This window comes from Phoenix dactylifera, chromosome 2 (genome assembly GCF_009389715.1).
Source record: "Phoenix dactylifera cultivar Barhee BC4 chromosome 2, palm_55x_up_171113_PBpolish2nd_filt_p, whole genome shotgun sequence".
Taxonomy (NCBI): Eukaryota; Viridiplantae; Streptophyta; class Magnoliopsida; order Arecales; family Arecaceae; genus Phoenix; species Phoenix dactylifera.
Window position 1 is genome coordinate 14463264 of NC_052393.1, and position 139240 is coordinate 14602503.

Sequence of the window (139240 nt, forward strand, 5' to 3'; positions counted from 1 at the left end):
CAGAGCTCTCGAAGAAGTTTCAAAGAAATGCCTATGAAACAAAATTGAATACAGAGCAAAGTTAAGCTACTCATTGCATTATATTAGCAAAAAAAGCCAGAAAATACATGATAATGACTGAACTCGAATAAATGACGCTTCACTAGAAAGAAAAAAGAAATATAATATCACTTTAATATTGGATTAACTTTGAATTCAGATTAACTTGTGGTAGCAACAACAATCTCGAAGACTCGTTGCAATGTGAAATCATCGAGAGCGAGAGAGATTACATAGACGATCCCTTTCGGTTGTTTTTCGGCTTGCTAACCTTATCTGTGTCAAGGTTATCGATGCGAGCACGTCTTGTAAGATTCGATTCGATTCCAAGGCTCAGGTATGGATATCAGTCTCACAAGGTTGTGTATATAATTAATAAACCTCTAGTGCATCTCCTTGGCTAGTGCAAAAACTAATGAGCAAACTTGGTACCAACTAAAAGACAGAAGAAACAAAATCCAATTGGTTGCCTTTTGCTTATTGTTTTACGTAGTTGGCGCACTTCCAAGAATAAAACTCATTGGCTAAATGAAAGTTTGGTACCCCCACCGACAGGCCAGATCACATACAGCTCATGTGATGGCTATTTGAGATGCCAGGCGAATGCTGTAAAACAGAAGCAACCAACCACACACCTTGACCGGACACCAAACAAAACAAATAAACTAGGACCACAATGATGCCAACCCCACAAAATTTATTTATCTCAGAGACCGACCAACTCCCAGAGTCAATTCAATAATTCTGTAAACCAACTTCTCCTCAAAAGGAAATAAAATTCACAAATTCTTCTACCAACTAAAGCTGTATTTCCGAGAATGTCGGAAAGTGTTTCAAGGTCCTCTTATCCTTCCTTCCTGCAGCCTGTCAGTTTAACAAACAGATCCTCCTAATCTCATTAACAAATGTTATAAGAGTCTGACAGGATTATAAAATGGTAGGGAGATGACTATAATTTAATGTTTTGCACCTTGACAGGTATTCTAGACTGTTGTATTTCTCCAAGAAGGAAAAACCAGGGGGCCCTTTCTTTTACCTTGCCCAGAAAGAGACACTTCTCAGAGCCTGTCACTACGACCACCCACAGCTCCAGGCCTCCTCGGCATTTAATCTATTTAACACACTGATAAGGTCACAGCTGATATAAGATATTTAACATATCCTCCAACAACAAGGCATTATTGGCCCACCATTATCCGGAGACACCTTTATATTGCATGGTTGGTGATAATGATGTCTTCTACTGTAATTGTCAAGGCATAAACATCGCAAGTAAATAATATAAGAAACATAAGATTAGATTTGTAGACGCAAGAAATGAACAAGGTGAAAGAATTAGCATTTGCCAACGGTTCTATGAGCAATCATCAAATATCAGAGGATAGAGAATACACAAAGATTATCACTTGTCGGAATGTAGATATTAAACAATGCAATGGCCATCATTACCACAGTGAAAACAACGGCATTAATTAGCAGAGGCCAAAAGAAAAGGGGAAAAAAAGAGTAAAACATAAGAAATGAACGAGACCTCATTACAAACATGTACCAGCAAAGTCTACCAAAGCGTCTCTGACCAAATCCTCCAAAACCTCTCCACCAATCTCGATACTAATCTCATCTATTTCTGACCTCAATGACTCAGCCCATCCTCTTCCTTCTACCTCCCTCCTCAAAACTCTGTCCATCAAAAGATTGCTGTTGTCAGCCTCGCATGTCACATGCTTCCCCTCACCTGAAAACCAATTCCTAAGAAGACCCCATACCTCCACCGCAAATGGAGTACCAGGTGAAGTATTCTTCTGGGCATGATGGTAAGCACCCTTCCATGGGTAGGCACTTAGTAAGGTAGTCCGACCAATTTCTAACAGTGCTGCATTGACACAGTCAAACAAAAGCCTCTGATTTGATCTCCTCTCCCTCGACTTAGCCTCTTCCTCCTTCCGATCCAAGAACTTGTCGAGCAATATTGGATCCAAGGGGCTGTCCACCGAATGCCAACTGGCAAATACCATGTCAGACTTCTCACTATTCAAGCCAGCAGATGACAACAACTTCTGGACAAGCATAAATCGTTCTTGTTCTTCATTGTCTGCCTTGGACAAAGCCCTATTCAGTTTTGAGGGATCTGTTGTCAATGTTTCCTGGCGGGTGTCATCCCATGCTAATGAACGGGCAACTGACTCAAATGGTGAAGACCTAGACAGTGCTTCTGAAGGAAGATGATGCAGGATCCCATTAGCATATGAAAAGAAAAGATTTGCAGATAAGTTTAAGCCTGAAACTTACGCTGTTGTCCAGCATTGGCACTTTCAGATGACTGGACCACATTATCGTTGGCATCATCTTCAAAAGGAGCATCTAGAACTGAAGTGGGACTGGGCTGATCACAGTTAGTACCTGAATTTTTGGAGGACCTAAACTTTTCCTGGTTCTGACTCAAATTACCAGATGTCCTGGGTTCCTCAAGAGAAAGAGTAGCCTGTCAGGAACGAAAATGTTCTTTGTAAGAAACAAATTGGAGGAAAAGAATCAGTGTAATTTGCAGAAAGCACATACACGACTAAGTCTAACATGCATTGATTATTTATTGAGCAGCATAAACAGAAGAGAGGCATAGATAAAGAAGATATTCCTTTCATATTTTTGTGATTTTATTAACAAAAATTAACAAAAAGAAATCAAATCACAACAGTTCAAAGAACCCTACAAGAAGGAAGAGCAAAGATTCGGAATAGCAAGAAAACAAGGAATAGAGCAACAACAAACAATTTAAAATTACTATTTTGCATAGCAATATACAACTCATTGGAGGTAAGAAAGCGTGTTATTCACGTAAACCAAGATAAAGTGGACAAGATATAACGCACAGATGGCAAACCTGACAAGAGAAATAGCCTTGTCTAGATCCATCACTAGGCAAAGTTGGCGGGGCAGTGCAGGCAGATTCTTCCTCTAAATTTACTGGTGGACTTTCCATGAGTAAACTATTGTGAACTGATTTTGATAAATCATCATTTTTATCAACAATTGTCTCAACACTGCCAGAATGACATCTATCATCAGAGCCCACCAAGGGAGAAGGAATAGGTTTCTCTCTGCGCTTAGGGAAGAAAAAACTTGAAACTTTTCCTCTGAAAGATGATTTCTCATTCTTAGACTTTGCAACCTCCTTTGTAGCAATAGGTTTGTTAATTTCGGAGTTGGAAGCTTCAAAGCTCAACCCAATATTTTCCAAAACTGAAGACAAGACTGGGACAGATTTCGACCTTGATAAAGTCAGGGGGGGACACTGACCATCTCCAATATTTGTCCTACCAATGGATGAGCAGGCTGCTGGTGCCCTCAATTCATCGTCTCCTCCAAACAACTTGCTGCTTGAAGAAGTAAGCCCTCCAACACCACCCTCTTCTTTCTTCACCCCAGGAATGGCAAGCATCTCGCCCAAAGTGCTCGAGCTCCTAGGCATTTGCATTTGTTCTTGACCTGTCCCATTAGATGCCACCAAAGCCAACCTCTCTGAAAGCCGTTTCTTGGCTTCCCTAATCACTGAAGACTCAGGTGAACATGATGCCCGGCCAAAAGATGAGACTGAGAAAGGACTGCCAAATCTGTTAACATAATCCCATGAATGTTGTGAAGTTGGAGTCACAATCTCCAAGTCACTATTGCTACCATCCTCATCTCCCATGTAGTCATTTTCTGACTTACAGAATGAGCTCTCATCTCCACCATATCCATTTGAATACAGTGAAGATAACAAAGAATCATCCCTCCGGTGGCAACTCAGACTCTCCCGCATCTGCTGAGTGGTTCCCTTGGCTACTTCTCTCGGATCTATGGCTTCATTATCTTCCAAACTTTCATAAACATCACTTTGTTGCGGTGGTTCAGGTGACATGATACGGGAGTTCACCTTCGTCTTCATGTCATGGGGCTTCCCAGGGCTAGGCTTTAAGACTACTATTCTTGTTGGCTGAGACATGCTTTCAGCCTCTGAATTGGTGAACCTTTTGCTCCAATAAGGCTTGTTTGTCTCCCATCCACCCTCATCAACTCTTGGATATTGCTGTTTTTTCACCAGTTTTTCACCTTGTGTCTCAACTGTTTTTGATGGCTTTAATACAGTAATGCATTGTGTCTGAGGTGCTGGAGGAACCATATAGAGCTCTCTTATTTGCTTTGAGAAGAGGGAATTTGGTTCTTCAAGAAATTTGATGAATAAATCTTTGTTTGAACTCAGAACCTCAAGAGCATCTTGAAACTCCTTGGACTGAAGGAGCCTTTCATCTGTAGCTAGACGTTTGGCTTCCATAAATTTCTGACGAACGAGAGCCATTCGTTTCTCATTCTGGTCTTTGTTGTATCTTCCCTTCTGTAGAGGTTGATCCTTGATGCGGTTGGTTCTTGATGGTTGTTGCCAGACTTCAAATACGTCCCTATATTCCATCTTCTCATGGGCATTCTCACATGGCATTGGCTTGTTAAAATAGACATCTTCCTGCTGCTTGTGACCCTGAAATGGTCCTGTTAAAGTAGTCCTTGAATAGCCCTCTTGTGTGTTCCTTTTGTTTGCAACTAACACAGGTTTCGTGGCTGGCAGATCATCATCAAGACCCATTAATCTAGCAACGACACTAGGTGGCTTCCGATTCAACTCTGTTTGTTTTGACATCTCCTGAGCTATCAGCATTTTCACCAGTGTTCCGCCTGACTTCTTGATTGAAGAACTCTTCCTCAAATCACTAGCAATCTGCACTGAAGTCTAAATCAGAACACAGAAAAAAACTCCATTAGATATGGATTATGTTTCACCTCAAGCAACACTGTCAAGGTTGCTTACTTGTTTGCCATCAACATAAAGTCCAGCTGGATGCAAGGCTTTCTTAACATCAGGCTGGTTTCTGTGAACTGGAGAGCCTGTTCAATGGTTTATCCACATTAACAACACCACGAATATGCTCAAGAATCAATTAGCAACTTGGATTGGTATTCTGAACCCCTCCCACCCCCCACAAAACAACAAAAAAGGTAAACTTCATGTATAATGATGGAAAAAGCAATAAATTAAAATAAAAGGCAAAAATCATCTTTTCTACAAAAACATATTTTTGCAAAGAAACTGAGTTTAGTCCAGAAAAAATATACTGATTTATCAGCTTAAGTACGAAGATACAATTAAATTGTCCAAATTAACAAAAAAAGGGCAAACTGTAAAATCGAAACAGCTTCTGAAAAGCCCATAAATCTGAAAGCAAAAGAAAAAAAAAGGACCAGACTGACCATCTACAAGCAGCAATTTTGAGCGCAGAGTTGCATAAGCGAACTGAGAATATCAAGAAAAAAACAGCAATCTACGAGGATAACAAGGAAGAAAGGGCTTCAATAAAAATATTTCAATAACTTCAACTACCACAGATTCAAACACAACACTTTACAGGAAAATTATGTGAAATTAACAACATCATGAAGAGGAGTCTTAAATACCATCTCTATGAGCTTTATCAGTTAGAAGCTTGGTCCCAGCCATGCCCGTACTTGACAAGTCAAATATGTTAATCATCCTTCCCATACAACTCGGGAAGGGTTTCTGCAGGTCCTGCACCTTCCTCTGCTGAAATCCACTCATCACAGCACCTGTAGATTGAAATGGAGACAGAAGAGAAGCCCATTAGAGAAAGTTCTTCACCATCAATCCAATCTCAGAACTAAGTAATCTAAAATCACCTACCAAAGCTATCAAGCAGAACATTTCAGATGAATGAGATAGATAGCTCCCCCTCAAGCCTCAAGTTACAAGAATAATAAGCTAAAATTAGGAATTACAGAATTATGCAAGATAATAAATGCAAAGTTCGAACATTTATAGCCAAAGATTCTGTCTTTAAACCGTGAGAGAGAAAAGATTACTATAGAAAAGTAGGAGTTTTTTTGGATTACAGTCACGAAACAGAGCATTACAAGACCCACATTGACGCTCTAATCTCATCCCTGTGCAATTTAGACTTCTATAAAGATGCTGCTTCCAGCTTTTCTTTTTACCAAAATTGGGCATAAATACTACTAATTATTGATAAATTTTCGTAATAAGAACCCCTAAAAAAAGATCCTATGAGACAGTCTCATGCTCAAAAAATGGCAAGAAATAGCACGTGAACCCTAGATTCGATGAGTACTGGGAAGACGCGAGAAAGTGAATGAGAAAGAGGAAAAAAGAATGACCGAGAATTCAAAAAGACGGAGATACGAAAAGGAAGAAAAGCGACATATCGAATTTGCAAAAGCCCTTTTTTTATAAAAAAAAATAAACCACGATCCAAGAAAATGACGTACTCTCTCTGAAGGAATCTAACTGTAAAAAGGCTGCATTTTTCTCGGAAAGATAAGGAAATCAGAGAAATTAAAAAGCGCAAACTATTTACGAAATCGCTACCAGCCCACCTCTCCAACCCCAAATCGAATGCGAAATTTCAAAGATCCACACAAAAGACACAAGATTCCAACCCAAAGCCTACAATTTACCACACCCCCCTCTGAAGCAGAAAAAGACTACAGCGAGGCAGAAACTGTAGCGGACTTCACCGGAACCCTAGATTCGGGCACAAAAAAAAAAAACCTAACTCCAAACCCCAACTCCACAATGCCGCATTCCATCAGAGAACGCGATCGGGCGAGCTTCGGGAGCCGAGATCGGAAGCCAGACCGGAAGAAGAAGGACGAAAAAAACGACTGATACGCGACATTACAAATCTAAGCCATTTTTAAGGAGATAACCCAATAAGCTTTCATCGATCCCCCAACCTCACCTTCTTTAATCCCCCAAAATAGCTCCTCCGCCGCTTCCTCCATCACCACCGGACCAAGTCATCTCCGGTCAATTCTCCGGCGCCCGGAAACCTCACAGCCAGTGGCTCAGCCGCCGCGCTCTCCGTCAATTTTTATCTGTTTCGGTCCATATACCGGCTTTAATGGTGGAACGGATAAACTCACGGCAATTATTGCGCAAGTGCACGCTTTTCTCCAGCGGGACTGGACCTATCCCAGCGCCCACCGAAAAGAAGGACGGTATTTATTTATTAGTATACGCGGTATAAAATAATATTATTTATAAATGGAACTGAATTAATTAATACGGAGATGCTGAACCTGAGGGTGTCGGTGATGGGGTGCAGATTTCGGTGCATTTTATAAATTGTATTGGTCTAATAAATGAATGCAGATCGTTTTTTTTGTTGAGAGAAGCACCAGTCTGTGGGTCCCTGACTGTGGCTGTCTCTTTCTTAAAAAAAAAACTATGCTGGGGCCCGCTTGTCCAACTCACACTCTGGATATACTTCACGAAAAAAAAAAAAATCTTCGCATCAATGGGCTGAGAGAAAGACAAAAGTACGCCTGGAGCAATATCCTGTCAGCTAGGTGAAAAGCTGCCCGTGACACTCCAAATTATTTTATTTTTTAATTTTATTAAATATATTCGTACTTTTCAAATATGATTCACTTATTTTAGTAAAAAAAATACATGAATTACAGAATTGGAAAGCGAGTTTTACCTAAATATTTTTAGAAAAGAAATTATTGGCACCCCCGAATTTTTCTGAAAAGTGTTAGGAAACTCTTCCTCCTCCATTCAAAGAGTATTTTTAAAATAATTAGTCATGTACGATGCCATCTAATATACAACCTCGTCGGCCTTTCTGTACATATGCTTCGCCTAAAAGACCAATCTGTTACCGGCCACTTATGAGTTGCTATTGGGTCACCAAAAAAAAATGCTAAGCATTAGTGGGTGGTGACATTGGAATGCCATCTTTTTAGGTACGTGAATAATAACTTTTACCTAAATACAATTAGCATTCCTGTTTGCTTCCCAAATATGTTTAATTTAATTTTGGTTGTAAATGCCTGCCAGCTAGTGCAACGCATTTCCTTGAGGATGAAGCAAGGAAAGGCTGAAGAAATACCCTTTTTGAGGACTCAATAGCCACATCTGTTTAGAGGTATTTATAGTTTTATACCTGGTTGCCCCAGAAAAATAGCTGTTCCCTGTGCTATATTTCCTGTTTGTATATATATCATATTATACATCTTATGCACTGAATGGAGAGTCAGAGAATATTTGTATTTATATTCTTAAATAAGTTTCAAGGGGTTTGGGAGTTTTCTCTTTTCTTTCTCTTTTTTTGTATTTTCAATCTTTATGTCAAACTACCAGAAGATGTGGATAGTAATTTTTCCTGGCATCATGAGTTTTTGAAAGCTTTTGCTCTATGAATTTTCTATATATAAAACATTTTGTCCTAATTGAATTCAGTCACATGTAGAATTTTTATAAAACTATAGTATAATTTCTCTTATATTGCATGAGCTTTTTAATTGGTAATTATTTAATTTACACATGCAGGGAATAAAAGGAAAAAAATAGAAGACTAACATATGGACAGGTGGAGTTGTCTTTTTTCTGATACTAATGGCGGTATTCATGCACTTATGGTATGAGGAGCCAGTGTAAAAAAAAAAAAAAAAAAGAGGGTGCGTCCTTAGCGGTCAAGCTCAAATTTCATAATTTAGATCTTGAAACGATTTTGTCAAATTAAAAATTTTCTTTTCAAAAAATATTTTGATCGGACATATTTCATAATTCGAAAAGAATTAAGCAGAACAACAGAAGATAAAATTAATGCAAAAGTTGAAATCTATCTCATGTAGAACTTTAGTTTTTTCGTGTTTATTTCTAGCAGTCATTTCTATTTTAGAAAAGTAAATTATATTAGAACAGAAGAAGAATTCGATCCGAACTATGCAAAGGTAGATCTTACCATTGTAAATAGAGGCTATCTATCTTAGTTTTATGATCATTAATAAAAAAAGATGTAAATCCTATTTTTATAATTTTTTTATTTTTTTATTTTTTTGAAAGTTTTGAGTTGAGTAGGTTGAAATTGTTTTTTCTTTTCTATCATATCAATAATTACTGCTTTTTTTAAAAAGAAATAAATTTACTATAGTATCAAAAGCATTTTCTTATTTAAATTTTTGAAGTCCGCATCTTACAATAAATATGCTCTTGCAGAAATGGGTTCAGGAACACATAGGAAGATATTGAACTTCTACACTTCATTATTATATCTTATTATAAGAAATATAATATTATTTTTATGTCTCACATCAAAATAAATAATAAATACTATGAATTATGTTAGTTTATTATCATATTAACTAATAATAACCTAGGCGGCCTCCTAATCTACGTTAACAAAATTTAAAAGAGGTCATAACCACAAAATAGATATGAGCAGAAATGACTTACAACAGATCTTTTTCCCTTGCATCTCTTATATATCAACATTTAATTATTTTTATTTTACTTTCACATATAAATTAAAATTCTGCTCTTTCCGCATGGGAAGCAAAAGTTGACGCCTCGTTTCCCTTGGCAAGTACGCACGTAGCTTCTTACGGCCGCCTGCACTATTAATTACAGACAATTTAGTAAAAAAACTGTGTTTTGTTCCATGCAAGAAGGTAAGGCTCATTTCATGCAGCAGATGGGCAGGAATTGAAATCTAAACTAGTGGTTATTACAAATCGATCATTTTAACATTTAATTATGAAAATATTTATTAAGATCGTAACTATTATATCAGATGATATCTTGAGATATTCTAAGTTTCACCAATTGAGATTGTAAGAGTATAGTTTTGTTTACGCCGTCCAAATCCCGGCAAATGGAATATAATCAAATGTGAGATATGGGTTCACATCCGTCGCGTGTGAGCTACTGTTGTAAAGTTAATAATAATAATAATAATAATAATAATAATAATAATAAAAATAAAGCGAGATATGGCGTGGTAGGTTTTGCTTGAGATTTGGTTATAATAGCCTAACCCATAGTTGGTCCGATCTGAGCTGGGCCATTGCCATCTTCTCCATTGTAAAGTGGAACAACCAGGGTCCATTGCAGGAACCTACTTTGATATCAGCGCATGTTAGATCCTGTCGGCAAGGGATGCAAGATGACAGAAAGGGAAACCGGCAAGTATTAGGTTGCACCACAAGTGCAATGCCAGTTTCAAAATTTTAAAATAGATGGGCCGTCTTATGAGCAAGGCCACATGAACCCCTCAGTAATTTGGATTGGAAGTTTCCTCGGGCCAGATATGGACTTGGTTGGTACTCTAAAATATTATAAATCTCTTTTATGTAATTTTAGTACTTTATATTTAATGTTTAATTAATGGTTTACTGTACCCACTGAATAAATAGATGAGTTTTTTTTTGGCATGAATACTCTTCTAAAAACTCAAATTTGTATGAATAACCTCTTCATATTTATATTTATTTCTGTACCTTAATAAAATAAGGTTTTTGTACAAATGCTCCTAATATAACAATTATATTTTTTAGTTAAAAATAAAATAAAATTTTAAAATTACTTTTTTGTCCTCTATCGCAATTGCCTTATCAATATTTCTTATTGTACATCTACCCATTAAGAATATTTTAATCATTTTAATTTGAAACCGTTAATTTTTTTAATGGCGTTAGATGACATGGTACGTATGCAAAAATAAGGATAAAAAAGGGCAGAATAGTAAAACAAGTGTTTTATGAGGATATACATGTAAATATCAATTTTGGAAGAGTATTCGTAAAAAAATTGATATTCAGGAGGGTACTCATATAAAAAGCCCTAAATAAATTAAGTTTGATGTTACTCGGTTCAAGGTATGCTATGAAAGGCATTTTCTTTGGAGTAGAATTTGCCCTAGCCAGGTGCCAATAGTTTAAAACCCTAAACCCGAAACCCTAAATCCTAAAAACCCTAAGACCTCTTTAGAGTGGGTCGGCTTGAATCTTTAGCCTAGTCCGTAGTTCTATGATTTTGCTAGTTGCAATGGCTCAAATCACGAATGTCTTGGGACTGCTGAGTATTTATAAATATAATTCTAGCCCAGTCTATAATCCTATAATTTTGCTGGTTGTACTTGCTCAACCCCCGGATCTCATAAGATTTTCAACCCAACCATCCGAACAGGCCTAAGTGTAAATGTAAAACCGAAGGAAGTTGTTGGAAAATATGTTACTCTTTCTTCAAGACTTTTTCTCATTCACACCTGCTTTCTAGTGAACTCATGTCTCCTGTCACCGGAAAGTTCAGAAGCATCGCGAACAATAGTTGTTAGTGAAAGTGCGCTTTTATACCAAAAAGAAAAACAGAGATACTCTTTGATACACCAGACGTTTAAGAGCTGCAATCTTGCCATCGCGTGCCATTGAAGCGATTGGATAATTAGAAGGATCCCACCAACCGTCCAAGCCATACTGCGTCAGCTTATCCCCATGTGCACAAGCTCTCGACTAACCTAATCCTCTCTCTCTCTCTGTCCGCCCCAAATTTGGAAAACCAGGCTGAGATCTGGTTTGGAAGGGGAAGGGGAATTCGTCTGCCAAATTCCAATCTTTCCCTCGCAGGTTCTTGGACGTCTCTGGTTTTGCGCTTTTGGTGGAATGTTTTAAGGGCCAGAAATCTTGCGAATGGGTCAGAACACAACGCTGCAATTAGTTGACAATGCTATCGGCTGGCTTTGCCTCCTTTGCTACATGGGACAAGAAAGTTCTAAACAGGGCCTCAGCTTGACACTGAAAAGCAGATTAATCCTGATGTCCAAGTAGTCCGTTGCTATATGGATCCTACTCAGTTTCTTCTGTTAGGGCATATAATTCTCTTCACACCTTTATGCATCCTTGATTTCTTTGTCGATCATCATAACATATCAGAAGCATTCTTCATTGAAATGAAATCAGCTACAGGTTCTCTGTAAATCATCTTCAAAAAAAATCATTGTAAAAGACTTGTTTTAGCAGTTATTAAAGCCTTCTTTCATTTAAAAGGAAACCATTGGCTCATCAATCCAAAAGCCTCAGATAAATCATTGGCTCGTTAACCATGCAGAGTTTGTGAAAGGTGCTGTGTGCACACAATTTGCTGGCCTGGATGACAGACCATGGACTCTAAACCCAGCCGCCCACTGGGCATGTATAAGAGCTAATTTCGGTAGAGATTCTGAATATAGCATCAGTTAGAATCACTCCCTACGGTTGCCAAGAGGCACGATCTCTGCAAAGGCAAAATGCCCCCATAACATTTTTGCCAAGAGGAACTGTTTCTGGGCCATGTTCAATGGAAAAAGGAAAAAAAAAAAATTGTGGTCATCCCAATTTTGATATTCAACTTGCACCATCTGCTCCTATGAGTATCAAATCATGAGCTATCATAACATTTTGGTTTGCTTCCCAGTTTCTTCATATTTTTTTTTGGATTTAAACCATGGTCTTTTTACTGATTGACATAAGCTAATACTAGAATTATACTGAAAATTACACTGATAAAACATCTGTATCCTCCATATATTACAAAGAGACAATGTATGGCATTGTTATCTACAAAACTTTGAGCCAACACCCCGAGCTACAAAATTGGTGGAAACATCTTAATTAATGAAGCAGACAATTTGCTTCTTCGAAATCAAAAAAGAAAAAAAAAAGATAATGGAAGAAAAAATTCTGGATACCTTGTTAGCTGCCAAGATGGCGACCGCAGCATAGGGTGCATCCCCTGGCCACACATTGTTTCATTGGTGCAACTTAACAGGTTCCTTGGGGAGTCTAGATGTGCCGAAATTACGATGCTTACCGTCAGCTTTGTTGACGAGCCTGAAGCCTCGAAGGGGAAGTTCGTTGATGAGAAGAGTCTCAAGCTGACTTGCAATGCTCTTTCCTGGTACTACAACATATAGGAACTCCGCATTTTGCATGCCTTCCTTGGAACGATGAGCACGAACGCGGCCCACTAGGTCATCCGTCTGCATCAAAGTTCAAGCCCTTTAGACAATGAGAAAAACAAAATGTAAATTAAGCACGAGACGGGAACGTAACCTGTCCAACATATAATTTCTTGTCAGGTCTGAAGAGTACATAGATGCTGGAAGTGCCCACAGTTGAGGGAGGAGGCTGCTCCCTAGCACCTACTACAACACACATCACCTCTGCAAGCTCAGATATGCTCTTCTTCTTGTAAAGCTCTAACAACTTCTTCTGGCAGATTATGGTAACAGCACTCTCGACTTCCTTCTGTAATAGTTCCAAGCTGCCAAAAGGAAGAAAATCTAAACTAGTCCTCGAAGAATCACTGATTTCACCAAGACCACTTGCATAGAACTTTGCATTGAAATGCTCAGCTTTTGTAGAATTTGGAGAAATGTGTACATCAGTTACATTCATTGAAAGGTATAGCTCTTCAGCTCTTTGGATGATTTTTTCAGGAATGCCTTCCTTCTGGGCAGTTTCAAAGGCAAGACTCTCTCTACAGACTCCATCTATCAACTTCCATGTTGGTCTTATGCGGCCATCTGCAACCTCTGTTCCCATTGCTTTGTGGACAGTATTTTTTGTGGCTAAAGGCAAGTCGAAAATGCCATGCAAATGGGTTGATACAATGCCCAGGCAGCCAGTGCAATCAAGCATCTCAACAAAGCTACCAGCAATACAGGTTCCTTTTGCAGTTTCTGTGCCTCTACAGATTTCATCCACAAGAACTAAGCTCCTTCGGGTAGCTCTAGTGATTACGGAGCGCATTTCCGACATCTCAATCTGGCATATTGTAATATGATTAAAAGGACGTCAGAAGATCTTTGGATACCCTATTAATTTCAGGATAGCTCAAAAACTGCACCATGACGACAATGGCCATGCAAGACAAATATATGAAGAGGCAAAGAAGTAGAACAAATGGAATGTCTATTTATTTTTAGGCATCTTTCCAGATCATGTCTTAATACATGACAACCGGGTTTGACACTATATAGTATTCTACATGATCAATTTTCCCCAATGGATGTCCTGATTATGATAACCATGGTTTGAAAACTAGAAACCTACTCAGTATGTCAGACGTGTGAGAATGTAACAATGCCCACATAAGACCTGAACTTTTAAGATGAAACAAATTTTAATGGTTATCTTTCTGTATATTCAATCTGTAGGCACTCTGCATTGAGGTGTGTAAAAGAAACCAAACCCTATAACAACTGTTAAAAAGATAAACAACATGACAAGCAGAATAAGAATATAACACTGAACAAGATAGAGAAGCAAAACTAGAATTTTAGAGCTTTCTCAGTACCTGAAATGAACTTTTCCCATCAGCAGGACTATCATAAGCTTTCATGTGCAGCATAACAGAATCAAAATGAGGAATGACAGCTGACTCAGCAGGCACCATAAGCCCACAAATTCCAAGCAATGCAGCAGCACAAATTGACCGAAGCAAACTAGATTTACCACCACCATTTGGCCCAGTCAGAAGGAATAGTGAGTGCATTTTAACAGTGTTCTGTATGGCATTGCCTTGCGCAACATCAAACCAATAAGGAGATAATCCTGATAACTCCATTATGTTAATATTTCCTGCTGACTTATCCTGCACAGAATTCAAAAATGAGGACGAGCGGAATTGGTAGCTGTTATGGACTGAAATTTGAAAAATAACACCAGGTATAAGAATGAAACTCCTCATGGATATTAGTCAAATGCCAAACAAACAATCAGATAGTTTTGAAAATACAAACAAAATAGGCAACTCTAAATCATTGTACAATCCTTTAGCATATTCAAGCATGCTCAGCTTGTATTTTGTGTGTCTGACGTGGTCTTTGTTGTTTGATTTCGTGCAGTGTTGTCAATGATAGCTGTTTGGCTGCTCGATGCAACCCCCTAGGTGCCTGGGAAAAGTAAGCTACCCTGGTAACGAATGTCTAAAGAGCAGTAGGGTAAAGCAGCCACCGAGAATCTATAGCAGCAACCTGGCAGCTTTGGTGTTAGAAAAGCAATGGACCCTGATGTAGATCCCTCACAAGACGCTTAAACATGCAACACAATACATGATTCTGGTCAAATGAATCCGATAGCATGAATTGCTTATGTCAAATCTAAAATTGGATGACATCTAGGCTTAGTAAGGCACCATAGACTCATCACATACATGCAACTTTACTGGACAAAGATCCTACATAAATGTGATCTCCAACAAATAGTTTCTTCTTTTTTTTTTTGCATATATACTCATACAAATATACCTTATTGCATATTTACCCTTCAAAAATCACTTTGAATAAATACCCCTCAAATCTTTCTGTTTTTGCAATGATAACCATCCTGTTACTCAATAACTGTTCTATATGTACAATGACCTGATTACCCTTTTATACTAATATTCATCAAAACTGATACTTTGTAGTAAAGGCTAAACTGCTAAACACTAAATTTTTGTTAGGGGTCTCAGCGCAAAGGGGTAATATTGTCCTCTTATAATTAAAACAGTTAACTATTGACACCGTAAGTCAAAAATCTAATGGGAGGGACATGGTTGCAAAAGTAAGATGATTAGAGGAGTACATATGCAAATAGTGCTTTGTGAAGGCTGAATATGCAATATGCCATATTTGCAGGGGTATGTATGCAAAAACTCCAAATAACATTAATAAAAAACAGTGCATGCACAGAAGGAATACCTAGCAGCAGCATCTTTACAGGAAACATCATTTTTAATATGCCCCAGATTCAGTGTCATAAGCACAGGAATGGATACTACATAATGGTATAACTTTCAAAGTATGTCAATTATTTAATGCAACAAGGTCTGGTGACTTCATAATGTCAGAAGCAAAAACCATTAATAGGTCACTCTTGAACTGGAAACTTGCTGCTTTGATTCGGAAGCAGAATTTTTCAGAACTCAAATTTCTCGACGAGGTTCTTGCATGACTGCTTCCACAAGCATTCAGGGATTACTCTTTTACCCTTTTCACATGATGGTATTCCACAGAGTGCAGTGTCTAAGAAACTTGACTCTATTATATTTAAACAAAACTCAGGTGACATCCTTATGGTATGAGAATTGGATAAGAAATTGAGATACTTGGATGAACAAGGTTTCTAGCATGTAAAGATTGATTACAAGGCAAAACTAGCACATAGCAAGTTAATCCGAATCGTCCACAGCTACAAGCAACCTACATAGAGCATCTAATCAACAGATTAAGATGCTTAATAGCTGATAACTTGGAATAATTCTTTTATTTCATAAATTCTCTAGGCTCTAACACTTCTCTCTTACTATGCGCATTAGTGCAAGTAAATGTATACATCCACTTACAAAATTCTTAGAATAACCTCATCATTGCCCAAACCATGACCCAAACACACACACACACACACACACACACACACACACATATATATTCATTCCCCTATTTGAAGCTTGTCATGTCCAACAATACCCAATAACCCAATTTAGCTCAAGTTGCTAAAAGGGCTAGGGCAAACCCAAGGTCTGCTGAACCGGTCGGAACCGACCGATTCAGCCTGTATCGTACCGGTCCCGGCCAGCACCGGTACAGTACAACCATAAAATTCGGTCGGAACCGAACGGTTCCTTGCCCATACTAGTGCGACGCATCGGAACTCGCGGGGAAGAAGAAGAGGAAGAAGAGAAGAAAAGGAAGAGGAAGAAAAAAGAGGAAGAAGAAGAGCGAGAAGAGGAAGGAGAGAAAGAGGAGAAGACTACCTATCAAAGGGGGGAAAGAAGACCTCTCTTGCGGAGATTTTTGTCTACCGAGCCTCTTTCTTCCTCCCGAGCACTTCACGGGGAAGAAGACCTCCTTTGCTCGCGGGAGAAGGGGGAAAAAAGAGAAGAGAGGAGAGAGGGGAAGAAAAGAGCGGCTTGGGAAGAAAAGGAGAGAAAAAAAAGGAACGAAAAAAAAGAGAGAGGCCAGGGCAGCGCACCCGCGCGCGTTCCATGCGCAGCGCGCGGGGCAGCGAGCCCACATAGGCAGCCCACGTGGGCTTTTAATGCCACTCTGTGGCATATCGCATTTTTTTTCCTGAACCGGTTCGGTACCGGTTGGAACCGATACCAAATCGGTACCCGTCTCTACCGGTAAGTCGGTTCGGTCAGTACCGCGTCCCTTAGGCAAACCTGAGATATTTGTCTACATGCTGGTAAGGTCACGATGTATTCACATCAGCTTCCGCATCTCTTTGAATCATTAGCTCCTTAACCTTAAAGATCATGATTAGAAATTGTGATAATTGTTCGAACTACATGTCTCAGAGATTGCATGTGGTTCTCCGTAGAAACTGCATGCATGCTGAGAATTACTCATGATTCATGTCTCAGAGATTGCATGTGGTTCTCCGTAGAAACTGCATGCATGCTGAGAATTACTCCTGATTTCTTATTCATGTATGACACCATATTCTCGTGGTAATTAATCAAAAAGAAAAAAAAAATGTCCAAGAATTCGCTATAACCGTTAGTCTGTGCTTCATGCCATCAAGTTTGTTTTAAGCATCTCCAAGGCCAATTGCTAAAGATATTCAAACTTGTCTGCTCAATGATTTTTTTTAAAATTATAACTTAAATTTTTTCAGTAATCCTAATATAGGTTGAAAACCTAGGTACTGGTTGGAAGAAAATTAATAAGGCATTAAAACATGTTACTATCAGAACATACTGAATATTAAAACTTATAGAAGAAACTTGTCCTCTAATATCCAATGTAGTTAAAAAAGTCATACCTCAGGACTCTGAAATTCCTTGAGCTTAGTAAACACCCATTCCCTTCTTCGGCCTTCACTGCATTCAAAAGAATAATGAACACAAAAATGCGTACATTGTCATCATCATTTTGGAGAAAACATCTACCGAGGTATTAGCAGGCCACAGGCACAAAAAGACTTTCATCTTTCATGAAAATAATAACAATAGCACCAGGATATGGTAAGCATGAGCCCATATCATGAGGTGATACCAGTTAAGGCAAAGACTGAGGTGGTGGTTGGCATGAACTGCCATATACTGTGCCAGTGTCATATTGAAACATGGCACCGCTGTGTGCCAGGTTGTCTGCCTGTACATGCTCGCAAGTGCTGCCTCACAACACAGTTGGCACAGCACTGACCATGCCAGTGTCAGGCTTCCATGCACCAACAAGCGATACCTTAATTGTCCTGTGAAGAACTCAACATGATATATTCCACAAACACAGCATGGATGGCAAATGGGAGTAGTTAACCATGCAACCACATTAAATGGATACTCAAGTATTTATATGGTGAGTAGCACCAACCTGGGAAGATTCATATAATTTTAAAACCAATTCGTCAATTATATTGGACGACAATTTAATGCAAATGTTGTAGTTTCCTACTGACCATGAAAAGTAATCAAGATTTTAAAGACCATGGGATGGTGCCATCTTGGTTTTTCCATGAAACGAGACACCCCATGTCCCGAAACTTGGGACAGTCGATGCCCTATCCCGTACTAGTCCATTTTCCAACTCGTCCTATCCGACATTCACGATGGTGGGATGCCCCGAACCACCAATATTTAAAACCTTTGAAGTAATTGCACCATGACATGTATTCACAACCACATATGCTTTGGTGGTCGCATGGGGGCGAGGTCAGGAGGTTCACCTTAGTGTCTTAGGGCCTATTACTGCCCAAAGAGCCTGCCCAACCAACAAGTACAATAGCATGCATGTAGACATATTTTGGATTTGGTACAAAAAAATTCACTGTATTTCTATTGGTAAAATTGTTTAATGAAATTCACATGAAACATTGTGAGACATTTATTTGGATAGTTGAGGTGTATTATATAGTTACAATGATTTTTAAATTTGAAGTTCAACATTCGATATCTAGACCGTTTAGCTAGTTTGCCCTAAATATGAAGAAAACATTCGGTAAAGACGAAGATACACGAAATCAAGGTTTAAATATTCAACCATGCCATTAGTGCCAACTGGCATGTATCGTATCGGGCCAATGTTAACACTCACAATAGGTCGGCAGGGCACTGATTAAATCCTTTTTTAATTCTTTAAAATAAAATGATTTTTTATTTTAAGTTCTTTTTAGCACCTTTATATTCAGCATGAGAGAATTGTGCCGGGTCAAACACAAGCCAACACTGCTAGAGCACAACAGTATTTAAATTCTTATGGAAACCTTAAGCGAAATATAACTTTGTATTTGAGACTCAAGGTTCAATACACCTTAAAGAAATTACTTGGTTTACATGCCTTTTACGTATAAGGATACCAAAATGTCTTGTAGACCTCACAATTTGGAAAATACATGGACCCTTCCAATAATTGATTACTTGAATGCAAAACTTGTTGAGAAAAATTTCATAAAATACAAAAATCTAGTCTAGTTTACAATAACTTACCAGTTTCTACTACACTAACCAAAGGGTACATATTTCTCTAGATGAACATAAATTGAAAATGCTGAGCAGAAGCAAAAAAAATAAAAATTCAAAAAGGTACTAATGGCTCACCTAACATGACCAAAAAGTGCCTTCGCTATTACAAGCAACATGGAAGAGTAAACAAGAATGTTAATTTTTGTCTGCAATTCACCAGAAAGTCCTCTTAATAACTCCAAAACTTTGTTCTTGGCTTTATCACTGGCTTCATGATACCTGAAAGTAGTGCCCATCACTGCTAACAATCAGTTATCACAATGGACATAAATATGAAATCCTACGCACTTAGTAAACCACATACAATTACCGTCAAGAAATTGAACTTGAATGATATTAGACATTAACTTCACCTGTTTAGAGCATCCTCCACTTTTATTGTGGTAAACCATTCCTCTCCAACCTTTCTCCCTTTTGAATCCGTAGCATGTCTGAGTTTCTTGATTTGTTCTTCCCCAGGGGTGTTAGCCCACACAGCTGGCATGAAACGCTTTCCTTTAAACCAAACAGCTTCATGCTCTCTTGCATAACATATTTCACCCTTTGGACCTCCAAGAGGAGAGACGACAGACTTCACTCTTGAAACAATTGGAAAAAAATCTTCCATGACCTATAAGAACAAAGTAAGTCGAAATATGACAGGAGCAATAACAGAAAGGTGTTGTTTCTGCAAAAGGAAAACAATTTTAGATGACCATACCTATTCATGATAGGGATGTTAAAGTTGGCTAATTTACAATACCTCACTAGTAATGTACAAATAAATAACCAAGACATTAACCATTCATGATTAATCAAAAACCAATATTATAAAACAGGAGAAAGATACGAAAACTATCAGACATTGCCCTGACTGACCTTATCTGTAAGTTTTCTTATTCCCACCTACATCTTGCAGAACACAGCAAGCGCTAGTTGATTTGATATCTACAACATTTACATAAATGCTTTATTATTTAAATAGGAAGGACCATATTGTATGAACATATTAAATCTGCTCCTTTTAATATTTACCCCACCACCTCCTTTCGATCTGCGCCTTTATTCTCCTCTGATAAGCTTCTTATTACTTTATCATTATCACGGTACCAGACAGTAACCATGTAGTTTCCAAATACACCAGAATTAGAAGAAAGGAGAAAGAATGCTAATCAAGGTCTGCGGTTTCTGAGTCGGATACCATACTGGTCCTTTCCAAATGCACCAGAATTAGAAGAAAGACTGCTAATCAAGATCCACAGTTTCTGAGCCAGACACTGTACCGGTCAGGGACCAGTACGGCATAATACTGAACCATATCTACCAACACTTGGTATGCAAACGCAAACTAGTTCAGAACCAGTACAGCATTTTTTTTCTTTTTTCTGTTTTTTTTTTTAATTTTGAAGATTATGTTGAGATTTATAGATGTTCAAATTATGATTTTGAGGATATTTTAACATTATTTTATGTCATATTGGTCCTGGGAAGCCATATGATTGCTTAATGGATACAACTGTAATAATTAGACAAACAATGCATAGTTTTGATCTTGAAAATACATATAGCAAATTGTAAAACACCATGGCTGGTTGGACCATGCCAAGCTTCGAAGAAGGAAGAAGCTAGCAGATTCATGAAGTTGAATAACTGGAGATAGTACCGAATTTTAGTTAGATTTCTATATCTATAGTTGAATAATTCTAACATGTTTACTTATTATGGTGACCTATTTCTAGTATGATTTTATATCGAGTGTCCGAGTTTAATGCTTGAATTAGGGGTCAATCGTACATATGTTTCTAATGTATTGTATGACGGATGGCTTTTGACACGAAGCGTTGATCATCCTTAGATCTACAGCATATCATAAAATCATGCTAAAATACAAAATTTTGGCATGATTTCTACCGATTTTACCAATTCTTGACCTATTTTGGGCATCAAAATGAAAAAAAAAAGTAATGCGGAGAAAGGAAGGGATCATACCTGATTTTGCTTGGATTTGGGCTCAAAATGGCATAAAAAATCCCTCTTCCCCAAATTTTTCACCCTGAAATCACTCTTTTTGAGGAAGAAAAGGGAGAAGGCCATAGGGTGGCCGACTCCGTATCCCCCTTGAGGTGATAAGGGGCTCGAACCGTCTCGAACTACTCCAAACCGGGTGGCTCTACTCAGTTTGGGCCGCTTCAGCCCCTTATCGACCCAAACAACCGAACCAGGTGACTCGGGTCAGTAAGACCTTCCTTGCTACTAATGCTGTGAGTTAAAAAAAATGCAAAGCGATCATCTAATAAGTTCAACTTCAACACAATATTACTTTCTAGATCCAATGTTTTACCGTTACCATCCAACTTGGCAGATTTTTCTTCCCTATTTCTTCTACAACATGTTGTTCCCAGCATTTACCTATGAACTTTAATTAATAATAAAAAGCAAACGACACCTTTTTTTAAGAAATAACTTAAAAATACATAGAACCTAGCAGGTCGATTAAGATATCGTGCTGTTCAATGGTATTTAATAGGACCATTCAGCCTTTTACTTCTATAATTTATTTGAAAGAGACCAATGTCCTAATATTTTCTAAAAACTTTTCACCAAGTCTTCTCAGATCTCCTTCCAACATCCATTATACCTTCTTTTAAGTTTTAACCCTTAGTATCACAATTCCCTCGTCTCGGCAAAACCAGACTTATCACTATGTTCACGACCAACATCCATCAATTCTAGCTATGATTTTTCATCTCTATAAAACTAGATGGCCAATTTCATATCTCACAGTTAAACATGCACATCTTTCATATTCCACAACCAACTGTTGAACTATATAATATCAGAGTGACTGCACCCTTTCCTGTGTCATCGATATCCTCTCATATTTTTTCACAAATAACATACCTACTTTGATATTACAGGGCAACGGGCACCTCATAATTCAAGAAACTTCTCTAATCTCTCTCAAATCTACCAGTATCATTACCAGCAAACCCTGTAGCTTTGCATATTTAAACTTAGATGAATGAATAAGACAAATTTGAACCTCTAGAACATCCAAAAATGAGAGCAAGAATGAAGGGAAGAGAAAATATCAGGACTTAATCAAAAGAAGACAATGGAAGGCTGCTCCTGAACTTAATCAACTCTAGAGGGTGCCAACTGGTTGAATTGGCAAAGTCACTAGTAATTTGATAGCAGGGACCTGGGTTCGATCCCACCCTCATCCTGATATCATCCAGCTTCCTCCCATCATAGTTCTCAAAAAGGGGAAAAAATCTTAGACTTAATAATATCTATTTTTTTCCTCACCCCACGATGAAAATTTGAGTAAGTTGGTGTCACAATTTTGCACTGTTCTCTCCGCATCCTCATTTACAGCTTACAACTAGTAGTCAGAAAGAAAGAAGCTACTTCCCTGGTTTCAATTTAGCTGACACTTGGTTGAAAGAAACTTCAGCTTAGAGTGGTGCATTCAGAATCTCTTTGAAAACTCATCCCTGCATCTGCTTCCTCAGAGTTTGTTTACTGAAATTTTTTTGGAGACCACTACCTGGTACCCACACCCAAATCCACTCCCACACCTGTGACAGCTTATGGTACCTGAGGTGTCATATAGTTCACCCCCTCCTGCTATTTGTGGTTCATTGTAAAGCATCTTCTTTGTAAAAAAAAGAAGCAAGAATACACTGAAACACATCAAGAGCCATTTGATTTTCAATATATGCCATATCATCAATCAACGGCTGCTCTTTCAATGTAAAAACACATTTGTGATTCCTTTGCAGCCACCAATTCCATCATTTGGTAAATTATGCACAATACATTTTATTAGGGCTGCAAATGTGCCTGGTCAACTCATGAGCCAACCTGGTCTCCACCCAATTAGGCCTAGCCCTACTGAATATTTTAGACCTGCGGAGGGTATGTGTGCCAAAAAAATAACCTGTTTGAGATATCAGGTTGGGTTTGGGTCATATGTATTCATATCTGACTTAGAGTCAACCAGAACTGTGTACTAACGAGATCTAAAATAGGTCAACCATTATATGACTTAAGCATATTCAAGAACCTACTCAATGCCGTGAAAGTTTGAAAGCATATGCTCAATATTTTTCCTTTTTAAAAGTGAGGGAGTTAGGTGTAAGAGAAGACTAAACTAGGAAACAGATCCTAAGGCCTAGTTCAGAATTGGGAATCCTTGTTTTTGGCATAAGGATGTGCTAAACCAGGTGGGTCAACTCATATCGGGGCCTAATTTCTGTTCAGGAGAAATGCTGTCATGCCCAGAAATTATTGCAGTTTTGTTGTTGTCTGTATTGATGCTAAGAACAATAGAAGAAAAATAATAAACCAGATGGGTAAGCTGATATCAGGGGCTTGCGATTTTCTTTGCCCTTGGATCGTTTCCAAATGATTTTACAATCAACAATACTATGACATAATATTCCATAATATATACCCTAACATAACATTACATCAGAATATGGTATAATATGAAATTGTATAGTAATATTATAAAATGATAATACTATTATTAAATATGCCATACTATTTAAATTATGAGGGGCATTTCTGGGTTAAAGAAAATCAAATGGGTTTAAACCACCTGGGCATAGCCAATGCCAGCCCTCTCCTGATATGGACCACACCCCTAAGCCCAATAACCGGATCGCATGTTTGGCAGTCATTCCCAGATTGCATGTTTGGCGGTCATTCCCAGTTCAAAGATGGATTAAATAGGTTTATTCCCAATCCAAGCTGCATTTGAATGCACTAGGCATTTGACCTTAAATACATATGAAGAGATTAATCAAAATTTTACTTGCAACCTACCCCTCAAAACTAGCAATCCATTTTGAAGTATTAATACCTGTGAGCAAGGTACGCCATCTCGGTATCGAGCCACGTACCAGTGCCACCCTGTCACTATATTGGTACGCCCGGCACGGGGCTGGTTCGGTGTACCAAGTGCCGGTACGCCCCCGACACTGTGCAGTGACACCGAACCTGTACAATGCAATATCCCCATACCGTCCAGTTCGGTACGGTATGGCGTATTGTGCCTGTGAGAATGATTGCATGAAAGCTTTGAGGACTTGCGCGAGCGTATGTTTAGTCCCACATTGGTTATTCGCTAGGTAGATTTTGAGTACTTATACAGGATCAAGGAACCCAAATAATAACTTCCGGCTAGCTATTTTGGGTGAGGTCCTGGGTTATTACAAATGGTATCAGAGCGAACCTGACCCATAACCTATGTGGACTAGGAGATACTGCAGCACGGATCCATTGAGGCTGACCACAGGCTGATCGTGGTGTTTGTGATTAGATTTGAATGAATTTGAACCCTTAGCCTGACGAGGACGTTAGGGCTTAAACGGGAAAAGTATGTGAGGTCCCGTGCGGGCGTGTTTAGTCCCACATCGGTTATTCGTTGGGTAGATCTTGGATACTTATACAGGATCAAAAAATCCAAATAATACTTTCTGGCTAGGCATTTTGGATGAGGTCCTGGGTTGTCACAAAAGCATTACAAAAAAAGAATTGATTCAACTGACTGTCATGCTGCGCTTGAAGAGCCCCAATCATTTTTAAGAACTTTTTTCTTGCAAGGTTCGCCATACCGACCGTACCAACGTACCGGTGCGGTCCGGTACCGATACGGTACCGATATCGAACCGAGCCGAACCGATACCGTACTGAAAGTGCCACAATGCATAGCACTTAGCATGTGGCTTTAGCCACGCGCTGTCTTCCATGAAGAACACCTCGTACTAGTGCGAACCGGCTCGGTTCGCACCAATATAGGTATGTATCGAATGAACCGAGCCGGTACAGGCCATGAACCGATCGGTTCCGACCCAAATTGGGTCAAAACCGATTTCAATAGCCGTACCGTACTAGTGTCGACCGGTCGGTTCAACAGACCATATTCTCTTGTCTAGTTACATATCCACAAAATTTTTAGAGAACTAGGACAATGCTCCATTTAATATTTCCATATTTGACCTTGGCGTGACAATCTGCTTTCTATTCTTGTAATATCATTATGTTAATCTTGAATCACAATACCTTCATCGAGTCGAACATGCGTGCTGCAACCATTTGACTTCAAGGTGCTCGTAAGGAGGATATAAAGAACCTTTGCAACAGATGATGTTTTATAAACATCTGTTTAAGTGTCATCAGATGATATTTCCTTTGGGAGACAGGCTAATGAAATGGGAATTCTAATTTTAGTTAATTAACCCAACAGAACTTGAAAAATCTAGGAGTTTTACAAGGCTGCGCTCTCAATATTCCAGAACAATGAAGGTACTGTGATTTGATAAATGAAAATATTTCTAATCTAGCAATTTTAATACCAAACAAGTATTTAAACAAATGCTAAATTTACTGTTGTGGATTGATTTGATAAATTTCATTCCACCCTAGAGTTGCCCAACATCATTTTTAGTAATTACAGTGGCAAGTGGAAGGATTAGAAGTTTAGAACAGAAGTAATCTATGATCAGTTCTGCTTCTGCTCTAAGATCGTATTCCCCTGCTCCATACCTTTGGTATCAAAAACATAAATTCTTGGGACTATATAATGCAATGCAACCATGAAGATGTACTATTTACAATAACTGTAAATAGTTGTATAAGTTATTTGTATGCTTGTATATTAAGTTTGTCCGCTAAGCTAAGGGGTCAGGATAATAAGATATTTTGTGCTTATATCCACTTAATAGCTGATTGGCATTTTCATTCAATTTAAACCTTGTTCCTCAGGCTGCAGCATTCATCATTCTTCTTATCTGAGCACAAAACAGCTTATACATAACTCCTTTTGCATTCTATAAGCAGACTGCAGATATGCTCTTTTATGTTTGGAAGTTAAAATAGAACATACTTTAGTATTCAAACTCAATAAGAAAGGAGCTCCAATTCATAAATTATATATCAACACGTACTTTTCAGCATTGTGTCACTTTGAGGAATATTTTGCTAACAATAGTAACTTCTGGATATTTTGGTCCAACCTTATGGTTTATATCATATAGAGAAAACTGACCACCCCCAGAATTAGAGTCCCCTTCCCTTTTATCTGAAATGTTTTTTGTCCCTCCACTTTATTTAGATTAAAAGTCATTTTGTTACCACATCTCAGTGATACCACCTTCATCTTACTTCTCAATGGAGTTACAGACGGAGTGCTGCTCACAAATGCAACAAAAAAGAAAAGAAAATTCTCAACATGGAAGAACTTCTATCGGTATTAGTAACTACCAATGGCCCATTTATTCTCAAATATATGTAGTTGAAGATCTCACTTAAACTTTTATATATAGCATAAGACAGTGGAAGATACTACTCTTAATTCAGAAACCTGCTACTGCTATTATAACTAATTTATATGCAGGGTGATGATGCAGAATGATATACAAGGCACAGTTTAATAGTTGACTTTCATTTGTGTATGTATATATATATATATATATATATATAAAGCTTGATATAGAAAAGCATGCTGAAATAGAAAGACATTGATGGATCCAAAACCTACTGCAACAGATAAGGCCTTGGCAGCCCTCTCCACTTCTGCAAATGCCTCCTCTGCATGGATCCTCTTCACACGGCCTCTCCATGATGATTCCATATCCTCAAAGAACTCTCTAGGAATGAATTCGAATGAATTTATTTCTTGATCACTTTCACCACTCAAGGAGATTATTTCACCTATCCTTTGTGAAACCAAACTGCATTCATTCACCTAACGAGGCAACAAAACAAAAGTAAGAATTCCAAAAAAAGAAAATCCATATCAGCACCTCTTGTGTCTTAAGATGGCATACAGTTTGAACAAATAAAAGCAAAATAAGTATAGAATTAACCTTTTAAGTAGGGACTACATTATAAATAACAGAATAAAGATAAATAATCTGCATAATTTGAATAATAAGAAATGGTTCCCAGCTTTTCATCTTATGACAAAATATTCAAGCAGGGTAGTTTATCTAATGTTGTGTTGGTTGTGCACATCAAGGCATATCCAAGATGGCTTGAAATACAGTGCTTTTGCAGGTGGTTCTCGGCTTCTGCTCCCTGGTCCACACATATAGTTAAACAGTTTCTTGTAACCATGAATTGATGGATCAAACTGGGAAGGGCTACTCATTGTTACAACCTACAATAGCCTACAGCTAGACTACCTTAAAAAAGAATGTCGTGCTGGTAAGTTGTTGATTGAGGACTAAATTATATTTCAAATGCAAAGAACAACATAACCATAGCCAACATATGCTAACCATCATCTGTAGGGGTGAAAGTGGATCGAATAATATCCGTTCCGATCCATTTTCGTATCCAAAATTATCCGGATATAGATAAAAATTTGAGCATCCAACTAATATCCATATCCATATCCATATTCGTCAAAGAAAAATGGATATAAATATGATAGACAACTATCCATATCTGACTATCTGATTCCATTTGTAACCCTATTTAATTTTATGTAACATTCATAAACAAAGATATACAAATAATATTCAGATCTTAAAATTAATTCCTTAAAGGAATAGATTAGTGCATTACCTCTTTAGATCACCCTTCCTTGGACCTAGTCGAGTGCCTGACGATCTCAATGAAATCTCGAAGTAGAGTCTTCGACGGAGCTTCTCTTGGAACTTCTCCCGACAAAGATCTCAATGAAAGCACCAGTGTTGGCCCGCGGTTGTTGCGGTCCCAAACCCCGCGCCAAGGATCCGCCGAGGGAGATGGGATGGTTGTCGTGGGACCGTCTTTGGGCGGGTAATGTGACTATCTCTTGCTGCCTCGAAATCCTTGTCTATGCTCGAAGATCCTATCTAAGGGCTCGGCAAGAAGCATCACACGATATGGAGAAGAAAACAATGAATTCAATTCCAAAAGACAACGCAAACAAGAACTCTAGTAAGGACGGGAAGGGTCTATACTAGCCTAATACAATCTAGAGAGGATTGATTTATCCTACTCTAGCCCAAGTCTAACGCCTAACCCCTAAACCGAAAATAGGCACAAGTGCCTCCCAAGCCTTGCGGCCGACTCCTTAAGGGACTTACAACTCAAATAAGCAAATACAATGATCAAAGATATGTCTCACAAAAGGCCTAGGACTCCCTTATATAACCTAAGACTCATGTGCCATACATGGCTTATTGACGGGGTAATTGAAACTACCTCCTAATCATATGGGGAGAAAATTCAAATTCAAATTCAAACTTCTCCCATGTGGGTCACATGCTGACAATCAAATTAAGAAGGTGAGCATGAAATAAAGTTCCTAATCAACCGCATGAGGAGAAATTCAAATTCAAATTCAAACTTCTTCCTTGCGAGTCACATGCTGAATGCGCGTGTGATCTTCTTAGGCCGTGACATGTGTCCTCCTTCAGCGGATTGCTGATGTGTCGCGCCAAGGAGAAATTCTTCGGTTGCACTTGGGCGCATAAAAAATTTCTTCCTTGTTTGGCGCATGCTCTTGGTTGGCATCCCGCGGATCCTTGTTTGAAATCTCCCATGTGCTGCACATGGGCGCTGATCTTTGGCCCGCTGAATCTGGGCCTTGCTCTCCTGGATCGAATGGCCATAGAAGAGCCCTGGGACTCCTTCACGGATTGCTAATGTGGGCATTCCCGGAATGGGGGGCTTTTCCATTATGCCCCCACACATGGGGCCTTCCGATGGTTGCCACTTGACTAAGCTTGCTGCTGCCCGCGGCTAGCCTTGATGCACGTTGCGACAAGTGTTCTCCTTCCTTGTTTGGCCATGCACACGGATTGCTGAAGTGGTGCATGCATGGCTTGATGATCATTGGCCTGCTGAATCCAGGCCCTTGCAATTCCGAGGTCGGATAGATATAGAAGAGCCCTTGCTTGGCAGGGACTCCTCCATGGTTTGGCTGCTTGACCCATGTCCCATCCTTCTTTGGAAGGGATTTTGCTGCTGCATTTGCGCCTCCTTGTTGGACGCCCTTGATGCTCGCCATGTGCAACACAGATAGCCTGATGTCTCCTAGTCCTGTGGGGGCTCTAGGGTCGTTGGATGGCCGCCACCTGTCTTGGCCTTTAGGCATGCTTGCTAGCCGTGTGGTGGACGTGGGCGCATGCATTTTGGTGTGCACGGGCTGATGGACTCGGCCCTGTTGGTCGGGTCCCTCCACTCGCACCCACGTGTGAATAGGCTTTATTGGATGCAGTCGAGTGTGAATAGGCTTGGCCGGATGTGCTCGGTTAGATGTGCACAAGTGTGAATAGGCTTGGTCCTGTTGTCGCCCGTTGCTGCAATGCTCGCCCGAGGTGCGCGCTCTTGGCACGCCTCCAAGCAATGGATTTGGCTCATCCTTGGGCCGCGGCCGATGTTGGGTTCCACCGACGTGCCTAAGATTTCGGCTCAGCGGAGCGGGGGTCTCAACATGCGCTGCCCACACAGCGCGCATGCGGCGCACTGTGGTGAACCGACCGGTTCGCACCTATACGCATCTAGTACCGGCCGGTTTCGGCCCAGTACCGCTGGGTTTTGGCCCCTAACCAGCCGAACCGGTTCCGGCAGCGGTTCCGGCTCCATAGGGGCCGAAACAGTTTTCTACCGCCAAACCAGACCAGTCAGAGACCGAACCGATTCAGTACAGGTTGGACTGGCCGGTACTGACCGGTTCAGCATTTCTTGGGTTGCATAAGTGTTTAAGCAGAAAAAAATGACGGCTTACATTTGCATGAGTTGTGCCTAAGTGATAAAGCACCGGACAGCCATTTAAGAGGCCACTTGCGCATTTAGTTACCAACTTACCATTTTTTGTAACAATACCCTCGACCTAGTTTTCCACTGAGAATACCAATAATATGAGCAAACATCAAACTTTAACAGGTATTGTCTCCTCCTTGGATATTCCCTTGTCATGTATTAGGCCAAAAACCAATACTGCCTCTCTTTTATCATGCTATAGCATCAAATTTGGATGCTTTTTGGTGTCTTATTGACATCAGGGTTACAAACCATGAAACCTACACATAAATATTCTGACGACGTAAGTTATATTTTTCAGAACATCTACCTTTCCCTTGTTCCTCATGGCTATAAGTTTACTTTTCCCTCCATTGAGCTTCATTCCTCCTCTGGTTCCTCTCTTGACTCATGCTTTTGAGGCCCGTGACACTTGTCCACTTCTAGCTAGCTGACAAAAGGCAAATAAAATCAAGCAAATAGCCAACATATTGATGCCATAGTTGCTAAATGTACTGCTGGCTATGAGCAAAGAACTCTATTTCCCTCATTAAAATAAAATGGCAAATAGCTCTCCTCAAGTCATCTAACTAATGCATAAAGTAGGACTTTATACCTAATTAATTTTGTCAATTGAAGCCTATGGATTTTGTTCGAAATGAGAAGCACAAAGAACCTTCGACCATCTATGCTATTAGCTAGATGTTTTAGCATGAGCATTAATGTGTGCTGGCAAGCATGTGTGTTGCCAGGCCAACCAATACGCATCATCACTTTGCTAAGAGCCTACTAAGTCCTTTTCAAATTTTTCATTTTGTTTTCTTTTAGGAAATCCTTTGTTATTTTTTTGTTCCATGCAAGAAGTTAAAAAAGGCTTAAAAGCCTTTTCACGTCTTTTTTTAATTTAAAAAGGGTTTTAAATCCATTTCTTATGGTTTTGGCATGGAACAACATGTATGGCAACAGCATATGCCATTCTGGCCACAGGTTAGCAGTACAACAAATTCGTTTCTTTTGCTTCAGTACGTACAGTTGCTTAAAGTTAATGTTAACGATGCTATAACATCAAGGCACAAGATTTTAAAATTAATATAACAAAAATATGGAGCTAGATACAACCATATACAAGTATATCATACTTGTTTAAGAAAACTTACCAGTCTATCATGTTCAACTTTCAGTCCAGTTGCTACCCAAGTAGGTTCCAACAGTATGCGTAGGATTGTAGAAAGCTCAGTGATTTTATCCATCTGCAGAATTTCATCAACTACATTCTTTATTCTACAGAACTCTACATGATTAGCCTCCTTCGACTCGAGCAATTTCACAAGCTGCAAGATCACACCAAAATTTATTGGCATAATTAAAAGATAACATAAATAACAGAGCTTATTAAACAGAAGGCATGCATTCAAAAATCCATGTAAAATAAACAGCATTAGTGATCTATAAAAGAGCCAATTCCAATGGACTTATCGAATGTTCCCATTGGCGTGCGTCCAATAGGAATCAAACCTACTTGCCCTGGTTGGGCATTTCACCCTAAGAATGACAAATGCAATGCATTTACAAGTAACTAGAGCCTCTATGGTAGATTTTTCATAATATCGTATCAACAAAATAACAAAATATAGGTTTGAGGTTTCTATGTTAGAAGAAAAAAAAATCCAAATGTCAACTTTCACATTCGCACATGGAATCATACAAAGAAGCACATTCCCATGAGCGAAGGCATGCCTGCACAGCAAATTTACATGCACAAGCACATGCTACACACAGAGATGGCTTATCAAGGAATCACAAATTATAAATTGATGTATGCTAATCCCACATTAAGTCAAACAGCTTCACTAATGTTGAGCTATTATAACAGTAAAATAGGCATCAAATTCAGAAAGATATAGAAGCATATAATCCAGACAAGTCGATAACAGATGTGTGCTCACATTTCTAGGAAAGCGACAAAAGATACGAACACAATTACATAGCAAAGGAAAGGAATCATGATGGCTGACTGACCAAATCATGGTTTGCCAAACCATCCTGAACTGCCTAGTTGAGGGGATAACAAACCAAACCAACCCAAAACCAGGACAGTTCAGGCTTTCAAAACCAGGCAGGGAGTGAGCTGGGCCAGACCAACCAATTCTACCCAGTGTTGGGTGATACTGACCAGGTTCAGCTAGGCCAAACAAGCCCTCTCTTCTTATTAAAAATTGCATCCCCCCTCTCTCATCTTAATTTCAAACCCAATCCCAAGTCCCAACCCTTATCTTCTCGCCATTCTCTCTCTAATTGCTAGCAATCCTTGTGTTGATGTCATACGGTGGCTCAAATCTGAAGCTTGAGATTGCCTTTGCCTCAGTGCCAACCTTGCCAAAGTCACCTCCATTGTTGCTGATCACCCTCCACACCCTCAATCTCCATAGGCCCCACCACCTCTACCACCACAATCTTCTCCATCAACCACCAATAGGATGCTAGAACCCCTGCAGCCCCCCCTCCTCTCATCTTTATCTTTAGATTTTAGGGTAAAACACTAGATTAGGTGAACTCACATAATGATGCATATCGCACAAGGAATGCTGAATCTGCCCGTCTTGGCCGGTTTACTTCATACCGGCGGAGCCGAAACCAGCCGGTACAAGGCCGAACCAAACGGAACCAAACCGGTTCCTTCTAATTCGGCCAGGACTTGGTGCGAACCGACACCGAGTCTGGTTCGATCTGTGGCATTTAAGGCCACGACGAGCTGTGGTCATTTTGGCCACAGTGCACCGCGCGCACGCTGTGGCCTTTTGGTCGGTTCGGTACCAGTCCGAACCGATACCGGCGCCAACCGATATGCCGACCAGTATTGGTTTGGCGATCCTTGATATCGCATGTCCATATGATATAGTGTTGGGTCATACCATCCCGATACCCGATCAAGATGGGTCACAATAGCGGTCTGGATAATCATAGACAAAATATACAGTAGTCAACAGATAACAAGTATATATTGCAATGCATCAAAATTACAATGATTATGGTATGAGAAATCATCAAAAAATCAAGGTAGAGTGGTGCAAAAATCAAACTTAAAAGCATTTATCGCAAAAATAGCCTTGCAAAACAACCTTTTTTGCGCATTTACGCCTTAAAAATTGACATATGCATACATACTCCTGGATTTCAATTTATTTGTATATGCACCCGTGCCAAAATCTAGCTAGCCAAATGTCAAAATATACTAGTTGTTTACCATATAAAAGGACCTTAAATATCCTTTCGCAACAATATCCTCCAAACTTTTCCATCAGCCATTTAGTTTTTGAGGATTTATTCCATATTACATAATGTAATGCTATTAAAATTAATATATAACTACAATAATTTCACAATATATAACAAGCAGAATAACTAAATATCTCAATAGTTTTGTATCAATTTACATAATTATGGGGCACAATTTTATAGTATTATAATAGCTACAAATTTATATCTGCTTACATAAACATTTTAGTGATTTTTGTTATGTATTATTATACTATATTTATAAGATTAATATATAACAATCAAACATTAAATAACCTAATAACAATTTTTTGTCAATATAAATAGTATCATATAGTACTCTTACACTAACATAATAATTTTTCTTACTAATTTACTATTAAAATAAATTTTCAAGACAATATCTAACAATTTAATTTTTATATATAAAAAATTGTTAAAAAAATTGTCATAGTAAAATTGTAATATATTGACATTATAAAATAGTATTACAAATTTATAATTAGTATTAATGAATAATTTTATGAATATTGGTATACTACAAATAAATTAGAAACATATATGTTAATTGTGTTTAAAATTGAAACCCACATATTCTATTTATATTGATGAAAAAGTATATACATATACTACCATTAGAATGACAAGAATATCTATTACTTACAGTAATATACCCATATAGATTATATTACACAAATAATGATATGAATATGATATTCACGATAATATCAAAATTATATATTATATCGCAAGGGTTCAAGAAACAATTCTGCTCCCATAACAAAATAAACTGTACTAAGCACAATATAGTAGTTCGGCACCAAAAGGGACACTATCAACCAAGGTTCACTATCTCGTTACCGGACCCGTACCGATGACACTAATACGATGTTGGTACGGTATGATATGGATCTTTTCGGCATACCGAGTGTTGGTATGCCACCCATACTTGCTATCAATATCGAACCGATATGGTACGGCATGCTTCGTACTTTCAGTTCGGACCGGTATAATGAACCATGATAACTACCATGGTCTACCGAACTAGGCCGAAACGCACGTTTCGGGCAGTACCGAGCCGATCAGGTGCAAAACCGAATCGGTTTGGCTTTAATATTTGGTTTTGGCCCCGAACCGACTAGAAACATCTGGCATCGGTGCGAACCGGCCTAGAACCGTCCGGAACCGTTCAAACTCGGTGCAAACCAGCTGGTTCACACCAAGCTGACCTGATTCTAAACCGGGCCCCCTCTTTTGAGTGGTATAAACTTTATATCCATTGTTGCGAAGGCCTTTCCAACAACAGGTGAAAGCGGCAAAGAGGTTTCCGCTGCTCTCCCTTCCTAAAAACTAAAAAAATCCACTAAATTAGCAGTTGAGAAGGAAGATTCAAGCCTAAATAAGATGTGTTTCCTCCTCCCTATCTTATTCTCTTGCCTTAAGGGGCTTCAAAAAATAGCTCGAAAATTGCAAAATAAGAAAAGATGCCAAAATTTTCAATCTGGGCTTGATTTTATTGTATGTTGTAGATCAACAGACGATCTAAATGATGACATAAAAAATTTTACTTTTCGAATTGTATATAATTTTTAAAAAATAAAAATATATTTTTGAATTCAAAAATAAAAAAATAAAATAAATTAAAATTAAAAAAATATGTAAAATCAAAAATGTATATAGAGGCATGCAAGCTACTCTTCATAAAATATAGTATCAATTCATTCAAGTTTTGATGCAATCATGCACAAAGTAGTCGAAGCCTAAATTTGAAAAAAATCGAAAAATAAGTAGCCTTTTGATGCATGCCCAAGGGCCTAGAAAAATATGTGTAGCATCCATTGTTAAGATCTGTATGGATCCAAGCTGAAATTAATTTTTTAAAATATTCATATTGAAAAATTATTTTTAAATTTAAAAAATAAAAAATATATATAAATAATTTCAAAAATTACGAAAAATTAGTAGTACATATTACATAATTCAGAAGTAATTTCTGAGCTAGAAGTCATATTTTTCTAAATTTATGAAATTAAACATATTTTTAAATTTAAAAATTAATATATATATATATATATATGAAAAATTAGAATTATGTATTAGATATATCATATGTATTTTCTGAGATAAAAAATTATCTTTATCGTAATAAAATTTTTCTATTTTTAAATAATTGATAAACTGGCGTACTTGATAAACTTGCAGAAATTGAGCTATTTAAAAAAAAATGAGCCAGAGCATGACATTGGCTAGGATCATAGACCAATGCTCTTGGGTAAGAAGGATGTGGTGAGCTAATGGATCCTAATTCCACTTCAGCCACATTTCAGCGAATGTGGCAGACAATACGTACTATATGTCTGCCATTTTTACAATACAAGTTGTCGGTCTCGGTGTAGATCCTCCAAGTCCGAAGAACATCTACGATGAGCTTCTTGATAGTAATAAGGAGCTAGAAAAATGGATTACCTTCTATAAGAGTAGGTGGCCCACATATGGACTGACGGTGATGTGTAATGGTTGGACCGATCCTACCAGACGGAGCATCAACTTCCTGACATATTGTAATATGAAGGCGTTCTTCCACAAGTCGGTTGATGCTTCTGATCAGGTGCACGACCCCACGTACATCCTTAAACTGGAGGTGATTGATTAAGTAGGAGAGAAAAATGTCGTGCATGTCATCACTGATAATGGGCCACAATATATGGCCATCGGAAAGATCTTGATGGAACGACAGCCATATTTTCTGGATCCCATGTGCTACACATTGTATCAACCTCATGTTAATAGACATTGCGAAGATTCGTAGGGTGCAACAGATAGTGAAGACAACTCAAACCATCATCAGGTATATTTATAACCATACGAGGGTCCTTTTACTGATGAAGAGGTATGCAGAGAGAGAGATCTTGAAACCTGGAGTCATACAGTTTGCTACCAACTATATTGCACTTGATAGCCTTCTTGAGAAGGAAGCAGCTCTACATCAGATGTTTGTTAGTCTCGAGTGGCAGGCAGTAGATATGCAAGGGTCGACACTGAAGGGAGCAGCATCGAGAATTTGATGACCGGGTAGACATTCTGATAGTGAGCCACTACGATAGTGAAGGCTACAGACCATTGTATGAAGTACTTTAGACTGTGGACAGCGAGAGGTACCCCAAATGGGCTTCCTGTATCACATGATGGAAAAGGAGAAGACTCAGATCATAGAGGCAGATCCAATGCATGCCCATGATTACATCAACATCATTGAGCGGTGGTGGAACTACTAGATGGCTAAAAACTTACATCTAGCAGGTAAGCAAAAATATTGAAAATTAGACTGCTCCAATATTTATACAATTTTACAATGACAATAACGAACTTTACCTGCAGCATACTACGTGAACCCTCGGTTCCAGTACAGCATAGCTGGAATCAATATGGATGACGAACTTCTGGCCGCTCTGCGTAATATGATTTACAAGATGGAGCCATATCCAGAAGTTGTGGCTTTATGTCTAGAAGATATAAGTTAACTTAAGTGACATATGTAAGTTAACTAGTATCTTCAATTACTGACATATTACAACACGGTTCTTTTTCACAGACCAAAATATTTATAGAGAGCACGAACAACTTTGAAATCTCTGCAGCTATCATAAGAAAAGTATGAATCTAAGTATGTTGCACATCAGAAGAACATTTACCTGGCGTTAGATGGTTACTAATAAGGTATTATCTTATATGTAATTTTTTTCAATATTTTTGCAGCTATACGGTAGATTCATTTTGGGTTGTCCACGAAAAATCTTAAGCGGCTAACTATCCAGATCCTTTTCCAGATGGTCTCCTCAAGTGGCTATGAGCGCAACTGATCTACCTTCACCCTCATCCATAGCAAGCAGAGGAACCGTTTGACACAAAAGTGCCTCAACGACCTGGTATATGTTCACTACAATCTAAGATTGAGGCTGAAGTGCATTCAGGAAGAAGTAGCTTTCAAGTATACAGATCCAATCCATAGTGCTTTCGTTAATGATGAGGATGATCCTATGATCGGATGCTTGTGGGCCAGCAGCATGAACCAGAGTTTGATGAGCAAAGATCGCCTCCGCGATCGCCAAGTTTCGTACGCAGTGAGGCTAGGGTCGATGCAGGACAATGAGCTGAGAGCAATATTCCATGCATCCTTCTAACTGATTGGTTACTGTCACAGCGGAGTCGGTCACCATATGACTCCTTCGAGACATTCTCTCAGAGGTATGATTAAGAGATGCTTAGACGAGGCCGCTACATAACTCGATCGACTTGGTCAGAAGGGCAACGTACATCCTCCTAGCATAGCCAGGCAGAGAGGGGCACGAATGGTAAGAAGACATCTGCCCAGCACACCAAAAAAGAAAAACAAAAGGCATCTATAGCCCCAATGGAGAGTCACGAGAAGTCAGTTCACTCGGATTCAGAGATCAGTAGGAGCAATTCTGGTGGTCATAGAGCTACTTGCCAGAGAGAGTGGAGGACAGAAAACCATCGTTTATGAGACAGTCGTAGGGTGGTCTTTGATTCATCGGTGAGTCAGTTTACGCATGCTACACAGGATAGAGACCATGGTGCATGATCTGATAGAGCCCACAAGAATATCATTGCGTATCGAAGACGGGCTCCTCGAGGTCATTCAGGAGGATACAATGCAACTGTAGATGACCTCGCACATGGAGTAGGATCCATAGGTGTATCAAATTCCGAGTCGTATACTGAATTTTATTATCCACAGCCACAACCAGCCTATGACCCATACGGATACGAATATGGTACGTTTGAAGCATCTTCCGGTAGCTACTACCCTACGTAGTATAGAGCATCTTACGAGTCGAATTCTGCTGCTTGCATATATGGATGGATCCCTCCACAGCCGTATTATCAGCCAAAGAACACCTTTTAGAGCCAGAGCTTCAATGAGAGATCCTGATGCTTATAACCAGCCACACTTTCCTTATAGGATGAAAGTACAAGACTACGCCGCTTGGATAAAGAGGGGGATGATGTGCCGCCTGATCATGTTGATAATCTGGATACCTATGAGGCATCGCCACTCAATCCGATTTTAGATATCGGTATGTATACATTTAAATGTATGTAATTGATTATATTATTTTTTAATTTTAACGTCACTACTTGATTTAAGATTATTTTATATTGTTCATTGTAGCATGCAGAATCTCACAAATCATTTTATGATTTGTATCATTTTAAAACAATAAGATGCATCATTTAGGTTAAACCGGAATCATAGAAACATCAAAAAGCATCAAGAAAATATCAAAAAAAAATTAGACTTAAAATCATTAAAAAGTTCGAAAAGAGCGATTATTAATTAAAAAATTTTGAAAACTCTCCAAAAAAAGGGCATGCAGATACGAAGACCGGCACACCCTACCCGTACTGACATGGTACGGGTCCAAACTGATACCGAACCATACCGAGCGCTGACCGGTACAAGTCTTAGTAATGGTTCGGCGGATGTTGCTTAACTACCATGTGTTGGTATAGTACACCGAGCAATGATTGGTGGGCAAAATATAATATATTAAATTATTACAGCGATATTGGTGGGCAAAAACTCAAAAGTCATTTGACAGTTGAAGAGATAGGAGGGTTATTCCTACAAATGAAAACTCTTATCCATACCCCTATTTGAAAACTATTGATGGTATCCATCCTAGTACTCGGAATCTTTTTATCTAGGGTAAAACACCTACTTTGGAATCTTCCCGGACTTCCAAAATTGCACCCGCTTCCTAAACGCTTCCTTGCTAAAAGTGTTTCTAAAATATCCTCCTCGCACTAGCACCATCATCCGCTCTGGATTCTAGAACCTAAGGTGTTAACACAAAAGGGTGTTCATGTCTTTTCAAGCTTAAATACTTAGCTTTCGCCATCAATAAATCATATTTTAAGAATACATGTATATAACTGCAAATAAATAAAAATTAGAGGTATGTATGCAACAGTCAATTTCATAGGGCTAAATATGCAAAAAGACAATTCCTAGGGGTATATATGTGAAAACATGTTTTTCAAAAGTAGAAAATGAAAGTAAATTTAGAAGATGAGTTACAAGATTTCTTATTTTTTCTTTTAAAAAAAGAAAGATTAAATGACAACAAAACCAAAAAGGTGGTAAGAATGTAGTTACTAGCATTGTTGGCACTTGGCACACTTGAGGTGCTTAAGGGTTTATGTCTTGAGCTGTTATTTTTTGGGTTAAACCATGTCACATTTGGGCCTAATACATGCAAAATTTGAGGTTTCAAAAAAGACCAGCTTAAATTAGACAGTTTTTCCTTTTTTTCAGTCTATTCCCAGAAAATAACCAAACAGCATCTTAAACTATTCCATCCACGCATAAGATTTGACAACTTCTCTTATTCCAATATTTCTTACTCCTACCGAATGCCACATAAAGAATTTCAACCAAAACAAGCTAATATTGGTTCAGTTTCAATGGTTTGGTTTTGGACGAAATAGTGAACAATGAGCCTTGAATGCTTTTCTAAGCACCATTTAACCATTTAGTATTAGCTTGGGGAGATCTCATCTTTTCTTTAGGTACATAGGCCCTGAAGTGTCAACTATGGATCATTTTCTTCTTTTACTTGAGTTAAAGGAGAAATATTTGCTCATGGATGATAGTTATAACCCTAACAAGTTGAGACCTTCAGAAAGGTCCTATCAAGGTCCAATCTTGGTACCAAGTACTGTATCAGTTTGTCACCAGTTTAGTATGGTTAGATCAGTCCGGTACTCAAAAGTATCAGTATGCTTTATGAATTTTTCTTAAATAAAATATTATTACAGAAGAAAACAGATGAAACCATGCAAAGTTGCAAACAAAGAGCTTACATAACACAATACTCTAAAATCTTGTGTAGTAACTTTTTAGTATTCTTTTATTTTTCTTCTATTCATTTTTTTCACTTTATCTAGCACCTTTTTTTGGCTTTTACATCCAATTTGATACATTGTGATCCAGGTAACCAAGCATAATGGCGTAAAACTTTGACACACTATTCTCTGCATTAGAGGAAACCTAAACTCAAAACATTCTAACCTTAATGTACAGCTGGTTGAAAATAATAAGTAGCAATAAAACAAGCACTGGAGCAAAACCTGCAGCTTAAAAATGAATTTTCAAATTTTATAATTGAGTGTCCAAAATACAACCTTTGGTGCTGATATGCAAGTAAACTCAGGGATTGAACAAGTCACATTGCTCATAAGCCTGCATGCCTCTGCCAGAAAGAGCACTGACTTAGAATAGCATCAAATAAATATAAACAAATTCAGTCGAATTGGTATATAATGCACAGAGAAATAAAACCAGAAATAATTTATGAGCAAATAACACCATGAGAGAATCGATAAAAATGGATGCTTTTATATGGAAATGAAACTTGAGGAAAAAAAAATCAAGGTTGGAAGAATGCAATAAAATAAAAACACAGAATAAAAGTAATATGTAAACAATTATAATGGCCTACCCCGTCTATGCATTCTATATGTTGACTTATGTACAGTTACATACAAATTGACAATATAACTGAATGTTGAATAAGTTCCATAATAAATCGCCTGTCATATGCCAAGAGCTTCCCCAAAAACAATAAAATCTGCAGTAAAATTACCACTGGAAGTTTAAGTTGACTGGATGCTAGGTCAAAATGATGCTGATGAATAAAACAGTCAGAAGTCTGGTCTGCACCTCAAAGATTAGACAAACAGAAATTTGAATAGCTTTTTGTCAAGGGGATAGCATCAGCACCAATGCCATTTGAGCTTTCAATAATTTGAGCCTTTATATCAATACTTGGCTAAGCATCAAAGTATTTACATGAAGCTCTTGGTGCATCACCAGTAGTGTTTTCCAGCTAAAACAAGCTTAATAGATCAGATGTCTGGATTACCACCGTGTTGCCCATAAACCTCATGAGAGACGGCAACTTCAAGACCCAAGACCCAGCATATATACATAGTGTAATAAAGAAGCAAAAGTAGAAGCCCTAGGAGATTTTTGTACTTATCATGGAGAATAAAAGTGAAGCAAGTATATCTAAAGGAGCAAATATATCCACATAAAGGAACATTAATATATAGAAGCTTGAAGGACACAGCAACCTACAATCTCACCCAAAAAAGCTAGCCAAAAGGTGTTTATTTTGATCCTTGGCCCTATTTAAGTCCTTGATCTCCCCAATGCATAACTGGTGTGGGACTAAATACACACTCTCGTGGGTCCGCAAAGAAACAAGGGGAGATGAGAATGGTTCCTGAACCAAAAAATTGACAATATATGGAAATAAAGATGTGTAGACTATAATAATGCTTCCCCATAATGACATCAACTGCGCAAGCATGTGAGATTGTTTACTATGAATCAAGGATCGCTGAACTGGTACTGATAGGCGTAACAGTCGGCCACCGGACCGATTCGGTACTGGTTCGGACCGAACCGAATCGATACCAAACCGGTAGCACTAGTTCGATCAGGTTCACTCATCCAAAAGCCCAAAAAAAATTGGAACCGGTGCAAACCAACCGAACCGATCGGTACAAGCAGGTACCATTTTTTAATGCCGACCGGACCGGTTCGGTACGGGCTGAACTGGCCCTATGAATGAAGGATTCCATGAGAAAAGATGATGCTACAAATGATAAATGAGAGCAAGAGCTCATGTGCTTAGAAAGGAAAAACGCTAATGGGTCAACAATATTAGCATCAACATTTGAAAAAGTTAGAGCAATCAGGTTCTTTGTGTTGCCATAGTCAAATAGTAGTTAAATCACCCTTTTTTAAAATAATTCAGTTGTCAAATAAAGTCAATGTTAAGTCATGAGTCAACTTCACATTTGTCTTCCCCATGAAGTTTGCAAATACCAACCCATTGCTGCATCTGACCAACTTCAGTGTATGTGGAACAATCGACCAATTATATCCTTCTGCTCCAAAATGGATGTACTAATCTAAATTGGCTACCACCAAGAATTCTAATATTTGGTCCATGTACATAGTTGAGAAAACATATTACTTCCAAATTGTCTCCTGATACAAGCTAGGCTGGGAAAGTTCCTTGGCTTCATTCAAAATAACATAAACTCAGAGGAAGAATAAAAAAGGGATTGCAGAACCGGAAGTAAAGAAAGTGGGGAAAACATTTAGACGATGTCACCTACAAGTTAGGAATGAACAAATAAAAGGTCTCACACGTCGCAAGTTTTTGCTTGACTGTTGACCTCAAACTTCTGCGGTTCTGCCTTCATGGGGCTCCAAAAGAAGAGCACTTGGCCTCCTGGCCTAGCACCAGAATCTTCATCCAAACTCGATTTTAAGTCGCCTGGCCTCTACCAAGCTCCTCCTCTAGAAAACCACAGCCTCACATCATGGCTCACACAGCATCTCGCCACACAAGAAATTTAAGAAAAAACTCATTGACAAAAATATTATTCATTACTTGATGAAGTCTGGTAGAATACAGTGGTATCTGTAGTGTTTAAGGGCCGTACATCAGAACGAATTCGTGGAATCCAAAATACTCAACTGAAACTAAGAAAATATCAAGAAGGAAAGACAAATTGGAAAAAACTTGAAACAGGGCCTATTGACAGTTTTGGGAATTGGATGGCAGTTATTATGCTGCTGGGTTTTTACTCTAACCACTAAGAATCTGCTGAAAATCACTTCCAGTCAGATTCAGCTTCAAAACAGTGAGATCATACTAACTTTTCCTGAAAATCAGTGACAACATACTGAGTTTGGTGTAAGAATGCCTGTTAAAAATGCGACAAATGTATTGGACAGCATTTCAGTTGCTGTCAAGTGCTTCTGATGGCACAAGACTATGTACATGGTACAAATTATGCAATTAGACTATGCAAACAGCTGTTCCAGGCTTCCAGCATTCACAGAACAGCCCCAATACCCTTTCATTTCTTTTCGACCATAACTTGCTCCTTCAAAAGCTGATTGCATTATTCAAGATGCGTCTAAAAGCTGACACAATCCTGGACATCATGGAAGTGGTTTGAAGCTCAAATTCTTCATGCTGGTCATGATGAAGCAATCTTTGTGCAGCTGTGCACACTCTGATAATTAGAAGTCTCCATTGCTTCCTGGTGCACCTCTGGCCTGCATCAGCTCTCTAACAGCTGGGAACATTAAAACAAATCTAGGATCACAAAAGCCACGCATATAACATGTACCCATTTTTATGCAATCTAATTACCTAACCATAACTATCCAGCCTTTTCCCAACTATCTGGGGTTAGTTTCATGAATCATCATTCGCCAAATATTCCTATTTATGCTAATAAAAGTTATTATGTATCCTTCGTCGCAACCTTCATCTATAGATACATTAGGTCTTATCTCCTTTTCTTACCACCTTCAGCACAAACTAAGTATCTCTCCCTACTAGAGCTTCCTCAGGTCTTCGTTTACATGTGCATATCATCTCAATCAATTTTCTAATCACTTTTCTTACTTTTTTCCCTTATCTCACTTTTATACAATCTAATTATGGCATCTTCACCCGTTTAATCAGAATGCAGCCATCCAAATATTCCACACGATAAACTAATAAATACATCTTAAATCCCACCCTTAATGTCTCTCATCGAGTGTAGGTTAGTAAAGTAAGCCAACACCAAACCTGTTAAAACCCTAAAAAGCTAATCATTTTGCAGATTTCACTTATTTTATTTCTTCAACTGTCTTATATCCACCATTGGACTGAGTCCTTCTAAACATACAATAAGAAAATTCAGATCCTTTGCACAGATCTTTGAAGATCAAAAAAACTTATAAGCTCATGACTTTCCCTTTATCTAGAAAACCGTACATTACTTATGCTACTATACTTTTAACTCCTTAGGTAGTTCTATGTCCACCAGCAAGTCAAAGACTGCACCACTTCCACCTTTAGCGGTGCAAACTCCTTTGGCACCTTAATGTTCTTAATCCTACTATGGTCAATAGGGCCAACCGTTCGCTACTCTGTGCTCACCAAAAGTTAGCCTCAGAACAAGTTATACAATATGTGCAGAGATTAAGTTGTTCTTTGAGGTTTCTATATCACTCATTAGATTTCAAACAAGCATCTCCTAATAGAGTAACAAAAATATGACATAAAACTCTAAGAAATTCATATGCTGGTTGAATAAGGAATATGTTGCAAACATAAAAGAAATTTTCTTTAAATTAAACATTCAGCTTATCCCAAATCTTTACGTAAGTTTTAAGGAACATTACACTAAAACTTAAAACCAAAATAAAACTCCCTATTGTTCCTCGAGTAGGTCATAATCAGAACATATTCTTGGCCCTTATTTCAACTTCAGTGTCATGCTCATATTAGCAAGTCGTAAGATGCTTCTTGCCTCCTGGCTTTCAAAGTAAAATCTTTTTAAAATAGTAGTTCATTAATTAATGCAAATAGTTTTTCACCCAAATTTTCCATGATATGGACTATTGGTTTTATTTCTTAATTTTTAATTTAAAAATTAACCATCCAACTTTTAAATAATAGAAATTCATGTTTTGGACATGTTAACTGGAAAAATATTAACAAATGCACACTCACCTTTTTGACAAGCAGAATAATAATAGAACTCAGTATCTTTCTGGCCACCCTGGCAGGATTCTTAAACAACATATACACTCTTGCAGCTCTAACATGAAGAGATCTTTGATAAGAAAAATTATGAAATTCATGTTGATCCCACATACAGAATGTGGGAGAGGATATTTCAAATCAAATCACCACTACCTTTGCCCAGAGTAGTAGGTGCATGAATGAAGAAATGGAAGAATTAAATAGATGATTAATGTCATGGTACTCAAGGTTTGATGTGCTAATCTGTGAAAGACTCATGATTCTATTACTGCAAGGATGCCCAAGTAAGATTAACCACGCAAGTTTGATTTGTCAAAAAGTTCTACTACCCAAATGATGACACCGAGATGTAGTTCTAAAATTGCAGACATACAAATTTGTTATTCTTCTTTCTTTCAATCTGGGTCAGATGATAAGCTCAACTTACCTTGAATTGCCGAAGCAATCTCATAAGTGGGAGGATTAAGAAGAAGATCTCGAATATACCTGTAAGATAAATAATTGCCATGAATTTGACATTGAAGCATGCTTATTGCTCATTTACATCCTAAGCATGACGATAATTCGAGGCAGTAGAGCACCAAGTATACTAAATAACTACAGTGAGACTGAAATGAAGTATGAGAAAGAGATCAAAAATGTTATAGACTGTACTACTAAAATTTTTCAATTACAAGATGATATCCAACTCTTACACAAAAGCTACAGCATCTCTAGGATAAAATCATGCAGAATAAGATCTTAAATTATTTATTTAGTAAAGTAACTATAAGTCCATAACATAGTGAAAACAACTACTTTTCCCACTGCACTAACATTTTTCTTGAAAAGGCTAGAATCTCTACCACAACCTCATGATTCCTATCCAGGTCTTTTGAAGCCTTCCTCTACTCTTGGTCACAAAAGTTGGAGCTTCTCTTCTCAACAAGGCCACCTCTAGTCAACTCATTAGTTGATCTGCCACCATTTTTTACCATGGAGACAGCCCAAACCATCATCAAGTATATTTATAATCATATGTGGGTCCTTTCACTGATAAGGAGGTATGCAGGAGAAGAGATTTTGAGACCAAAAATCACACGGTTTGCTACCAACTACGTTGCACTTGATAGCCTTCTTGAGAAGAAAATAGCTCTCGTCAAATGTTTGTCAGTTCCGCGTGGCAGAAAAGTAGATTTGCAAGGGTCGGCACTGAAGGTAGCATTGTCGAGGACTTAGTGATAAGACAGACATTCTGGCAACGGGCCACTACGATAGTGAATGCTATCAGACTATTATATGAAGTGCTTCGAACCATGGACAATGAGAAATACCCCCAGATGGGCTTCTTGAATCATATGATGGAGAGGGCAAAGATTCAATCAAGGAGGTAGATCCGACATATATGCCTAAGAGTACATCGACATCATTGAGCGACGGTAGGACTACCAAATGAGTAGGGACTTGCGTCTGGCAGGTAAACAAGAATATTGAAAATTAGATTGCTCCAATATTTGTACAATTTTACAATGACAATATGAATCCAGATATATTACACATCAGGAGGACATTTATCTAGCATTAGATAGTTACTAGTATGATACTATCTTATATGTAATTTTCTTAAATATTTTTGCAGCTGAATGGTAGATTCATTTTGGTTTATCCGAAAAAAATTTAAGCGGCTAGCTATCCAGATTCTCTTCCAAACAATCTCCTCAAGTGGCTATAAGCATAACTGGTCCACCTTCGCGCTCATGCACAGCAAGGAACCGTTTGACACATAAGCATTTCAACGACCTTATATATGTTCACTACAATCTGAGGTTGAGGCTGAAGTGCATTCAACAGAAAGTAGAGCTAAAGTACACAGATCCAATCCATAGTACTTTCATTGATGATGAGGATGATCCTATAATCAGATGTCTTATAGGCCACCAGCGGAAGCCAAAGATTGATAAAAGGATCACCGCCACGACCGGCCAGTTTCATAGCCAGCAGGACTAGCATCGATACAGGGCAATTGGCAGAGAGCAATATTCCACACATCCTTCCAGCTAATCAGTTACAGCAACAGGATTCACCATATGACTTCTTATCCGAGACATCCTCAAAGAAATATGATCGAGATATACTTAGACAAGGCCACTATGCTATCCGGTCGACTCGGTCAGAAGGGCGACATACATCCTTCCAACATAACCAGACAGAGAGGCACGAAAGATAAGCAGACAGCGAGTGGCATGAAGGATAAACAAGCAGCTGCCCAGCACACCAAAAAGAAAACAAAATACCTGCAACCCCAATGAAGAGTGTGGAAGAGCAAGTTTACTCAGATTCAGACTAGAAGCAGCAGTTCTGATGGTCATAGAACTGCTGGCCATGGTGGAAGTGGACATGAGACCACTGTTTATGAGAGCCACAGGATGGTTTTTGATTCACTGATGAGTCCCAATTTATGCATGTTACACAAAAAAAGGAACCATGGTGCACGATCTGATGGAGTCCGAAAGGATACGATTGCATATAAAAGACATGCTTCTTTAGATCATTCAAGAAAACACGATGCAGCTGCATATGACCTCGCATGTGGAGTAGGATCTATAGATATATTAGGTTCGGTGTCGTATACTGAATTATATTATCCGCAGCCATATATAGCTTATGACTCATACGGATACAGATATGGATATGGTGTGTCTGAGGCATCTTCCGATAGCTACTATTCTACGCAGCCCGAAGTATCTTACGGGCCAAATTTTACTGCTGGCTTATTTGAATGAGCCCCTTCGCAGCCATTTTATCATCCAGAGACACCTCTCAAAGCTAGAACTTCAGCGAGAAATCCGAAAGTGCTTATAACCTAAAGTGCGTTCCTTATAGAACGAACATACAAGACTACAATGCCGCTTGATTAGAAGGGTGGGCTGATGTGCCTCCTGACTATGCTAATGATTCAGATATCTACAGGAAACGTTGCCGCTCGACGTAATTTTAGATATCGATATGAATGTTGGACTTTAAAAATATATAATCGATTATATTATTTTATATTTTTTACCTCACTACTTGATTTGAGAATATTTTATGTTGTGCTTGAAGTATGCAACATCTCACTAATCATTTGATGTTTTGTATCATTTTAAAACAACAAGATGCATCATTTAGGTTAAACAGGAATCATGGAAACATCAAAAAACATCAAAAACATCAAAAAAATATATCAAATTAGACTTAAAATCATGAAAAAAGTTGAAAAAATTGATTACCAATTAATTAAACTTTAAAAAATTTAAAAAAATTGGGTGCCGGTTATTAAGCATGCCGATTCGAAAACAACATGCCCAAGCGTATCGTGTTTCAGTATGGTAACGAACTGATACCATACCGACCCGAACCAGCACGCCCAAGCATATTGTGTTTCAATATGGTAACAAACCGATATCATACCGACCCGAACCAGCACGCCCAAGCATCCTGTGTGTCGGCATAGTACCGAACCAATACTGTACCGACCCATCTGCCAATCGGTATAGATCATGATACCGGTTCGACGGACTTAATTCAAGAGTATCCACTTGAACTCAAATCATTTTGAAGTTATCCAATTAGAAATGACGATTAATTTCAAATAACCTAAGATTCACATTTCCAAAGAAGAATGCATCAAGATCTTGAGGGCATGTTATAAACTTGATGCAAGAGCTGTTTATAGATTTCAAATTTTCAAAAAGAAACTTTAGGCTTTAAGCATTGACAAGTACTTTTAAAGTTTCAAAAACAATAGCTAGTCTAGAAAGGGTTCAAACACCGGATACTTCTTAAAATTTCAAACATAGGAAATAGTTCAACTCTAGGATTTCATAGAACTTCTCAAGAGCAACTAGGCTTTAGGGTTTCAAAAGAAAGCATAAGCTTTATATTGACTATCAAATTTATAGGATATAATTTGAAAGCCTAAGTTCCCTTATCCACAATCCTCTTCTCCTTCCTCTTCTTCTTCCTACTCTTCTTTTCCTTCCTTGGTTGGTCCACCCTTGCCTCCAATTATACGTAAGGTAAATCGGCTAAGTTAGTGGGGCCTGCTAGGCGGCTTGCCTAATTAGGTCAGTTCCCTAAGCAAGCTATTTCCAAAGGTCACAAGAAAGTTCGGTTCGCATAAGGATATGAAACAGGTGATGAGTCAACAAGTAAAATTTCCAACAAGGCCCTTAAGAACAACCCTCATTTTCATGAATAATATTTAAGTAAATATGAAAGTACCCCTCCCCCCAAACCTTTGAGTTCAATAAAGATACTAAAAAATTCAAATTTCTTAAGAATTAAAAGCTGTTTTCTTAGTGTTTGCTCAAACAATAAATTTCTAATGCCGAGTCAAAATTTCAACTTTTAAAAGCTAAGCTATTTCTAAATCTTAAAATTTCATAAAACTTACTATGCCAAAACATTGTTAAAATTCTGAAGTCTAGTAGGAATTAGACTTCAAGGAATATCACCTATTTCAATATTATTCAACAATTAGCATACTAACAGAATGTTCACATGTCAGTATATCATATCCATACAAGTGTCTAAGTACAAGAGGGTTATTACACATATGAGAAGTAGGAAACTTTAATCTAGTAACATGCACGCTATGCACTGAACTCAGAATATTGCTTATAAGGGATAAAGACTACGATGAGAATGGCCAGCTTAAAAATATGTTTGCATGATGAAAGAACTGGTTGAATCTTTAGGAACCAAAACATACAAAACTTCAAAGACTTGGAACAGTTGAAGATCAGAGGTGGTGATTTAGACCCATACTGGGAATTTCATGATGGCATTAGGCCAAATATCACAGACGCACAAGAAGTGCAGTTTCATGGTTGGAGAAAGGCCAACAAACTACGCTTTTTTGTCAATTTTAATGAGATCATAGAATCAATCAGGTTGAGAAGTTTGCACTGTATACGAATTAAAAACTCCAAGGATTTATTTTGAATAGTTGGCAAAAATGTAAGTTACTAAAAATTACCTGCTTTTGATTCAACCAATGAGCATTTATGTTTCAAAAATTCAAATTCATAAGATATAAAGCTTTAGTCAATAGTCCAAAGATCAATATTAATTACATTTGGGTAGAAAAATAAAATTCACAAGCAAATTATACAAACAATTTTCAAAGCTTAAGTTGTCTATGATATGCGCAAAAGATTTTCCAAGATTTCTTTTGTATGCCAATTTCTCGTTTGAAAAGGAAATTAAACAATAACGAAGACTCACAATATTGGAAGGCCAACACAGTTTGCAGGAAGCAAAACCTTCAACAAGCTAGGTATTCCCTCAGTTGGTATGACTCCTGCAAAATGTGTACATGCATCAATAATCAAATGTTCATTAACATTAGCATAATTGGTATTACTTATAAAAAGAAATAATTAGTATCAAATATATTTTCTCTAACCTATTTGAGTTGCAGTTCCAAGATACAAAGGTTGAGGCCTTCTCTCTGAATATACAGTAACATTTCGAAATGTGGTTTCTTGGTCAACACCATATATCTCTCTTACCTTCAACAAATGCAAAAATGTTAACCATAAGATTAAGATACTTTCAGAAAATATAAAAGAAAAATTGAACTATGTGCATTGTATTTTGGAGGAGCAAATTTGAAAATTAGCCAAAGTTATCATTAGATTAGAGGAATATGGAATAGTTTGTAATCTCGGTTACAATAAAGGGAAGGACAAAATAACTTCATTTCCATCAAGTTCAATTACTTTGCAGCTAAATCTTAGTTGCAAGAAGAAACTTATCTTTGTTTAGTCTTCAATGCTCATAAATCTACCTTTAATTTTAATTCCATTTTATAATCTGGACTAATAATTCATTTTGTTAATGATCAAATGAGTAATAGAAAAAAAGTACTATTCACATGACTTCAATTTTCTAAGATAATTTATTGGAACACTTGAGGATGGCAATATTCTCATATGATGGAAACCATAAGATTGTCTGAAATCTACGATGGCTTGTAACAATCCTTGAGATTGTCCTGCAATTGTAAATCATGACGCTTTAGATAATCTAATTTCTTTATGATGGTTTAGCTTTGTTTTACTTTTCTGCATTTCTTGGCTAATTTTTTTACTATGGCTACCTGTTCTTCTAATACAAAAAGGGGACAAGAAAGGCATTTGCAATACTTGACAGTTGGCCAACTACAAAGAAATCAAGATATTCTTAAAATCATTATTTAGTCAAAATATAATTGACACGAAGCACTGATATCATAGGGCAATGATAATGAAACATGAGCGTGATCCTTATTTTCAAATGGAGCAAAAGTCAACCTCCATTCACTTTAGAGAAAAATATGGACGTATTTATATTCTATGGTTTCCTAGATCTCTTGAAGAATGAGTCGGCTTGCATAAGGTCATTCTAGAAAATCTGCCAGATGTCAATAGAAATCTCTACATTAAAAAAAATACACAATATCCACCATATCCTCAAGTTTTCCAAATAAAAAAAAAACATCACAGAAGCAAAGACATGCACAAATTAGGATAGACTATGAACTTATAGTAACAAGACTTGTCATCTAGTAAGAGTAAGAAAAAAGTTGTTGCAATTGTTTGTTACTCTTAGGAAAATGTGGTAACAAATGAGATACACGTAAACAGAACCCAATAATAATGATTTTGCAAACTATGTAAGCTAGAACAACTCAAGCTACAAACCTTGCACAGAAGCTCTTCAACAGGATCACCATGAAACCATTCAAAGGGCTTTCCATTACATTCTCCCCACAAAAGCCCCCCCTCACCAAATTCTCCCCAACGAGAAGTACCTACACAGGATGTTTTGGTCACAGTTATCACCAAACAGCTACCATAAAATCATTAGATATTTCTATTCTTTTAATTCCTTTTCGAGCAACTAAAAGAGAAGTTCTGCCTGTTATAGTTATAAAACAAGCACCATAGAACTTAACCCTATAATCTTCAGTTCTTCACCATAATTTGTTGTACAGGACCATACGACCTAGTACCCTACCATACCATATCGGCAGGGAACCGGACGATATTGGTATTGTACTGAGGCAATACATCCCTGTACCCAATGTCTGTATTAAGGTATATACCATACTAACACTCAGTACAACGTGTACCGCTGCTAGGTCCTGTATCAAGATTCCGAACCTTGATCTTCATAAATTACAAACAAATTCAAATCACCCTTCCATCATGGCGAAACTAGACAATAATGATTTTAGTTATGTGGTTTCTAATTTCAAAGGAAAATTAGAAACTAAAAGTGATCATCATCATCCAAGCCTTTCCCCAGCAAGTTAGCCGTGGCCCATGAACATAAAAGTTGAGAAAGTTACATGTGAGAATTGAACAATTTTTATAACCGGTCATCAATCTGACATCATCCCAATAGAAATTGATTCAAATTCCTCACCAAGGCAAAATTTGGCAAGGGTTGCTTGCCATGAAAACTGTAAGGACAATTTCCAAGTAATAACAGCTGCTTCACAGGTTGTAATTTAAGCTCATATAACCAAGGAGTGACCATCCAAAATTCCCCTGAACTTAGAAATGGCCTACACACAAAGGAGGAAAATGAATGCAAGGAGTTGTCCTCATCTCAAGGGGAGAAATGAGATAGAGATCAGTAAAAATAGGTCTCAAAAAATTAAAAATTAAAAATTAAAAAAAAAATAAAAAATTGACCAGGAAATCTTTGGTTAGCTTCTACTGGATGTGTTTTAGTTTTAATGGCTCTAAAATTCAAGCCAAGAGTAAAAAATTAACTTAATCCAGGTAAATAATATACATAATATAGAAGTTGCAAAAAAAGTCTTGCCACACAATATTTGAAGAATTAAAGAATCAAAAAGACAAGATCACTTGAAAAGTGGCGTATAAATGCAATGTAAACCTTAATAACTAAGTAACATGGGCAGGAAATATGTCATATTTATGTAAGTAGTAAAACCGTGTGCACGAAAGAATAAGAGAGTAAGACTGATGGAGTTTGCTCCGATCCAGCAAGTTCAATGAAGGTGGTCAGATTGAAGCCAAGAAATAAAACAACCCAAGGTAAGCAACTCCTTCCACTCTTTTTTTTTTCCCCGAATTTTTCCATGAAATGAGGCCAAAAATCACCAAATTTCAAAAAACCAACCAAATTTTATGCCTTCAGGTTGATTCTCGGATATTTTGAAGGTTGGGCACCAACCAAAATGCCATGTATTCTTTTATCTCGACTTTGTTTTCTGTTACTTTGTACTGTTCAATCTAATTACAACAAATATATTGCATTTTTTGCCTCAACTTGATCTAACCCTGATAACAATTGTAAAACAACGCAAAAATTTTAAAAAAATGATGCCAACTTCTAGTTGGCACCACCGTATCATGTGCCAATATAGTACAATCAGCATTGTACTGAATCAACCCAACCAATACCAGCACCAGTAACAAGATTTCAGAACTTCCATAAGACACTCATACTTCACCCATAAGATCAACAAGGTACAATTAAACAAGGTACATATACCAAATGTCTCTTTTTCTCCCTCACCCCCTTTCCCACCATAAAAGAAGAGATACCATACAAGATATGGATGATTACAGAGTGTTTAAGGATAGCAGAAGGTTGTAAAATAGCAAAGTCATGAGGAAAAGATGGAGAAGAACAAGGGCAGAGTTCAAATGATGTGTAGAGATAATGTTATAGGACAAACAGCCACACATGATATTATGCCAAACAATGAGGTTTGCTAAAACAAGAGTTTGTAATAATTGGCTTCAACTTTCACAAGTTTGTATACCTGGCTACAAAAAATAGCTGCCTTCGTTCTTACACAAGAAAAACATATTAGAAATGGCTGATAACTTCATTGGCCCATCTATTATTCTTGACAAAGCAACTCCAGAACCCAAATAAATTTCTAGGTGCAGCAAAAAATGAATTTTTATTATTAAAATATCATACAGTACAGACTTCTTTTAATTACATCAACATCAGCACTACTTGTTTTATAAACATTTCGGCTCTAGCTGTAAATGCCACAGGTTGCCTAAGGGAGCAACAGCAGCAAAAGCAAGGGAAGTTTGTTAAACAGCTGAATTAAATTTCATAGTTAAAGGACCACACTCATTATAACATTTCCTAAAAATGAGATCTAAACAGAATTAGGGAAAAATATTGGAGTAAAGCTATCAAAGTTCTTGCACACTCAATTTTCAAATGAAAAAGAGGATACATCTAAAGCAAGCATTGACAAGTTTATGCGGTGAATTTGAATATCAAAATCAATAGAGGAAATAAGTTATTAAAATTAGAAGTACATGACCTGGTGAAGCAAAGCATAAATGCATTGAAAATTTATAGCATAAATGTCCACACCTGAAGAATTTTGTCTCAAAGAAGTGTGCAGATATAAATGGTGATACCGGCACGTGCGGAGCTTGGTAACTATTGCTTCTTCTGTAAGGCCATCTTCTGATGAAAATGTTTTCATGGTTTCTAGGACCGAGACCATGCAATATCCTTTTGCAGAACGTGAGATCCCTACAGAAAATGATAAATTTTAATCTCAGAAATAATACTTGAATTACATTCCCATAAGTTAATCATTCTACTTGAGATCAAAGTAAACTACTTTTAAATGAAACATCGACATGTAAGTATACATGTAAGTATGGCTAACGAAACAATTTATTAATAAATTTTTTAGACATCTCGCATATAAGCTGCAAATAAAACTGTGTGCAATGACATAATAATCAAGCTCAGCCAACATGAAAGAAGAATTTAAAAATATGTACGAAGATTAAATCATTGCAACAAGATTGACCCAGGTCCACCCCAACTTGGGCCAGACCCAACCGAACCCATGCCTCTCCCCTTCCACTTATTTCTCCCTCATGAAACCCCTTCACTGCTCCCACCTCACATGTGACACCATCCACCTCTTGCACTATCCCCGCTCTCTACCTACAAAGCACCATTGGATGCCATCTCATCAACCCTCCTACTGGTTGGCCATCCCCTTCTCTCCATTTCCTCTCTCACCCACTCCATCTCCTCCCTCATCCTCTTTCCTCTCTCTATTACATGTCACCCACCCTTTTTTCCCCTCGTCTCTTCCCTTGTTTTCTGTTTCTCCCTCTATTGGGTGATCCCTCTCCATCTCTCCCTCCCCCTTATAAAAGCTTCCTCTCTGGAGAAGTGAGCAATGCATTGGAAGGGAAGTTGGATCGGGGCCTCATCTAAACAACTACATTAAGATGAGTCCAGTGGTAGTCGTAGTATGCCACATGTCCGCTCCCCATGTTGCACCGTGTGTATGCCTTCCTTGCCATTAAATGCGGTAAGTGGTAGTGGGTGTTGACAAGCATGTGGATATGTCCGGTAATGCCAAGTTGCAGGACGCATGCATGTACTGCCAAGGTACGCGGTACCGACTGTACCGACGTACCGGTGGGCATCGGTACCGGTACGGTACCGAACCAAACCGAGCCGAACCGGTACTATACCGATGGGGCTAAAAGCCAAAAAAAATTGGAGCCGGTATGGACTGGTCGGTTTGGGCTGGTACCGGTTCGGTACGGTCCGGTACCGAGTCGGTATGGGTCGGTACCGGTCGGTACGGGCCGGTACGGTTCGGTACCGAAATATGTAGTTGTACCGTACCGGCAAGATCCGGTACCGGTCCGTACCGGCCGGTACCGGTCCGTACCGGCCGGTACCGGTCCGTACCGGCCGGTACCGGTCCGTACCGGCCGGTACCGGTCCGTACCGACCGGTATGGCAGACCATGTGTACTGCATTGGGTCTGGGTACTGGAAAAAAAAAAAGAAAGTCAGTCCGAAAACCGGAGAAATAGGAAGAAAAACTCGTTGGCTTTACCTTACGTAAAGGGAGGATAGGGTGCTTCTAGACACCAATAGTGGACATTGAGAAGCACGTGGGTATGTTCGGTAACTTAAGGTTGCGGCATTTGTGCCCGTGCTCTATTGGGTGCAGTAGGAGAAAAACAAAAAGAAAAAGTCAGTCTGCTAGAAAATCGGTGAAATACAAAAATAGAGACAAAAAACTCGAAAAAGAAAAAAAAGGAGAGAGATTGACATTAAAGATGAGTCCAGTAGCGGTCGGAGTGCATGTCTGCTCCCCCCGTTGCGCCGCGTGTATGCCTTCCTTTCTGTTAAATGCAGTAAGTGGTAGTGAATGTTGGCAAGCACGTGGATGTCCAGTAAAACCAGGTTCTTGACGCATGGAGAAAAAAAGAAAAGAAAATCTGGAAACTGGATAAATAGGGGGGTAAATCTCGACAGCTTTTCTTACTTGGAGAGGGGAGGGGGTGCTTCTTGACGCAGTTGCAAGCGTTGGGAAGCATGTGGATTTGCACAGTAATGTCAAGTTGCAGGATGTGTGCCATGCTCCAGTGGGGGCGGTAGGAAAAGAAAACAAAAAAGAAAAGTTAATTTGCCATGAAACCGAAGAAATAGAGAGAAAAAACTCAGAAAAAGAAAAGAAAGAGAGACATCGGCCAGACAGCGGTAAATCCATGAGTTAATGATGAGATGTGCATATTAATGTCTGTACCTTGCTAAGGTGGGATGGATTTAACCAAACATTCATGGCAGGTTGTTATTGACCCCGACGGGGGGCGCAAAGGTCAACACCTCTACGCTAGCCCCCCGGTCCTCTTCTTGATAAGGAACACTGATCAAACATGACCCAACTACCTTGTAGTGATCCATAGGCTAGCCGTGGGTCTATATATTCTTCTTAGGACATGGGTTTTACCCCACAGCGTTTGTTGCCTCTTGCACAACCATCCAGAACCAGTAGGCCCACTTTACTCTTTGCTTTTCTCTACCTTCCCTTTTCCTTCCACCATGTGCACGGGGGCTGCAATTGGCAGCCTTCCTCTTCCCGCTTTTTTTCCATGGTAAATGGGGGTAGGTGAACAGAAAATAAGACAAGGACTAGGTTGTTAGGGGATGGCCAGTGGAGCATGCAGACCTCAGAACCAACATTGTTTTTGCTTTTTCCCCCCTCTGTCCCTAGGTGGTCGCATGATTAAACATCGACCCGCCCCGTGCGGGTATCCACATATTTTTTTGAAGAAAAAACTAGAAAAAAATATGATATTCCTCAACACGAAAACATAGGTAAAACCATAAAAGCGTGTCAAGCAGTGGAAAAAACCAAGAACCCTCCTCGCCCCCCTTTTTCGGCCATGTAATAATTTTTTGTTTTTGGGAACAAAAATTTTAAAAAAGGAGAGGGGAAGGTGAGCAAAAAAAGAGTTTTGCAATTTTAAAAAAAAAGCGAAAAAAACTGAGATCTTCTTTCCTTTTTTTTTTGAGGTTTTGTGGCCGGAAGAAAATGTGTTGAAGTGGCCGTGCAATATATTTTTTCTTTTCAGGCATGGAAACCTTTTTACAAAAAAGGACGGGGGAGCTGGTGCCACAGCTTTGGTCTCGGAAAGAGCGAAACAAAGAGATAGAAGAGGAGCGAGCCACCAAAGAATCTTAGTGCTTCGATGCAGATCCGAGAGGAAGGGTGAGGGAAAAGAAAAAAAGTATTGTTGTATAAAAAAAAGGAATAATGGGGCATGGAGGAATGATCCTACCCAAAATCGTGATTCTCCGCCGCAGATTTGCCAGGGAAAATAAGGTCAAAAGAAAAAAAAAGTGGAAAGAGGGCAAACTTATTGGAAGGATCTTACCTTTCATGAATGAGATCGAGGAGAAAAATGGAGCGTCATCATGACAGAGAGTGACGGTGGATCCGAAGAGGGACGCCACCAAAATGAAGCACGACCGAGCTGGAGATGGCACCGCCTGCTCCGACCTACCACCAGCATCACGAGCAAAGAATGTAGAACACTTGTTTGGAGGGGAGAGGATGATAGAAAACCACCACCATTGGCAGTCCTCCATTTGGGAGGAAGGTGGGAGGATGCTGAAAACCCTAGGTTTTCAGCGGAGGGATCTAGATTTCAAGCATTTAGAGGGAGGGGAGGCAAACGCTGTTGCGTCCATAAAAGAGACATGCGGCGTTCAGCGCATGAAGCGCATGAGACCCCTTTTTTTTCTTTTTAAAATGAAGGTGCTGCATACCTTGTTTATTTACTTTGTTTCATGTGACTAGTATGCAGGCTTCCATTTATTTTTTCCCATACATATGAGCCCAAAAAAAGGAAGAAAAACTCTCCCATTTAGCTATTCTTTTTTATAAAAAAAACTCCCTTACCCATGGGATTCTATGTGCAAAAAAAAAAGTTTTTCGATGCAAAATTTTGTAAGAAAAAGGGGTTTCGAAAAAGCATATGCATTACAATAATTTTCTATTTTTTTCCAAAATTTAAGGTGGTACAAAATTTTGATAAAAAATTTGATGTATATGAAGTGGGATTCAAGTTGCATATGGGTCAAATTATTTTGATACAAATGCTATCCACTTCAAGGTGACAAATTTTTTGGGGGAAGGTGAATCGCATAAAGTCAGTTTACATCAAAGTCTAGGCGTCATGCCACTCTTATCTCAAGTTGCTGAAGAAGTTATCAGCTCAACCACTGAAAAGCAGGGTCGCACTGAACTTTTTAGAGAAGAAACCCCTACAAAAATATCGATGCCTCCAGACGAGTAATATACTTGAAGTGTTGACTTTTTTATATGTTACAATTTTTTCTTCCGCTTATCATAGATAAGAAATACTAACAAAGAATTCTCCGGTTGAAACCTAATTTTGATAATATTATCAGCTATAATTTATCAACCTGCCCAGAGACACAAGGTAAAACAAGGTAAAACAACTTCAAATATCTTCGAAAAAACAAGGTAAAGACAGTACGTCCCAAATCATAGGGTGGAACAATCTGAGTGTCGCCCCAGTTCAGCTCGATACGTCCCAAATCAAGCGGTTTAAGACAGTACAACTGCAACATTTCATGTACTATACACACCCCATACTAAGACAACTTTTCGCCCTTTTCTTTTCACTCCTTATCATGGTACCGCCCGAAACTAGGCAATATGGCTTGGTACCAAGCGAAACAAGGTGATTCCACATGATTCAAAATTCAAACCAATTTGGACCAGTACATCCCAAGTTTCCGAGCCAAACTAGCAAATCGTTTCGGCTTCGCACCAGTTCGGTATGGTACGCCCCGAGTTGAGCAATTCAAGCCGGTTCTGCAATTCTTGTCCTAGCCCCTTTTTCTCAGTGTTTATCATGGTACCGCTCGAATCCAGGTGATATAGGATGGTACCGAGCGGAATCTGGCAATTCCACTTGGTTCGAACTAGTTTGGATCAATTTGAATTGCTATGGACTGGTTCCCATACCAAACCAACCAATCATCTATAGGATTGGGTTCTGGTCCAATATCAAGACCCATGCATGAAATTGAGTTGGGTCAGGGTTAAGCATTCCCCAATCCAACCCGACCAGTTTGCCGCCTAGTACCAAGTATTGTACCGATGTCTAATAGATACGATAGTATGGTACGACACTCAGTACATAAATATGTATCGGTTTAGTACAGACTACAGATACAACATTTTTTTAGTTTTCTTTCTCTGTTTTTCATTTTTTGATTTTTGAGGGACAATTCAATTTTATAGATGTTCGAAAGGAAGGAAAGAAAAAGAAAATGAAAGAAAGAAGGGAAAGGAAGAAGAGAAAGAAGAAAAAGGAAGCAAGCAGAAAAAAAAAAGGAACAAAGGAAACAAGAAAGAAGAAGAAGGAAATAAAAAAATGGAATGATATATGCACATTAAGACACCATCACACAAACATGGATCTTTAAAAATAGACAACAAACTTTCCAATAATAACTTTTCTAGTTCTCTTTTTTGATTGAATCAATTAACTGTCATTATGGGGTTGAGGTAGCTTATAAATCAATTAATGTTATTCGGTCAGTGGACTTCATCCAAGAAGTAGCTTGACAAATTATTGATCAAGAAGTATGATTGAAAGACAATGATTTAGGGAAATAATGTAGGTACTAGTTAATTCTATCTTTACAAATCTGTCATCTTGTTTCTTACTATATAATAAAATCATGTACAAAATTATCTAAGTCATATGAAGCAGCATTATCACTATCAATTATTTATAGTATGTGAAGTTGTGAACTAATAATTGTATTGAGCTTCTCAAGGGAGTTGGAAGAAATGTAGAATTCTATCATAGGTTTGATCATCAGGGTACAAATTTAGGCTGTTTGCCTCTAATGCTTTAATGGTTTCAGATTTATTATGCATCAATGCAAGATTTATTTGATGTCAGGATATAAATGGAATAATTTGATGTTGAGCTGTGCATGAACTAGGCCAATCTAGTTAATTTTCAAAAGTACAATTAAGGATCGTGGTCCAATTTATATGCTTATTAGCTTGTTGGTTCAAGACTTCAAATTCTAGATTAAATTAATATGGCAAATAAGGTATTGTCAGTTTTTCAGACCCCAAAATATATTAAAGCATCTCGAGTTATCTCCAAGATGAATTTTTTTTTTTTTTTGCTACTGAATTCACTTGGTAAGGCATTAGGATCCAACACATTCAACCTGATCCACAAATGCAAAATTTAGCTCAGCTCCTATTAAGAAAGGAAGGCAGAAAAAAGAAAGAAAGGGAGAACAAAAGGAAAGGAAAGAAGAAAAAAAAGGAAACAAAGAAAGGGAAAAGAAAAAGAATAGAAGGAAATAAAGAAGGAAAAAGGAGAAAAAAGAAGTAAAAATAGAAGGAAAAAAGGGTAAGAGGTCCGAACTGAGCAAAACTGCCCACTTCCACTCAGTTTGGGGCAGCTCGGGCCCTTACCAAGCTGAATCACCAAACTATCCCGATAACCAACCAATTTGGCTCGGTATTCCCTAAACCAAGCAGTTCAGGACGATTTGGCTTACCTTGGAATCAGCAAGCCAACCTAGTTCCACACCTGTTCGATAAAGTATTGCCCCAAAGCAAGCAATTCGGATATGTTTTGCAATTCTTCATTCGCACCTTTGAGCATTATATGGATCTGAGGAATATTGAACCAACCAGAACCAAATGGTTCCGCCTGCACCGAATTGAATCGGCACTGACCCGAGGTGGTTCAGCCGTGCATTTCGGTTCTAGTATAAAAGGATGCGTGATCGCTCCGCTCGCTTGAGAGAAGGTTCGAGACTCCTTTCCACTCTCTTCGCCCTCTCGCCCACTTTCCCTGCCTTGTCGCCCACTTTCTCCGCTCTCTCCGCCTCAAGAGCCTCTCCATCATGTTACGATACGGCCTTCGTCCCGCTATTCTCATCAATCGTCACCCTCGGCATCTCCATCGGGTCACAATATGGCTTCCCTCCCCCTCTACTTGCCAATTGTCACCTTTGGCAACTCTGTCGAGTCACCATAAGGCTTCCCTACCCCTCTCCTCGTCGATTGTTTCCCTCGGCACCATGCTCCTTCACATTCGCCGGTGGTAAGACTTCACAAGAGCCTCCCTCTCTTTCTCCATCAGGTCATGGAAAGATCTCTCCCCCCTCTCCTCTCTCTCCTCCCTCTCCCCCTCCCTCTCCTTCTTACTCTCCCCCCTCTCCTCTCTCTCCCCCCTCTCCCCCTCCCTCTCCTTCTTACTCTCCTCCCTCTCCCTCTCCCTCCTTTTTCTCTCTTCCTCCCTCCCCCCCCTATTTTAATGCAGTCCGGCACAGCACGGTATGGACTTGTACTGTACCATACCGCCTACCGACCGATATAGGTCCCAATATCGAATCAGCAGACTTTGTGTAGATGTGCTTTCGTTGATTCAACAATTATATTGATATTGTATGACACATAAAATGCATAGTTAGTTTATTTGCAGCCCATTTAGTTGCAAATTTTGTTTTCCCTTATATGTTAGTACATATCATTGCAGTAAGTGACAATAATGCTCATACACATCCAGAATGTGATGTAGAACAACCTAGTTAAGAGAAAAAATTAAAGTTGATTGTGATTTAGGATGTTAAGACTGAAACTATAGATGACCAGTAATTCAAAAAGGTAAAGTGCCGTTTATGTGTAAGCAAAGATTTCTATAAAGAGAGATTATAAATTTATTAAGCCATATATGATATGATTCAATCACCTTGGCAAACATATTGATAACAAAACAGTCCAATGAAATTTAAGTGCTTGGAGAAAAATAATAAGCATCAGAATACTAAAGGAAATATAAAAATACCAACTACAGGCATTGGATCAGGAAACTCAACATCATGGTCAACCCCAGCAAGCCCAAATACATAAGGGCTTCCTGGATGTGCATGGCTGCAATTTAGAAATTTAAGAAAAAAAGATATGAGAACAGCATACGTTGAAAAAAAAACAAAACAAAGATACTAAATTATAAATCCTAAAAAGAGGAATTTCCAACAAAAAGGTATTTAATATTGGGATTTCCAGTTTATCAAAAACAAATTGTTACGAAGCAGGACAATTTAGCAATATGCAAACAAGGAGTATAATGCGAAAACATTAGCAAAATCAAAATTAGTGCAAACATTTATAGACATGTCTTATTATCTATCCATAACTTGAGAAGAAATAGTGCTACAGACATTAAAAGGAAATCACTATCATAACTTGGGGAAAAAAACAAGAAAAAGAGAAAAATGCACAAGCAATGAGAATCAAAACTTTCTTGGAAAAAAAATACTCAAGTATTATTTTTTACAAAATTGATGGTGGTTCTTATCTCTATACGTACACCAACTTTATCATGTTGTCATGGTCTCGTATTATGCATATCAATATGTCGATCATATATCATGCATCACCATTCACAGTTAGTCTAAAAGAAAAATTAAATCAAAATTTGGCAAAGTGACACCATTTCACCAATTTGATCTAGCCAATCAATCATTACAAAGATAGGTGCAGATTATTTCCATTTCTAATGATCCACCAAAGACTAAAATTATGGTTCCCACAATGTTTCTGCATCATATTACAAAAAAAAAAATCAATTCATCCAGACAACTAATATGAGGTGTCAAAATCTCACTACGAAGTAATATAAGTTCTTTTCAGCATTTGTAAGTTCATCTTGGTTTTGATCCTAAAAGAAGATTTCAATAATTGAGGATAGGTTTCACTTTAACATATGTAGCAGTAGCCTATTTGCCACCAGCTATAGTCATGCAATAGATTTTGAATTTTCAATAGGGAATGGATGAAATACACAGGTCAAACATCATTGTAACTCTGCCACACGCCCACACCCATTTTAAAGTTAGTTAATTTTGTCTCGGAGGATGGACACAGAGTATATGATACAAAAATTGACTTTCAGAAAGTTCTTTCATTCTTCAAATCTTCTAGAAAACCAGAGTTTTGAATATTAAAAAAAAGATAGGATCACACCCTCCAAAAACACTAAGCAAATATGGAAGTACTTTCCAAAAGCAATATTACAATTACAATTTTTTATCAACTAATTACCCAGATATAAATCGATCTTTACGAGAACGAGCCTGGGTTGGGCCCTGGACCTCCTCAACTATGCACTGCCAAAACAAATATTAGCATTACAGTTTATAAACTTATGGCAGCACACAAGGTGTATATTCGATGAATCTCAGAAAAGAAAACTAAATTAAATAGCGACAAAATGTTCAAACACGCGCATGCATATATGTGAAAACATGAAATTCCGATATGTACACATAAACAAATGCTTATATTCATATGTGGATGCGTGCATGCATGTATTTAAATGCCGCCTGTGTTTGAATGCAAATATAGGTATGGATGTATGTAGAAATGTAAATTTATATGTATATACATCACGCAATTCCAAAACATAAATGCTCGTGGGATATAAATTATTCACATACAGGACAATCAATCAAGATACGAGATCTGTGTCTGATACCTGAGTGGCACAGCTGACAGAAGAAGTCAAGCACTATTGGCTTCAATTGTAAACAACAGAGTGCAACATGAAGTTTGAAAAAAGGATGACACTTGTGTATATTACACAACCAATAAACAGGAGAAGCAAGGTGTAAGAAATAACAAATGCAAACAGAAGCTGAAACTAAGTATGACATGAGCACATGTCCAAAAGCTACAAGACCTGTTCCATCTAATCTTAAACAAGGTTAGTTGTACAGGTCCATACCAGTAAGGACCAGTATGACACTTTCGGTTTGTTATGAGTAGAGCCGGTCCAAACTGGTCCGAACTGAGTCAAACTGCTCCATATCTCCGCATTCTGTGTTGTATTGACTCATACCGCCCAATTTTGGCTGCTACCATGGCTGGGCATGAGAGAATGCAGTATTGGTACAATGTGTGTGCCACTTTACTAACCGTATCATATCGTAGTCGCAAGGTACCAATATGCTACCAGTAAAATAGCCAATACCGGCATAGCAAACCTTGACCTTAAATCCTCCTGGATCATCTAACAAGGTCATAGAAATCACAACCAATTGCTTCCATCCACATCCTCATAGGTCCTGACCTCCTACAGTACCCATTAACTATAATCTAGCTGCATCAATATACAACGCCGGGTTCGTTGTACCGGTGTGTACCGCCCCATATCGGGCATATCATGAAATGCCGGTACCAACACAAGACTCATATGGGGGGCGTACCAAGTCTCAGTATGCCAAACTAACCCTCATACCAGTGTAATGACATTGTACAGCATGATAACCCTCAGTATGCCCACTTTCTTTGTAACGTGTAACGACTGTGAATCTGATTCCTATGATCAGCATCTTGCCTAACTTGTGTGTTAGACTTTACACATTTAATTTCTGATCTTGGTTGGGACATAACAAAACCTAGAGCCCAATTCTCAACTTGATTGGATGTGGATATCCTATTTCTTCCAGTACTTGTGGGTTGGTTAATTGCACACAAGATATGTTGCCTCGGTACCAGGCCGCATACTGGTGCCACCTAATTATTGTGTCAGCACGCCCGGTATAGGAGCCGGTTCGGGGTATCGAGTAGCGATACGCCCCCGTATCGCGTACCGGTACCGAACCGATATGGTATGGTATGCCCCATACCACCTGATTTGGTACGGTATGGCTTACCTTGATTGCACAAGTTAATGTGAAGTATTTTATCGTTTAATGTTGGATGGTGAGGTACATTTACACAATAGAGGGGTGAAGCTACATATCAGTACAAACATAAAATAGTACATGAAAGCATTTATTTGCACCAGTGGATGCAAAGTGATAGAGGGACCAAGTTGTATGGTTTTGTCAGGTTATAGGATGTGTTTACTAATTGTATCAAGCTGCAAGTCCTGTCAACAATGAATCCTCTTTTTAAGAACTCGTTTGGTTCACGAGAAGAATTTCTCCTCACTGGACCATTTTTTTCTAGAAAGTTGATGCATGGGTATATGATGCATGAGAAAGTGATTTTTGCATATTTGGTTGACCATGGAAAAGTGACACATTCTAAAATAGCTTATATTTGGTAAAGCATCTCTTTCCTGGAAAAGTTGTGTAAAATACATGTTATGCCCTTAATAAAAGGAAAAACCTTACCCCATTCTATCTAAAAACTTAACGGCACTTTTGGGGAAAAAAAATCCCAATTCCCAGCTGGGAATTAGACTTTCGGCTTTCCCATATCCCATCTTGGTTTTTCTTTCCCATGAAATGTGGGAACCTTACTCCTATAGGAAAGCTAATTTTCCATCTCACTTTTTTGAAAACTCCAACCAAACATAAGGCATATTTCCATTTTCCCAATGACCACATTTCCCCCCTCCTGTTCCCGCAAACCAAACGAATCCTAGGTATCAAAGTTTTTGATCAACTAACATGGCATCCATTATTGCAAGTTATATATTCATATCATTTATTTCATTTGATAATCATGATTATATATTGTTACATAATGCATCTCCTGCACAAGTTTAACTGTCTTATAGCGTCATTTAATTATAGAAATAACTTATCTAGTGGTATTAATTATTATGAGGCATTAAATATGTATCTCTAAGTTGTTGATCAAATGGCAATAAATATATCTCAAAATAACAACGAGAGCTGTCTCAGTATATGAAACCATATGTTAAAATGCATTTGCAATGGATATGCATCTCATTAGAAGACAAACTTGCTAGAAGTTGGTAACATTCATCTCTGGAAGTATATTCCATGTTGTGCTAGAATACAATGTTTAAATGAAGTCGTGCGGTACAAGTAACAAAGATAGCCAAATTCTCACAGTAACTCACAACAGAAAACCCGTTTCGAGTCAAGTCATCCAATGTTTGGCGCAAGTTCTGTGGAAGTCATATCATATCAATATGTTAGAATGCAGTTGCCAAAAAACATAGTAATTAAAGAATAGTCAGTAGAATGCGGCATATGTTATCATGTGATGGTATGTTAAAGATTTTGAAGAGATCATGACCAAGCAACCTAAGCCTAAATTATCAGATACCATGTCACAGAAGAAACTAGATAAGTAGTGAAACAATTTGCAACCTAGAGTTTCTCTTAGAAATAAGTTGTACTGGTTATATAACTTCCCTATGCCACTTCAATAAATCAAATGCACAGCAGAAAATAAATTATCTAAATTCACATGGCAACTGAAAGTGCCATCAGACAAATATGCCTGACTTTAACGGGGAAGGCTGTAACAGAAATACTAATTTCATCAGTTAAAAACTTTAACAAAATCAATGTCTGCTTTTTTTTCTCATTTTGGTGATCTCTCTCATTTTGTTTTGGCAATTTAAAAAAGAAAAAGGAAAAAAGGAAAAGCATCATCAGAGAAATATTGAATAGAATACTAAGAAACAACTTACAAAAGGCAATTGATGATTACTGATTCAGTTTTCGGAGTATGCCAAAAACTTAAAACCCAGGAGAAATGATTTCAGCAGGTGAAATACATACCACAACAGGGCAGCCAGCCCTTGGAATACTATCAGACCGCAACCCCCCAAAAGGATTTAAACCAGCATGCTCAACAAGAACACAAGCATCAAATCCAATTGCTTCATAGAAATCTCCAACCTGAATGAAAGATAGCAGACCATGATAATGTCTACTCATGTCGCTTTTGAACTTAAAAAATATATATTAGCAAGATTAAAGACAGACAGAACTTACCACCTCTACATTGAATGTTATACTAAAATAAAGGGATGACAGATAAAGGTGTCTAAGTTACCTAAATTCCCTGAAAAGCCAATTTTATGCATTTCTGTGAGGTCTGGGCTTGATGCCCTTTTTGTCAATGATGGAATGTCAAGCATAGCATGCTTGCCAGGAGCATATATCCTATGACAGAAGCCAGTTCTCTCCTCAACAAGAACTACAAAATTGCTCATATTCTTCAGTGCAAGAGAAATGAAAGCTAATCAACTGCAAATAGCAGGTATTAGCTACTACTCCACCACAGTATTATACATGTCAAAATTGTAGTTGAATTAGAACATTGAGAAGCAACACACAACAGATGTCAGGGACCGAGAAAAAGAAAGGCAAGTAAAATTGATATTTATGCATCATAAAACATAAACCAATGCAGATTAAATGTACCTAAAATACAACAGAATTCTGAGAACCAAGCTTAGTGAGAGGAAAAGCAGTTACAGAAATTAGGTCCCTCATCATCAAGAATCGACATCTAGAAATGAATGCCTCTTATAACTGATGTTATATATCAATATACCATAACACAAGGAATGTACGGCCAGGGTTTTATTAGTGGTTTAAGCATCAAAAAAAGTAAAACTGAATTTCCTAGATGCTGAAGAGAAGGAATAAGCACACATCTGATACTAAAATATCAAAATGAATAAGTTGCTGAAAAAATTCATGGATAATAAAAAAGAAAGCTTTGCATAAATATATCTTGTTCAACAGTTTGGATCTTCAATTTGGGGACCAATAATTGATTTTAAAATCATTAACTCCTTTTCCAATGAGTTAACGTAAAGTTTGAATCCAAATACATATATATGCACTTATAAATAAATATATATATATATATTATGATTTTGTATGCATGTGCATAAGTATATATAGATATAGATAGAGATAAAGAAAATGTCTGCAAGAGAGAGAGAGAGAGAGAGGTAAGTTGGAATCCTATTGGTAGGATGAAGCCTCAACCAAATTATAATAAAACAAAATGATGCAACATCTAAACCGAAAACCGAGCACTGCTGAAATTGATCCAAAACATCTAAAATGCCCAAATATCAAACATCAAAAGTTTAAGATCTTCCACTTATTATCAAGTGTTTCCAAAACGATCAATGTCAGTCGCATGATAAAACGTGATGATTTGATTTGTAGTTCAAAAGCACCCCAATCAGTTGAATCTTCATTAATGTGAATTTTAAGATGTCTAGATTAAGATCAACTGTTTGGGTGCTCAATTTATATGACCTATATAACGAGATATCCAACAACAAGGAGAAGGAAAAGGATTGAATAGAGGAACTCCCGAGCATTTGTTGATCTCAGATGTGTCCATATCAATGGAACGGGTGACTCATTATTTCGATGAATCATTTTTTCGGACAGAAGAAGATTCTGTAAACACTTACTCGAAATCTCACTTATCAGAGTCCATTGTGGAAGAATCTTCTGAGGAATTGGCCATAATTACATATCTTCGCTCTTGAATTCTATTACTGCCTTTTTTTCTCGTATCCACTTGATGGAGAGGTTAGAAAGTCCGAATGCATGACTTCTTGTTTTTAGATATTCTAGATATTGCAGATCATGATCAACAACATGAACTCAATTTAAAAGGCCTTTCATTGCATGTATAATCATAATTTTGTAAAGGGAATACGGCAATCAGTAAAGTCCTATCAAATTCATAATTCCATACATCCAGATCATGCATGGATGAGATTCACGTTTGATTCATATCCATACTTGTCTTGATCAAATATGAATATTCAATTCAAAATTATGTCGGTCTGACCTAATCTATTTTGTGGCTCCACTACCTTCACATATTACTAGTTCTTTCTTTTCTTTTTGTCATTTAAGTGACAGTATTTGTTATATTTTTTGCCTACATTCGCTTTATAGGCTCACTTTGTCTAATCAATTTTTTGAAACTTTGTTTTGTAAAATCAGATTGATAAAAAATAACTGATATAATCAATCCTAGAGAAAGTAGATATAATGAAAAAGAATAGCTTTGGAAATTAAGGAATTTGTGATGCATCAATATGGTTAATCAATGTAGGATAAAAAAAAATGTTCACTTTTGAGACACAACAAATAAACTAAAAAGCACACAATTTACTAGTAATAATCAATAGAGCCTGGAAACATACTCTACATAGTAAAACTTCACGGGGAAACCTCGATTTAAATTGCAATAACTCCATGTTGAGAGTTCCTTCTTTTAAGCTGCACAGAACATAATCATTTCTTCAAATTTCAAAAGACAGAAAGAAATATTAACTTATAAAAAATAAAATGATCTTGATGTTATCGCTGAAAAAGACACAAGTATGCTTTATGGAGCATCATATCTAAAATAAACAGCTAGAATTAGCATAGCAAAACCTGATGAGATTAAACCAAGAAATTGATCTCAATCATTACTTAATGCAACTTCTGCCTATAACCCAGCCTCATGGTCTAGGCACAGTGCATGGTTCCTATTAAGTTACAAAGGCCATCCAATGACCACAGTCAAAAGTTTTTTAATTGTTAAATGCAATATCAGGCCACAAATTAGGCAAAAAAAAATCATTTTTTTTAAATTTTATAATGGATATCAGATAAGTAATTACTAGCTATTACTACATTTTGCATAATCTAAACTAATGATATTCCTTCAATATCTAATTGACTAATTTATACTAAAATTTTAATAATAAGAAATGAATAGTTTAATTTTTAGACAGTGTCAAAAGCACAACCATTATAACCATTTTACAGTCATTGTATTGTTTATGAATTATAGCGCATATATAATGGTCGTATTTATAGGGCATTATTTCAGTTCATAATGTAATGGAGGAATATGGGAAAAACTATAATGGTTGCTATAACATCATAAGTCTTCATGACAAACATGATTACATCCAGGAGTGGCTGGCCAAGATGAAGTACCTTATTATAAGATGTGCTGGATAAATGACTAAAACTTTATAGGTGAGATAGAAATGTAAAAAGGAATGGGAAATGCCAGTTTCCCTTCCAAATGAATATCAGATCTATAATCCACAATCCATACATATCACGTATCGATCATTATAATGCAAAGAGATTTTTTTTTTTGCATTCACAAAAATTTATGTTTTAGAAACATTATAATGCAAAGAGAATTTTCTAAAAGCATATAAAATATTAAAATACTCAAGGAAAGTTTGGTCTTGACTCTTGACAACTAACTTATGCAAACAATAGGCTGAAAGATAACCGAGAAGAATGAAATATCGAGCAACATGAAGCAAAATCCCCAAAACATGTGCAAGAGAAAAATAGGAAAAATCAAATGCAGCAAGAAAGTAGCAGGAAACAGTGATTAGCAGAAAATAGAAACCAGATGAAAGCCAGACAATATATTGTGTCCTAGAAAGACAAAGAATAGGAGGAGGTAGAAAGCAAGCATCTCTTGTTGAAAAAAGCATCAACATGTCATGAGATATATAGTCATTTAGACAAGGAAATAGCAAGTCTTTGGGCCAAGCATCTATTAAACAAGAAAGATGAGGGAGAAAGAGAAGATGGAACAGATAAGTTACCCGTTTGAAGACAAAAATGTAGATACAGAGGTGCAAAGGAGTTTACGTGAATAGGCACAAGAGAGTAACTATTCAGCAGGCAAAATTTCAAGACAAACAAAAGAAAGAAATTTCGTTATTAATTATATGATAGCCAAGGTGACAATATGCTCAACTCAAATCACTGAGACCGGGAAACAAAGAAGAGTTCCACGTGCATCATTGTATACCTTCATATCGAGTGCTGATTCCGAGCCAAATAAAGCAAGTCAAGAGGTACACAGTTTACGCGGGTATGAAGATAAATTACCAGACTCAGTTGGCAAAAAAAGTGAAAATCAAATAAAACAAGTGACTTTTGGGAGTTATAACATGTGCAGTTGTGTTGCAAAGACAAGAAAATAGTAGATATAAAATATGTCATGAATTTAGACAATATTATCTTCACCTTCCATTTCTCAGGCTAACATCCAATCCTAATAAATTTGTATATGTAAGCCTCTTAATCAGCTGAACCGAAGAAGGCTTTTTGCACATCTGCATTTTCTGAAATTAGAAATATAACATTAGAGAGCAGAGAACATTCCATGCATTATGAGCCATATAAAAAGAAATCCAAAATTCAATCCATGTACATACCTCTTTCCACCACAAAATGTGTGACTGATTGTCTACCTCATAAAGAATTTTTGATTGTTTTAATCTTCTAGAAGCTTTAGGCACTCCAACCAGAATTTCATGTGAGTTAGAACAATATTTTCTCTCTACAAGCTTGCAACACCATCTAAGAATGCACAAGCAAGACAATGAATAAGGTAACGTGTACTCTGAACAAACCCCACAAGAAATAGATAATCATATGTTAGTTAATCATCAACTAAATCCTAAACAAACAAACAAAAATGTCAAGATATATGATATCCAATCTTTCGGAGGAATAGCAGGAGAACAACAAAGGCTACTTACATATAGAAGAAATCTTCATATACAGATCTAGACTGTATTATGCTTTTGTCACATGCATATCTCAACCAACTCTCATAAGATATCTCACCATTCCCACGAAAGGACTATTAATGTGAAATATCAGTCCCAGTACAAGTGTGTATCAGTATGTATCTGAGAACGGGAAGAATATAAACGATGCTGATATTATATGGAGATCATGTAACAGAGAAGAAGTATATCATGTCCTTGGATATCCAAAAAAAGGCTCTGTCAAAACAGGCAGCCATAAAATGTCTCTCAGTCAATCTACACTGCTCCTTTTATGTTTCGTCTTCTTCTTACAACCCTTTGACTGCTCTTCATCCATATTTGTTTCTGGAAGGCATCAAACCTTGACCCACGTTTGGCTCATCTCTCTAATATTTTTGCTTTCTCCATTTCCCTTGACACTTCCAGACATGGTTTAAAGTTTGGACCAAAATTCCAAAACTCAAATCCAAAAGTTCAGGTCTGAAACTAGAGTAATTTTTGGAGTTGTCAAGAGTAATTTATGGAGCCAAACATTATCTAGACAAGCACAATTTAATAAAAATATAGGCAATAATCATACTCTTTTCTTATATCCTTTTTGATCAAGCTTGCTCTTGTGTGATAAATTTGGCTTTGAAAATGTTTTTTCAGTACTTAAAATACAAGCAAGTAGATCTTGATTTGCAGGTATTCAGGGGAAATTTTTTCTTGAAATATGTTGGTATATTATTATTTTACATTGGTTCAAATTTTAAAATCTCTTACACAATGTAAAGTATCACAAAATAACCAAATTTCATAAGAATATACTTTTGAAAGGGCTAAAGATGCTCGTGTTTCAAAATGCATGGATGGATTATATAAGTACCTAATTGGAAAAATTGTAATTTTTTCAACTCAGCTCATATCTCTAAGCAAAGTTGTCTCTCTTATGGTAAGGTAGTGTTCCTCAATCAAGTTGTGTAGGAATATGACTTGAGAAAAACCCGATTCTCCCAGGAAACCATTGAAATCGATCTGCAACCCCCCCCCCCCCCCACACACACACACAAAAAAAGACCAGTTATCAACAATTGGATTGTCCTCATTGCCTACAACATTACATATGCTGGGGCCTACTACATTACATATTTGAGGCCTACTGCACTACATATGTTGGCAAAGGGCTCACAAAGCAGTAGGTTGCCGACCCACTTGGCCTTACCAAATCTGATAGTTCCAATCCCACAACTTACAAGCAAGACTAAGGGATGTTACATTCTTACGCTAATCAAGTGCTTCAAAACAAGACATGTGGTTGAAATTCCTACAACAAGATCTCTAATGAGGATCTTTATCTAGCAAGAGTAAATAATCTCTTTTCAAAAGCTACATTTATTTGTAAAAAGCCTTCTCTGCAAGCCTAATTATAGCAAGAATGAGTATTCAGTAGAATATCAAGCAAATGTCTAAAGGATCCAGTTACTTCACTTAATGGTAAAAACAATGATGATGCAAATCCACACAATTCATCACAGCCTTGTGATGGATGATAATGATGATGATGACGACATGATCTATAAATATTCAAAAAATTTGTTGAAAAGTTTCAAAAGGTCATTCTATAACGCCATAAACCATCATGATACGATCGCTAAAACCATTTACCAGATCTTGAGATGTAAATACCACTTTGCAACCAATTTGCACCTCCAAAGTACCAAGGTCTGCAAAACAGACCCGAAAAGATATACCACACCGAACAGATGCAAAATGTGGAACTGGGTCAGTTATGTGTGTTGATTCAGGGCAATACAAGAAATGGTCCAAACCGGTCCGAGCGGAACTTTTCGGTTCCACTCAATTTTGGTCGATATTGACCTGATTCAGCAAAGCCAACCAACCGATCCTTTAAAAATAACCTGATCTCTTCTCTCCTCTCTCTCTCTCTCTTATTCTCCGATGCCTTGATCTCCCGATGATGGCTCCAGCTAATATTCCTACTAATCACACTCACCAACTGCCCCCATCAGTCGCCCCTCCAATCTCCACCGCCAATCCCCTTGCATAGTTTCCCCAAAGGATCACCCTAGGTATGCCCTAAACCCTAAACTCCCCATGCTTCATCCTCCCTGGCATCCTGCACCTCCATGGTTCCACCATGTCCGGCACCACCTCAGGTACACCCCCCCTTCCCTCCCCCTCCGCTCGCTCTCTCTCTCTCTCTCTTGTAGTTTAGGAATACTAGCACAGCATGCGATCATACGTACTATGTGTCAGTCAGTACCATACCGTATCGCACCAACCTAGCACCTGATGAGTATGGTCACCGATACCGATTTTGCAAACCTTGTTCCAAACCATTAATGCAGTTTCTAGATGCTTGTAAGCAGTAGTCAATGGATGGTTATTCACTTTACCAGCCAAATATTGCACAAAAATGGGAGGTTAATTCTAGCTGATCAACATACCAAAAAAGTGTTTAACCTGGGCAAACTTATGTCAGCCCCACTCTTAGGTGAAATAAGTTTAAGCCCTAGAACTCCCTCTTCTTCCTCTTAGTTTTGCACTTTTCCCACAACTTAACCATTAACCCTCAAACTTCAACCAAACAAGGGATATTACAAACCCAAGGATAAGTGATCAAGGGAAAGTTACCCAGAGTTAAAAATGTCCACCACCCAGTTAGCTATCCAACATCCAAACATTGCCTAAAGCTTCTCAGCAATTACTAGCTTGAAAAATTTACTTAAGATATTTCTTAACTAGTATATTATGCACTCAAATCTTAAAACCACACATCGAATCACTTTTTCATCAGTAGGTTAGGACTTCTTTGGCTGCATTAAGCTACACCCCGATATAAGCACACTAAGGAACCTCAAGTAACATGGCACATCTAACTATTTTTCCAAGGCAACCATATTCTCTTGCACTTCTTCAGTGTTGTACTTACTCTGGCTGGAAATGGTGCATATATGACCTAAACCCCAAAAGTTTTGGCAGAAGCACCTAGCCAGAACACTTGTAATTTTCCAAGTAGCAAGACCTTGCCCTAACACCTTATCTCCAATGCATTTTCCCACAGTTCGAACATATGTTTTGAAACATTAACTATAATTATGATTTTCAGAATGCATTTGTTATTCTTTAGCAGTTAATGTAAATTAGAGTAATTCTTTTTTCAGGCCATAAACTTACTTGTCTGGATTTCGGATTTTAAGACAAGTGATAGACATGAACACATCCACCAGCCCATCAAGAACAAGCACGATGCCATCAACCAAGAAAAAACACAACCGTCAGCAGAAATTTGGTAGAAATACATGGTGTTTAAAGAAGAATTGATCAAAACCACCCAAATTCAAAAAAATCTCATATGCTAGGGTTCTTGAAGATTGACTAAAATCACCAGATTCAAACGATTTCAAGCAGAGGCATACGATCAGTACATTAATGACAAATTCCTTCCAGCACCCAAGAAATATTAATAATGCCCTCCGATTTTAGGCATCGGAGATTGAAAAGAACTTCTCTAAACACTATCAACGACAGCGTAAGGGGAAAGAAAGGCAAGAAAAAGGATTAGAGGGGAAGATTAGAGAGCGATTGTGGACCCAAACTCACGTTGGAAACGGCGTTTTGTAGAACCTCCGGATGGTGGAAGATCGGAGAAAACCCACGAGTGAGAGCCAGCGAGGTGAGGACGCCACGAGGGAGCTGGTTACCACACGGTGCATGCTGGGGATTGGAGTTTTTCTAGGGATTTTGGCGGGGAGAAGGAAGAGGAGGGAGGGACCGGGCAAGGGTTTAGGGCCTTTCTTGGTCCCAGCCGCCTTTTATGGGGTTTCGTTCTTCCCGCCAGAATCAAGAATGACGAGGGGAAACCAGAAGAGGTCATGGGGGCAATAAAGCGCCACGCTGTGGATATGCGAGCTGGCTTTGATATTTTACCCCAGAGTAATGCTATGCTGCACCCCAATCCAAGGGAGTGGGGGAGACAAAAAGAAAAAAAAAACAAGGTATAATTTTTAGAGAAATTTTCTCCTAATTTTCAATTTTTACTGGATATAAAAATTTAGCAATTTCATGTATTTTTCTTGTTCTCTTTTTGTGCTGCCGCTATCACTCATCCTCTTACTAATAAAACAAATTATTTATATAGCTTATATTCCAAAATTATGCAAGCAATATCAATAAATTTTATTCCAAATCTTCTTTTTGACCTTGCTCCCTCATGCATCAACAACATTGTCATAGTAGAGCTCGAATACACCATCAATTGCTGGATTGTAGCTGGGACTCTTGTTAGGTCATTTATTTTTGTTAGATGATATCTTGTCTAATTGAAAATTTAATTAGATTTAGATTTAGTGATAATTTCAATGATTCTGCTTCGAAGCGCAGGGTTCTAAATTTATATTTCAAAAGTAGCAAAATCATTATTGTTATATTAATTTTTTTATAAAAAAAATTATTCTTAACCTTGCATGCATCAATACTTCTGATGGAATCATGCTCTCCTTTGTGATCTTGTTGGGTGGTCCAGGCCGGTATTTTAGGTTTGGTTATCCTTAGGTAGCATTGCCAGCATTCACATAAAAAAAAAAGGGAATTGGATCTAAGGCAACATATGTCAATACCTCGAGTTATAGATCAACATATCCCTCGAACCAATTTTGTTTCAAATTGTTATCGGCCTCTTATAGATTTAATATAAAATCAAAAAAATTTATTCTCACAAATTTTGAAATGCATAATCAATTTTTACATTATGATCTCTGATACTCAATGATTGCTTTTATCTTTCCAAAGACCATATTGAATTTTAAAAATTATACATGCAGTTTTACATAGCTTTTTTTTTTGCACGTAGACATAAAAAATATAAATAATTTCAAAAAAATAATTTAGTTTTATATCTATAAAAAATATTTTTTCTAATAAAGAATGAGCTTTTGAACTTTGCTAGATCTTTATATCTTCACTCTAAAGCTACTAATTAGAAAATCTTTATGTGTGCCATGTGTATGCATTTTAGAGTCGGACGTAACGATCCTATAACTACAGAGCAAATTGGAAAAAAAAATTATTTTATCCAAAAAAAAAAGAATAAGAATTTATGCTTCAATATACATAAACAAAAAGATATTTTTACAAAATCTCAATAATCAAAATATATTAATTTTCTTATATAACCTTACTATTTCTTTAACATTGAAGCCAACACCATGTGCCATGTGTATGATGTGCGTTTGCAAAGTAAGTTATTATTGGGGGGAAAAGTGGATCACCCGGAGCACATGGTCAAAGCACCGAAACATGGTGGCGAGCGTGACAACGGCAAGCATGCTCTCGGCAGTCACAACCTCAGCGCGCTCGACCTCAACATGAATGACCCCAGCGCTCACGACCTCGACAAGCATGACCTCGGCAGTCAAGACCTCGGTAGGCATGGTCTCCACTGAGTTAAGCTCGATTGATCTCAAAGCCAAGAAAGACCCAGTCAAAGGGGAAAACTAACCCTCACTCCACCGAAAATCAAGTCCCACGTATCCGGGATCAAATCCCACAATCTCCACCTCAACGGCTGTCAACGCTCGAATTCACACGATCTCAACCGATCGCCAGCTAGCCCGAAATCTCGGACCATTTACGGTAATTCATTGATTCACACAATCACATCCGATGGCAGGTAACAGTTGCACCCCCTCCTATAAGAAGAGGGGGGAAGCTCTAGAGGGGATCTTCCTCTCCTCCAGCTCAAAAACAAATCTCCATTATTTCTCTCCATAAAAAGTCCCTCTCTGACTTAAGCATCGGAGGGCCTTCGTCGGAACCTCCGGCCAAAAGCTTCTTGCAGGTCCGTCGGAGACAACTGTCTGCCACCACACCGCAGCTGAAGCTCCTTCTCCTAAGTCCGCGATCACCCCCGGGTCCAATTTTCAGCAATGGTTGGCGCTAGAGGAAGGGACCGAGTCATGATCATGAGACTAAGGAGCAGAGGAGCCTCCAATGCCTCCCGGCATCATGCACCAAGCCCTGGTCACTCGTGAGGGCTCCGACAGATCAAGTTCCGCAGATCCAACCTGAGCAATTTAACATGCTGGTGCAGCAAGTCCAAGAACTGCAACAAGTGGAGGCTCCTCCTGTGACGCCTCCATGGGATCACGTTCAATCGGCACTTCTTCCAGATGGGCATGTGTCCTAAGGCCGGGATCCCCATGACTCTTCAAGGATCAACAATGGATAACGACACCGTCACCAGGGTTCTACCCGAGTGTCTCCCCGGAGAGAGCTGCTAAGGAGCCACTAGGATAGAAGGCCGCAGCCTTCAGAAGCCGGATCGACCTCGGGTCAGTTGGTACCGGAACGGACCACCATGGCGACTTTCCAAGGGGAAGAACTCGACAAGAAGGTCGAAAAACTCGAGCGATAAATCGAGGTGCTTCGAGATCAAAGAATCAGGCGTGAGGGCAACCCCGATTTCACTACCAAGTCGCCTTTCTCCCGCCTAATCGAGGACGAGCCGATCCCACCAAGATTCAAGATGCCCCAGATAGAACTCTACAACGGGACTACCGATTCCCTGGATCATCTGAAGAGTTACAGAGCCCTCATGGCACTACAAGGATCCTCAAGATCACGCTGTGGTCATCTCTATGGTTGTAAACAAATTTAATGTAAAACGCATTTTGCTTGATAATGGAAGCTCAGCAAACGTATTATTTTATGATGTTTTCCAGAAAATGAGAATGACGGAGGGTCAGCTCCGAAGAATGAATGCTCCGTTGGTCGGATTCACCGGAGATTCGGTCCCAGTCGAAGGCATAGTTAACTTACCTGTCACGGCCGGGCTCGCCCCCAGAGAAAGTACTGTGAGGACGGACTTTCTAGTAGTCTACGTGGTTTCGGTCTACAACGCTATCTTCGGCCGACCAGGACTTAATGCCCTTCGGGCCATGGTCTCAACTTATCATCTGCTCGTGCGATTCCTCACCAAATAGGAAGTCGGCGAAGTTCGAGGAAATCAAGCAACAGCCAAACAATGCTACATGGCGACACTTAAAGCAAAGCAACCGATTGAAATGCTAAGTCAAGCAGAACGATCAGCTGAAGCGTCAGCCCCAATCTCGGCCCAGGCACTGCCCATCGAGACCCTGGAGGTACGAGACGAGCCTAAGAAGCAACGGACGGAGCCTGGCGAGCTTCTTCTTCAAATCTCCTTGAGAAAAGATCATCTAGAGCAGACCGTACAGATCGGCTCCAGCCTAAGCCCTCATGAGCAGGATCGTTTGATCAACTTTCTCCAATCCAACACGGATATATTCGTCTGGTCGCCCACCGATATGCCTGGAATAGATCCTAAGGTTATGGTTCACCGACTCCAGTGAAACCAACCTACAAGCCCGTGTGGCCAAAAAATGGAACTTCGTGCCAGAACGACAGGAAGCAGCGGCCGAGAAGGTCGACAAACTTCTCGAGGCCAGCTTCATTCAAGAAATCTCTTATCCAGACTGGCTCGCCAATGTAGTCCTCATAAAGAAAGCTAATGAAAAATGCCGCATGTGCATGGACTACACCGATTTAAACAAAGCCTGCCCAAAGACAGCTTTCCCCTTCCTAGGATTGACCAGCTCGTCGATTCCATCTCGGAACACCAGCTGCTGACCTTCATGGATGCCTTCTCGAGATATAATCAGATCCGGATGACATCCGAGGATGAAAAGAAGACGACCTTCATCACTGACAGAGGCCTCTACTGTTATAAGGTAATGTCATTCGGGTTGAAAAATGTCGGGGCCATCTATCAAAGGCTGGTCAGCAAAATGTTCAAGAACTGGATAGGTCGGAATGTGGAGGTCTACGTAGACGATATGCTGGTAAAAATCCAGACTGCCGAGCACCACATAACCAACCTCAACGAGGCATTCTCCACCCTCAACAGGTACCAATGAAGCTCAACCCCATGAAGTATGCCTTCGGAGTTACCTCAGATAAGTTCCTCAGTTTCGTGGTGACCCAACGCGGAATCGAAGCGAATCTTGAAAAGATCCGAGCATTACAGAAGATGACGCCACCGAGGACGGTTAAAGAAGTATAACAACTCGCCGGATGAGTTGCAGCCTTAGGAAGGTTTGTCTCAAGGTCTGCAAAATGATGCCTCCCGTTTTTCAAGATTCTCAAACGACCAAACAACTTTGTATGGACCGAAGAGTGCCAACAAGCTTTTGAAGAGCTGAGACGCCATCTCGCCTCCCCTCCATTGCTTACAAAACCTCAGTAGGGCGAGCTCTTTTTTCTGTACCTGGCTGTTTTCCTGGTAGCAATGAGCTCGATCCTAGTTCGAGAGGAAGACAAATCTCAAAAACCCATATACTACACCAGTCGGATTCTGCGGAATGCGGAGATACGACACTCCAAATTAGAAAAGACGGTCTATGCGTTGCTCATCTCTGCCCGAAGGCTCCGACCGTACTTTCAGGCTCATACCATGGCCATATTAACCGACTAAGCCATAAAGCAAGTTCTGCAACGGTCGGATCGCGCTGGAAGAATCGCAAGATGGGCGGTCAAGCTTGGAGAATTCGACCACGAGTACCGCCCAAGGCCCGCAATCAAAGCACAAGTGCTTGCGGACTTCATAGTGGAATGCACCCTGCCAGATGACCCCAAGACCGAGCTCCCACCAAAAGAGGATACCCCGAGCAACCATGGATTCTACACGTGGATGGCTCCTCAACCTCGAGGGGTAGTGGCACAGGCCTCATTCTTACCAGCCCAGATGGGGTGGTCGTGGAACAAGCCCTACGCTTCGAGTTTTCTGCCTCTAACAACGAAACAGAATACGAGGCGCTCATTGCCGGGATCAAATTGACAAAAGAGCTCGAGGTCAGAAGCCTAAAGGTCTTCAGTGACTCCCAACTGATCGCAAGCCAGGTCTTGAGAGATTTTGAAACAAGGGAGCTATCAATGCAAAAATATCTCTAAAAGGTGCGAGATATCACCTCCATATTAACCACCTTCGACATCCAGCACATTTCCAAAGTAGAGAACGCGAAAGCTGACTAGCTATCAAAGCTGGCAACTTCCCGCATGAGCGAACTTCCGAAGACCATAAGGTTCGAATACCTCAAAACACCAAGCACCGAGGAGCCTGAACCAGTCCTCTGCGTTGAAACCGAGCCGAGCTGGATAGATGCATTTGTCGACTTCCTACAGAATGAGATTTTTCCTGATGATGAGCTCGAGGCCCGCCGGATCAAACGCCTGGTTTCCCGATACTTCCTGTACGAAGGCAAGTTCTATCGCAGATCCTTCACGTCTTCTCTCCGCAAATGCCTCCATCCTTCGGAGACAGATTATGTCATGCGAGAGGTTCATGAGGAGATCTGCGGAAACCACTTAGAAGGTCGGGCCTTAGCCTATAAGATTCTATGCCAAGGATATTATTAGCCTATACTTCAGAAAGACGCCACAAACTTCGTTCAAAAGTGCGATCGATACAAGCGGAACGCCAATATTCAGCGCCAACCTTCAATTTCACAAACTTCAATCAGTGCCCCTTGGCCGTTTGTCCAATGGAGGATCGACATATTGAGACCATTCCCCCAGGCCACCGAACAAAGAAAATGTTTTATTGTCTCCATCAATTATTTCACCAAGTGGGTCAAAACTGAAGCAGTGGCCCAAATCATTGAGTTAAAGATTCAAGACTTCGTCTGAAATTGATAATCTGCAGGTTTGGGCTCCCCCACGTCCTCATATCCGACAACGGCCGATAGTTCGATAATGCCCGCCTAAGAAAATTCTACTCCGAGCTCGGCATCGACCATCGCTTCACCTCGGTCGCTCACCCCCAGACTAATGGAGAGACGAAGGTGACAAATCGAACAATTCTTCAAGGGCTAAAAGCCAGACTCAATAGGTCCAAAGGGCAATGGGTCGATGGGCAGTGCCTGGGCCGAGACTGGGGTTGACGCTTCAGCCGATCATTTCGTTTGACTTGGCGTTTCAATCGGTTGCTTTGCTTTAAGTGTCGCCATGTAACATTGTTTGGCTGTTGCTTGATCTCCTCGAACTTCGTCGACTCCCTATTTGGTGAGGAATCGCACTAGCGGATGATAAGTAGAGACCACGGCCCGGAGGGCATTGAGTCTTGGTCGGCCGAGGATAGCATTGTAGACCGAAGCCACGTGGACCACTAGGAAGTCCGTCCTCACAGTACTTTTTATGGGGGCGAGCCCGGCCGTGATAGGTAAGTTTACTATGCCTTCGACCGGAACCGAATCCCCGGTGAATCCGACCAGCGGAGCATTCATTCTTCGGAGCTGACCCTCCGCCATTCCCATTCTATGGAAAACATCATAAAATAATACATTTGCTGAGCTTCTATTATTAACCAAAATACATTTTATATCAAATTTGTTTACAACCATAGAGATGACCACGGCATGATCTTGAGGAGTCTCAACTCCTTTCAGGTCTTCATCCGAGAACGAGATGGCCTCTGTCGTGCGTTGATGCTTCAGAGGGGCTTCTTTCCGGGCTGGTTCTTCAACCGAGCTCCCTTTGGCAGGGCCTCCTCCTATGGTGTTGGTGCCGGCAATGGGCCTGTTATCATTTTGACCTTCAGGTGGCGCGGCGTTCTCCGCTGGTGCTCCTTCGTCACGCCGGTTATGTACGAACCGGTTGAGTATTTCACGGTGGATGAGCGCTTCAATCTCGTCTCGAAGATGAAAGCACTCCTCGGTGTCGTGACCGTGATCTTGGTAGAAGCGACAATACTTTCTAGAGTGTTGCCGAGCTTTCGACTCTCGCATCGGTGGTGGAGCTCGGAGATAGCCTCGGCCTTTTATTTCCATGAGAATCTCGAACCGAGTAGCAGTGAGGGGAGTATAGTTCCCGTACCTCCCTAGTGGTGTTCTCTGCCGAGGTGGTGATCTCGGTCGGGGTCGCGGTCTCGGGCGAGGCTAACTCCTCATTCGAGGAAAATTCTTCTCGCGGTGAGGTGACCAGCTCCTCGGGCGACCACGTTCCTCGTGATGCCACTTCTGCCCCTTCGAGGGTTGTTCGGCGGCGTCTCGCCGAGAAGCCATGGCCTCTTCAACTTTTGCATACTTTCGAGCTCGGGCCATCATCTCCTTGAAGTCGGCCAGAAAATTCTTCTCAATGAAGAAGAGAAACTTGTAAGAGCGAGCTCCTGTCTTCAATGCCAACATGGCGATAGATTGATCGAGCTCGCGGAGCTCCCATGCAGCGGTAGTGAAGCAATCGATATAGTCTTTCAGGGATTCTCCGTCCTTCTGCTTGATGTCGAGAAGAGAATCTGACGTTCACCGCTGGCGCCTGCTGGTGGCAAAGTTGGCCGTAAACTGCCTGCCGAGCTGTTCGAAGGAGAGCACGGTGCTCGGCTTTAGCCCGGAAAACCAGAGCCGGGCCGTTCCTCGGAGGGTTGCAGGAAAAGCCTTGCACACCAGAGCCTAAAGGGGATTCTTGCAGTGCCATGAGGGCTCTGTAACTCTCTAGATGATCCAGGGGATCAGTGGTCCCATTGTAGGGTTCTATCTGGGGAATCTTGAATCTTGTTGAGATCGGCTCGTCCTCGATTAGGCGGGAGAAAGGCGACTTGGTAGTGAAATTGGGGTCGCCCTCGCGCCTGATTTTTTGATCCCGAAGCGCCTCGATTCACCCCTCGAGTTCTTCGACCTTCTTGTTGAGTTCTCCGCCTTGGAAAGTCGTCATGGTAGTCCGTTCCGGTACCGACTGATCCGAGGTCGATCCAACTTCCGAAGGCTGCGGCCTTCTATCTTGGTGGCTCCTTAGAGGCTCTCTCGGGGAGATGCTCGGGTAGAACCCTGGTAATGGCGCCGCTGTCCATTGTTGATCCTTGAAGAGTCATGGGGATCCCGGCCTTGGGATACAGGCCCATCTGGAAGAAGTGTCAATCGAACGTGATCTCATAGAGGCGACACAGGAGGAGTCTACACTTGCTGCAGGCCTTGGACTGTTGTTGCTAGTGCCTGGAATTGCTGCACCAGCATGTTAAATTGCTCAGGTTGGATCTGCGGAATCTGAGTGGCCAGGGCTTGGTGAATAATGCCGGAAGGCATTAAAGGCTCCTCTACTCCTTAGTCTCATGATCACAACTCAATCCCTTCCTATAGTGATAAGAGCACAAAAGTGCGACCTACATGTCACCTAAATTAGTATTATTGCTAACCGATAATGATAAATTCACTGGATTAATATTATATTTGGGTTTGGCACAGATTTTCATAAATTAGAGATAAAATGCACATTGAGTACAAATTTGACTAAAGAAGGATTCTTTCCCAGATCCGACCCGGTTGAAAATCGGGTCGGATCCGAGTCGGGTTCGGATCCGAATCAGGTCCATTTCTTCTGTGCTTTTGGGAAATAATTTTGGGGCAAATCTAATTTGGCCATATCATAACTATGAGGTGATGGGTGACCAATGAAAGACTTGCAATAGACCTCCAGTCAGAACAAATGATCCGTGATGAGCCGAGTCCGTCCGTTTACAAACCAAATTTCACATCACACTATTTGTTTTTTTTAATTTTTTTTATCTATATGACTGAACTTGGTGTCTCCCAGTTCCCATATCAGGAGGGCCAAAGATCGCACAACGCCCCCCTCTTCGGGACTCGATAGCCCCATCACCCAGCTGCCTTCCGCGACTGGTCCAGCCTCCACCGTGGCCTGACTCTCCCCAAGATCTCAGCTTCCAGCCGGATCAATCTTCCCGAGTCCCTGCTCCTTCCACATTCTCCGCGATCCATCCCGTGATGCACTCCCGCAGCTCTTCCACGATCAAGACTACAGCCCCTCCTCCTCAGCGCGCGTCTCCTCCTTCCGCTTTCAACGCCAGCCCCAGCATCACGCGTCCGTGAATGGCGTCCAACCTTCCGCATGCGTCCCCGCCTTCCAAATCCTCCACGCCATCAACGCGTTCACAGCCAGCCGTCCGCATCATCCCCGCCTTGCAGTCGTCCGTCCTCAGCGGAATCACAGCACAAAGCATCCAGATCAGCCTCTCCCGGAATCCCAGCATCCGAATCCATCTCCCTCTCTTCCGGCCACAGCAGCGGATTTTCAGCAACCCCCAAGCACCGCGTCCGTGACCGGCTCATCCCAGCTCATCCCACGCGCTTCCTTCCTTTCGTAACTGGTCCACCATCCACCGAGGCCAAGATCGGCTCCTCCCGAGATCTCGCAGCCGGCCGTGAAGCATCCCGAAATCCCAGCGCCCGGATCTCGTCCGTGATCGACTCCTCCCCGCGTCCCCACCTTCCGATTCCAGGCCGTCCGCAAACTCCGCGCCTCCCTTCCGCATCAGGCGTCCGTCCGCGGCTATAAGAGGAGAAGGAGGAAGAGGAAGGGGGGAGTCGGCAGTGGAGTGCTCGGTTGGGGCTGGTCCAAGGAAGAAGAAGGAGCTCGGCTGCTTCGGTTGATCCAAGGAAGAAGAAGAAACAGGGGAACGGAACCTTTTGTTTGTGAGAGAAGAAAGAGGGGAAGAGAATGCTCTGTTTTCAGATTTGAAAACAGAGCATCACGCTTCCTTAGTTTTTTTTTTTTATTGTTTTTGTTGTTTATTTTTTAGAAGTTATGTTTTGTATTAGTGATTTTGGGTATTATGTGTTCCTATTTCTTTAGTTTAATTGAGAGCAATGTTTTAATTTTTTAGTAAGAGTTTTATTTTGAAACATGTTGTTTTGGGATTTTTAGATTTAGTTTAATAAAGAGTTTTATTTATGCTAAAGTTTTTAATTTATGTTGTTTTTAATTTCCGTTCCTCAGATTCTGTAATCTTTCTTTAATACATTAAAATTTCTTTCATGAAATCCATGTTCTAGTCTTCAATATTCCTAGCACTGTTTTCACCCATTTTAGTTCAGAGCTTTCTTTTTTTTTTAAATATATAAATATTTTTTTAAATCTAAGTATATGTCCTTTAGTTGATTTCAATAAAAAAATAATTCTCTGGTAGACCAGGAAATCAGTCAATATCCTCGACATAATGTTTTTTTTTCTTCCATCATTCAAAAGTCAATTTTGAATCCGAGTGAATGTTCTAACTTTTATGCAACTCCAATTGCCTCCCTGTGGATCGACCTCTTACAACCACTATTCTTCGAGTAGGAAAGGTAAGAGTAAAAAAAAAAATTTAAATTAAACTTTGTTTGTTGGTTCTAACAACGATCTGTTTAGCATATTTTTAGTTAGACAGGAAGAGGACGAACAAAATTTTGGCGCCGTTGCCGGGGAGGCAAATCGAGAAGCAAGAACGATCACGAAGATCAAATCAAATTTTGGATGCCCGGAGTGAACGTACTCCGGTAGTAAGTTTTTATTTTTTTATTTTATTTTTATTAGTTTTCCTTATTTTGATAATTTCTAGTTAATAATTTCGTAGTTATTAAATTCTGAAATTTGAAATTTGAAATTTAAAATTCAAAAAAAAATTAAAATTAAAAAAAAAATTCAAAAATTCAAATTTTTTTTTTAAATTCAAAATTTGAATTCTGAGATTCAAAATTTGAAGTTTAAAAAGAAAACAAATTTTAATCAAAAAAATATAAAAAAAAATTATTATTTTTGCTAGTAATTGATAGGGTGCAATCCTCCGAGGTTATCATACCTCTATTGGGACTCCTCACGGAGTAATCTCCAGAGCTTATTCAACGGGCATTCGGAGATTGACTGACGCATAAAAATTGTGTTTAGTTTACATTCAAGTTATTGCTATATAAAAAAAATAAATAAAAATAAAAAAAAATTATATAAAAAATAAAAAAAAATTATTGATTGCTCATTTAATCAATACAACCTAATGACATTGCATAAACTTTAAAAAAAATATTGATTATTTGCTGCATTTAGTATTAAGCATTTGCATAAAGTAATTAAGGGCAAAATCCATTAAAAAGATAAGGTCGGGAAGTCATTACCTGTCCTTAGCCCAAAAATCACCACCTTGCATACTTATCCTAAGCCAAATTAAATTAAAATCAAATTAGACGTTGGCCTTAGGGTTTTCGAGCTCAATTAGGCTCTTGGAAAGAAGCGGCTGAAAGCCACTCCAGTGAGAATTTAGTAATTGGTAATGTCTAGAAAAGTTTTACAACAGTGAGAACTGTTACGGATATTGTGGTATCGGTGTATCCCTTCTGGCACCACCACACACCTCGGGACTTTCCTGGTCACTGATTACTGGATTGCTTAACTGGTAAGCTCAAGCTTAATCTGAAAGGGAGATTAGGAGCTGTCTAATCTAGGAGAGAATTTCAGGAACTTTTTAACCTGATACATCTCTGTGCAACTAGATTTAAGAAGCTACTAAACCTCACTTAGTTCTAAGACTAATAGGGTCAAATTGTTGTGTGGTGTTGGTTGTGGTCATCTGTGTCTAGCCCTTCTCTTCTTTTAGGATTTCGTTCATTGTAGGAGTCGAATCTAATTAAGTTGTGGAAAATGTATGCATGGTAGAAGGTCATTAAGGGATAAGTTAACCCCATTTGATCCTGAGATTGAAAGAACTTTTCATCACAACCTGCGAACTGTAAACCAACCGTCGATCTCTACAATGGGTGAACATATTAGAACCCTAAATGAATTGTTTGCACCCGCATCCGCTAGTCCCCCTACTTGCATAGTATTACCAATTAATAATGCAGCCCAATTCGAGATTCGGGCTGCAACAATAAACATGTTACCCAAGTTTCATGGGTTCGAGAGTGAACAACCCTACATTCATCTAAACAAATTTTTGACAATCTGTCAAACATTTAGAAATCAAAATTTAGATGAAGAGGGTATTAAATTAAGGTTATTTCCCATGACTTTAGAGGATCGTGCTGCTGCATGGCTGTATTCCCTAGCTTCAAATTCCATCACATCATGGGAACAACTATCTAGGAAGTTCATGGCTAAATTCTATCCTATGGTAAAGACTGAAAAAATTAAGGATGCCATCAGAACTTTTAGAGGAAAATCTGAGGAGGAATTTTCCCAAACTTGGAAACGGTTCCATGACTTGTTGGTCAAATGCCCACACCATGGGTTTGATAAGGCTGATCTAGCACATTTCTTTTACAAAGGACTACCTCCGGCACATAGAAACATGATTGAGTCCATGCACAAGGGTAGGTTCATGGACCAAACCCCGGATCAAGCCTATGAATTTCTTGTTGACTTAGCCGAGAACGTCCAAAATTGGAGTAGTTATGGTGAGGAAGTAAATAGAGATGAGTTCGGATCTAGAAAACTAAGTAATTATGAAATGAAAGCAGACCCAGAACTCAAAAATGTCATGTCCAATCTGGTGACTGGAATGAACAACTTAAGCAAAAAGTTTGATGCTTTTACTGTTTCCACTAGCTCAAGTTCATATAAAGAGTTAAATCCCATCATGAAAGTGGATCATGAGTTACAAAGTTTATGTATCTTGTGCAACAGTTCTGAGCATCTAGTGGAGTGTTGTCCTAGTTTACCCACCATAAAGGCCGAGCAAGCAAATGCTCTAAATTCATATAGTGCCTTCAAAAAGTCCACTCCCAATTCATTCAGTCCAGTCTACCACCCTGATAATAGGTTCCATCCAAATTTCTCATACAAGCAAAATGAACCTATTCAGCATCAAAGTGGTCCACCAGGTTTTCAGAACAACTTTCCCAGGATAGGTCCACCACAAATGAACCAACCTTTGGTTCCATCTGTACCGCCTTATAATGCCCCTATCCCACAGCAACCTTCACAATTAGAAACCATGATGGCTAATATGATGAAACAACAACAAGATTTTATCAAGCAACAACAACAGACCAATACAGCCCAAGCCCAGACTAACCAATTCAATGCACAAGCAATTGCAAAACTTGAGGTTAGTCTGAGCCAAATAGCTAACTCTCTAGGGGATAGGAAGAAAGGTGAACTACCTAGTCAACCAGTGCCTAACCCTAGTAGACAACAAAATCAAGGTCAGATAGGTCAGTATCAAATCAATTCTAATGGAAATCCGACCTATGAAGTCCAGGCAATTACCACTTTAAGGTCTGGCAAGCAAGTGGACAATAAAGTCCAACTTCCTGAACATGAAAAAGAAAATAAAACTGAATCCGATAAGAACTCTATTCAGAAGAAGGGTCAAGAACAGGATAAATCAGACAAAAAGAAAGAACCCATAGAAACATACAAACCTAAGGTTCCCTTTCCCAGTAGACTTCAGGACTCCAAGAAACAATCTAACTTTGATGAAATCATGGAAGTCTTTAAAACTGTTCGGATAAATATACCTTTTCTCGATGCCATAAGACAAATTCCCTCCTATACAAAATTCTTGAAAGACCTCACCACGGTCAAAAGAAAAACAAGTATTCCTAGGCAAGCTGTTATGGCTGCACAAGCCTCATCCCTCATTCAACAACAGATTGCCCCGAAATTCAAAGACCCTGGTTGCCCAACTATTGAAATAAAAATAGGAGAGACGATCATCCAAAGAGCTCTATTAGATTTAGGAGCCAGTGTAAATCTACTTCCCTACTATGTGTACCAAAAGTTAGGTTTGGGGGAATTAAAGCCTACAAATATTACCCTTTCCTTAGTAGATAGGACAGTGAAGTACCCCAAGGGGATTGTAGAGGATGTAATAGTGAAAGTAAATGAGTTTTACTATTCTGTGGACTTCGTTATCCTTGAGACCGAACCTGTAATACATCCAGACAATCACACACCTATAATTTTAGGTAGACCCTTCTTAGCCACAGCAAATGCTGTGATCAATTGTCGGAATGGGATGCTGAAGTTATCTTTTGGCAATATGAAAGTCGAACTTAATGTCTTTAATATAAGTAAACAACCACCAGACGACAAAGAAATCAATGAAGTTGACATGATTGAAAGTCTGGTTCAGGAGACTTTCTTACAAACTTATAATAAGGACCCTTTAGAAGCTTACCTTGCCCATTCTGAGGAAGTGGTCGAGCATGCACCCCCTAGTTCTGTTCCTCTTATAAGCATAGATCGTCACCAGCCAACTGTTCTTCCTTGGACTCTTCCAAAACCATTTTTAGATAATGGTTGAAAAAAATGGGGATTTACATTTTGTCTGGCTGAAGACATAAAACTTAGCGCTCTTGGGAGGCAACCCAACATATAAATATCTTCTATAAAAAAAAAAAATTACTAACATGCAGATTTGGGGGATTTTGCCCCAACTTTCAATTAACCCACCCATATCAGGTACTTCTTCTCTGTCCTCTTACTACTTTAAATTTTCTTTAACATTGAGGACAATGTTAGATTTAGGTTTGGGGGTATTTTTACGCATTTGAAATTTTATATATATATAAAAAAAAGTTTTTAGTTAAAATTTTTGAAAAAAAAAAATATATACAACACACAAGGTATATAAAATCTAAGAGCCCAATGACTAGTTGGAAGTAGTGCAAAGTGAGTTCTTTTTATTAAATTCCTTTTAGTGAGTTGTAAGCTAATTAGTGCTTTGAATTTCACAACACATCTGGCCTGCATTTTTTAAGGTATAGGTTCGACATTGTGTTGAGAATATGGTAGCAACCTCGAATCCTGATGAACCATCTCTTTCTGATCCAAAAAAAAAGAAAAAAAAATGGTGGATTTAGTCAGGTACATCGAAAAGGGCTACCTATTGTCAAAGGTCAGCGGGCTTGTGATGAGGAATCCGAGCATAGGTCCGTAGGAGAGTCTTGATGCCCGACACCTCATGCCAACTGGTGTGAGAATTATCGACTAATTGCTCGCTACATGGAGGAATCATCACAGGAGTAAAAGTGCACAATATATACACTATCATTTCTCTTTAATGAAAAAAAAAACAAAAAAAAATGATGAAAAAAAAATTTGTATATTGACCTTAAGAAAGACAATAGTGTGAAAGCCGTCGTTGTAAAAATTCGAGTAAACTGGAATATTACAGATAAAGCCCATAAGGTATTAAAGTAAACATCCACAGCTCTCGAAATCCTGCAGAAAAGATGATTTTGAATCAGCAAATAGGTCTTGTCCGACCAATTCTTGGAAACTACTAATATTAGCGATATTTTGGAGATCCAAAACCTTAGCTTGTGCATGGTCCAAACTTCACTGAGCACTCAAGTATAAATAAGTCTTACAACTTCCTAACGGAAAACTTAATAACTTCAACTTAAATTGCATACTAACCTAGAAATTGGGCTACTAAGTAATTAAAACCTTGTGTGCTTTTGAAATTCTTATCAGTTATGTACTTGAAATAAGATTTTCATTTCACAAACCAAATTTTATTTTGGGATTGAAGTTTGTAGGTAACTTCACTGCAAACCCTCACGAGACAACACTCGTCCACTAGGGTAACCTAGGGGTTTAAAGGCTTGTTGCACGTGCTAAGTGCAATCGTAATGCTCTACGAAAGTGAGTATTTATCTTAGTATATTTACATAATAAATAACACTTTTGCACTCTTATTTTATCATTTTCGCACTAAATTGCTAGAGACTAGCAATAAGCTAGTTGGGGGTTGTGATAAGAGCACAAAAGTGCGACCTACATGTCACCTAAATTAGTATTATTGCTAACCGATAATGATAAATTCACTGGATTAATATTATATTTGGGTTTGGCACAGATTTTTATAAATTAGAGATAAAATGCACATTGAGTACAAATTTGACTAAAGAAGGATTCTTTTCCAGATCCGACCCGGTTGAAAATCGGGTCGGGTCCGAGTCGGGTTCGGATCCGAATCAGGTCCATTTCTTTTGTGCTTTTGGGAAATAATTTTGGGGCAAATCTAATTTGGCCATATCATAACTATGAGGTGATGGGTGACCAATGAAAGACTTGCAATAGACCTCCAGTCAGAACAAATGATCCGTGATGAGCTGAGTCCGTCCGTTTACAAACCAAATTTCACATCACACTATTTGTTTTTTTTTATTTTTTTTATCTATATGACTGAACTTGGTGTCTCCCAGTTCCCATATCAGGAGGGCCAAAGATCGCACAACGCCCCCCTCTTCGGGACTCGATAGCCCCATCACCCAGCTGCCTTCCGCGACTGGTCCAGCCTCCACCGTGGCCTGACTCTCCCCAAGATCTCATCTTCCAGCCGGATCAATCTTCCCGAGTCCCTGCTCCTTCCACATTCTCCGCGATCCATCCCGTGATGCACTCCCGCAGCTCTTCCATGATCAAGACTGCAGCCCCTCCTCCTCAGCGCGCGTCTCCTCCTTCCGCTTTCAACGCCAGCCCCAGCATCACGCGTCCGTGAATGGCGTCCAACCTTCCGCATGCGTCCCCGCCTTCCAAATCCTCCACGCCATCAACGCGTTCACAGCCAGCCGTCCGCATCATCCCCGCCTTGCAACCGTCCGTCCTCAGCGGAATCACAGCACAAAGCATCCAGATCAGCCTCTCCCGGAATCCCAGCGTCCGAATCCATCTCCCTCTCTTCCGGCCACAGCAGCGGATTTTCAGCAACCCCCAAGCACCGCGTCCGTGACCGGCTCATCCCAGCTCATCCCACGCGCTTCCTTCCTTCCGTGACTGGTCCACCATCCACCGAGGCCAAGATCGGCTCCTCCCGAGATCTCGCAGCCGGCCGTGAAGCATCCCGAAATCCCAGCGCCCGGATCTCGTCCGTGATCGACTCCTCCCCGCATCCCCACCTTCCGATTCCAGGCCGTCCGCAAACTCCGCGCCTCCCTTCCGCATCAGGCGTCCATCCGCGACTATAAGAGGAGAAGGAGGAAGAGGAAGGGGGGAGTCGGCAGTGGAGTGCTCGGTTGGGGCTGGTCCAAGGAAGAAGAAGGAGCTCGGCTGCTTCGGTTGATCCAAGGAAGAAGAAGAAATAGGGGAACGGAACCTTTTGTTTGTGAGAGAAGAAAGAGGGGAAGAGAATGCTCTGTTTTCAGATTTGAAAACAGAGCATCACGCTTCCTTAGTTTTTTTTTTTATTGTTTTTGTTGTTTATTTTTTAGAAGTTATGTTTTGTATTAGTGATTTTGGGTATTATGTGTTCCTATTTCTTTAGTTTAATTGAGAGCAATGTTTTAATTTTTTAGTAAGAGTTTTATTTTGAAACATGTTGTTTTGGGGTTTTTAGATTTAGTTTAATAAAGAATTTTATTTATGCTAAAGTTTTTAATTTATGTTGTTTTTAATTTCCGTTCCTCAGATTCTGTAATTTTTCTTTAATACATTAAAATTTCTTTCATGAAATCCATGTTCTAGTCTTCAATATTCCTACCACTGTTTTCACCCATTTTAGTTCAGAGCTTTCTTTTTTTTTTTAAATATATAAATGTTTTTTTAAATCTAAGTATATGTCCTCTAGTTGATTTCAATAAAAAAATAATTCTCTGGTAGACCAGGAAATCAGTCAATATCCCCGACATAATGTTTTTTTTTCTTCCATCATTCAAAAGTCAATTTTGAATCCGAGTGAATGTTCTAACTTTTATGCAACTCCAATCGCCTCCCTGTGGATCGACCTCTTACAACCACTATTCTTCGAGTAGGAAAGGTAAGAGTAAAAAAAAAATTTAAATTAAACTTTGTTTGTTGGTTCTAACAACGATCTGTTTAGCATATTTTTAGTTAGACAGGAAGAGGACGAACATATAGCACCAACTGTTGCTGAAAATTGGGCCCGGGGATGACCGCGGACTGAGGAGGAGGAGCTCCGGCTGCGGTGCGGTGGCGGACGGCTATTTCCGGCGGACATGCAAGAAGCCTTTGGCCGGTGGTTCCGGCGAAGGCCCTCCGTTGCTTAAGTCACAGAGGGGCTTTTTATGGTGAGAAAGAATGGAAATATGTTTTTGAGCCAGAGGAGAGGAAGAGCCCCCTAGAGCTTCCCCTCTCTTCTTATAGGAGGGGGTGCAGCTGTTACCTGCCATCGGGTATGATTGTGCGAATCGATGAATTACCATAAACGATCGAGATTTCGGGCTAGCTGGCGATCGGTTGAGGTTGTGTGAATTCAAGCATTGACAACCGTTGAGGCGAAGATTGCGGGATTTGATCCCGGATACGTGGGACTTGATTTTCGGTGGAGTGGGGGTTGGTTTCCTCCTTTGACTTGGTCTTTCTTGGCCTTGAGATCAATCGAGCTTAACTCAGCCGAGACCATGCCTGCCAAGGTCTTGCCTTTCGAGGACAGGCCTGCCGAGGTCACGACTGTCGAGGTCATGCCTGCTGAGGTCGTGAGCACTGGGGTTGTTCATGTCGAGGTCGAGCGTGCTGGGGTTGGGTGCGCTAAGGTCGGGCGCGATGAGTTTGGGCATGTTGATGTTGTGACTGCCGAGAGCATGCTTGCCATTGTCACGCTCGCCACCGGGTTTCGGTGCTTTGACCATGTGCTCCGGGTGATCTACTTTTCCCTCCAACCCTAGGCCTACAGAACTACATTCCGAATCTCTACCGGCGAAACCCCCTTCAACCTGCTTATAGGACGGAAGCAGTCATCCCTTTGGAGATCGAGCTCCCGTCGCCAAGAGTGGAGAACTACGATGCGACCTCTAATTCGTCATGACTCAGAAGCAATTTAGATCTCCTTGAAGAGACAAGGGAAACCGTTCGAATCCGCATGGCTAGGTACCAACGGAAAGCGGCGCAATATTACAATTCTAGGGTGAAAGTAAAGCTCTTCAAAGTAGGAGACCTCGTCCTGAGAAAAGCTGAAGCTTCTCGACCTACGGAGCAAGAGAAGCTTGCCCCGAATTGGGAAGGATCGTATCGAGTTGCTCGGGTCCAACGGCCCGGAGCATACAAGTTGTAGTCCTTTGAAGGGACCCTCATTCCTCGAAGTTGGCACTCCGAGAACCTCCGAATATATTATCAATGAAGCCCTTCTAAGGGTCTCCAATGTTTGAAAATTCAGCCAATAAGGCATTTTTCAGAAATTTCTCCTAACTATTCAAAGCTTCCTTTAATGATGATCTGCTTGTGAACCCCAGGATGTCTCTGAAGTATCTCGAGCCCTTAGGGATGCCCCGACCAAGCCCGGGATGCCCCGACCAAGTTTGAGATGACCCACTATGACGACCTCGGGTCCTATCTAATGACATCCCGACCAAGCTCGGGACGCCCCGCTATGTCGACCACAAGCTCAGTCTCCTTCGACCTCGGATCTTATCTAATGACGCCCCGATCAAGCTCGAGATGCCTCGCTACATCGATCGTGAGCTCAATCTCCCTCGACCTTGGGTCCTATTGTTCGTCCGATTCCTGTCTACCTAAAAATATGCTAGACAGATCGTTGTTAGAACCGACGAACAAAAGTTAAATTTAAATTCTACTCTTACCTTTCCTACTCGAAGAATAGTGGTCGTAAGAGGTCGATCCACAGGGAGGCGATTGGAGTTGCTTAAAAATAAAAACGTTCACTCGGATTCAAAAGCGATTTTTGAATAACAAAAGAAAAAAAACATTACGTCGGGGATGTTGATGGATTCTCTAGTCTACCGGAGAATGATTTTTAATTGGAATAAACTAGAAGACATGTACTTAGATTCAAAAAGTATTTTTAATGAAAAATAAAGCTCTGGCATAAAATTAAAATGGATGAAAACAGTGCTTAGGGAGATTGAAGACTAGAACATCGATTTCATGAAAGAAATTTTAATGTATTAAAGAAAGATTACAGAATCTGAGGAACGGAAATTAAAAACGACATAAATTAAAAACTTTAGCATAAATACAACTCTTTATTAAACTAAATCTAAAAACCCCAAAACAACATGTTTCAAAATAAAACTCTTACTAAAAAATTAAAACATTGCTCTCAATTAAACTAAAGAAATAGGAACAACATAATGCCCAAAATCATTAATACACAAATTAAAAACATAACTTCTAAAAAAAAAAGAGTAAACAACTAAAACAATAAAAAATACTAAGGAAACGTGATGCTCTGTTTTCAAATCTGAAAACAGAGCATTACTCTTCCCCTCTTTCTTCTCTCAAAAACAGAGCACTCTCCTCTCTTGGCTTCCACCCCAACCGATGGCCTCCCTCTTCCCTGGTTCTAGGCCTCCACCAGCAACCGAGCACACCCCTCCCTACTCTTCCTCCTTCTCCTCTTATAGCCGCGGGATCACTTCATTTGGGGAGGAATCACGGGTCATCCGGGATGTTGGCCACAGACGCGGGATCTACGGGAGATTGCGGACGTGATGCTGCGATTTGGGGGAGAATCACAGCCGGCTGGAAATGGAAGAAGTTGCTGGGATGGATCGCAGAAGAGGGGCTGGCCGCTGGATTGATGCTTGGGCTCACTCGCGGAAGGTGGGGATGCGGATCCGGGCGCTGGAGCTTCCTTCTCGGACGCAGGATCACGGAAGAGCTGGCACGGTGCTGGCACGGACGCGGGACCGCCGGAATCACAGAGGACGCGGAGGATTGGGATGCGTGGTTTCCTTCTTTGGATGTGTCGGCTGGACGTTCATGGCATGGGAGAGCTGGCAACGACGGGAGAAGAGGAGGAAACGACCACGGCTTGCTTCTTCGGGCCATGCTGGGATATCGGAAGCGGGATCGCGGGATGCTGTGGTGCTGGCATTTGAAAGAGAGGATCGTGGGGAAGACGTGGATCCACGGGAGAGGGCTGAGACGCTCGGATGGAAGGTTGCTTCTGGGCTGATCGCGAGAAGAACGGGATCACGGGATGAGATGGATCCGTGGGTGCAGAGGCGTGTCACGGATGCGGTGGATCTTGAACGCGGAAGGAGGGAGGAGCCGGGAGCTTTGTGATGCGTGTGGACGGCTGGGAGGATATGGGAGACATCAAGTTCCATCCGATTAGTCATATAGTATGATATGAAATTTTGCTTGTAGACGGATGGGTCATCTATTCTGGCTGGAGGTCAAGTGCAATTCTTTCAAGTCATGGGTCACCCAGCACTTTATGGCAAATTTAGATTTGCCCAAAATTATTTTCCAAAGGCTCAAAAGAAATGGATCCGATTCGGACCCGAACCCGACTCGGACCCGATTTGAAGTCAAATTTGTAGTCAATGTGCATTTTATCTATAATTTATACTAATCTATGTTAAATCCAAATATAATATTAATCTAGTGAATTTATTATTATCGGTTAACAATAACACTAATTTTAGTAACATGTAGGTCGCACTTTTGTGCTCTCATCACACCCCCCAACTAGCTTATTGCTAGTCTCTAGCAATTCAGTGCGAAAATGATAAAATGAGAGAGCAAAAGTGTTATTTATTATATAAATATCCTAAGATAAATACTCACTTTCGTAGAGCATTACGATTGCACTTAGCATGTGCAACAAGCCGTTAAACCCCTAGGTTACCCTAGTGGACGAGTGTTGTCTCGTGAGGGTTTGCAGTGAAGTTACCCACAAACTTCAATCCCAAAATAAAATTTGGTTTGTGAAATGAAAGTTTAATTTCAAGTACATAACTGATAAGAATTTCAAAAGCACACAAGGTTTTAATTACTAAGTAGCCCAAATTCTAGGTTAGTATGCAATTTAAGTTGAAGTTATTAAGTTTTCTGCTAGGGAGTTGTAATACTTATTTGTAGTTGAGTGCTTAGTGAAGTCTAGACCATGCACCAGCTAAGGTTTCGGATCTCCAAAATATCGCTAATATTAGTAGTTTCCAAGAATTGGTCGGAAAAGACCTATTTGCTGATTCAAAATCATTTTATCTGCAGGATTTCGAGAGCTGTGGATGTTTACTTTAATACCTCATGGGCTTTATCTGTAATATTCCAGTTTACTCGAATTTTTACAACGACGGCTTTCACACTATTGTCTTTCTTAAGGTCAATATACATTTTTTTTTCATCATTTTTTTTTTGTTTTTTATTTTTTTGTTTTTGTTTTTTTTTTCATTAAAGAGAAATGATAGTGTATATATTGTGCACTTTTACTCCTGTGATGATTCCTCCATGTAGCGAGCAATTAGTCGACAATTCTCACACCAGTTGGCATGAGGTGTCGGGCATCAAGACTCCCCTACGGACCTATGCTTGGGTTCCTCATCACAAGCCTGCTGACCTTTGACAATAGGTAGCCCTTTTCGATGTACCTGACTAAATCCACCAAATAGGTAGCCCTTCTCTAAGTCCTTTATCATGGTCAAACCATGATCATGGACAGACTATCCATCGCGCATCTTTTGCCTTGAAGAGCCTCTTGGACACTTCAAAACATGCTGCACGGCTCTGATACCACTGTTATAAAACCCCGATCATGCCGCTGAAATTTTAAAAAATTCAGATGCAGCGGAAGAGGCATGCGCGGGATCAACCATTCATCGCATGAACGTTGTTCAAAAACCGTTCGTAGATAGATAAGGATTAAAAAACCTTTTAAAATATTTAGAAGATCAGATCTTCACCTTGTGCGGGTAGATGATCACCGCAAACTGAAGTTCGTGGTTTAGGATGAAGGTTCGCTTGAAGCCGTTCTGAGGATGATAGTGTTATTTTGATGATTAACAAGCAATTATCTAGAGTATATTATAAGTTAAATTGATACTTCATTTATAAGTTCATTACTCTCAGTATATCTGTATGAATTGATATAGATACATGTCTTTGTTCATTTGAATGAATCTGACCTTGAGATGCAGCAAAGTGTAGATTGAGTCGACCCAAAGGTTGATTGGGTCGACCTCGGCACATCAAGAAGTCATTTGGCACACTTCTGCAAAATTGGCACAGATGAACAGTGAGTTGGGTCGACCCAAGGTAAGCATGAGTCGATCCAAACTTCAAGAACCTCAAAACATGAAAGAAATATGTTCTCTGGATTTACTGAGAGGGTCGACCCAAACAGTGGTTGAGTCGACCCAAGCTTGAGTCGACCCAAACCCTGAGAGGGTCGACCCAAAGGCAAGACAGAAAGACAGACAGAAAATGGTTCTCTGAAATTACTGAGAGGGTCGACCCAAGAAGAAGTTGAGTCGACCCAAGTGAACTTTGAGTCGACCCAAGTGAACTTTGAGTCGACCCAAGTGAACTTTGGGTCGACCCAAGTGAAGGAAGTCTGAAATTCAAGTTTCTGTGTTCTCTGAGAGGGTCGACCCAAGAAATGTTTGAGTCGACCCAAGGCAAAGTTGGGTCGACCCAAGGACAGGTTGAGCCGACCCAAACACGGGCTGAACAGTAACGGCTAGTTCTGCAGATGTACTTTTTGTCCTTCCCAAGGTCAGTAACGGCTAGTTTTTGAATTCTAACCATTGGGGCTTGACCAAAGGATGTGGGAAGCTATTTAAAGGGGCACTATTCATCAGATAGAACAACTTTTGAAAGGAATATCAAAGAGTACACAAGAAAACAAAAGTGCCCTAATCTTCTTCATCAAGAGCTTCATTCAAGAATCAAAGAAAGAGATTGAGCAGATTCAAAGAGTCATCAAGAGCTCCATCCTCTCTTGAAGAGTGAAGCATCCTTGACAAAGAAGAGCAAAGCCACTTCAAAGCGATAAATACTTTCTAACTCTTCTTTGTAGTTAATATTGTTTCATATGCTCATTTAGGAGTTTGAATCTTTTCTTTTGTTTGTCGAATAATTTGTAAAGGTTCGTTGGTGAACCCGTAAAACCAACAAAGGTTTTTGGTGAACCCGGAAAACTAAAGTGTAAAGGTTCGTTGGTGAGCCCGCAAAACAACAAAGGTTTTTGGTGAACCCGGAAAACCAAAGTGTATAGGTTCGTTGGTGAGCCCGTAAAACCAACAAAGGTTTTTGGATTGTGAGCCCGGAAAACAATCCAACTGTAATCCGCGGGATTATAGTGAATTCCCAAGGGGTCGCTTGGGGAGTGGACGTAGGTGCTAAGGAGAGCACCGAACCACTATACTTCTTGTTGTTTGCATTGTGATTTGTTTAAGTTCACTAACTCATCATTTAACACAAGTAAGATAGTTAAAATTCAAAAGAAACCAATTCACCCCCCCCCCTCTTGGCTTGTCACCTTGGGCAACAAGTGGTATCAGAGCAAGGTGCTCCAATAGTACTCATTGATCTCACAATCAAGAGTTAAAGATCATGACAACCCAAGTAGGATGTATTATGAGTGAGGGGCAATCCGCAAATAGACCACCTCTATTTAATGGCACAAACTACACATATTGGAAAGCTAGGATGAGGATATTCATTCAAGCTTTAGATTATGAATTATGGTACATCATTACTAAAGGGCCTCACACACCCACACTTAATATAGAGGGCACTATCATACCCAAACCAGAAATGGATTGGAATGAAAGTGATATAAGATTGCACAATTAAATGCAAAAGCTATAAATGTACTTTATTGCTCTTTAGATATAAATGAATTTAACAGAATATCTACTTGCATCTCTGCTAAAGAAATTTGGGACAAACTTGAGGTCACTCATGAAGGGACCAATCAAGTCAAGGAGTCAAAAATAAACATATTAGTACACAAGTATGAATTGTTTAAAATGGAGTCTACTGAGTCCATAACTGATATGTTTACTCGTTTTACTCAAATTATAAATGGGCTTAAAAGTTTAGGAAAGTCTTACACTAACTCTGAATTGGTGCGAAAAATTCTCAGGTCTCTACCAAGAATTTGGGAGGCCAAGGTAACCGCAATTCAGGAAGCTAAGGACCTCAACACACTGCAATTAGAGGAACTTCTAGGATCACTCATGACCCATGAGTTGACAATGAGGGAAAATTCGGAAGAAGAGGTCAAGAGAAGAAAGCCCATTGCCCTAAAGACTACCACCTTTAAACAACAAACTGAATCAGAAGATTCAGATAATGATGATGAATTTGATGAAGAAGGGATGGCTGTGCTTGGAAGAAAATTCAGAAAATTTATGAGAGGTAAGAATAGATTTTATAAAAAGAAACCCTTCCTCAAAGGTAGCTCAAGCAAAGAAAAGGGTAAGGACAAAGAAAAAGAAAAAGAAACTCCTATTTGCTATGAGTGTAACAAACCCGGGCATTATAAGATAGATTGCCCAGATTTGAAATGGATGGCAAGAAAACTGAAAAAGAAGAATTTCATGGCTGAATGGAGTGAAAGTGAGGAGTCAAGTTCGGAAGAGGAAGATCATCAAGAGACGGCCCAAATGTGTCATATGGCCAATGACGATGAGGTAGATTCTGAACTTGAATGTGATTTTACTGTTGACGAATTACATAATGCATTCTTAGAACTCATGGAAGAACATAAGAAGCTTATCATTAAAAATAAAGTTCTAAAAGAAGAAAATCAATCTCTTATCAAAGATAAGTTAAAACTGTCTCATAACTATGAAACATTAAGTAGGAAACTTACAAATGAAACCAAGACTCTAATTGCTGAAAACATCAAGTTAAAAGAAGATGCTGAAAAATATAAATCCTTGGTAGATAAATTTACACTTAGCTCTACCAAATTAAATATGATTCTTGATAGTCAAAAAGCTGTATATGATAAGGCTGGATTAGGATATAAAACAAATAGGAAACAAAAATTCTTAAAGAATATTTTTGTAAAAGCTAAAAATGAAAATATTACTTGTCATTGCTGCAACAAATTAGGACATAAAGCATATGAATGTAACTATAGAAAGTCCAGTCAAAACAAATTAAGTATTAATCAAAAGATTAAATTCAAGAAAGTGTGGGTTCCAAAAGGAACATCAAGTACTAACCCTAAAGGACCCAACATAGCTTGGGTACCTAAAGCTCTTTCTTGATCTTGATTGCAGGGGTGTCTTGCAGCTGATAAAGTGGAAAAACGATGGTATCTAGATAGCGGCTGTTCAAGACACATGACCGGTGACGTAGACCAATTTGTCACCTTGGAATCAAAGAAGGGTGGAGTAGTAACCTATGGAGACAATGGTAAAGGACATATCATTGGAAAGGGTAAAATTTTCATTACTCCATCCATTTTTATAGAAAATGTCTTATTAGTTAAGGGATTGAAGCATAATCTGCTTAGCATAAGTCAATTTTATGATAAAGAGTTTAAAGTCACATTTGAAGCATCTGTATGCATAATCACAAATCCTAAAGATAATAGCATTGTACTTGTAGGACAAAGGCAAAGAAATATTTACTTGGTAGATCTTCATGATGTAGGCAAGAAAAATGGATTATGCTTAATTACTAATGAAGAAAAGAAAAATGAAACAAGTTGGCTTTGGCATCGTAGACTAGGACATGCTAGTATGGAATTAATCTCAAAACTAGTCAAGAAGGAATTAATAAAGGATGTGCCAAAATTGATTTTTGAAAAGGATAAAATCTGTGGACCATGTACTTTGGGAAAACAAACTAGATCATCTTTCAAATCAAAGAATATAGTATCAACAACTAGGCCTTTTGAACTTATACACATGGATTTATTTGGACCCACTAGAACTGCGAGTCTAGGAGGGAAGAAGTATGGACTAGTTATTGTTGATGATTTTTCAAGATATACATGGGTTTCATTTTTGGCACATAAGAATGAAGCATTTTCAGCATTCTTGAAACTATACAATAATATCATAAATGAAAAGAAACTCACCTTAATAGCAATTCGAAGTGATCATGGTACTGAATTTGAAAATCAACACTTTGAAGAATTTTGTACTAAAAATGGTATTTCACATCAATTTTCAGCACCTAGAACGCCTCAACAAAATGGGGTTGTTGAAAGAAAAAATAGGACATTGGCAGAAATGGCACGCACAATGTTGTGTGAGTCAAATCTTCCAAAGTACTTTTGGGCTGAAGCTATAAGCACTGCTTGCCATATTCTAAATCGAGTTTTAATACGACCAATAACCAAGAAAACTCCTTATGAACTTTGGAAGAATAAGAAACCAACTGCTAAATATCTTAAAGTATTTGGATGTAGATGTTTCATCTTAAACAATGGCAAGGAGGATCTAAGTAAATTTGATGCCAAGTCAGATGAAGGTATCTTCTTAGGATACTCCACATCTAGCAGGGCATACAGAGTATTCAATAAAAGAACTCTAGTAGTAGAAGAATCAGTCAATATTATATTTGATGAGTCTGATAGTGAGTCTGCTAGGAAAGAAAATATTGTTGATGATGATACAGGAATTGTTGACTTTGAAAAGTTGAATATTAATGACGTGCCAATTCAAGATAAGGGAGATGATTGCGTGCCACCACAACCCCAAAATTTGCCAAAGGAATGGAGGTATGCATATGGACACCCTAAAGACTTAATCATTGGTGATCCATCACAAGGGGTAAGAACTCGATCATCTCTTAGAAATTTAAATGATTATCTTGCTTTTGTTTCACAATTAGAACCTAAGACTTATGAAGAAGCTGAAAAAGATACTAATTAGATAAATGCCATGCAAGAAGAATTAAATCAATTCAAAAGAAGTAATGTATGGACATTAACTGAAAGACCAAAGCATAATTCAGTAATTGGAACAAAATGGGTATTTAGAAACAAATTAGATGAAAATGGATTAGTTATAAGAAATAAGGCTAGACTTGTAGCTAAGGGATACAATCAAGAAGAAGGAATAGATTTTGATGAGACATTTGCTCCTGTAGCCAGATTAGAGGCTATTAGATTGCTTCTAGCATTTGCATGTTTCATGGATTTTAAATTATATCAAATGGATGTGAAGAGTGCATTCTTAAATGGTATTATTGAGGAGGAAGTATATGTAGAACAACCTCCAGGATTTGAAAATCATGAATTGCCAAATCATGTGTTTAAATTACATAAGGCATTATATGGATTAAAGCAAGCACCTAGGGCTTGATATGATCGTTTAAGTAAATTTCTGCTTGATAATGACTTTAGTAGAGGAAATGTAGATAAAACTCTATTTCTCAAGAGAAAGGACAAAAATCTATTAGTGGTACAAATATATGTAGATGACATAATCTTTGGTGCCACTAATGATACTCTGTGCAAAGAATTTGCTGATTTAATGCATGGAGAATTTGAAATGAGTCTAATGGGAGAACTAAGCTTCTTTCTAGGTTTACAAATCAAACAAACCAAAGAAGGCATTTTCATTCATCAAACTAAGTATACAAAGGAAATACTAAAGAAGTTTGGGAATGAAAATCATAAGGGAGTAGGTACTCCAATGAATCCTACTAGTAAGCTAGACAAAGATGAAAAAGGGAAGAGCATTGATATTAAGCTCTATAGAGGACTAATTGGATCCTTGCTCTACCTTACTGCTAGTAGACCCGACATCGTATTCAGTGTAGGGATATGTGCTAGATACCAATCGGATCCTAAGGAGTCACATTTAAGTGCTATTAAGAGAATCCTTAGATATTTAAGAGGAACTACCAATATAGGATTATGGTACTCGAGAGACTCCTGTCTAGATTTGCTTGCATATTCAGATGCTGATTTTGCCGGATGCAAATTAGATAGGAAGAGCACAAGTGGCACATGTCAATTCTTAGGAAATAACTTAGTATCATGGTTTAGTAAAAAGCAGAATTCAGTGGCACTGTCCACAGCTGAAGCTGAATACATAGCTGCTGGTAGTTGTTGTGCTCAAGTATTATGGCTCAAGCAACAACTAGAGGACTATGGAGTGAAACTAGATAATATTCCTATTAAGTGTGATAATACTAGTGCCATCAATCTTACTAAAAATTCAGTTCAGCACTCTAAAGCCAAACACATAGAAATAAGGTACCATTTTATTAGGGATCATGTGCAAAATGGAAATGTATGTATTGAGCATATATGCACGGAAAAATAATTAGCCGACATATTTACAAAACCATTGAGTGAAGATAGATTCTGCATGCTAAGAAGGGAATTAGGCATATGTGATCCTTTTTATTGAAGAAATATAAAAGGGAGCTAGTAGTCTCATGATACATTCCTCTAACTTCTAAAATCCCATGAAACATGAGTCAAATTTGTTATCTAGAGATTCCTTACTCATGTATCATTGTCCCAGAGAGAATTTATAAGGTTTGGAAGCAAGGAAAATTTTTAGAAGCAAAAAGGAAGAGAAAAAAAAATTTCTGCACTTGGGTCGACCCAACCCAGAACATGGGTCGACCCAACGTTGAGTCGACCCAAGAAAAATCTTGAGTCGACCCAACGTCGGGACCCCACTGATAAAAGGGGACCCGAGAGCTTATCTAGGGCACTGTTTGCCCTTTGTCTTCTTCCGAAAAACCTTTTTTCCACTCTCAAATCTTCTCCAATCATCTCCAAACAGTAGATTTCCTTGAGATCTTAGAGAAATGGGACCAAAAAGAGCCGTAGCCAAGAGATCCGGAAGAGTAACTCGGATCCAACGGGAGGAAAGGCAACCTACCGAGCCTTCTCCCGTGTCTCCACGACGTGAGGCACGTGCGGAGGCCCCTCCTCCTCCTTCCCCCTCAGTGATACTTGCAAGATTTGCGGGGAGGCCGGTTACAACGGGGAGAAGGATCCATTCCGAGTTCTTCAATCAAGAAGGGTTTCGGATTTGGGAATGGATCCAAAGGCAAGGTTGGGAGTATCTTTGCTCCCTAGATGTGGTTATCTATCCCGGATTGGTACAAGAGTTCTATGCCTTCCTCAAAACTGGTATGGGAGGGCTTGTTTCGGAAGTTCGAGGGGTTCGAATTCGAGTTTCCGAGGAGAGCTTGAGTGAGCTACTTCATCTACCCTGCATAGGAGCCACTCCGGAAAAGCCAGAAAACAAAATGAGAGCTCTACAGTTGATCATGGAAAATGGGAACTTCGACTTTTCCACGAAGGTAATAGCTAGTTCTCTTTCCGCTGAAATGAGATTACTGCTCAATATGATCAATAGGATTTTATTTCCAAAGACCGGGAGATTCGATCTCATCACAGAGCGAGATCTAGCTGTGATGGAGTGTATGATTCGGGGGATTCCCCTAAATCTTCCGGCTATGATACTGAGACAGATGAGGAAGGTAATGTGCAGCAACAGGGTATCACTACCTTATGGTATGATACTCACCTTGATTTTTCGTCAGCACGGTTTACCTCTCGAGGAGGAGGCATCCAAGAGTCTGCATCATACTGATACATACACTGCACGGACACTAATACGCATGGGATATGAGAAAGTGAACGGGCAGTGGATTCACACTGGAGCAGGCATTCAGGGTGAGGCGCCAGAGGAAGATGCACCAGAGGATGAGGATGAGGAGCATATGGATCATCCTATTGCACCCTCAGAGGCTGGACCATCGTCATCCGTTCCTCCGACAGATACGGATGAGTTCTGGAGCAGGATGACTGAGCTCATGTCAGCTCAGGCGAGGACTATCACTGACGGGCTGACGAGTCGATTGGACGCCCGGTTGGATGTCATGTCTGCTGAGATCAGTGATCTGAGGCAGCAGATAGGAGCACTCCGGAGAGAGAGAGAGAGAGAGAGACCCATAGACCATCTGTGCCACAGGCTGCTGAGTCAGAGATTTCGGCACAGAGTCATCCAGCTCGTCGTGCTCCACGCCAGACACAGTCCCACCAGGCTCGACCTCCCCTCTCCACGTACACTAGGAGGATGAGGACTAGATCCCAGCCGTTAGAGTCTCCCTAGGCTGATCTTAGCATCTATGTTTAGAGCCTAGGCTAGATATCTAGTTCTCATATGTATCTTGCTTTTATCATGTATCTTTAAATCTTGATTAAGGAACATTGTATCTGTTTTTTTTTGTTTTAGGACATGAATGTATGAAAATGTTCCTATTTTGATCAATGAAGTTTGAAGTTTGTTGTTTATTGCATCTTTCCCATGTATCTTTTTGATGATAACAAAAAGGGGGAGAAGTAAAGAAAGAGTATTTATTTATTTTAGGAAGTAAAGAAAGAGTATTTATTTGAGGAGAAGTAAAGATCTTAGGTGAGAAGTAAAGATTTTGTGTAGATTAGATAAAGCAACAAAAAGGGGGAGCAATTTGTAACAATGAAATTGATTAAATCAAAATTTCTATCAAATTTCAGAATTTGGCACATATAAATTCAGAATTTGGCACGCACCTCTCGCACCCCGATACATAACCTGAAACTCATATTTTATCTCAAATTTTTTGAAGTTTCATCGCTAATGAATTATAAATGAAAGGGGGAGCAATTCAAAGAGTCAAATTGGCAACATTTAAATAATATAGGGGGAGATTTCACTCTTATATATGAAAAGCTGAAATTCAGCAATTTAAACCCTTCTATAAACTGTTTTTAAAGACAAGTATCAATAGGCCTATACTCTTTATTTTGTAATCATCAAAAAGGGGGAGATTGAGGATGATAGTGTTATTTTGATGATTAACAAGCAATTATCTAGAGTATATTATAAGTTAAATTGATACTTCATTTATAAGTTCATTACTCTCAGTATATCTGTATGAATTGATATAGATACATGTCTTTGTTCATTTGAATGAATCTGACCTTGAGATGCAGCAAAGTGTAGATTGAGTCGACCCAAAGGTTGATTGGGTCGACCTCGGCACATCAAGAAGTCATTTGGCACACTTCTGCAAAATTGGCACAGATGAACAGTGAGTTGGGTCGACCCAAGGTAAGCATGAGTCGACCCAAACTTCAAGAACCTCAAAACATGAAAGAAATATGTTCTCTGGATTTACTGAGAGGGTCGACCCAAACAGTGGTTGAGTCGACCCAAGCTTGAGTCGACCCAAACCCTGAGAGGGTCGACCCAAAGGCAAGACAGAAAGACAGACAGAAAATGGTTCTTTGAAATTACTGAGAGGGTCGACCCAAGAAGAAGTTGAGTCGACCCAAGTGAACTTTGAGTCGACCCAAAGAACGGTTGGGTCGACCCAAGTGAAGGAAGTCTGAAATTCAAGTTTCTGTGTTCTCTGAGAGGGTCGACCCAAGGAATGTTTGAGTCGACCCAAGGCAAAGTTGGGTCGACCCAAGGACAGGTTGAGCCGACCCAAACACGGGCTGAACAGTAACGGCTAGTTCTGCAGATGTACTTTTTGTCCTTCCCAAGGTCAGTAACGGCTAGTTTTTGAATTCTAACCATTGGGGCTTGACCAAAGGATGTGGGAAGCTATTTAAAGGGGCACTATTCATCAGATAGAACAACTTTTGAAAGGAATATCAAAGAGTACACAAGAAAACAAAAGTGCCCTAATCTTCTTCATCAAGAGCTTCATTCAAGAATCAAAGAAAGGGATTGAGCAGATTCAAAGAGTCATCAAGAGCTCCATCCTCCCTTGAAGAGTGAAGCATCCTTGACAAAGAAGAGCAAAGCCACTTCAAAGCGATAAATACTTTCTAACTCTTCTTTGTAGTTAATATTGTTTCATATGCTCATTTAGGAGTTTGAATCTTTCCTTTTGTTTGTCGAACAATTTGTAAAGGTTCGTTGGTGAACCCGTAAAACCAACAAAGGTTTTTGGTGAACCCGAAAAACCAAAGTGTAAAGGTTCGTTGGTGAGCCCGCAAAACCAACAAAGGTTTTTGGTGAACCCGGAAAACCAAAGTGTATAGGTTCGTTGGTGAGCCCGTAAAACCAACAAAGATTTTTGGATTGTGAGCCCGGAAAACAATCCAACTGTAATCCGCGGGATTATAGTGAATTCCCAAGGGGTCGCTTGGGGAGTGGACGTAGGTGCTAAGGAGAGCACCGAACCACTATACTTCTTGTTGTTTGCATTGTGATTTGTTTAAGTTCACTAACTCATCATTTAACACAAGTAAGATAGTTAAAATTCAAAAGAAACCAATTCACCCCCCCCTCTTGGCTTGTCACCTTGGGCAACACGTTCAAGTGCCCGGCCTCTACGGGTATCCACATGAAGCAGAGGACCGATCCAATCGCTCTAATCTCCCTGGGGTGCTAGCTCCCTTGCAGAGATTGGTTTTGATGGCTGATCACCTCCCTTTCTTTCAACTCTTGAATGCTAGAGGGAGGAGGAAGAAGATGAAAGGATCAAGGAAGAAGATCCAAAAGCTAGATGCAGCCTTTCCTTTCCTTGCGTTGAATCCCAAACGGAGAAGGAAGAAGGAGACCACCATGGATCTTTTTCTTTCTTGCTTGCGGCTGATCCAAGAGGAGAGGAGAAAAGGGGGCGTACGGCCACAAGGGGAGAGCTTCTCATATGAATTAGGTCAGCCCCCAAGCCTCCTCTTAAATAGCATCTAGGGCTCCTATTTGGTTTAGTCCAAATCATGAATCAATTGGGTTCAATCTATGCTAGTCCTAATCCAATTAGAACTTGAATGAACCATGACTCAATTGAACTCTTCAATCCTAATCTAATTAGGAGCCATCTTGATTCATTGGATTAATAATTAATTGGGACTTAAGAAATCCTAATCCAATTAGGACTTGTTTAATTCTAGTCCGAATCCAATTAGGACTCTAATTTGAATTCGAAGTCCTAATCCGATTAGGACTCTAGGAATCCTACTCCAAGTAGGAATCCAAATTTAATTCAAAATTCCTAATCTAATTAGGATTATAGGAATCCTACTCCAAGTAGGAATCCTAGTCCTACTCCTAATAGGATTTCCAGTCCAAGTAGGAATCCCAGTCCAAGTAGGATTCCTGTCCTAATCCAATTAGGACTCTATGAATCCTACTCCAAGTAGGACACCTAGTCCTACTCCAAATAGGATTCCCAGTCCAAGTAGGAATCCCAGTCCAAGTAGAATTTCTAGTCCTAATCCAATTAGGACTCTATAAATCCTACTCCAAGTAGGACTCTTGTTTTAAGTCCAATTAATCAATTCCCTTTGTTCCTTCTTCAACTTATTATCAATCAAATTGATTACTTGTGATTCCTAATCACGATTCAACCATCGGATCGGTCAATACTTCTAGTGTGTGTGACCCCATAGGTTCTACTCTGACTGGTAGTGAGATATATTATGATCTCTATCACAATATCATTGAAAACTCCTTTCAATGGATTGGAACGATTCCAACTCTACTCTTTAGGGTTTATCGATCATCGAGATAATCCCTGTGAGTCCCACCATCCACCAGTGACACCTAGCAGCATGTAGTGGCTACCCAGTAGAATAGAATGATGAACCTCTAGGTGCAGTTATCGTGTGATACAGTCCTACTATCGTGGATCCCTACAGGACGGAGGTCATGGACAACTCGTCAAACCCCTTCGTCTGTCAAATGTCAAGATTTATTCGACTCGAGTTCGTTAGTGGAAAACTCTTTCTCCACTTTCTATTACTGCCCTGGCCAAGGTCTTAGAACTCAGTCTAACAAATCACATAGGATCACTCCTCTTCTATCAAGGTCGATAGATTCCATGTAAGTGCATACCCTACTCTTACAGTGAACTTAATGCAGCCAATCTACACTACAAGGACCCATATGACTAGAGACCATGTATACGTGTAGTCAAACTACAATAACCTCACTGTGAGTAGCTGAAGCACCGCAGGTCAAAGGACCAGTCATACTACTGCAACATCAAGCAAGTCACTGACGAGTGGATAGACATCCAAGTGACTTCTTGTCTTGGTCACGCTCAGTACCCTTGTTCTCTAACAAGCACCTGCACTATCACTTCAGTGTCCCTACACTGTGGACTCAAGTCTCGTCCATCCAGAAGGAAAGTGATCTGTGCACTGATCGGATCGATCATCGTCCTCGTGATGATCCATTGATCAGGAGCATTTAGAAATTAATCACCAATGATACATGGCTCAAATTCTCAACTCTTGAGAATATGCATCATCATCTTATTAATTTCTTGGACGATTCATAGACACATAAACAATATGAATGAAAAGAATGCCCATTTATTAATCAATAATAATAAAGTCAAGTACCAAATTATGTCCTAGAATTAATAATGTGTCAGCCAGATTGGCTTCTAGGGCATACTTCTAACTATCTCCCACTTGCACTAAAGCCAATCAGCCATAAACCTAAGCCCCATCTTCTCAAGATGCGCTTTAGTTTTCTGCCGACTTAGCTGCTTAGTGAATGGGTCCGCCACATTTTCTGTGGAGTCTACTCTCTGATCCTCTACTTATTTTCTTTCGAGGTAGTCGCTAATTAGGTTAAACTGCCGCTCTATGTGCTTCGATTTCTGGTGAGACCTTTGGCTCCTTAGCTAGTGCTATGGTGCCTTTGTTATCGCAGTAGAGTGTTATGACATCTGATGACATTACACCTAACTCTACAATGAACTTTTTAAACCAAAAGATTTCCACTGCACCCTTAGAGACGGCTTAACATTCAGCTTCTAAGGTAGAATCTATAATGATCGGTTGTTTGGAACTCTTCCAATTTACTGAACCACCATTGCACATATTCTGATGTAGACTTTCTATCATCAATATGTGTGCATCCTTCTACCTTCAACTCTGATCTTCTCCCAAAGACCAAGAACAAGTCCTTAGTTCTTCTTAAGTACTTAAGACTGTTCTTCACAGCTATCCAGTGCTTTTTGCCTGGATCTGATTGACATATGCTCGTGACATTCACAGCATGTACTATATCAAGTCATGTACATAGCATGGCATACATGAGGCTCCTTATTGCTGATGCATAGGGGATCATGCTCATGCGTTGAATCTCTTCAGATGTGTTGGGGCATATCTTCTTGGAGAGATTAATTCCATGCCTTAGGGGTAAGAGACCCCTTTTAGAGTTTTCCAGCTGAACCTTTTCAGCACTTCCTCTGTGTACATCTTCTGTGATAGGCCAAGCATCCTTTTAGATTTATCTCTATAGATCTTTATTCCCAAAATATAGGATGCTTCCCCAAGGTCTTTCATGGAGAACCTTTTTGATAACCAGACCTTGACCGAGATTAGCATGGGAATATCATTCCCTATCAGGAGGATGTCGTACAGTACGAGAAATACGACAGCACTCCCACTAACCCTTTTGTAAACACACGGTTCCTCTTCATTTTTGATGAAATCAAACTTTTTGATTGCGTCATCGAAACGAGTGTTCTAACTCCGAGATGCTTGCTTTAGTCCATAGATGGACCTTTGCAGCTTGCAGACCTTGTGATCTCCATCACTGGAAGTGAAACCCAAAGGCTATTCCATATAGATATCTTCATCAAGATATCCATTCAGGAAAGTAGTTTTCATCCATCTACCAGATTTCATAATCATGAAATGCTGCAATGGCAAGCAATGTTCGGATGGATTTCAGCATGGCTACAGGTGAAAAGGTCTCCTGATAGTCAATGCCCTCGCGCTGACTATACCCTTTCGCCACAAGCTTTGCCTTATAGGTCTCTACCTCTCCATCCGAACCTATCTTTCTTTTGTAGATCCATTTGCATCCAATAGGTACAATACCTTCTGGTGGATCTACTAAGGTCCAGACTTGGTTGGAATGCATGGAGTCTAACTCCAATTATTTCTCGAAATCGATATCAGATATCGCCTCGTCGTAGGTTTTGGGATCCTGCGTGTGATCCCTATCTCCCACTAGGAACATTTCCTCGGTATCCTCTTCTAGTATACCTAAGTATCTATCGGGAGGATGGGAGACCCTACTTGATCTGCGAGGTGGTTGAGGGACATCGTGTACTGGCTCTGTATTAATGGGTTCGATAGGATCCATGACTCATTGCTTTTCAGAGACTTTCTCTTCAAGCTCAATTTTCCTCCCACTGCCTCTATCGAGGATAAACTATTTTCATGAAGATAGCATAGCGTCTCACAAACACTTTGTGATCCTTTGGGATGAAAAAATTGTATCCTAATAACTCTTTCAGGATATTCAAGAAAACGAGCATTAATTGTCCTATCCTCTAACTTGTCCGCCTGTTGTCGCTTGACGTGGGCCGGACATCCCCAAATCTTGAGATGACCAAGACTCGGCTTCTTACCATGTCATATCTCATATGGTGTGGTAGGAACGGACTTTAGAGGGAATTCTATTCAATAAGTAAATAGCTAAAAATAGGGCATCTATCTAAAGAAACAAGGGTAAATCAGTGAAGCTCATCATGGATCGGACCATATCCAATAGAGTCCGATTCCTCCTCTCCGACACTCCGTTGAACTGAGGTATACCAGGAAAACTATACCATTCTCCTTGAGATAATCACGGAACTCTCCACTAAGATATTTACCTCTTCGATCTGATCGAAGAACCTTAGTGAGTTTTTCTATATATTTTTCTACTTCATATTTAAACTCTTTGAACCTTTCAAAAGTTTCAGATTTGTGTATCATACACATATCCATATCGTGAGTAATCATCGGTAAACGAAGTAAAAAATTATAACCCCTAGCCTGCACATCGAATGGGCCACACACATCAGTGTGTACTAGGGTAAGTATTTCAGCGGACCTCCCTGTGTCCTACAAAGGATAATTTGGCCATCTTTCCTTGAAGGCAGAATTCACAAATCAAATATGACTCGAAAGTCAATGAGCCCAAAAGCTCATGTTTCTCCAATTTGTTTATTCTGTCTTCTCCTATATGGCCAAGCCTGAGGTGCCATAAATACTTTAGATTTATCTCATTTTTTGGATCCATTAGATCCTATGGTATTCACTGTTTGCTCAGATATATTCACAGATACATCCATATGTATGTGATAGAGACTGTCAATCATAAAACTATGTTGAATCAATTTATTTTTCAAATAAAAATCTTTCTGTGCTAAATAAAATACAGAAATCAAATTTCTGCTAGCAATAGGTAACAGTCCCTAAGTATCCTGAGCATATCTGACATACCTTCTGAAGGTCTGTCACCCATCATGTTCTTTATGCTTCCCATGTATGTAGGACAGTTCCTCTTCCAATGGCCGTTCATGATGCAATGGAAACACTTTTCCTTGCAATTGGCCTTTTTCTTGGAACTTCCTTACTTGGTGTTTTCTTAGATCTGTGCTTCTTCGCAGGCTTCTTCTTCTTCCAAATAGACTCTCTCTTGAAAGTAGAAACCAACTTGACAGCGAAAACAATGCCCCTTGAACTTCTTCAAGGTCCCTAAGTTACTTACCAATTTATTTAACAATTCTATTTTGGTGCATACAATCTTGTTCATATGGTAATTTACTATAAACTGTTTATATGAAGCTAGAAGGGATTGTGGGATCAAATCCGTTTGCAATTCCTTGTGCATGGTCATGCCGAGCTTCTCAAGCTTCTCTAAGTCCTTTATCATGGTCAAACCATGATCATGGACAGACTATCCATCGCGCATCTTTTGCCTTGAAGAGCCTCTTGGACACTTCAAAACATGCTGCACGACTCTGATAGCCATACAACTCTTGCAGGTGATTTAATATGTTCCTGGCAATCTTCATGTTCTCATGCTGGCATTGTAATTCATTGGACATGGATGCCATTGTGCAGTACCTAACCTTATTGTCATTGTTCGTCCACTTTAGCATGCGTCTTACGCTGATCAGTGATCGAACATATTGGTAACATGGGTATTCCATGGTCTAGCACATACCCTAATTTCATAATTCAAAATTATTTTGAAATTTGCTGAGCCAGTCTTTGTAATTGGGTTTGGTCAAACGGTTGTTCTATAGGATATGAGTTAAAAGTCTAGAAGCTGACTTTATAATCCTCAGAGAGTAAAGATTCTAATTAGAATTTTGTACTTGATCCTAATTTGTTCTAGGGTCTTTTAGAACAAATGTACCTCCCACTATTTTCTCGAATCCCTCACACTCCCCTGGTAGGGAAACGGAAATCCTACGCGACTAGAGTTTCTAGTGGGTACTGCGGTCCCACCGATTTACATGCCACCTTACCTAACAGTTATTGGTGACACATAGATTGATGAATGTACAACTCTTGTACAATGCTTCTCAAGCATGTTGCAGTGTAACTTGGTCTCTAAGCCATGAAAACCTCACCTAGAAGTATGCCCTAGAAGCCAATCTGGCTGACACATTATTAATTCTAGGACATAATTTGGTACTTGACTTTATTATTATTGATTAATAAATGGGCATTCTTTTCATTCATATTGTTTATGTGTCTATGAATCGTCCAAGAAATTAATAAGATGATGATGCATATTCTCAAGAGTTGAGAATTTGAGCCATGTATCATTGGTGATTAATTTCTAAATGCTCCTGATCGATCGATCATCGTCCTCGTGATGTTCCGAGAAATGGTTGGAAGCTATGAAGTCAGAGTTAGACTCCATGCATTCCAACCAAGTCTGGACCTTAGTAGATCCACCAGAAGGTATTGTACCTATTGGATGCAAATGGATCTACAAAAGGAAGATAGGTTCAGATGGAGAGGTAGAGACCTATAAAGCAAGGCTTGTGGCGAAAGGGTATAGTCAGCACAAGGGCATTGACTATCAGGAGACTTTTTCACCTGTAGCCATGTTGCTTGCCATTGCAGCATTTCATGATTATGAAATCTAGCAGATGGATGTGAAAACAGCTTTCCTGAATGGATATCTTGATGAAGACATCTGTATGGAACTGCCTTTGGGTTTCACTTTCAGTGATGGAGATCACAAGGTCTGCAAGCTGCAAAGGTCCATCTATGGACTAAAGCAAGCATCTCGGAGTTGGAACACTCGCTTTCAATGACGCAATCAAAATGTTTGATTTCATCAAAAACGAAGAGGAACCGTGTGTTTACAAAAGGGTTAGTGAGAGCGCTGTCGTATTTCTCGTACTGTACGTGGACGACATCCTCCTGATTGGGAATGATATTCCCATGCTAACCTCGGTCAAGGTCAGGTTGTCAAAAAGGTTCTCCATGAAAGACCTTGGGGAAGCATCCTATATTTTGGGAATAAAGGTCTATAGAGATAGATCTAAAAGGATGCTTGGCCTATCACAGAAGATGTACATAGAGGAAGTGCTGAAAAGGTTCAGCATGGAAAACTCTAAAAGGGGTCTATTACCCCTAAGGCATGGAATTAATCTCTCCAAGAAGATGTGCCCCAACACATCTGAAGAGATTCAACGCATGAGCAAGATCCCCTATGCATCAGCAATAGGGAGCCTCATGTATGCCATGCTCTGTACATGACTTGATATAGTACATGCTGTGAATGTCACGAGCATATGTCAATTCAGATCTAGGCAAAAAGCACTGGATAGCTGTGAAGAACAGTCTTAAGTACTTGAGAAGAACTAAGAACATGTTCTTGGTCTTTGGAAGAAGATCAGAGTTGAAGGTAGAAGGATGCACACATATTGATGATAGAAAGTCTACATCAGAATATGTGCAATGGTGGTTCAGTAAATTGGAAGAGTTCCAAACAACCGATCATTATAGAGTCTACCTTAGAAGCTGAATGTTAAGCCGTCTCTAAGGGTGCAGTGGAAATCTTTAGGTGTAATGTCATCAGATGTCATAACACTCTACTGCGATAACAAAGGCACCATAGCACTAGCTAAGGAGCCAAAGGTCTCACCAGAAATCGAAGCACATAGAGCGGCAGTTTAACCTAATAAGCGACTACCTCGAAAGAAAATAAGTAGAGGATCAGAGAGTAGACTCCACAGAAAAATGTGGCGGACCCATTCACTAAGCAGCTAAGTCGGCAGAAAACTAAAACGCATCTTGAGAAGATGGGGCTTAGGTTTATGGCTGATTGGCTTTAGTGCAAGTGGGAGATTGTTAGATGTATGCCCTAGAAGCCCAATCTGGCTGACACATTATTAATTCTAGGGACATAATTTTGTACTTGACTATTTATTATTGAATAAATAAAAGGCATCTTATCATTCATATTATTATGTGTCTATGAATTGTCCAAGAAATTAATAAGATGATGATGCATATTCTCAAGAGTTGAGAATTTGAGCCATGTATCATTAGTGATTAATTTCTAAATGCTCCTGATCAATGGATCATCACGAGGACGGTGATCGATCCGATCAGTGCACAGATCACTTTCCTTCTGGATGGACGAGACTTGAGTCCATAGTGGTAGGGACACTGAAGTGATAGTGCAGGTGCTTGTTAGAGAACAAGGGTACTGAGCGTGACCAAGACAAGAAGTCACTTGGATGTCTATCCACTCGTCAGTGACTTGCTTGATGTTGCAGTAGTATGACTGGTCCTTTGACCTGCGGTGCTTCAGCTACTCACAGTGAGGTTATTGTAGTTTGACTACACGTATACATGGTCTCTAGTCATATGGGTCCTTGTAGTGTAGATTGGCTGCAGTAAGTTCACTGTAGGAGTAGGGTATGCACTTACATGGAATCTATCGACCTTGATAGAAGAGGAGTGATCCTATGTGATTTGTTAGACTGAGTTCTAAGACCTTGGCCAGGGCAGTAATAGAAAGTGGAGAAAGAGTTTTCCACTATCGAACTCGAGTCAAATAAATCTTGACATATGACAGACGAAGGGGTTTGACGAGTTATCCATGACCTCCGTCCTGTAGGGATCCACGATAGTAGGACTGTATCACATGATAACTGCACCTAGAGGTTCATCATTCTATTCTACTGGGTAGCCACTACATGCTGCTAAGTGTCACTGGTGGATGGTGGGACTCACAGGAATTATCTCGATGATCGATAACCCTAATGAGTAGAGTTGGAATCGTTCCAATCCATTGAAAGGAGTTTTCAATGATATTGTGATAGAGATCATAATATATCTCACTACCAGTCAGAGTAGAACCTATGGGGTCACACACACTAGAAGTAATGACCGATCCGATGGTTGAATTGTGATTAGGAATCACAAGTAATCAATTTGATTGATAATAAGTTGAAGAAGGAACAAGGGAATTGATTAATTGGACTTAAAACAAGAGTCCTACTTGGAGTAGGATTCATAGAGTCCTAATTGGATTAGGACTAGAAATCCTACTTGGACTGGGATTCCTACTTGGACTGGGAATCCTATTTGGAGTAGGACTAGGAGTCCTACTTGGAGTAGGATTCATAGAGTCCTAATTGGATTAGGACAGGAATCCTACTTGGACTGGGATTCCTACTTGGACTGGGAATCCTATTAGGAGTAGGACTAGGATTCCTACTTGGAGTAGAATTCCTATAATCCTAATTAGATTAGGAGTTTTGAATTAAATTTGGATTCCTACTTGGAGTAGGATTCCTAGAGTCCTAATCGGATTAGAACTTCGAATTCAAATTAGAGTCCTAATTGGATTAGGACTAGAATTAAACAAGTCCTAATTGGATTAGGATTTCTTAAGTCCCAATTAATTATTAATCCAATGAATCAAGATGGCTCCTAATTAGATTAGGATTGAAGAGTTCAATTGAGTCATGGTTCATTCAAGTTCTAATTGGATTAGGACTAGCATAGATTGAACCCAATTGATTCATGATTTGGACTAAACCAAATAGGAGCCCTAGATGCTATTTAAGAGGAGGCTTGGGGGCTGACCTAATTCATATGAGAAGCTCTCCCCCTTGTGGCCGTACGCCCCCTTTTCTCCTCTCCTCTTGGATCAGCCGCAAGGAAGAAGAAAAGATCCATGGTGGTCTCCTTCTTCCTCCTCCGTTTGGGATTCAATGCAAGGAAAGGAAAGGCTGCATCTAGCTTTTTGGATCTTCTTCCTTGATCCTTTCATCTTCTTCCTCCTCCCTCTAGCATTCAAGGGTTGATTGAAAGGGAAGCGATCAGCCATCAAAGTAATCTCTGCAAGGGAGCTAGCACCCCGGAGAGATTGGAGCACTTGGATTGGTCCTCTGCTTCGTGTGGATACCCGTAGAGGCCGGGCACTTGAACGGCTTCAAGCGAACCCTCATCCAAAACCATGATCATCAGTTTGCGGTGATCATCTACCCGCACAAGGTGAAGATCTGATCTTTTAATGTTTTAAAAAGTTTTTAATCCTTATCTATCTACGAACGGTTTTTGAACAACGTTCATGCGATGAACGTTGATCCCGCGCATGCCTCTTCCGCTGCATCTGAAAATTTTGAAATTTCAGCGGCATGATCGGGGTTTCTAACAGTGGTATCAGAGCCTAGGCATCGTAGATTAAGGTATGGATTAATTATTCATAGGCTTATTAGATCTGAAATTTAAATGATTATGCATGCTGAAAATTTTCTGCATGCAGATTTTTCTAGGATGCTGATTTTTGCATGCTGATTTTTATGTGATAAAAAGATGATTCTAATTGCATTGTTAATGGGATTACAAAGTTTAGAATCATGGTTAGCATGATCAGCAACCTATATCATGAGATAATCAAATAGATTTCAGATCTGAAATTATAATTGTTGCATGTGGTGATGATCATAGGATTCAAACCCTTTTGGTATCAAATGTAATGACCTGCGATGTGATCTGTAATGTCATGTAATTTTTCAGATGCTTGCATGCATCTTATTTGATGTTTTGAGAGGCCTGCGTGCCTCCTAAAAGGGGATGTAATTTATTATTATTTTCATTTTACATCTGGTTGTATTTCTGTGATGTGATGTACGTCAACGATCAAGTTGAAGACAAGGCATGAGATGAACGGCGATCCAAGTGGTTGATGGCGATGGGATCAAGAGTTGATCAAGGATCGAGTCAAGGAGGCTTGGAACCAATTCAAGAGTTGAAGATCAGTTGATCGATTGACGTGCATGTGCTTGTAATACGACTAATTAGAATCCATGATCATCACCTATTTAAAGTTTAGCTTTATTTGATGCTGCGATTATAACTGCCTGTGATGTGCCGTTTGCATGTGATGTGAATGAGAGTCGGGTAGATAGGTTACATGTGATGTAGCAAACCCAATGAGACCTAAATTAAAACCTCCTGAATCAAGTCGAGAGTGAACCAACATGAGCGAGTCATATTAGATTAATTGATCTAATTGGTGTCTAGGAAAGCATGAAAGGTGGTTACTTAATTAGGACCTTACTCTCTGAGTAAGGGGAGCCTTCCACCTGCTTACCTGGCCAATTGTTCGATTACCTCTTATGAAGAGCTCAAGTTGCAAACGCTAAGACTTGATTAACCAATATTAAGTCAATAGGTCTTCCACTGTAGTAGAGCTGCTAAGGTCTTTCTGATGTTGATTTGTCTCGGCTGGATACAGTGGGCAAGTTGCATCGGGGGGCTGAACCTCTCTATAGACATGAGATGTTGTAGGGTAAAGGTGGGGTTGGGTACCAATAACTGTTAGGTGAGGATCCAATGACGACTTTATTCCTACGGTTATACGGTGGGTCTGACTTAACTAAGAAATGGGACCAATAACTGTTAGGTGAGGTCTTCATGGCTTAGAGACCAAGTTGCACTGCAAACATGCTTGAGAAGCATTGTACAAGAGTTGTACACTCATCCCATCTATGTGTTACCAATAACTGTTAGGTGAGGTACCATGTAGATTGGTGAGACCGCAGTACCTACTAGAAACCCTAGTCGCGTAGGATTTCCGTTTTCCTACTAGGAGAGTGTGAGGAATTCGAGAAAATAGTGGGAGGTACATTTGTTCTAAAAGACCCTAGAACAAATAAGGATCAAGTACAAAAGTCTAACTAGAATCTTTACTCTCTGAGAATTATAAAGTCAGCTTTTAGACTCTTATCTCATATCCTATAGAACAACCGTTTGACCAAACCCAATTATAAAGATTGGCTCAGCAAATTTCAAAAATAGTTTTGAATTGTGAGAAATTCGGGTATATGCTAGACCATGGAATCCCCATGTTACCAATCCGTCCGATCACTGATCAGCGTAAGATGCTTATTAAGTGGACGAACAATGACAATAAAGTTAGGTGCTGCACAATGGCATCCATGTCCAATGCATTACAATGCCAGCATAGAACATGAAGACTGCCAAGGGACATATTAAATCACCTGCAGAGTTGTATGGTGATCAGAGTTCACGCAGCTCGGTTTGAAGTGTCCAAGAGGCTCTTCAAAGCCAAGATGCACGATGGGCAGTCTGTCCATGATCATGGTTTGACCATGATAAAGGACTTAGAGAAGCTTGAGAAGCTTGGCATGACCATGCACAAGAAATTGCAAACGATTTGATCCCCGCAATCCCTTCCAGCTTCATATGAATAGTTTATAGTAAACTACCATATGAACAGGATGTATGCACTAAAATAGAATTGTTAAATAAATTGGTAACTAACTTAGGGACCTTGAAGAAGTTCAAGGGGCATCATTTTCGCTGTCAAGTTGGTTTCTACTTTCAAGAGAGAGTCTATTTGGAAGAAGAAGAAGAAGCCTGCAAAGAAACAGAAGACTAAGAAAACACCAAGTAAGGAAGTTCCAAGAAAAGGCCAATTGCAAGAAAATTGTGTTTCCATTGCATCATGGACGGCCATTGGAAGAGGAACTGTCCTACGTACATGGGAAGCATAAAGAACATGAAGGGTGACAGAACCTTCAGAAGGTATGTCAGATATGGCTCAGGATACTTAGGGACTGTTACCTATTGCTAGCAGAAATTTAATTTTTGTATTTTATTTAGCATAGAAAGATTTTTATTTGAAAAAATAAATTGATTCAACATGGTTTTATGATTGACAGTCTCTATCACATACATATGGATGTATCTGTGAATATATCTGAGCAAACAGTGAATACCATAGGATCTAATAGATCCAAAAATGAGATAAATCTAAAGTATTTATGGCACCTCAGGCTTGGCCATATAGGAGAAGACAGAATAAACAAATTGGAGAAACATGAGCTTTTGGGCTCATTGACTTTCGAGTCATATTGATTTGTGAAATTCTGCCTTCAAGGAAAGATGGCCAAATTATTCCTTTGTAGGATACAGGGAGGTCCACTGAAAATACTTACCCTAGTACACACTAATGTGTGTGGCCCATTCGATGTGCAGGCTAGGGGTTGTAATTTTTACTTCATTTTACCGATGATTACTCACGGTATGGATATGTGTATGAGACACAAATATGAAACTTTTGAAAGGTTCAAAAAGGCTTAGATATGAAGTAGAAAAATAATCACAAAAACTCATTAAGGTTCTTCGATCAGATCGAGGAAGTGAATACCTTAATGGAGAGTTCCGTGATTATCTCAAGGAGAATGGTATAGTTTCATAATGGACTCCTCCTGGTACACCTCAGCTCAATGGAGTTTCAGAGAGGAGGAATCAGACTCTATTGATATTGGTCCAGTCCATGATGAGCTTCACTGATTTACCCTTGTTTCTTTAGATAGATGCCCTATTTTCAGCTATTTACTTGTTGAATAGAGTTCCCTCTAAAGTCCATTCCTACCGCCACCATATGAGATATGACATGGTAAGAAACCAAGTCTTGGTCATCTCAAGATTTGGGGATGTCCGGCCCACGTCAAGAGACTACAGGCGGACAAACTAGAGGCTAGGACCATAAGTGCTTGTTTTATATGATATCCTAAAGAGTCATTAGGATACAATTTTTACGTCTCAGAGGATCACAATGTGTTTGTGAGCCATCACGCCATCTTCTTGAAAAAATAGTTTATCCTTGATAGAGGCAGTGGGAGGAAAATTGAGCTTGAAGAGAAAGTCTCTGAAAAGCAACGAGTCATGGATCCTATCGAACCCATTCATACAGAGCCAGTACACGATGTCCCTCAACCACCTTGCAGATCTAGTAGGGTCTCCCATCCTTTCGATAGATACTTAGGTATGCTAAAAGAGGATACCGAGGAAATATTCCTAGTGGGAGATAGGGATCACACGCAGGATCCCAAAACCTACGACGAGGCGATATCTGATATCGATTCCGAGAAATGGTTGGAAGCTATGAAGTCAGAGTTAGACTCCATGCATTTCCAACCAAGTCTGGACCTTAGTAGATCCACCAGAAGGTATTGTACCTATTGGATGCAAATGGATCTACAAAAGGAAGATAGGTTCAGATGGAGAGGTAGAGACCTATAAAGCAAGGCTTGTGGCGAAAGGGTATAGTCAGCACAAGGCATTGACTATCAGGAGACTTTTTCACCTGTAGCCATGTTGCTTGCCATTGCAGCATTTCATGATTATGAAATCTAGCAGATGGATGTGAAAACAGCTTTTCTGAATGGATATCTTGATGAAGACATCTATATTGGAACTGCCTTTGGGTTTCACTTCCAGTGATGGAGATCACAAGGTCTGCAAGCTGCAAAGGTCCATCTATGGACTAAAGCAAGCATCTCGGAATTGCATGGCTCTGATACCACTGTTGGAATACCCGCCCATGCCGCAGAAAAATTTCAAAAATTTCAGATTGCAGCGGAAGAGGCATGCGCGGGATCAACCGTTCATCGCATGAACGTTGTTTAAAACCGTTCGTAGATAGATAAGGATTAAAAACTATTTAAAAATATTAGAAGAACAGATCTTCACCTTGTGCGGGTAGATGATCACCGCAAACTGATGATCGTGGTTTTTGGATGAAGGTTCGCTTGAAGCCGTTCAAGTGCCCGGCCTCTACGGTATCCACACGAAGCAGGAACCGATCCAAGCTTTCTATCTCCCCGGGGTGCTAGCTCCTTGCCGAGATAACTTTGATGGCTGATGTCCTCCCTTTTAATCAACCCTTGATTGTGCTTGGGAGGAGGAAGAAGAAGGATGAAGAGAGGAAGAAGATCAAAGCCCTTGCAGCCTTCTTTCTTTTCCCTGCGTTGGAAGGAAGAAGGGAGGATGAAGAGGCCACCTTTCTTTTTCTTCCTTTGCTTGCGGCTGAACCAAGGAAAGGGGAGGAGAGGGGGCCACGAATTGGAGAGGGAGAGGGCTTCAATGAATGCCCCAGGTCAGCCCACGCCTCCTCTTAAATAGCATGTGGAGCTCCCACTTTGTAGGAGCTCCTTGATTAAATTCCAAGAGGGGCGCCGGCCCTCTTCTTTGCCGCACCAAGCAAGGAAAAGGAGGAGGGGCGTGTGCCTCTCCTTCATGGTTAACCTAATCCTCCTCTAAGGAGGATTAGGAAGGTCACTCTTGGTTAGGTCCTAATCTAATTAGGTTTGGACCAAGGGTGAACCAATTTGGGTTTTAATCTAGGTAAGTCCTAATCCAATTAGAACTTGATGAGCCATGACTCAATTGAACCCTTCAATCCTAATCTAATTAGGAGTCATCTTGATTCATTAGATTAATAATTAATTGGGATTTAAGAAGTCCTAATCCCATTAGGATTTATTTAATTCTAGTCCTAATCCAATTAGGACTCTAATTTGAATTCGAAGTCCTAATCCGGTTAGGACTCTAGAAATCCTACTCCAAGTAGGAATCCAAATTTAATTCAAAACTCCTAATTAATTAGGATTATAGGAATCCTACTCCATGTAGGAATCCTAGTCCTACTCCAAATAGGATTTCCAGTCCAAGTAGGAATCCCAGTCCAAGTAGGAATCCCAGTCCTAATCCAATTAGGACCTCCAAGAATCCAACTCCAAGTAGGACTCTTGTTTCAAGTCCAATTAATTAATTCTCTTTGTTCCTTCTTCAACTTATTATCAATCGAATTGATTACTTGTGATTCCTAATCACGATTTCAACCATCGGATCGGTTCAATTGCCTCTAGTGTGTGTGACCCCATAGGTTCTACTCTGACTGGTAGTGAGATATATTGTGATCTCTATCACAATATCATTGAAAACTCCTTTCAATGGGGTCGGAACGATTCCAACTCTACTCATTAGGGTTTATCGATCATCAAGATAATCCCTATGAGTCCCACCCATCCACCAGTGACACCTAGCAGCATGTAGTGGCTACCAGCAGAATAGAATGATGAACCTCTAGGTGCAGTTATCATGTGATACAGTCCTTCTATCGTGGGTCCCTACAAGACGGAGGTCATGGATACTCGTCAAACTCCTTCGTCTGTCATATGTCAAGATTTATTCGACTTAAGTTCGAGAGCGAGAGAACTCTTTCTCCACTGTGCAATCTGCCCCGGCCGAGGTCTTACGAATTCAGTCTTATAAATCACATAGGATCTCTCCTTATCTATCAAGGTCGATAGATTCCTTGTAGATGCATACCCTACTCCTACAGTGAACCTACTGCAGCCAATCTACACTGCATGGACCCATATGGCTAGAGACCATGTATTTGTGCAGTCAAACTACAATAACCTCACTGTGAGTAGCCCGAAGCATCGCAGGTCAAAGGACCAGTCACACTACTGCAACATCAAGCAAGTCACTGACAAGTGGATAGACATCCAAGTGACTTCTTGTGTTGGTCACGCTCAGTACCCTTGTTCTCTAACAAGCACTTGCACAATTGCTCCAGTATCCTACACTGTGGACTCAAGACTCGTCCATCAAAGAAAGCAATATGTGCACTAATCTCAGCGGATCAATCATCGTCCTCGTGATGATCCATCGATCAGGAGCAATTCAGGAATTAATCACCAATGACACATGCCTCAAATTCTCAACTCTTGAGAATATGCGTCATCATCTTATTAATTCCTTGGACGATTCATGGACACATAAGAACATGAATGAAAAAGATGCCTTTTATTTATCAATAATAAATAGTCAAGTACAAAATTATGTCCTAGAATAAAATAATGCGTCTGCCAAATTGGCTTCTAGGGCATACTTCTAACAATCTCCCACTTGCACTAAAGCCAATTAGCCATAAATCTAAGCCCCATCTTCTCAAGATGCGTTTTAGTTTTCTGCTGAGTTATCTGCTTAGTGAATGGGTCCACCACATTTCCTGTGGAGTCTACTTTTTGATCCTCTACTTATTCTTTTCGAGGTAGTCGCTTATTAGGTTAAACCTCCGCTCTATGTGCTTCGGTTTTTGGTGAGACCTTTGGCTCCTTAGCTAGTGCTATGGTGCCTTTGTTATTGCAGAAGAGTGCTATGGCATCTGATGGCATTACACCTAATTCTGCAATGAACCTTTTAAACCAAAAGGTTTCCACTGCACCCCTTAGAGACGGCTTAACATTCAGCTTCTAAGGTAGAATCTACAATGATTGGTTGTTTGAACTCTTTCCAATTTACTAAACCATTATTGCACATATTCTGATGTAGACTTTCTATCATCAATATGTGTGCATCCTTCTACCTTCAACTCTGATATTCTTCCAAAGACCAAGAATAAATCTTTAGTTCTTCTTAAGTACTTAAGAATATTCTTCACAGTTATCCAGTGCTTCTTGCTTGGATTTGACTGATATATGCTCGTGACACTCACAGCATATACTATATCATTTCACGTACATAGCATGGTATACATGAGGCTCCCTATAGCCGAAGCATAAGGGATCTTGCTCATCCGCTGAAATCTTTTCAGATGTGTTTAAGGCACATCTTCTTGGAGAGATTTTATCCCATGCCTAAGGGGTAACTAATCCCCCTTTTAAGAGGTTTTCCATGCCGAACCTCTTCAGCACTCCCTCTATAGTACATATTCTGTGACAGGACAAGCATCCTTTTAGATCTATCTTTATAGACATTTAATTCCCAAATATAGGATGCTTCCCCAAGGTCTTTCATGGAGAAACTCTTTTAACAACCAGACCTTGACCGAGGTTAGCATGGGAATATCATCCCCTATCAGGAGGGATGTCATCCATGTACAGTACGAGAAATACGACAGCACTCTCACTAACCTTTTTGTAAATATACGGTTTCCTCTTCGTTTTTGATGAAATCAAACGTTTTTGATTGCATCATCGAAACGAGTGTTCCAATTTCGAGATGCTTGCTTTAGTCCATAGATGGACCTTTGCAGCTTGCAGACCTTGTGATCTCCATCACTGGAAGTGAAACCAAAGGCTGTTCCATATAGATATCTTTATTAAGATATCCATTCAGGAATGCAGTTTTCACATCCATCTGCCAGATTTCATAATCATGAAATGCTGCAATGGCAAGCAATGTTCGGATGGATTTAACATGGCTACAGGTGAAAAAGTCTCCTGATAGTCAATTGCCTTCGCGTTGACTATTACCCTTTCGCCACTAGCCTTGCTTTACAGGTCTCTACATTTCCATCCGAACCTATCTTCTTTTTGTAGATCCATTTGCATCCAATAGGTATAATACCTTCTGGTGGATCTACTAGGGTCCAGAACTTGGTTGGAATGCATGGAGTCTAACTCCAATTATTTCTCGGAATCGATATCAGATATCGCCTCGTCATAGGTTTTGGGATCTTGTATGTGATCCCTATCTCCCACTAGGAACATTTCCTCGGTATCCTCTTCTAGTATACCTAAGTATCTATCGGGAGGATGGGAGACCCTACTAGATCTGCGAGGTGATTGAGGGACATCGTGTACTGGCTTAATATAAATAGGTTCTATAGGCACAATGGTTCGTTGCTATTTAGAGACTTTCTCTTCAAGCTCAATTTTCCTCCCACTGTCTCTGTCAAGGATAAACTATTTCCATGAAGATAGCATCTAGGCTCACAAACACTTTGTGATTCCTTTAGGACGAAAAGTCGTATCCTAATGACTCTTTAGGATATCCTATAAAACAAGCATTAATTGTCCTATCCTCTAGCTTGTCTGCCTGTAGTCGCTTGACGTGGCCCGGACATCCCAAATCTTTGAGATGACCAAGACTTGGTTTCTTACCATGTCATATCTCATATGGTGTGGTAGGAACGGACTTTAGAAGGGAACTCTATTCAATAAGTAAATAGCTGAAATAGGCATCTATCTAAAGAAACAAGGTAATTAGTGAAGCTCATCATGGACCGGACCATATCCAATAGAGTCCGATTCCTCCTCTCTGACACTCCATTGAGCTGAGGTATACCAGGAGGAGTCCATTATGAAACTATACATTCTCCTTGAGATAATCACGAAACTCTCTATTAAGGTGTTCACCTCCTCGATCTGATCGAAGAACCTTATGAAGTTTTTCTATTTATTTTTCTACTTCATATCTTAACTCTTTGAAACTTTCAAAAGTTTCAGATTTGTGTGTCATACACATATCCATACCGTGAGTAATCATCGATAAATGAAGTAAAAATTACAACCCTAGCTTGCACATCGAATGGGCCACACATATCAGTGTGTACTAGGGTAAGTATTTCAGTGGACCACCCTGTGTCTACAATGATAATTTGGCCATCTTTCCTTGAAGGCAGAATTAACAAATCGAATATGACTCGAAAGTCAATGAGCCCAAAAGTTCATGTTGCTCCCAATTTGTTTATTCATGTCTTCTCCTATATGGCCAAGCCTGAGGTGCTACAAATACTTTTAGATTTATCTCATTTCTAGATCTATTAGATCCTATGGTATTCACTGTTTGCTCAGATACATTCACAGATACATCCATATGTATGTTATATGAGACTGTCAAATCATAAAACCACGTTGAATCAATTTATTTCTTAAAATAAATGGAACAGTAGTCTTTATAAAAATCTTTCCTGTGCTAAACAAGATATATGAAATCAAATTTCTGCCTAGCAACAGGTAACAGTCCCTAAGTATCACTGAGCATATCTGACATACCTTCTGAAGGTCTGTCACCCTTCACGTTTTTATGCTTTCCATGTATGTAGGATAGTTCCTCTTCCAATGGCTGTCCATTGATGCAAATGAAAACATTTTTCCTTGTAATTGGCCCCTTTTCTTGGAACTTCCTTACTTGGCGTTTTCTCAGTCTTCTGCTGTCTTCGCAGGCTTCTTCTTCTTCCAAATAGACTCTCTCTTGGAATTAGAAACCAACTCGACGGCGAGAACGATGCCCCTTGAACTCTTCAATGTCCCTAAGGTAGTTACCAATTTATTTAACAATTCTGTGTTGGTGCATACAATCTTGTTCATATGATAATTTACTATAAACTGTTCATATGAAGCTAGAAGGAATTGTGGGATCAAATCCGTTTGCAATTCTTTGTGCATGGTCATGCCGAGCTTCTCAAGCTTCTCTAAGTCCTTTATCATGGTCAAACCATGATCATGGATAGACTGCCCATCACGCATTCTTGGCCTGAAGAGCCTCTTGGACATTCAAACCAAGCTGCATGACTCTGATCACCATACAACTCTTGCAGGTGTTTTAATGTGTCCTTGGCAATCTTCATGTTCTCATGCTGGCATTATAATTTATTGGACATGGATGCCATTATGTAGCACCTAACTTTATTGTCATCGTTCGTCCACTTGGCATGCGTCTTACGCTGATCAGTGATCGGACAGATTGGTAATACAGGGATTCCATGGTCTAGCTCATACCCTAATTTCTCACAATTCAAAACTATTTTGAAATTTGCTGAGCCCAGTCTTTATAATTGGGGTTTGGTCAACGGTTGTTCTAGTAGGATATGAGTTTAAAATCTAGAAGCTGACATTATAATCCTCATAGAGTAAAGATTCTAGTTAGAATTTTGTACTTGATCCTTATTTGTTCTAGGGTCTTTTAGAACAAATGTACCTCCCACTATTTTCTCGAATTCCTCACACTCCCCTGGTAGGAAAAACGGAAATCCTACGCGACTAGGATTTCTAGTAGGTACTGCGGTCTCACCAATCTACATGGCACCCTCACCTAACAGTTATTGGTGACACATAGATGGATGAGTGTACAACTCTTGTACAATGCTTCTCAAGCATGTTGCAGTGCAACTTGGTCTCTAAGCCATGAAGACCTCACCTAACAGTTATTGGTCCCATTTCTTAGTTAAGTCAGATCCACCGTATAACCATAGGAATAAAGTCGTCATTGGGTCCTCACCTAACAATTATTGGTGCCCCAACCCCACCTTTACCCTACAACATCTCATGTCTATAGAGAGGTCCAGCCCCCCGATGCAACTTGCCCACTATATCCAGCCGAGACAAATCAACATCAGAAAGACCTTAGCAGCTCTACTACAGTGGAAGACCTATTGACTTAATATTGGTTAATCAAGTCTTAGCGTTTGCAACTTGAGCTCTTCATAAGAGGTAATCGAACAATTGGCCAGGTAAGCAGGTGGGAGGCTCCCCTTACTCAGAGAGTAAGGTCCTAATTAAGTAACCACCTTTCATGCTTTCCTTGGACACCAATTAGATCAATTAATCTAATATGACTCGCTCATGTTGGTTCACTCTCGACTTGATTGAGGAGGTTTTAATTTAGGTCTCATTGGGTTTGCTACATCACATGTAAACCTATCTACCCAACTCTCATTCACATCACATGCAAACGGCACATTGCAGGCAGTTATAATCGCAGCAATAATTAAAGCTAAACTTTAAATAGGTGATGATCATGGATTCTAATTAGGTCGTATTACAAGTACATGCACGTCAATCGATCAACTGATCTTCAACTCTTGAATTGGTTCCAAGCCTCCTTGACTCGATCCTTGATCAACTCTTGATCCCATCGCCATCAACCACTTGGATCGCCGTTCATCTCATGCCTTGTCTTCAACTTGATCGTTGACGTACATCACATCACAGAAATACAACCAGATGTAAAATAAAAATATAATAAATTTATATCCCCTTTTAGGAGGCACGCAGGCCTCTCAAAACATCAAATAAGATGCATGCAAGCATCTGAAAAATTACATGACATTACAGATCACATCGCAGGTCATTACATTTGAATACCAAAAGGATTTGAATCCTATGATCATCACCACATGCAACAATTATAATTTTCAGATCTGAAATCTAATTGATTATCTCATGACATAGGTTGCTGATCATGCTAATCATGATTCTAAACTTTGTAATCCCATTAAAAATGCAATTAGAATCATCTTTTTATCACATATAAATCAGCATGCAAAAATCAGCATCCTAGAAAAAATCTGCATGCAGAAAATTTTCAGCATGCATAATCATTTAAATTTCAGATCTAATAAGCCTATGAATAATTAATCCTTACCTTAATCTACGATGCCTAGGCTCTGATACCACTGTTGGAATACGCCGCCCATGCCGCAGAAAAATTTCAAAAATTTCAGATGCAAATACCCTTTAAATTTTTGAATTCCACTGTTGGAATACCACTGTTGAATTCCTCGCGCTGACTATACCCTTTAAATTTTTGAATTTAAAATTTTTTTTATTTTTTTAAATTTTTTTTTTATAAAATTCCAAATGCTTAAAAATACTCCCAAACCTAAATCTAACATTGTCCTCAATGTTAAAGAAAATTTAAGCAGTAAGAGGACAGAGGAGAAGTTACCTGATATGGGTGGGTAAATTGAAAGTTGGGGCAAAATCACAACCTGCAATTTTTTTTTTTTTTGAAAATATTTACATGTTGGGTTGCCTCCCAAGAGCGCTAAGTTTTATGTCTTCAGCCAGACAAAATATAAATCCCCATTTTTTCAACCATTATCTAAGAATGGTTTTGAAAGAGTCCAAGGAAGAACAGTTGGCTGGTGACGATCTATGCTTATAAGAGGAACAGAACTAGGGGGTGTATGCTCGACCACTTCCTCAGAATGGGCAAGGTAAGCTTCTAAAGGGTCCTTATTATAAGTTTGTAAGAAAGTCTCCTGAACCAGACTTTCAATCATGTCAACTTCATTGATTTCTTTGTCGTCTGGTGGTTGTTTACTTATATTAAAGACATTAAGCTCGACTTTCATGTTGCCAAAGATAACTTCAGCATCCCATTTCGACAGTTGATCACAGCATTTGCTGTGGCTAAGAAAGGTCTACCTAAAATTATAGGTGTGTGACTGTCTGGATGTATTGCAGGTTCAGTCTCAAGGATAACGAAGTCCACAGGATAGTAAAACTCATTTACTTTCACTATTACATCCTCTACAATCCCCTTGGGGTACTTCACTGTCCTATCTGCTAAGGAAAGGGTAATATTTGTAGGCTTTAATTCTCCCAAACCTAATTTTTGGTACATATAGTAGGGAAGTAGGTTTACACTGGCTCCTAAATCTAATAGAGCTTTTTGGATGATCGTCTCTCCTATTTTTATTTCAATAGTTGGGCAATCAGGGTCTTTGAATTTCGGGGCAATCCTGTTGTTGAATGAGAGATGAGGCTTGTGCAGCCATAACAGCTTGCCTAGGAATACTGGTTTTTCTTTTGACCGTGGTGAGGTCTTTCAAGAATTTTGTATAGGAGGGAATTTGTCTTATGGCATCGAGAAAAGGTATATTTATTTGAACAGTTTTAAAGACTTCCATGATCTCATCAAAGTTAGATTGTTTCTTGGAGTCCTGAAGTCTACTGGGAAAGGAAACCTTGGGTTTGTATGTTTCTATGGGTTCTTCCCTTTTTTCCGGTTTGTCCTGTTCTTGACCCCTCTTCTGAATAGGGTTCTTACGGATTCAATTTTATTTTCTTTTTCATGTTCAGGAAGTTGGACTTTATTGTCCACTTGCTTGCCAGACCTTAAAGTGGTAATTGCCTGGACTTCATAGGTCGGATTTCCATTAGAATTGATTTGATACTGACCTATCTGACCTTGATTTTTGTTGTCTACTAGGATTAGGCACTGGTTGACTAGGTAGTTCACATTTCTTCCTATCCCCTAGAGAGTTAGCTATTTGGCTCAGACTAACCTCAAGTTTTGCAATTGCTTGCGCATGGAATTGGTTAGTCTGGGCTTGGGCTGTATTGGTCTGTTGTTGTTGCTTGATAAAATCTTGTTGTTGTTTCATCATATTAGCCATCATGGTTTTCTAATTGTGAAGGTTACTGTGGGATAGGGGCATTATAAGGCGGTACAGATGGAACCAAAGGTTGGTTCATTTGTGGTGGACCTATCCTGGGGAAGTTGTTTTGAAAACCTGGTGGACCACTTTGATGCTGAATAGGTTCATTTTGCTTGTATGAGAAATTTGGGTGGAACCTATTATCAGGGTGGTAAACTGGGCTGAACGAGTTGGGAGTGGGCTTCTTAAAGGTACTATATGAATTTAGAGCATTTGCTTGCTCGGCCTTTATGATGGGCAGATTAGGGCAGCACTCCACTAGATGCTCCGGACTGTTACACAAGACACACAAACTATATGACTCGTGTTCCACTTTCATGATGGGATTTGACTCTTTGTATGAACTCGAACTAGTGGAAACAGTAAAAGCATCAAACTTTTTACTTAAATTGTTCATCCCATTCATTAGGTTGGACATAACATTTTTGAGTTCTGGGTCTGTTTTCATTTCATAATTACCTGATTTTCTAGACCCGAACTCATCTCTGTTTACTTCCTCACCATAGCTATTCCAATTTTGGGCGTTCTCGGCTAAGTCAACAAGAAATTCATAGGCTTGATCCGGGGTTTGGTTCATGAACCTACCCTTGTGCATGGACTCAATCATGTTTCTATGTGCTGGAGGTAGTCCTTTATAAAAGAAGTGGACCAGATCAGCCTTATCAAGCCCATGGTGTGGGCATTTGACCAACAAGTCATGGAATCTTTCCCAAAGTTGGGAAAATTCCTCCTCAGATTTTCCTCTAAAAGTTCTTATGGCATCCTTAATTTTTTCAGTCTTTACCATAGGATAGAACTTAGCCATAAACTTCTTAGATAGTTGTTCCCATGATGTGATGGAATTTGAAGCAAGGGAATACAGCCATGCAGCAGCACGATCCTCTAAAGTCATTGGAAACAACCTTAATTTAATACCCTCTTCATCTAAGTTTTGATTTCTAAACGTTTGACAGATGGTCAAAAATTTGATTCGATGAATGTAGGGTTGTTCACTCTCGAACCCATGAAACTTGGGTAACATGTTTATTATTGCAGCCCGAATCTCGAATTGGGCTGCATTATTAATTGGTAATACTATGAAAGTAGGGGGACTAGCGGATGCGGGTGCAAATAATTTATTTAGGGTTCTAATATGTTCACCCATTGTAGAGATCGACGGTTGGTTTACAGTTCGCAGGTTGTGATGAAAAGTTCTTTCAATCTCAGGATCAAATGGGGTTAACTTATCCCTTAATGACCTTCTACCATGCATACATTTTCCACAACTTAATTAGATTCGACTCCTACAATGAACGAAATCCTAAAAGAAGAGAAGGGCTAGACACAGATGACCACAACCAACACCACACAACAATTTGACCCTATTAGTCTTAGAACTAAGTGAGGTTTAGTAGCTTCTTAAATCTAGTTGCACAAAGATGTATCAGGTTAAAAAGTTTCTGAAATTCTCTCCTAGATTAGACAGCTCCTAATATCCCTTTCAGATTAAGCTTGAGCTTACCAGTTAAGCAATCCAGTAATCAGTGACCAGGAAAGTCCCGGGGTGTGTGGTGGTGCCAGAAGGGATACACCGATACCACAATATCCGTAACAGTTCTCACTGTTGTAAAACTTTCCTAGACATCACCAATTACTAAATTCTCACTGGAGTGGCTTTCAACCGCTTCTTTTCAAGAGCCTAATTGAGCTCGAAAACCCTAAGGCCAACGTCTAATTTGATTTTAATTTAATTTGGCTTAGGATAAGTATGCAAGGTGGTGATTTTTGGGCTAAGGACAGGTAATGACTTCCCGACCTTATCTTTTTAATAGGTTTTGCCCTTAATTACTTTATGCAAATGCTTAATACTAAATGCAGCAAATAATCAATATTTTTTTTTAAAGTTTATGCAATGTCATTAGGTTGTATTGATTAAATGAGCAATCAATAATTTTTTTTTTTATAATTTTTTTTTATAATTTTTTTTATATATAGCAATAACTTGAATGTAAACTAAACACAATTCTTATGCGTCAGTCAATCTCCGAATGCCCGTTGAATAAGCTCTGGAGATTACTCCGTGAGGAGCCCCAATAAAGGTATGATAACCTCAGGGGATTGCACCCTATCAATTACTAGCAAAAATAATTTTTTTTTTAAAATTTTTTTAATTAATTTTTTAACCCTTTTTTTTTAAAATTTAAATTTCAAATTTTGAATCACAGAATTCAACTTTTGAATTTAAATTTTTAAATTTTTTTGAATTTTGGAAATTTTTCAAAATTTTTTTTTTAATTATCTTTTTTGAATTAAAAATTTTTTTATTTTTTTTTTGAAAAAAAAACTTTAAATTTCGAATTTCAAATTTCAGAATTTAATAACTACGAAATTATTAACTAGAAATTATCAAAATAAGGAAAATTAATAAAAATAAAAATAAAAACTTACTACCGGAGTGCGTTCACTCCGGGCATCCAAAATTTGATTTGATCTTCGTGATCGTTCTTACTTCTCGATTTGCCTCCCCGGCAACGGCGCCAAAATTCTGTTCGTCCGATTCCTGTCTACCTAAAAATATGCTAGACAGATCGTTGTTAGAACCGACGAACAAAAGTTAAATTTAAATTCTACTCTTACCTTTCCTACTCGAAGAATAGTGGTCGTAAGAGGTCGATCCACAGGGAGGCGATTGGAGTTGCTTAAAAATAAAAACGTTCACTCGAATTCAAAAGCGATTTTTGAATAACAAAAGAAAAAAAACATTACGTCGGGGATGTTGATGGATTCTCTAGTCTACCGGAGAATGATTTTTAATTGGAATAAACTAGAAGACATGACTTAGATTCAAAAAGCATTTTTATTGAAAAATAAAGCTCTGGCATAAAATTAAAATGGATGAAAACAGTGCTTAGGGAGATTGAAGACTAGAACATCGATTTCATGAAAGAAATTTTAATGTATTAAAGAAAGATTACAGAATCTGAGGAACGAAATTAAAAACGACATAAATTAAAAACTTTAGCATAAATACAACTCTTTATTAAACTAAATCTAAAAACCCCAAAACAACATGTTTCAAAATAAAACTCCTACTAAAAAATTAAAACATTGCTCTCAATTAAACTAAAGAAATAGGAACAACATAATGCCCAAAATCATTAATACACAAATTAAAAACATAACTTCTAAAAAAAAAAAAAGTAAACAACTAAAACAATAAAAAATACTAAGGAAACGTGATGCTCTGTTTTCAAATATGAAAACAGAGCATTACTCTTCCCCTCTTTCTTCTCTCAAAAACAGAGCACTCTCCTCTCTTGGCTTCCACCCCAACCGATGGCCTCCCTCTTCCCTGGTTCTAGGCCTCCACCAGCAACCGAGCACACCCCTCCCTACTCTTCCTCCTTCTCCTCTTATAGCCGCGGGATCACTTCATTTGGGGAGGAATCACGGGTCATCCGGGATGTTGGCCACAGACGCGGGATCTACGGGAGATTGCGGACGTGATGCTGCGATTTGGGGGAGAATCACAGCCGGCTGGAAATGGAAGAAGTTGCTGGGATGGATCGCAGAAGAGGGGCTGGCCGCTGGATTGATGCTTGGGCTCACTCGCGGAAGGTGGGGATGCGGATCCGGGCGCTGGAGCTTCCTTCTCGGATGCAGGATCACGGAAGAGCTGGCACGGTGCTGGCACGGACGCGGGACCGCCGGGATCACAGAGGACGCGGAGGATTGGGATGCGTGGTTTCCTTCTTTGGATGTGCCGGCTGGACGTTCATGGCATGGGAGAGCTGGCAGCGACGGGAGAAGAGGAGGAAACGACCACGGCTTGCTTCTTCGGGCCATGCTGGGATATCGGAAGCGGGATCGCGGGATGCTGTGGTGCTGGCATTCGAAAGAGAGGATCGTGGGGAAGACGTGGATCCACAGGAGAGGGCTGAGACGCTCGGATGGAAGGTTGCTTCTGGGCTGATCGCGAGAAGAACGGGATCACGGGATGAGATGGATCCGTGGGTGCAGAGGCGTGTCACAGATGCGGTGGATCTTGAACGCAGAAGGAGGGAGGAGCCGGGAGCTTTGTGATGCGTGCGGACGGCTGGGAGGATATGGGAGACATCAAGTTCCATCCGATTAGTCATATAGTATGATATGAAATTTTGCTTGTAGACGGACGGGTCATCTATTCTGGCTGGAGGTCAAGTGCAATTCTTTCAAGTCATGGGTCACCCAGCACCTTATGGCAAATTTAGATTTGCCCAAAATTATTTTCCAAAGGCTCAAAAGAAATGGATCCGATTCGGACCCGAACCCGACTCGGACCCGATTTGAAGTCAAATTTGTAGTCAATGTGCATTTTATCTATAATTTATACTAATCTATGTTAAATCCAAATATAATATTAATCTAGTGAATTTATTATTATCGGTTAACAATAACACTAATTTTAGTAACATGTAGGTCGCACTTTTGTGCTCTCATCACCTATCTAATGATGTTCCGACCAAACTCGGAATACCCCGCTGTGTCGACCGCAAGCCGAATCTCCCTCGACCTTGGGTACTACTGAACAAAAATTAGAGCTATAATCCGAAACACCTAAGGCAGAAACTGCGGGTCGAAGAGCACTCAAGTTTCAATGGCTGAATAACAGCCCAGCCTCGACTCGCACTACAACTAAATTCGAGCTCAAAGACTTAGCAAATTTTTTCAAAAATCCGAGCTCGAAGACTTAGTGGAATTCTTCAAAAAATGTCAGAATCACATGCGAAAGCGAATGATGCACGAAGACAGTCAAAGGCAAAGGTTCGCTGAAAGCACAAGCGGAAACAAGTCCAAAGACACAACGAGATTGAAGAAAGCATATATTTCATTAATGAGGAGCCCTAAGGCTAAGTACAAAATTTTGGCTCTGAGGCAGACCCACTTGGTCGCGTAATGGCTTCAGTGGCCGACCCCGTTTACAAAAAGAAAAGAAGAAGGAAAGCTAAGCTCTCGATACTCGGCTGACTCGCGGAAGATCTGCACCACGTTCCAGGCGTGCTCCATCGCCTTCCTCTCTCGAGCTTCGAGTTGCTCGATCTTTAGCCGAAGAACTCCCGTCTCATATTTCTAGCTCGCGAGCTTAGATTGGCCGTTGGCTAGGCGTGCCTCGGAGGCACGAAGTGTCGACCTGCCAGGGCATGCACAGCCTCCTCCTCCTCAAGACGCTCGACTGAAGACTTGAGCTTAGATTCGGCGGCCTCCGCCCTCACAATAGCGTCCCTGCATCTAGCCTCGGCCTCGTCTAGCTTTTTCTCGGGATCCTCCTACCCCCTCTAGCTCCTCTGGGCTTGGTTTTGACACTCGGCAGCCACGAAGACCAGTATATCAATTTCGTGGAGGTGCTGCGAGGAAGAAAAATGAAAGTGAGCCGAGATTGAAAACTTAGAAGAACATAAAAATGAAATAACTTACTCGGACGGTGGAACAGTAAGCCTGGTCGACAAAACTACCAACATCGCCAGCTTCGAGCTCAGCTCGGTCAGAAGGAAGCAACGTGCAACGAACGACTTTGCAAGCGACGTCACTGTTGTGGAGGGCCGAGTCATCCTCGAAGACCGACCACCTAGGACAAAAGGGCCTTCTCTCGGGGCGATCCTCAGCCCCTGAAGAGCTCGGGAGGCTGAGTCTTGAGGAGCTCGACAAAGAGATGTGGGAAGAGCTCGGGACCCCGAGACCGCTGCTTGGCTCGAAACCCGAGCGCCGCAAGCGGACGACCTTGCGGGGTTGTTGGGAAACCAGGGTCGAGCATGCTTGGGTCGCTGGTTCTCTTGCGGCCTCGGAAGAAGTCGCGCGCTCGACAGAAGGAGCTTCTTTCGGTTTACGCTGCCCGGTCCTCTTTTTGCTGTTCTTTCAAACAAGCTCGAAAGTCTCAGCTTCAAGGTCCTCAACCTCTATAGGAGTAGAGGTCGAGGCCGGCCTAGCCCTCTTCTTGGGCACGGGGCGAGCTCCGCCAGCTTTGGCTGCCCTCTTATTGTATTTGGAGAGGAGGGCTTCATTGCTGGTCACCATCCCTGCAATTTCTGAGAAGTAAAAGAGACTCAAGTATCAAACCGACCTCATTTACAAAAAAGGAGGAAGAAAAACAGGAAAAATAAAACAAAGAATGATAGAAAGAAGGAAGGAGCAGTACAACTGCCCTTACTCCTAGGGCGTGCCGAGCTCAGGCCAACGTTTATTAGGGTCTCCTCGCTCAGGAGGTCATTCAGAAGGATATCCCCCTTTAGACCGCGAAGAGCTGCAAGGATTTTCTGCTCGCCCACGGACAGTTCCGGGGTCTTATTGTTGGCTTTAACTATTGGTAGGCCCCACGACGGGTTGAACCCCCACGGACGCTCGGAGGAAAGAAAGAAGAATTTCTCCTTCTATCCACAGATGGAGGTAGGAGCACCTCGGAACAGCGGCCTACCTCCCCGAAGGAAAAAGTACAGCCATCCTCCATCCGCGGGGTTAGATTTCAACATGAAACACCCGTGGAAGATGTTTACCGAGGTCGTATCTCGTGAGCAAGACAAAGAGACAAGAAGCCAATTATTATCCTCTACGAGTTTGGAGCGAGCTGCGCTGGGATGAGGCGATACCTCTCCAGGAGCTCGTTCACGAAGCCGTGCAGGGGGCATCTCAGGCCGGCCCGAAGTGTCTCCACATACACTCCAACCCGACCTGGAGGGGGCCTCGTGACTCGGTCTCACTGCCCCGCGAACTCAAAAGCGAACTCGTGTGGGAAGGAGAATTGGGTTCGAATCGCACCCAATTCTTCGTTGGTCAGGCTTGACCAAATCTTGTCTGGACCACGGCCCACCTCTGGCCCGAGCTCCGTCCCATGAGAAGAAGAAGCTCCAGCAGAGGGAGGAGCGTCACCCGACATTGTCTCACTCACTGTATTAAAAAGAAGAAGAATGGAGGAGCAAAGAAGAAAGACTGACAGCCCTTCAAGCGAACGCAAGAAGAAGACCTACTGTGGACCTCGCTGGAAAGGCCGACGCTCAGAAATGGAAAACCG

At 39.7% G+C, this 139240-nt stretch overlaps 2 protein-coding genes across 10 annotated transcripts; both read right to left on the reverse strand.

Annotated features, from left to right (window-relative positions):
- Positions 1–1357: 1357 nt before the first annotated feature.
- On the reverse strand, positions 1358–7071 carry LOC103721293. Of its 6 annotated transcripts, none has more exons than XM_039123037.1 (7): positions 6846–7071; positions 5771–5775; positions 5527–5676; positions 4883–4959; positions 2921–4792; positions 2329–2521; positions 1358–2251 (listed from the first exon to the last, which is right to left on the reverse strand). In XM_039123037.1, the coding sequence occupies exons 3-7, from the start codon at positions 5666–5668 to the stop codon at positions 1575–1577; spliced, it is 2961 nt and encodes a 986-aa protein (XP_038978965.1). In that variant the 5' UTR covers positions 5669–5676; positions 5771–5775; positions 6846–7071; the 3' UTR covers positions 1358–1574. The 6 variants fall into 6 exon arrangements, with proteins under 6 accessions (XP_038978965.1, XP_017701709.1, XP_008809663.1 ...); XM_017846220.3 differs by having other exon boundaries at positions 5771–5832; XM_008811441.4 differs by having other exon boundaries at positions 2921–4804; positions 5771–5832; positions 6846–7070.
- Positions 7072–12386: 5315 nt separating this feature from the next.
- LOC103721294 (DNA mismatch repair protein MSH1, mitochondrial) lies at positions 12387–75607 on the reverse strand. Of its 4 annotated transcripts, none has more exons than XR_606288.4 (23): positions 75341–75607; positions 71396–71540; positions 71205–71302; positions 69356–69431; positions 66945–67064; positions 66275–66322; positions 63499–63563; positions 62240–62325; positions 54421–54585; positions 51741–51850; positions 50462–50567; positions 50281–50356; positions 45461–45519; positions 40589–40656; positions 31261–31434; positions 26907–27113; positions 19732–19988; positions 19454–19597; positions 17680–17737; positions 14225–14521; positions 12979–13692; positions 12615–12905; positions 12387–12511 (listed from the first exon to the last, which is right to left on the reverse strand). XR_606288.4 is itself a non-coding variant. In XM_026810098.2 (23 exons), exons 4-23 carry the CDS (start codon positions 71297–71299, stop codon positions 12675–12677), a joined length of 3156 nt encoding a protein of 1051 aa, XP_026665899.1. In that variant the 5' UTR covers positions 71300–71302; positions 71396–71540; positions 74915–74918; positions 75341–75428; the 3' UTR covers positions 12387–12674. The 4 variants fall into 4 exon arrangements, 3 of the variants coding, with proteins under 3 accessions (XP_026665899.1, XP_008809666.1, XP_038978976.1); XM_026810098.2 differs by adding an exon at positions 74915–74918 and having other exon boundaries at positions 12387–12905; positions 75341–75428; XM_008811444.4 differs by having other exon boundaries at positions 12387–12905.
- Between the last annotated feature and the right edge of the window lie 63633 nt (positions 75608–139240).

What these genes read in the sequence shown, in the direction of transcription:
- LOC103721293 (XM_008811439.3), bottom strand. Translation starts at nt 6,888, where the DNA reads ATGGAGGAAGCGGCGGAGGAGCTATTTTGGGGGATTAAAGAAG. An exon ending in ATTTTGGGGGATTAAAGAAG is followed by an intron (nt 5,677 to 6,845) that starts GTGAGGTTGGGG and finishes TTCAATCTACAG; the next exon opens with GTGCTGTGATGAGTGGATTT. An exon ending in TGCCAATGCTGGACAACAGC is followed by an intron (nt 2,252 to 2,328) that starts GTAAGTTTCAGG and finishes ATCTTCCTTCAG; the next exon opens with AAGCACTGTCTAGGTCTTCA.
- LOC103721294 (XM_008811444.4), bottom strand. Translation starts at nt 75,453, where the DNA reads ATGCACCGTGTGGTAACCAGCTCCCTCGTGGCGTCCTCACCTCGCTGG. An exon ending in CTCGAAACGGGTTTTCTGTT is followed by an intron (nt 63,564 to 66,274) that starts GTGAGTTACTGT and finishes TTGTTTTGGCAG; the next exon opens with TGCATAGTTGAGGAGGTCCA. An exon ending in AAGTTGAACATGATAGACTG is followed by an intron (nt 27,114 to 31,260) that starts GTAAGTTTTCTT and finishes TTGCCTCGTTAG; the next exon opens with GTGAATGAATGCAGTTTGGT.